Consider the following 144179-nt stretch of genomic DNA (forward strand, 5'->3'; position numbering starts at 1 on the left):
CATGGTCATCCACGCTTTTCCGTTCGCATTTTACGGGAAAGTGTCAAACAGCTTTGAAACAACGTGGGTGTCTTAATTTTTCTGTTACCAACAGCTTAAATTTCGCATCTCCTGCTTTGTTTGCACCCACTAGCACAGTGATGCGATCTTTACTGCGTTTTCCTCCTCTACAGGCTTCGCCTTCCTTTGAAGGTGAGAGTCTTTGATGTGAGAGCCCTATAAAAAAGACCCATCTCGTTGACGTTGAAGACGTATTGTGGCTCAAAGCTCATCAAAATTTCCTTAAGCCGCCCCTTTTGCCAGTAAGTGTAAATGTCCCTGTTGACTGCAGCACTCTCACCTGAGATTGCTTTGAAGATTAGGCCATTGCTTTGAAGATTGCTTTAAAGATTAGAGCTTTCTGCTGGAGAACTCGTCTTGGTGGGCAAATTGTAACTCCGTGCACACTTGAACCACAGAAAAATAACGTTTTATAGTTGTTCACTAGACGTCATCCGCAGTCGTTTAGATGTAAAGGTCCCGTTCTTTACAGCGCCTTCAATCTTTTCTCTGCCTTTGCAAATCCATGACAGCGTCGATTTCAAGATGTTGTATTTTTTCTCTACTTCCGTATTGGGCAGGCCGCTTGGATCGAGCTCCTGAAGAATTTTCAGCTTTTTTTCAAGCGAGAGTGCATGGTGCGGCCGCTTCCTTTCCATCAGGCTGAAATCACACCGTGATTCTCCGCACTTAGCTGCACGAATAGGCCTAACACACAACTCACTCGCCAACTCGGCTCCCACAGCAATTTCAAGCTGGAATGGCTACTGGGTTGGCTTGTCTCGAAGTGCTGTCATGGTTGTGAGGCTACCTTTGGCCTGAGCGAGTCTATGTTGTGTTTAGAGTTTGCGCCGTTTAACCGTAGGTGACCAATAAGCACCGTTTCAATTAACCGATGAATTTTACTGCTCAACACATAGAAATCCAGCATTATGAGCCCGTTTAGTTCCGTTGATGAGGCCTTGTTGTTTAGGCGATTTTTGTTTATAGGAAGTTCAGTGTATGTGGCAAACGTTTTGAAATTTTTCATTTTGTTGACGAATAAAATGGTTTCATATACGTCAATGGAATGTATGTGGTTTATATAAATAAAGTGAATGCCATGTATGTGGTTGATATGAAAGGTTTTTAAAATTATAAAAACAGACAACAATTTAAGTGTTTCATGAACATCTGGATTTATTATTTCACAAAAAATTTACGTCCCCACCCAGACTGATGTGCAGACGTGTCCACGTCGGTACCTTCAGCCCTAGTCTCATGGCGTCATAGTCGACCTTCTGGACTGCCTTTAGCTGATCTTGATAAGAAGCGCTTTGCACCATCTTCTGCCAGTAAAGCCATTGTTCATCGGGATGGGATAGCCTGCAAAATAATTAGATTTGTTGCTTGGTGTACTGGTGCATAATAACATAAGAATACAATAAATGTTCTGTCCGAGTTGACCATATGCATGTACATGCTGAACTATGTTTTGTTCTCAACGTAAACCTCAAATTACAGCCTGTGTCAAACTATTGGTGCCACTTCATCAGGCCTCAATTTTGTTGTCTGTGAATTTGTACCTATAAAATGTACTCATCTTGCATCAGAAACTTTTCCTTACATAAAGCAATGAACACCATGTGGTAGCATGTGGGGAGACCAGTTGCTGTACACGTAATAAAATACAGCAGTTCATGTTTTTCTTTTCTTAAAGGGGTACTGACACAATAACTTTGGCCTGGCGTTTTTCTTATGCAATGCGTTGCTGGAGCATGTTAGTCCTGACACGACACATCATTTGCTGCAGCACACGACAGATAATCAATCCATCATAATCAATGTAAGGTCTGGCGTCGAGGCCATGGGAGCGAGTCTACTCGGTCTCAAAAGGGCGCGCTTCCCAAAAAGCCGATTCTCGGGAGACAATAATCTCGGCATAAACGCGCCCTTTCTAGCAAGATTGCCGCGGTCAGTCGCCGCTTTTAGCAACCAGATAAATGGTCCCCGGACTGCGGATTGTCGGCGGGTGACGTGAGGACAGTGCATAGCCACCCATCCGTCAGGATTAGAGTCCGCGGGACGGCTGTCGTGCTGGACAGCGTAGTCATCTCGCGGTAATACAGGAGGCCCGCAGCCGAAGGGTGCCACCATTGTGTGCGTTCGCACAGTTCGCGCAACGTTGTATGCAGGCCGGTTCTTTCGTCCCTCTCTTTCCGACCGAGCAGTCGAGTGCGGGAAGAAGAGAGTGAGAGGAGGGGACGGCAACAAGTGTTTTGTCGGTCCAATATATGGACTAAATTGCTTTGGTTGGCCGTGAGGAGAATCGGGAGGGGCAACCGAGGTACTAAAACCTGGATTCCGAGTCCTCGTGGGGGTTGTGGTCGCAGCAAAGAGTGCTCTGCACTATCGGCTCTGCCGAGGCAACATGCGACGGTTCCGACGGTGAAGTCTTGTAAATATGTACATAAGTTTCTGTATATAAAGTCGAGTTGGTGTAACGTTCGAAATGTGCTGGCTTTCATCCCCGAACAAGCAGCAGCAGCCACGACAAGACAAGACGGACACCGAGAAGCAACCCACCTTCCATTCCCTTCTGTAGCAACAGCCGCTACGCAGCTGGGAGAGCTCTGCTCAATGGAACAGAGGGTCAGGGTAGAAGGTTGAGTTTTACTGGCGCAGTCGACAGGATAAGGCAGCATGCTAGTAATCGACGGGTTACTTTATCATAAGGATATGGTGTTGACGCAATCGGTAACGCAGCTGGTGCTGCCGGAATGCCGCAGAGAGGAAGTTTTGCAACTGGCACACGAGTCAAGCTGGGCCGGGCATTTTGGTACCCGTAAAACGTGCTCTAGGATCAAGTACAGTTTTTATTGGCCAGGCGTAGGAAACGACGTACGACGGCACTGCAAACGTTGTCATGGCTGCCAGGCGAGGGCAGACTGGTGTCGAGGGGACAACGTCCCGATCGAACCCCTTACGAGACCAATATATCTGTTTCACCAGGTTAACGTGGACGTTATTGGGCCACTGCAGCCAGTATCAGGCCGGGGCCATAAGTACTGTTTATGCGTCATCGACTTATGCACGCGCTGGCCCGAGGTGGTGCGTTTGCGCTCATTAAGCGCTAGGGCAACCTGCGATGCATTACTGGCAGTATTTAGCAGAACAGGCATACCCGAGGTTATAGCGTCCGACTGCGGCACTAACTTTACAGTGGCATTGACAAGAGAGTTTCTGTCGAAACTTGGTTGCTCCCCTCGATTTTCCACGTCGGGGCACCCTGAGAGCAATGGGGTGGTCGAGCGATGAAACAGGACCTTTAAGAACATGCTATACCACATAATAGAGAAGGAGGGTAGGAATTGGGATCAATTTGTGCCTTTCTTACTGTGGGGGTACAGGGAAGTCTCACACGATACGACCGGAGTAGCGCCTTTTGAGATGCTGTATGAGAGGCAATCAACGGGTCCGTTAAGTGTACCTAAGAGGGCTTGGGGGGGGGGGGAACTGCAGTGCCGAAGAGTTGGGGGCGTCGCCAGCGGCGTACATGGAAGAATTACGAGGGCGGCTGAGGCACGCGGCGCAGGTTGCGGAAATGGTCAGCTCGAAATCGCAAAACACCTACGCTGCGCAATTCAACAAAAAGGTGAAGGCAAAAGAGTTTAACGTCGGTGATTTGGTACTGGTGTTTGATGATCAACGACCAGGGAAAATGTTTCCGAAATGGGAAGGGCCAGGCAGTGTCACCGAGAGATACCGCGAGCATTCATACTTCGTGCAGATGCCAGCAGGTAACCGGAAACTGGTGCACGCGAATAAGCTGCGCCCATATCAGTCCAGGGTTGTGTCGGTAGAAGTATTGTTCGAGGAGGACGGTGATTTCGGTGAAGTAGAGTGCGCCCCACAGCCAGGGACAATGCTTAGTGAAGCAGTTTTTTTATCACGCGATATGGTAGCCCATTTGGTAGGACGGGAACGTGGGGTGATCTGCAAAGTGTTCAAGAGGCATGTGGAGAAGTTTGGTGGGGGGCCGACGGTAGCGGCAGCAAGGCCACACGAGATAAGGTTGCAAGACGGGTTTCTATGATGAAGCCCGCATCTGTACAGGGTACCCAAAAGCTTACAGGCCGAGGTGGGGAGGCAGGTAGACAAGCTGCTCGAATTGGGGTTGATGTTTCCGTGCGAGAGCCCGTATGCCCATCCGCTGGTATGCGTTCCAAAGAAAAACGGCAGCATGCGACTCTGTGTCGATTTTCGGGCATTATTCGCGGGGACGGTGGCGGACGCATACCCAATGGCCCTTCAGCAAGAACTCATAATGAGCATAGGAAAAGCGAAGTACATAACGCTGCTCGACCTGCGAAGAGGTTATTGGCAGGTACCACTCGAGTCTTCTTCGCGCCTGCTGACAGCGTTTGCGTGTCACCGCGGACAGTTTGCCTGGATGGTAATGCCCTTCGGGCTTAAAAACGCTGCTCAAACATTTCAGAGGGCAACTAACGAACTGCTAAGGCCACACAGCACGTACTGCTGTGCATACCTGGATGATATAGCCGTTTTTAGCGAAACGCTCGAAGAGCACGCGGAACACTTGGGGCAGGTGTTTGAGACCCTAAAGCGGGTTAAACTGAAGGTCAAGAGGGATAAGTGCCAGATAGCTCGTCCATCGATCCGGTATTTGGGACATGTGGTAGGGTCGGGACAGCATCCACCTGACCCTGAGAAGCTTGCAGCGATCAAAGGTTTAAAGGCGCCGGAGACTAAAAGAGAACTACGCAGCGTACTGGGCCTGTGTGGCTACTACCGAAACTATATGAAAGATTACGCAGAGGTAGTGAGGCCCCTGACAGAGCTAACAGGGAAGCAAATCCCGAACCAAATTTCGTGGTCCGCGGAAGCTGAAAGGGCGTTTCAGCAACTTAAGATCGCGCTGTGTGAGGCAGCAGCATTATCGACCCCAGATCCCGAGAGGCCGTGTTGGCTGTTTACAGACGCGTCCGCGGTCGCGGCTGGAGTCTGCCTGTCGCAACGTGCAGACGATGGTACCGAGATGCCGATCGCATTTGCGAGCCACAAGTTCTCCCCAACTCAAACGCGCTGGTCGACTATTAATCGAGAGGCCTTTGCAGTCATCTGGGGTCTGAAAAGGTTTAATTTCTGGCTCTTCGGCGCACAGGTTACCGTGGTGTCACACCACAACCCACTAGCTTTTCTCACCCAGACACTCTTCTTGGGGCTAAGCTTACCCATTGGGCCTTGGCGCTTCAGCGGTATCATGTAGTGGTGCAGCACAGGAAAGGCGTCAAGCATGGCAACGCAGATGCGCTTTCGAGGGTGCCTAATGAGTGCTGGGTAATCGGCAGCGGTGCTCCGGGGGTCGAGACACTAGAGGACTAGGCGCGTGGTGAACACTCAAGAGTGACGTGCGCGAACCTGTGGACAATTGAACAGCACCACGCGTTTAAAGGTCTATGAGCCTCAGTGAAGTGTATTGTTTCTCTTGTGCGTGTGTGTAGCATGCAGGAGTTATTAGTATTTTGGTTGAATTTGAACAGCACCTTGTGCGGAATGGTGTGTATGTGTTTCAGTGAAGTGTTTTCGTGTGTATATGTACGACTGTAAGCATGTAGAAGTTTGTTGTTGTTTGACTTGCCTGCTTTATACATTGTACTTGTTCACACAGTGACCTCGTGTCGGTTTTTTTCTTTTTTTGCTATGTGGTGGCGTCCGTTTGGTGGGGCCCCAAGGGTTAAGCAGAGAAAGTATTGCACGCGTTGCCGAAATGCCTCTGGCGTTCAAGGAACTGAAAGTGTGGCCACAAGGTTGGGAACGTGCGGCGCCATACCTTTATGTTGTTATTCGCGTAGCTGCATTTGAGCGCTTGCGCGAATCTTCGAAAAGGCGTGAAAGGTCTGGCGTCGCAGGCCATGGGAGCGAGTCTTCTCGGTCTCAAAAGGGCGCGCTTCCCAAAAAGCCGATTCTCGGGAGACGATAATCTCGGCATAAGCACGCTCTTCTGGCAAGAATACCGCGGTCAGTCGCCGCTTTTAGCAACCAGCTAAATGGTCCCCGGACTGCGGATTGCCGGCGGGTGACGTGAGGACAGTGCATTTGCACCCATCCATAAGGATTAGAGTCCGCGGGACGTCTGTAGTGCTGGACAGCGTAGTCATCTCGCGGCAATACAGGAGGCCCGCAGCTGAACGGTGCCACCATTGTCTGCGTTCGCACAATTCGCAGAACGTTGTGTGCAGGCCGGTCCTTTCGTCCCTCTCTTTCCGACCGAGCAGTCGAGTGCGGGAAGAAAAGAGCGAGAGGAGGGGACGGCAACAAGTGTTTTGTCTGTCCAATAAATGAACTAAATTGCTTTGGTTGGCCGTGAGGAGAATCGGGAGGGGCAACCGAGGTACTAAAACCTGGATTCCGAGTCCTCGTGGGGGTTCTGGTCGCAGCAAAGAGTGCTCTGCACTATCGGCTCTGCCGAGGCAACATGCGACGGTTCCGACGGTGAAGTCTTGTAAATATGTACATAAGTTTCTGTATATAAAGTCGAGTTGGTGTAACGTTCGAAATGTGCTAGCTTTCATCCTCGAACAAGCAGCAGCAGCCACGACAAGACAAGACGGACACCGAGAAGCAACCAACCTTCCACTCCCTTCTGTAGCAACAGCCGCCACGCAGCTGGGAGAGCTCTGCTCAAGGGAACAGAGGGTGTGGGTAGAAGTTGAGTTTTACTATCAATATATTTGCTCCTCATTATCAATTAGTTTAGGTATGAGAGATTTTCAAAAACTGAGTGCAATTGTCGCCACCTAGCATGTGCAGCTCTTTACTACGTAAGCACACAGAACTATGACGCACTTCCGCATGGTTCGCATCAAGAATTACTTTCGAATAGGAAACAGGACTGGAATGTCGCCAAATACAAAATTTTCTAAGCTTGCGCAACGCAACGCGCTCGCAACTGGCTGCCTAGAAACATGAATTTAGGGAACTAATGCGGCAAAAAATGGCGGCTAAGACGTAATCATAACTTGTTTTGTTGACCGCAGCGTGTTGACGTGAGGGAAGTTGGGGGTCACCTCGGCGTCCTCTCTGGCGGAGTCTATAGCGCTATGGAGTCAGTCGCTCTCGTAAACTTCAAAATTAATTTAAAATACCTTCCAAGCTACATTCGTTGTTCATATCTTGTAGATGGTTACTAATGTTTACGAGAATGGACCCCGCAGAATATGTCGGCACCAAAATTTCGCGTCATTACCCCTTTATTGCATGCAAGTGTAGCTTGTGGCTTGTTCTGTGTCTGATAAAGCCTTGTTATGCCTTGCTTTTGGTTTTATAATCATACCCACGTTACATTATGCGACAAATTATGTGGGCATGACGGTGGTACATTACAGATAATTTCAAAGGGGATCATCATGCTTTCTGGTCAAGAAAAATGACTTCAAGCATCAAGGCCTTTGCAGTAACCCTATCTCCTGAGATGGCACTTACAGCTACCGTTGTCATCTATGACTTGGCGAGAGGCAGCGAAGTTGTTGCTGAAAGCCTGATTTTTCCTGTTAATGGCATATCCAGAGACAGGGTAATCTTGCAACTAAATCAAACTGCTTTTGTTGGTATTGGCCTGGTATGATCTGTGCGCATCAGCCCTGGAAGTCATACAACCATGATTATGACAGGCGTTGCCATGGGTCAGCACACCTTTTCAATTCTGAACATTATAAATATGAGAGGTTTATGTGAAAAAGGTTATTTTATATTACATATGGCAATTGGTAATCAACATTTTGGGGAGTGTTACAGTCTGGACATAGTGTAGTGGCAAAGCAGAGGCTTTTGAATAGAACTGAAGTGTTCACAAAATACTGTATTACAGTTCAACATGACCCTCAACCACCAACCGAAAGAACAAAACGGGACACACTATTGAAGTAGCCACCTATGGAGGCCCAAGAACATACGTGGCATTGTCTGCTGTTGACCGCACTCTCTACAACATGCAAGCAGGCACCAAGACCAGTTATTCTGAGGTAACATTATTGCATACACCTTTTCATTTGCTCATAAAAGGAATCGTACACATCATTTTAGGTCTGAACATGTCGCGCCCTCTAGCCAATGCTTCTGTATGGAGCTTGAAAAAACGAGAAGAATATGTGGGTCAGGGAGGCTACTGGGAGACAAGGTCTTTCATCCTCCATCTGAGCTGTCTAGCCTAGACCAGCAACTGGCTGGATCTCGCAATGAAGTTGTTTCATTCGTTCCTTGTGTTTTGAATGCATTTCATTAAACATTCATGTATTCTTTTTATTATAATAAGGCCAGCAGGTTTTATTGTGCATCAGAATGAGACTTGTTAAATGAGGCACTTATGAAAATTAATTGAGAGCAGCTCAAACTTTGTACACTTTTTCAGAAAATTTATTTACTTTGTCATTTGGAAACCTTGCTTTATTTGTCTTCTTACTCCCAGAAACAACTAGGCTTCGTTGCATTGTTTGCAAAGCCAGTTATATAGCTTATATTAGATAATATAATAATGCCACGAAGAGTCACAAGTACTGGGGGGATTTATTCAACCACCGGGTAGCTAGCTCTAGGACGATGCGTCAGTTGTGGCTGGCTCTCGAGCAGAAAAGACGCACGCGATCTTCTTTTTCCTCCAGATTGAGAGCCGCTCTTGCTGTCGACCCACTACGTGCTGGTGGCATTATCCCCCCTTCCGAAAAGAAAAAAAAACAAGTCCCCAAAAGAGGAAAGAAAAGTACATAACAGCACCGCGATGCTACTACATAGGCACGTAAAAAAAGGAAATTCGGATAAAGTGAAAGTAGAAATTAAAGAGCGTGCCATTATACGGAACGTCAATGAATGAGAAAGCGAGTTCACAAAAACAAACAAAAACACAAAGAACGCTGTACGGTAGAGGAAAAGTTACGAGCAACACGCAATAAATGGTTTCATGCGCAACACATGAACGACGTCCGGCCTCAGTCGTGTCCTTCTCCGTGCATGGAGTGTTGAGTCCGGAACCACTTCGTAGTTCACGTCACTGACGCAGCGTAACACTTTATATGGACCAAAGTACCGGCTCAGTAACTTTTCACTAAGGCCACGGCGGCGGACGGGTGTCCACACCCAAACTTGATTTTCGGGGTTGTAGAACACTTCTCAGTGGTGGGTGGTATAGCGTCGAGCGTCTACCTGCTGTTGCTGGCCGATGTGCAGTCGCGCGAGCTGCCGGGCTTCCTCAGCACGCTCTGCGAATTCTTCAGCGTCAGTTGCCAACTCGTCTTCGTCTTGACACGGTAGCATAGAGTCTAGCATGGTCTGCCCATCGCGGCCCAATGTTACTAGCGTCGGTATGGACCTCCGTGTCAGCATCATCGTCGAAATCAGCGAGAACGAGCACTGATTGCATGCGCTGTCGCAGCTCATCAAAAGCTGCTTGTTGCTCGTTTTCCCAGACAAACGGCGTGTCGTCCCTTGTAAGACGAGTCAGAGGTTCTGCTATCTGTGGAAAGCCATGAATGAACCGGCGATAGTAGGCGCACAAACCAAGGAAGCGCCGGACGGCTTTCTTATCGACAGGAGCTGGTAATCGGCAACAGCGGCAAGCTTATCCGGATCGGGCCGAATTCCTTTCGGCGCTAACTATATGTCCAAGCAATTTTCGTTCTTTATAGCCAAAGTGGCACTTCTGTGGCTTTAGTGTGAGGTCCGCCGATCGGAAAGCCTCCAGCATGCTGCGCAGGTGGTGAAGGTGCTGCTCGAACGTGGTAGAGAAGACCACCACATCATCAAGGTAGACAAGACAAGTCTGCCACTTGACCCTGTGAGGACAGTGTTCATCATTCGCTGGAAAGTTGGCGGCGCTGAACACAAGCCAAAAGGGGGCACTCGAAATTGGTATAGGCCGTCTGGAGTGACGAAGGCTGTTTTCTCACGGTCTAGCTGATCTACCTCGATTTGCCAGTACCCGCTTTCAGATCGAGAGAAGTGAAATAATGGGCACGACGAAGTCTATCCAGGGAATTGTCGATACGTGGCAGCGGATACACATCCTTTTTGGTCACGTTGTTAAGCTTTCGGTAGTCGACGCAGAAGCGTAGTGACCCGTCCTTCTTTTTGACAAGTACGACTGGAGATGACCACGGGCTATTAGATGGTTCAATAACGCCATCACCAAGCATCTCGCTGACTTGCGTACGTATCGCTTCACGTTCTTCAGCCGACACGCGGTAAGGGTTCTGGTGTTTCGGGCGTGCGTCCTCGTACGTGATGATCCTGTGTTGAGTGATGGACGTCTGGCGGATCTTTGAGCAACTTGGGAAGCAAGACCTGAACTCGAACAAGAGCGCTCGTAGTGCAGTCTGGTTATCAGTGGACAAATCAGGATTGATGTCAATATTACTCATAGACGTGTCGGCGGTATGCAGTAGTTCTGATGTGAGACAGTTGGTGACGTTTGCTACTTCGTGGGCAAACGCTATCGAAGTTGAACGAAACAGATGTTGATGCTCGTTGCTAAAGTTGGTTACGAGCGATTCGGATCGGCCATCACGAAGGTGTATTACACTTCTAGCTACACAAATGCCTTGCTGCAGGAGGTGTTCTAAATTTGTCTCGGCCACCACATCGCCATCGCCCAAACCACAGCATGTTACGTCGACTAGAACACTTGCTCGTGGTGGAAGCGTCACGCTCTGTTCAGAAATATGGAGTACGTCGACACGCCTTCCGTCATCCTGCACGTTGATTGCTCGCTGGGCTGTGAACGTGACGCGACGCTCTTGCAGATCAATAATAGCTCCATTTTCCTGTAGAAAGTAAACACCCAGAATGACGTCACGGGAGCATTCGCGTAGAACAAGGCAGCTTGCTACGAATGTATACCCTTGAATCTGTACTCTAGTTATGCAGGCACCCAGTGGAGTAACGACGTGGCCACCAGCTGTCCGAATCTGCGAGTTATGCCACGGCGTGATGCATTTCTTCAGCTGCGTTGTCAGTTTCCCGCTCAGTATCGAATAGTCGGCGCCGGTGTCCACTAACGCATTAACTGCACAACCATAAATTGTCACTGATATGTCGAGTGAAAGTCGGCCATCCTTTGCAGCAGTATGTGATGTCAGACCGGTTTCTGTACGGTTCTGCGTCAATAGGAAGTCTTCAGCGCTTCGACGTTCAGCGACCCCGCCCCAAGAGGTCGCTTGCGCTGATTTTCCCGGTGGGGGCTGGGAGACCGTGTGGTAGAATGCCGCTGGTGCGTTGATGGAAATCGCCTCGGTGACGGAGAGCGCGACTGGCGCCCGGCAGATGGTAGTGTATGCTGCTGGGAGAGGTAGTTTTCGATTTCGCGTGGTCTCTGGCCACAACGGGGTGGCGGTGAGTACGCAGAGAAGCCGCGAAGCCCAAGACGGCGATATGGGCACTGGCGGTACAAGTGATCAGCTTCTCCGCAGTGAAAGTACAGAGGCCGGCGATCAGGTGTGCGCCAAACATCAGACTTCCGAGGAGACGTGCACCGATCGTTGATGTACTGAACTGGTGGCACCGAACGATGGGTGACAGAAGCGCCAGGGACCAAGGGCAAGGGCGGTGGCGTGTACGTGCCTTCGTAGTACGGTATGTGCTGCGCTGACTGGAGTGAAACAGCAGGAACAGGATGGACCAATAATGGTGGCGATGCAGCAGGGCGTTTCAAGGCTTCCGCGTAGGTTGTCTCACGGCGGTATTCAGCAGGAGCTGTCGCAGCTGTATCAGGAGACAAGATTTCCCGGAGGGCCTGGTGCAGCTCATCCTTGATCACAGTTGCAATAGAGCTAACCGTAGGATGAGGTGTTACACCAGCTTTTTGCAACTCTTCACGTACTATATCACGGATGAGTTCACGGGGACAGTCGTTGCTGGTTCTAGTGGCGGTGAAAATGTTGGCAGTAGACATTCCACTGACTTGACTGTCGTATTGGTTGAATCGCTGCTGCAGCATTTTTTCCATTGTCACGGCCTCGGACAAGAACTCCGCAACCATCTTCGGAGGGCTGCGCATGAGGCCGGCAAACAGCTGGTCCTTGACACCACGCATCAAGTGACGCCACTTCTTGTCCTCCGTCATCCTTGAATCGGCCCGTCGGAAGAGGCGCGTCATGTCTTCGACGTACGTGGTGACAGTTTCGTTTCGCAACTGGACGCGGGCCAGAATAGCTCGTTCAGCTCGTTCTTGGCGATCAGCACTGGCATAGGTCTGCAGAACAGAAGTCTACGAGAGAATTCGGGCCACGTCGTCAGCTGCTCCCCTCAGTTTTGATACCACGTACGTGCCCCGTCTTCGAAACAGAAATACACACGACCCAGTTTCGCCGCGTCGTGCCACTGACTCAAGGTGGCTACACGCTCGAAGTCCGCCAACCAGTCCTCAACGTCCTCGTGCTCCATGCCATGGAACGTCGCCGGTGCCCGTGGGCTTTCCAACGTATAGCGGTTCGACGTCGTGCTTCCCGAGCCAGTTGACGAGGTTTGCACCGAAGCGCTGGTCATGTTTGTCGACGTGGTGGGAGCAGTATCGTCGACTTCCGGAGGTAATCTCCTGATTCGGCGGCTGGTCCGATGCACGGGAGTATTGACTGTCACTGGACTCGTATCAGGGCTTCCTGGGGGGGGGGGGATTTGCAGCATCCGTGAGACTACCCAGCACTTCCACCAGTTTGTCACGATGAGTCACAAGTACTTGGGGGATTTATTCAACCACCGGGTAGCTAGTTCCAGGACGATGCGTCAGTCGTGGCTGGTTCTCGAGCAGAGAAGACGCACGCGATCTTTTTCCTCCAGATTGAGAGCCGCCCTTGCTGTCGACCCACTACGTGCTGGTGGCAATATTTCTTGTCCAATCTGTTTTCTCACTATTTTGATGAATATTTTGTAAGTAGGCCATTTTTATCTGCCCTTTCAAACTATTGCATCGCAAGCACGCGTGAACCTTTTGAGTGCCGAATACTTCTGAGAGGGTTATAATAAAGAATCGCATTTCCACACAATGAGTATTGTGTACAAAAGGAGCGGTGTGCCACCGTGCCAGGTATTTGGTCGAACAGCTTAAGGAATGAACTTTTGTTTCCTTGTGGGGCCTCCAACACGTGAGCACTTCAAACTGAAATGTGCTCGCCTGTAATTCACTGCAGTATTATACAAAACAACGTGACCAGAATATCAGAATACACGCTGATGCTCGAGCGACGGATGTTAATGGAGACAGTCTCAATTCCCGACTACTTCGCGTTCGAGAATTTTCCATGCATATGTAAAGGGTGGAGTTCTATTGAACTACTGAAATGGGTGACGCCCCTTTCAACCTTCGTGATTTTCTCTGGTTTCCGGAAAAAACATTCCCAGATAACATCAAATATAAAAAGACTCAAAAGTGAAAGCCTATGACATCTCTTGCACGTATGAATCCGCATTATTCATAATTACTTGTCTTAATCTACTATAATGCATCCCATTAATGGGTTGACTTCAATCGGGGTTTCTGGTTCGAGTAGTACAAGACGACACATGAATATATGAAATTCGAATCCTAGAAACTCTTGGGTCAAGGCTCGGCTCTTACCAATAATAAGTGTGGGCTGTCGACATGACAGAACCACAATATATATGGAGAGAAATAAATTTCATTATTTAGATATGACATAGAGCTCCACCAAAGTAACGTCTTGGGAATGTTTTCTATTTCGGGGTTCTTTAACGTCCACTCAGTATACTAGTTTCAAGTATCTCTCCTCTATCAAAATACGGTATGCGCGACTAGACTTGAAGATGCATCTTTCGGGTCAGCAGACGCGCATCGAAACCACTGCACCACCGCAGCGGCCATAATAAAGGATTCATCCTTAATGAACCGAGTTTGTTTTCACCTTTCTTCCTCGGTTCTTTTCTGCAGCTGTTGGACGTTTGTTGGTTTCATGCATGTTCATAGACCCATGATACTTGGACCGAGGATTACTACGTACGGTAGTTCGGCAAATGAGAGCGCGAAAGGAACACTGCTGGCTGAGCTTATCGATTGCCTAACTCGACATTCAAAATGTGATCACGCCGCGGATCGCCTAGGAGTAACGTGCACTATGTGCAGCACGCCGAAACCCGCAAATGATGTGCTCTCGTCACATTAGCGCTCGGCTTTTTTCATTGTCTTCACAGCGACTACAGATGTGACACCTTGCGCCGTCCGCATTGTTTCGAGATGCGCGCCGTTGAAATGAGCGAAAGGGCAGGCTGCCGGGTGATATGGAACGAGCGTGCACAGTACGCGCTCCCGGCCAGAGCCGTGCAGCCGCCAGAAGGCGCAGCGACGCGCCTCGGCACGCGCTCCCGTGGTTTTTAAAATTATGCACTTTACTGTTCCATATTTTTCAATTCAATAAAGTGTTTCTTGAGTTCAAGCACTTCATTGTGAATGTTCTCTTGGCCGTTGAGCTCTTCTTCATATAGTTCTTTCTGGGTGGGGCCAGGGTTTGTTTCCACGTCACCGCATAAAATCAACCGACAAGCACGAAAACACTCATCTGCCATATTCCGACCACGCCGAGGGCAGGGCAAGACCAGAATACAGCGATAATCACTACGAAACGAACCCACGTTGGAACTAACCCTCATGAGGCACAACATAAACGTAAGTATCATGGTCGCGCCAAGTCCGCCGTGCCCACGAGGGTCGAAGGCTTGCGGTAATCCTTTTATAGCGATGTCCAGCGATGACGTGGCTCTGCGCTGTGCACCGGTAGCTACTCATAGGTGGCCTCCTGTGCTGTGCGCAGTAAGTTGCGCTATCGTGCTTGGCGTGTAATTCAGTGATAATGGCTCCATGCGATGACGCATTGGCATCCGTAGGTCCGCATCGCTGATACACAGTTTGCTGATTCGCAGACGGTCAGCTGTACTGAATATGGCGAATCCGAGAATGCCCTGCATGATGCATACTATAGACGTAAATGCCATGGTCGCGCCGGGCCCGCCCTGCCCTCGAGGGTCGAAGCCTTGCGGTGATCCTTCTATAGTGATGTCCAGCGATGAAGTCCAGCGATGAATGGAAAAATGGTTTCTGGTAATTTTCGTATCAGTACTCCTTTTATGCTATACCTGTGAGCTTATGCGGGCTGTCTACCAACCAGGAAAACCAGAAACTTTGTTGGGGATTTAGAATAGTACGTATGTTCCTCATTTTCAACAAAGCAGTAGTGAAATATTTTGACAGGAGCACAGATTGGCTCAGCCGTTTAGGCAGGTAGCTTTGGTTCAACTAAGGAACTACTCCACTCACAATTTTTAATGATTTTCTGTTTGCATGAAAGTGTGTCTGTTTCGTGAGATTTTGTGTTAACATAGACTGCCTTGTCATGAATCAACAGTTTAGTTGCCCAACGAATTTTGGATGCATTTCTTAAACTGGAGAAGTTGCCACTGTACAGCTGACACAGAGGATACTTTAAATGATGTGTGGCGCAAACATACAGTGAGAGGAGGAGCTGGATCCCATGAGAACACAAGGGGCTGACACTTTGAGGAAGGCACTTGAGAGGAAGCATGTTGCTGCTTTTTTATGGGAGCTTGACTTCAAAAAACAGTCTTGGCTATGCCAAAAAACAGTCTTGGCTGATGCCAAGATGCAGTTGTCTCTCACGCAAACCAAAATAAACTCTTTAACGCTGTAAAACACAACACTGAGGCATTGTATGTCAGGATGGCTGAGGGTGACTATTCAACTCTTGGAAAACAATTTCAATTGTGGCAGTGCCCAGGATTCATACCATTGAGGCTGATAGAAATAGCTCACATTCAAAAGTGTTTTCGTTCGTGCACTGCCTGATGATTTTTTTGTATTTTTAAATGCACTACTGAATTTTATTGGGCATTGCTATTTTTGTGAAATTATTTAAGAAAATATCTTAATGTTTGCTGTGCAATTTACAAACTCCTCCACTCTCATTTTGTTTCGAATGGACAAAAGAATACTCCTTACTGTTCAAGGAAAGAAGTTAAAATTTAAGAACTTGTTTTCTATTGTTGGACACATTATTATGTCAACTAACAGACAATGATGCCAAGGAAAGTACAGGGGTTGAGATTATTAGTATCGTAAACGTGAAAAAGGAATGTTCACATTTACATTACAATAACTGCAGTCGGATCTTCAGACATCTACCTGCTTACCCTATGTAGAGACTGCAGGAGCCCAGCAAAAAATGTGGAAACAGAGAGGGGGCTTTTTTAGTATGCATTGTGCACAATGTGGCTTATTCAGTTAATTGAGAAGATAAGTATATTAGCAAAGAATCCTAATGACAATGCAAGACTTATCACAGAAACTCTAGATATTGCTGAATTTGGCTCTGTTAGTAAGCCTTCAGTAGTTTTAACTGATAAGGAACTTGCTTTCTTGCACCCACACATGCAATGTTCTTCTTGACCGGGCCATTTCTTGCTTTGCTTTAGAGTGCTTGCTCATGTTGGCTTCATGTTTCAGTAGGGCCAATTTTTTTATTGTATGCTGTCGTTATTTATCACATGCTGTCGTTTTTTATAAATTGGTTGGTCTTCACACTCAAACTTTAGTTGGAAGTCGGGACTTGTATTTGTTAGTCTCTTTTCAGTGTCTTTTAAGCTGTGGTCACATTTGGTATGCAGAAGCACTCGGAGATGACCTGCAAAAAACAGAAAGTTTATCAATTTTAATTGTAGACACCATGTTAGGCTCTAAATATTCTCCCTTAGTTTTTTTTGTTTTTCTTCCTTCCAGGTGCTTATCACGCTGGCTAGCTCTCCAGACTGCAGATTCGTCGTGGTTGGACCCTTGAGGCGAGTCAACTCCTATGCACCAGTAACCTCTTCAGGGGAACACCAGCCCTTGATTTTCATGAGTGTTATTCAGTGCACTTGGATTGCTTGAGGCATTAATATAATTGACAGCCAGGGAAATTTCTTTTTAGTTCATCTGTAATAGACGAACAAGGAGATCCTATGCAATCTAAATGGAGTGCAGAGAATTTCACTGTTACACTCACTTTCTTTTCTGGTAAAAAAAATTGTGCAAATATAAATGGAGCTTCTGTACAATGCTGTGCACCTCATTTTGTCAGCGCGGCTCATCTCAGGCCAACAGCCTAGGCACGTAATGAAACACTCTACGGTGATTGTGTTATTTTTTTAGTGGAAGCTAAGTGAAAAAGTGTGTTAATCGAAAAATATTTAAATGGGGTGGTGACACAAAAACAGGTTTAACTTCATGTTTTAATTTTCTTTTTTTCAGTTTTGCTCACATCAGAACTGAAGCCTTTCGTGTAATTTTGTTAGTTCATGAGTGCAATTTAACAGAGCGATGTGCAAGCTCTTGCATAGGCAGTGTATATTTCGAGCATTAAAAGTTGATCCTCTTTCAGATCAAGCCTGGAAAATCTGCTGTTGTATACAAGCCTATAGTACCCATGCGCACTGGTACGATTGAAGTCACTATTCTTGCTAAGACTCAGATTCCAAAACACATGGTGACACGTTGTCTTCTTGTGGAGGTCAGCACTTCATCTCTTTGCCATCGCACAGTAGGATATTTGCGTTATCTAGAAGTGTTTCCAAGTTTTGGTTTCTCTGTCTTTCAGCCTGATTGAATTCCTCAACATCGGCACACTTCCTCCCTTCTGGATTGAACTTAGGGAGCGTACTTAATCAAGTACCTGGACACAAACATCACTGAAACACCCATATTGCCCTTTCAACAGGGTCGCTTGTATAGTGTTCGGCAGTAACAGAGCCACCTTGTCTGTAGTCGGTAAGTGCAGTAAATTGTTGTAAACCCAATAGGGGCAACTTTATGATTAACTAACCAATGGTTTAGTTATTTGCATGCTGTTTTTCAAAAGAATGGGAAGCTCTCTGATAATGTAGGCAAGCACTTATAAAAATGATAAATCTCATAAATGTTTTATTGAAAACCTAAACTTCAGCATTGACATTGAATCAGTAACCTTTACCTGTGAAATATGCTTGAGGAAACATTGACATTGGATGTTTGAAGAATTGGCTACCTTTCTAGACTTCTAGATGTGTCTGGAAATGATGCCATGGGACTTACGTATACTCCGCCATGTACACTCATATTCTCACTGGTAAAACTAAACAAATTTTCTAAAGTGGGGGTTTATGTGATTCTGTAAACACCTGATAATACTAACAGAAACCAGCTTAGTATATACTGACTGCATATTGTAGCAGCAGCCGCATTACATTGTCAGCTTTTTGTACTATACGAAATGTACATTGTGAACTTACAATATACATACTACTTTTCAGGTGATGTTGTTTGACCAGCATTTCCCACATTGCCTGTCAATGCCAGCACCTTGCTGTCAAAGCCTTTCTACTGTGGCGAACAGAACACGTCCAGCTTTGCTGCAAATTTGTATACGTTGCTGCACCTTCGATTAACAAGCCAACGTGATATTCATCTGTAGAGGCATGCATTCAAGTATTTGAATCCCGGTAAGTCATCGTGTGACAAGTTTATAATTTCTGCAATACACAGTGAAACCGGGGAAAACTTTGAATGCTGGATAATAGAGGTAGCTAACCTATCAGAATGATGATGGAAGCTTTCAGGTGTTTTGTTGGCATAGTCAACCAAGTGTTTCGTACGTATTATTTTTTGTTATCAGTTAACTAGTCAATACTTCAAATTTCCATGGTTAAGCACAAAGACTACTAACTCCTAAAAAGCACACAGGACCACTGCTGAACACTTTACAGAGGTGTGTTTGCGTGTGTGCGTGCATGCATGCTTGTGTGTGTTCTTCAGTGTTCGTATTTGTGTGTCTTGGAAATGTGGCACCAACATACCAAAACCAAAGTACTCCCGATTTTTGCTTACTCATTACGCTTCACTCCCATATCATCATTGCTGGGACTGAAATTGTTGTGCACAGAAGTGCAGGTTGGTACTGCAATCTCAACTTTCTCCTGACAGGCTGACAGCGTTTTGTGCTCGAGCGTTCCACAAGGCAATATTTCAAGATTGGGAACAGGTTTTGTACATCAACCACTACGGTCATTTCAAAGGCCATTGCCTGGCTACTGGACAGGCCGTCACTTGAGGGTTCCTTCCATGAGACATCGTTCTATGCATACCATCGCAAAATGTCTCTCCTGGTATGATGTTCGTTTTTCTTTTAGCTTCATGATTTTGCTCAAACCAGTAGAATCATGTTTTTTGTACACTGAGTTTTTACTTTCAGTCCGAGAGGCTAGAATACACTGTACGGTTTCGCAACGTGTCTCTAACCGCCCACGTGCTCATCACATTAGCCGAAGTTAGGGATATAAGAGGCGTAAGTTGTTCCCCAATCAAACTTTTCATAATCTGTTAGGGCTAAATGAGAATCATGAAATCGGTTTCAACTAATGAACTCGTTCGAAATCCCATTTTGGGAATTCCTATGATAAAATTTCATGCGTCATTTGAAAACATTGTTCCAAAATTTTAATGATAGTGCATCACTGAGACATCAATTTCTCAAAAAAATATCTTGTTTGAACGACAGCTATTGTACTATTGCAAAATTTTCAGCACTTTTTAAATTCAGTTTCTGACTGATTTTAACTACAGTGTAGGTCATGTTTACTGTAAACAAGAGGTAAAAGAAGATACCTGTAACTCTGCTTATATTTGACAGATTTGGAAAATTTTCCTGCAAGAGAATTATGAGGTGGTCAACTGCTTGAGTGTTGTCATGTAATGATTACTTGAAAGGGTGTTGCAGGGCCTCTTTTGAGGCCAACTCCGGCGATTTTTCGACGTCGGTGGATCTCAATGAAGTTCACTGGGTACGTTAATTTGCACGTTTTTACCATCCATACCAAATTGCAGGCTTGAGAATTTCACAGATTCTTTTCAAATGCATTTCATAGGTTGCCTTGAAACGCTCACCTTGTTTGCCAGAATTAGTGGCAACATTGTGTGTGTGACGTTGAGTTTTGCTTGGCAGAAGCGACGAACCGATGTGCTACCGCAGCGCCTGCTTCTCTGCTATGAATTGTATCGGTTTGGCCGGCGCTTCCTTGGTTGAGCATGCGATTTCCTTTTTCGTGTTGGCGGGCGTGCGAAAGGTGCCAAGTGGTGTTGCGTTGTCAGCCACACACGATTTGTCATATATTCACTATAACAGCGGGAGCGTTTTAGCCGATCGCCGCGGACGGCGTGGACAGGTAGTTCTCTCTGGCGGGGATTATGTGCAATCAGGCAGGTTCTGGCAGCATCAGGCAAATCTTTAGGTCACACGTAGAAGCGCACTCAGTTGGTTTTCGGTTTAGGTATTGCTGTTTTTCGGTAATGAAAAATATTTTCGCATTTTTGAGCATTTCAGTTATTGGGTGCGTGAGAAAAGTGTGTAAGGAACATAAAAGCACCATTATCTTGACATGGTTAAAGCATCGCCGAAGTTGGCCTTTAAGGGAGGTTAGCCACTCATATTTCATTTTGGAATTTCTAACTTATTGAACCTGTTGGGATTAGGCTTCAAAAAGATTCTTTCATTATGCAGGTCAACTTAATTAATTTTCTCTTTAGGTTGTATCAAAGGGGTCAATATATTGAGTGTGGCTTATGTTTGCAAAATATTTAGTAAAATACACACAGTTTACGTCTTTATGACAAAGAACTCACAACAATGGCGCTGCGTGACCGATGCCATGCAGGAGTTCGGAACGCGTGCATCCACAGCTCGGGGCGCTGCAGCCCCGAGCTGTGGATGCACGCGTTCTGTGGAGCTGTGGATGCACCTGGAGCGCATTCTGCACCTCATCCAGACGTTGGAGGACCCCTCCGAATTGGCCATTGTAGCATATGCGCTCATTTTGGTCAACAGTGCTGAAGGGAACATGGCCTTCAACCTCCTCGATGAAAAGAGTAGGGAGACAAGTATGTGCATGTTACTGGTGCTGTTCAAGCAAGCTGCCTATTTCTGCCTCTATAGCCTTTAGTTGAACGCCAGAAAGAAATTGAGTACAGATGGCAACCATTAGACAAGAAAAAATATAAATCAGTAATATTGTGCTCATACTGGCAGCTATGTACTTAATTACCACGCTTAAGAAGTGCTTTTATATACAGCAGAATCACGATAATTCAAACTCCAATAATTCATACTTTTTGGTCAATTCAAACAAAATTCAATTGTTTGGTTGGCCTTCTATTCTTCAATGTATTTGAAAACCTCTTAATTCAAACTCCATCAATCGGTATATTCATACTTTTTTGCAGGTCCATACCAGAAAATATCAGCTGCTTTCCCACTACTATTTCAAATTTGTGTGCTTATAAAATCGTAACATTCTAAAAATGAAAAATGAGCACCTGAGGCCTTCAAGGAACAAGGCTTTGCAAGTGAACAACTGTTTGAAACGAAGCACAGACACGCATGGTATGTCTTCTCAACTGGTATAGAGAACTTTGCACTGAAGGCACGTAGCTATAGCAACGGAGCAATTGGCGATGAACGATTTATTAAAAGGTCTGATCAGCTGTAAATGGCCAATATAGTTGTGAAATTTACACCTCTTTTTTCTGTTCACTGCATGTCGTTAGGGCTTAAAAACACCGAAAAATTTTATTGTTTTAAAATAATGCGTAATCATACTGTTTATCTCTTATCCAGAGTCAGCTATTCGAGAACTTCTCATAATTCACACTTCTTGATAGTTCAAACAAAATTCAGAGGTCCCTTCGAGCTGGAATTAACGAGAGTCGACTGCATTATTACACAATATTGCATTCACAGGCCAAATGTGTATGTGATAACAAATTCTGCCTTCCAATGAAAGGTGCTCCAACTAACTTATTTCTCTGAAGTTTATCTAGCGGATGAGAATACACCCATGTGTTTTTCTTGCTTAAAAAAAGTTGTGACAGTGTCTAGGTATTCTTGCATTTAAAAATATGATTATAAAAAATAAGTACGTAAACAAAGAGTGTTGGTGCATAAAATGTTTGTATCAAGTTGTTTTTTTCTCTGTGTTAGTTATGCTTCATGTGGAATGCAGAAGTGATGATATGCACATGTGAAACAAACATAAGGTTTTATGAATCGTGGGTTTCAGTTCTACACAATAATGTGATTGCGGTCTGAGAAAGTGTGCAACAAGCCCTCACTGAGGTCGAACTTGGAAGTGTCAATCTTTAAGTGAGAGATGTTGGTCAATTAAGCAGCTTTTACTCTGATATCAACGGTGACACTTCAGAGCAGAATAGATCTAAGAAATTTGAAGTTACACGAGTGCCAATGATTAGAAAAGCACAGATTTACAGATGAGAAAGACTGAGAGAGCCCTTTTGCTGCCCACATATGTGTCCTTTCTTTTTTATTGGTGCTCATATACCTTCAGAAGTCGTACCAACTCTCCAAGGAATTTATGGGGTCATATAACTGACCTTTGCCTTACCCACTATAGTGTTTATTTTGGATGCCTGAGCACTCACAGTCCCCTGTGAAATCCCAGTTGGCTACATCCATACAAGTGAGGCCATCACTTGTATGGCATCCATCACACAAGTAATGAAGCATTCTGCACTCATTCCACAACCCACATTTTACCCCCGGTTGTCAGCTCAGAAGCTCTGTGTGTGCATGATTTCCAGCGTGCACAGTTGCTTATTTATGTGCACTTGCTTTACTGTCACACCTGTCCCGTTAATTAGGGAGGCGATCGCCGGGCTAATTCTAAGAGTCGAAGTATCGGCCCTCCGAACCGCACCACGAAAGCGTGGACAATTTAGGAGTGGTCCTTATTGGCGCGCCAGCAGACGCCGGCTGTGGCCCAAAGAACAAGTCAGAGCCGAGAGTTGATAGACAAACAAATTATATTCTCAATAATGGCAGATCGAAAACAATACACAAAAATGCACACTCCACAATAGTTGCATACAATGTGTCACCAATCAAACCAATCAATCAACGTACTACACAATACAATCAGCCACACTTGAAACAACGGACACGGACAACAATACGCACTACAATGCAGTCGCATGCATTGAACAACCAAGACACTTAACGACTAAAGAGATAGAAAACCTATTCAGTCCAAAGTTCTTGGAACCAAAGTCTAGATGATACTCTTCCGAGAATCACTCACTCAAAGTCCAGCGTTGTTGTCGTTCCGCAGCTCTCGAAGTTTCTCTTCCAGGAAACCTCCCGTCTTCAATTGGCCACTCTTCCAACTTCAACTTCTTCGCCGGAACACGTCGGCTTCACACACGCAGCTGTTGCCCCGCGTCTTCGCTCGATAGCGGTAAACACACACTCTTGCCGGTAGCCCGAGTCGTCACCCCTCAGGTGGAAATCCTCTTCATCTCCGGCTTCGTCCCTACGGACCAAAACCTTCGCCGACTACACGGCGCAATCTCTACGCGCTCTGGCGCTCACTTCCGTCTCCTCCTGCTTTCTCGTCTCGGCTGCTCGATTAAATACGTTCCGCGCCACCTTCCAGAAAGTTCTCCTCATTTCGTCGGCGCGATGCGCAGCGAAAGCTGGGGAGAGGTGCGAGACGGTTCGACTGCCCTCCCCGGAGGATGATTCAACTCGGTATGACCCCGCCCCGTTCGTTCTAGAAAAATCGCGGGCTTGCTGGGCCGCCGATGCGGGGTGAAGAGGTTCGTCTGCGACGCCACGCTTCCGCGGGGAGAGCGCGCGCCCGGGGAGCCTTGGACGTTTGCTTTTTTTTTTTCTTTTGACCTCGCGGCGTTTGTCCCGCCCGTTGTCGCAGGAATTTGGCGGCGCGCTCTTTTTTAGCGCTCGTTCTGTGACACTGCCCCCCACTTTAAGAATATTATCTCATAATATTCAAAACCACACAAACGAGCGCGAACAGTCACCACACATTCTCACAGACTGTAACACAATCCATCGCTCGTGACACGTCACATTCACAATATATCACTCAATACAATCTTACATTGTAGTTCAATTCCACAACACATGAAATATAACCACAGGCACATGGGTACAACACTCCACCACACATTCCCAATAATACAAATGTACAAAGTTCTCCCATTACAACAATGGTACAATACTATACATCACATCACAGCACAACACTTCGACACTTGTGACACAGGATAACACAACATTAACACAACATATGGCACTCAGCACTGCCCATGCACATTAAGATTCGACCTCAGCACTTATCCTGAGTACTTCGAGCAGCGCTTGCGCCCCTTTTTGCGGTGCTCGCTTGATCTCTTCTTGTGCTTCCACGTTCTTTTTCGGCGAGCCCATTCCAACGACGATATCTGAGGCGTCGTCTCAGCCATCGTTGTCTCTTCCGACACCGTTAACACGTCATTACATTCGACGGGTCCTGTCTGTTTATTTACCCGCTTGATCATGCCTCTACATTTTTCCCGGCTGGCCAACTCCGTCTCCTTTACACTGTCGGTCGGTTGAGGTCGTGCCGACGTAAGTCCGGTTGCTCGGCCCGTGAACTGATTCGACACGATCGTCTTCTCCTTCGCTGTCTCTTGCGCCGCAGCTTCACCTTGGGCTCGAGTGATATCCGTCACGGGATGCTCCTCCACTGTATCTCACGGCCGCTGGGTTGGCGAGGGCTCTATCTTCGGGTCTTCTCCCAAACATTCTGGATCACTTGGCCCTCGCGCCCCGTCGATGTTTCCGATGACAAGGTCATACAGGGGGGTCGTCATGCATAACGCAGTAACCTTCCCGCTGAAGTACGGGGTTTCAACCTCAATTTCTGCTTCGGGAAGCATCCGGACCGTACGGTCAATTAGGCAAACCGGTTTCGTTCTGCCTGTCAACTGTCTTTCCCGTACCAAATTTCTCCTCACGATAACCGTGGAGCTACCGGTGTCTCTTAGAACCGTAATCTTCTTGCCTGCAATCTTTCCAGGAAGCGTTGGCATTCCCTTCGTAACACCGGTTGGCTGTTTTGACATTACCGCCCCCACAATAGGAATTTTCTCCCCATTCTTCAACTCTACGAATCCATCAGTGACGGCATTATTATCAGATTTCGGTGCTGCTTGCACACAGGATACCTGGTGAGTTTGACTCACTCCGTTCCGACATGCATCTGCTTTGTGCCCAGTCTGACCACACTTGAAACATTTTACAACCATAGGGCTCGTAAAGATCGTTCGACAGTTTTTCGCGCGATGACCCACTCGGTTGCACAGAAAACATCGCGGAATGATCTCTTGTGCACGCTTCTTTTCTTCGGGAGCCAATTTCTTCGAATCATCGGGACAATCCTTCTTGACCTTGGCCAAATTAGTTCCACCTTGCGCTTCCAAGAATTGATCAGCCAATTCAAGCATTCCTTCAAGTGACTCAGCCTTCCTCCCTTTCAAATACAACGACAGGCTTGGGTGGCAACTAGTAAGAAATTGTTCTCTAATTAGGAGCTCTCTAAGTTCATCGTACTCCTGCGCTGTCCCTGAAAGTTCAATCCATCTGTCGAAATAATGACAAAGTCGGGCGGCATACTGCGTAGCCGTCTCACCATCAGCTGGCTTTCCTGTCCGAAATCTGTCCCGGAATCCTTCCACAGTGAATCTAAATCGCTTCAACAAAGCAGCTTTCACCTTTGCATAGTTGGCTGCATCGGTCGGCGTCAGCCTGCCGTACACACTGAGCGCTTCACCGCTCAAGCAAGTACTCAAAGCAGTTGCCCATTGGTGTTCCGGCCAATTCTGGCTCTTCGCAATCGTCTCAAATCGGTGAAGGTACGCGTCAAGGTCGTCCTTCCTTTCATCAAACGCTACGAGCAGCTTGCTTGGGTTCAAGCGGAAGCCGTGATCTTCCCGTTCGCTGCTTTCAACTCTAGCTTGGACGGGAGTTTCGCTTCGCTGTTGCAAACGGAGCCGCTCGAGTTCAATTTCGTGCTGCCGCTGCCGTTCCCTTTCAGCCATCTCCGCTTCTCTTTCTTCTTTCAGCTGGCGCTCCCTCGCTTCTCTTTCTTATCTCGCCCTTTCGGCTGCCAACTTCTCTCTCTCCAGCTCCAACTTCAATTGCTGCTCTCTTTCTTCTTTCAGCTGTCGCTCCTTTGCCTCTCTTTCTTCTCTCGCCCTCTCAGCGGCCAGCTTTTCTTTCTCCAGCGCTAACTTCAATTGTTGCTCTCTTTCTTCTTTCTCTCTCGCAGCTGCCAACCTGTCTCTCTCCAACTCAGCTGCTTTTTCTTCCTTGGCCCTCTCAGCTGCCAACCTCTCTCTCTCCACCTCAGCTTCTTTTTCCGCTTTGGCTCTTTCGACCGCCAACCTCTCTTTTTCCAGCTCGGCTGCTTTTTCTTCTTTGGCTCTCTCTTTTTCTTCTTTTTCCTTCTGGGTGACCCACTTCCGTAGTTCGGCGCCAGAAAGACCCATCTTTTCACCAAGAGCAACTAACTTTTCGAGATCCATTGTGTCTCGCAACTCGCAACTAAAACCTTGCCGCGTGCAAAAAGTATCTGCCTAAATCAGTCTATCGGAACACTCCCCTACACTCGTTAACGAGAACACTGAACAACACACAAAATCGTTCCGATAGCACTATCAGCAACTCGAGGCTCTTTCTCACCACTTTGGACACACTGTGCACCAAAAGGTCCTGTTTCGCGGACGCCAGATTAATTGTCACACCTGTCCCGTTAATTAGGGAGGCGATCGCCGGGCTAATTCTAAGAGTCGAAGTATCGGCCCTCCGAACCGCACCACGAAAGCGTGGACAATTTAGGAGTGGTCTTTATTGGCGCGCCAGCAGACGCCGGCTGTGGCCCAAAGAACAAGTCAGAGCCGAGAGTTGATAGACAAACAAATTATATTCTCAATAATGGCAGATCGAAAACAATACACAAAAATGCACACTCCACAATAGTTGCATACAATGTGTCACCAATCAAACCAATCAATCAACGTACTACACAATACAATCAGCCACACTTGAAACAACGGACACGGACAACAATACGCACTACAATGCAGTCGCATGCATTGAACAACCAAGACACTTAACGACTAAAGAGATAGAAAACCTATTCAGTCCAAAGTTCTTGGAACCAAAGTCTAGATGATACTCTTCCGAGAATCACTCACTCAAAGTCCAGCGTTGTTGTCGTTCCGCAGCTCTCGAAGTTTCTCTTCCAGGAAACCTCCCGTCTTCAATTGGCCACTCTTCCAACTTCAACTTCTTCGCCGGAACACGTCGGCTTCACACACGCAGCTGTTGCCCCGCGTCTTCGCTCGATAGCGGTAAACACACACTCTTGCCGGTAGCCCGAGTCGTCACCCCTCAGGTGGAAATCCTCTTCATCTCCGGCTTCGTCCCTACGGACCAAAAACCTTCGCCGACTACACGGCGATATCTCTACGCGCTCTGGCGCTCACTTCCGTCTCCTCCTGCTTTCTCGTCTCGGCTGCTCGATTAAATACGTTCCGCGCCACCTTCCAGAAAGTTCTCCTCATTTCGTCGGCGCGATGCGCAGCGAAAGCTGGGGAGAGGTGCGAGACGGTTCGACTGCCCTCCCCGGAGGATGATTCAACTCGGTATGACCCCGCCCCGTTCGTTCTAGAAAAATCGCGGGCTTGCTGGGCCGCCGATGCGGGGTGAGGAGGTTCGTCTGCGACGCCACGCTTCCGCGGGGAGAGCGCGCGCCCGGGGAGCCTTGGACGTTTGCTTTTTTTTTTCTTTTGACCTCGCGGCGTTTGTCCCGCCCGTTGTCGCAAGAATTTGGCGGCGCGCTCTTTTTTTAGCGCTCGTTCTGTGACATTTACTATTGTCTTGGATTTTGATAGCATTAGGCAATCAAATAGTCCAAAACAAAAAAAAACTCAGTTGGGCCTACTATGAATTTTGGTGGTAAATTAGGCTTTTCTTGTTGCAGCTGTGTGTGCACGCACGAGAGAGATACAGTTTGGGTTTCCAATTCGTAATTTTGCCGATTTCAGCAAAGCCAATAGAGGGTAGTAATCCCTAAGCCTGACCCAATCATCATAATAACATTATCTGACGTCTGTGGTACAATAGTGTTCATGCTGAAATGTACTTGCGCTTCTGTAAAAAAACATATTAGTTTATTGCTGATACTCAGTCATTAGAAGCGCCTCCTTCAGTTTTTCAGTGCCCGGGGGAAGGAGCCAATTTCATTGGGAAGCGGCCATCGGTGCTCGTGCAGCGTTTCGCCGCCAGGCGCCGCAACTAGAGTACAGATGCCGCTGCGTCGTCTCTCGCACAGACGAATGTCGTGGCTGCATTCGAAGCTGCTACACGGCTCATTTTTCGTATCTAATCGCATTGTTTTAGGTGTAAGGAAACTTGGAAGCGAGAATCGGGAAGCGTTCTAGGCACTCAGCTCATTTCAAAGGCTTGAGTCGTTCGCGAATACTTGATTGAGGCGCTCGGGCACCGTCTGCTAGCTAAGCCGATTCCAGATAGCTCATGCAAGTAATCCACTGAAGATTGTTTTGTCACCATGGCATTCGCTAGACTAAGAGTTGCTTTTTTGACTAACTGAATGTAGATTTTTGAGAAAAGCCTTTGCCAAGAGCTAATACTAACAGCTTAGGTGCCTAATGTTCCCCAATGCTTGCTACTCTCTAGTGGCGTAGCACATCATGCACAAGCTTAGAGTTCATGCACTAAATAGCAGAAAATGTCACTAGACTGCTTCCAGGGATACACGTTATCATCCGTTCCCTTCGAAAAGCCTGACTTGTTGCCACCGAAAAAAAACAAGTGTTTGAAAATGAGCAACTATGGCAGGTGATTTCACCGTTTGAGAGCTTAAATAATCAAGTCATCATGAAATGGACAAGAACAGCTCTATATGCGGCGGGATTTCTGCAATCGTTGCCTGTGTTTCGAATAGGTACTGTTAAAGTCTGAATTCTAATGCCGACTCTCAACTGGAGCCAAGATGACGGGCATGAACAATGCGGCGTGTGGTCAGTTGCTTGAGCTTGTCGGTGTATTCGTTGACGGATTGGCTGCTCAGCTCTGTTTCTTTCTGCTTCCCTCTGGCATCTAAATTTGGTAGGGAGCAGAGTAGAGGCCAAATGGCTGTGTGGTGCCCATGGGATACCATTCAGCTTAGGGGCGTAATGTTAGCGTTGTACACAGCAGTGATCGTGAGCCAGCGTTGCTACTGATAAAGAAATTTGTTGACGGTTTGGATGCAGCGCGCTCCCGGTTAGTGATTCTAATTGCCATGTTGCCGATTGTGACGTGTAGTCTTCAGGCGTCACTACTCATAATGTATAAAATATACGGGTTTAAATGACGGCTACATATCAGAGTGTAGTACGAAGATTTATCATGAGACCGATTTTTCTGCCTGATTACTGCAGGTGTGCACGCTCCCCCGAACCCCAGCAGAAGCTGCAGTTTCACGGAGCTACAACCATACAGTACATTAATGTGATAGCTTTAAGCGTCTCACCAAAAGTGAAAACCGATCGCCGGCGGCGTCCTGCGTCTTCTCGCGTCGGCAGCGTGAACACGAGTGATGCAAGCAATCATCATTACGTGAAAACGTCATCATATGACATCACATTTCACAAATTTTTGTGAACTATCGGAAGGTCACATAACTTGATGGCGTCCTATAACATCTTCGCTTGGTCGAAATGGGCCGATCATGAGGGCAGTGCATAACCAGCTGAGGGGCAGAAAGCTAGCTTTGTCTCCAATCCTTGAGGAAGTAAGAAAATTATGTTGGGTGCAGAAATATCCTGGAGGGAAATAGGAAACATTTAGTGCATTGAATCGGAAAAAAACGAGGATAGTTTTTGCTTTTCAGTTATCCCAAACTTCCATAGAAATCTCAGTGAAGGATATTGAAAAATCTTGAAGTTATCATCTCCGAATTCCGCTTCCGTGTTCTCATATTAAATTTTATTTACAAAGTTCTGGTCTGACACTCTCCCCTCTTTGTCCGTTCTGCGAAGAATCGGAAACTATTGAAGACTATTTTGTCTCATGTCGTAACTATGCAGTAATAATGAAAAGACTTCTAGCTATTCTGTTTGCAAAGCTAGGTTTAAGTTTAACCACAGAAACTGTTCTATATTTTGGAGCTTCCGTTTTGGGAAATAGCCACAGAGATGTATTTAATGCAATTTGCAATTTCGTTCGAGACACTAAACGTATTTTAAGATAGGGCCTCCTTTAACAAATACTCAAAAAAAAGAAGAGTTGCGAAGTAATTTTGAAATGTCAATAAATATGAGACATACATCACAAATTAATCTTGTTTGGCACACTCAGCTGTCTGGTCGTCTCCCAAAATGAAGGTACATGTATTAGATTAGTGATTATTTTATCTTATACTCTCTCAATCTTTGTTTTTTTTTTCTTTTGATACTGTCTTTCATCTACGTCTTTACTTTTTTTTGTAAGGAATAGTGCGGTTATCGCTTATAGGATATGTGATGACATTTATTGGAGCAGAGAAGTCGCAACTAGGTCGCGACGGAAAATGGGCGTACGGCAAGTCTGGCAAAGGCGGCACAAGCTCTTGCGCAAGCAGAGCACGGGGCTTTTCGTTATCTTCCGAAGGCGCATACGCGTTGGTGCGTATGCTCCACTACAATACCCCCGGGGTTAAGGGTAGCTATCCTGACAACTCAGGGAGTAGGCACAATGAGGGGCTCGTAGTAGGGCTTGAGACGGTCGACGTGTACGGTCTCGCGTCCTCGACAGCGCAAATCTGGTGATTGTGTTAGTGGCTCGATGATGTAATTCACCGGCGAGGTCGCGTCAATGACACGGTACCATGGTACCATGGCATGGTACCGTGTCATTGTCTTCTGGCCCGGTCTTCTGCCCCGGTACCGTGTCACTGTCTTCTGGCCTGGTACTATGGTACCATACCATGGTACCAGGCCAGAAGTTTTGAAGACATGCCAGGAACGTGCGGGGGCACCCAAAGCCACACAAGGGAGCCAGCACGAAACGTAGGAGCTATGTGGTGAGCGTCGTCGTGTCGAGTCTTTTGTAGACCTTGAGCCTCACTTGTCAGAGACCGAGCGAACTAACGGCAGTCTTCAGCGTATCTGGCGACTTCCGAAAGCGGGGGCACTCAAATGCATCAGGGTGGTACGGGAGTATACTGTCGAGTGGGTGGGAGGGTTCGCGGCCGTACAATAGAAAGAACGGGAAAAAACCGGTAGTCGCTTGCGTCGCGGTGTTATAAGCGAAGGTAACATAAGGCATTACAGCAACCCAGTTAGTGTGGTCGGAGGAGGTGTACATCCTCAGCATGTCGTCAAGTGTGCGGGTGAACCGCTCAGTGAGACCATTCGTCTGTGGATGGTATGCGGTAGATTTCCGGTGGATGATGTTGCATTCAGCGAGGATAGCTTTGATGACCTCCGACAGGAACACTCGACCCCTATCACTGAGTAATTCCCGCGGAGCACCATGGCGTAGAATGAAGCTGCGGAGAATGAAGAGTGCAACTTCGTGGGCGGTCGCTGCCGGTAGCACTAGAGTCTCAGCGTAGCGTGTCAGATGATCGACGCCGACAATAATCCACTGGTTTCCAGAGCTACTATATGGGAGGGGGCCATAGAGATCAATAACTACGCGCTCGAATGGGCGAGCCGGGCACGGGAGCGGCTGTAACATGCCAGTAGGGTGCCGCGAAGGTGTCTTGTTCTGTTGGCAAGTGGTGCAAGACTGAACGTAATTCTGCACAAAGCGATACATTTCTCGCCAGTAGTATCGTTGGCGCAGCCTTTCGTAGGTTTTCAGGACACCTACGTGACCACTTTGGGGATCTGCATGGAAATTCATGCAGATGTCAGAGCGCATATGAGTTGGGACAGCAAGGAGCCACTTGTGACCACCAGGCATGTAGTTGCGGCGGTACAGAATGTTGTCTCATAAGGAAAAGTGGGCTGCTTGCCGGCGTAGCGCTCTCGTGGAAAGGACAGCAGACGGATCGGTAAGGTAGTCGACTAACAAGGTAAGGTATGTGTCTTTACGCTGCTCCGAAAGCATGTCAGTGGTGTCGAGTGGTGACAAGGTGGTAAAAAGGGGGGACAGAGAAGCCACATCTGGTGTTAATGGCGATCGGGAAAGTGCATCGGCGTCCGCATGCTTGCGACCGGAACGATATACGACATGGATGTCGTATTCCTGCAATCGAAGTGCCCAATGCCCCAGACGTCCGGACGGGTCTTTCAAGGTGGACAGCCAACATAGAGAGTGGTGGTCTGTGACCACGTCGAAAGGACGGCAATAAAGGTACGGGCAAAACTTCGCAAGCGCCCAGATTATGGCCAAACACTCCTTCTCTGTCACGGAGTAATTCAATTCAGCCTTCGTGAGAGCGTGACTTGCATAAGCGACTACGTATTAGGTTTGGGTGCCTTTTCGGTGTACCAAAACTGCGCCAAGACCAACGCCACTTACATCAGTGTGAATTTCTGTGGCAGCAGTGGGGTCGTAGCGGCGAAGAATAGGTGGTGAGGTCAGCAGGCGACGCAGCTGGTGAAATGCGTCGTCACATGCAGGTGACCATGCAGATATACCTTTGCTGTTGGAAAACAGACTAGTCAGAGGTGCGATGATGGACGCGAAGTCGCGCACGAAGCGACGAAAGTAAGAGCAAAGACCAATGAAACTTCTTAGGGCTTTCAGTGATGTGGGCATTGGGAAGTCGGCGACAGCTCGAAGCTTATCGGGATCCGGAAGAACAACGTCTCTTGTGATAACGTGTCCCAAGATGGCTAGTTTTCTGGCTGCGAAGTGGCACTTCTTGGTGTTAAGTTGTAGGCCTGCAAAAGTTAGACACGTCAGAATCTTGTGGAGACGACGAAGATGTGTCGGGAAATCAGCTGAAAAGACTACGATGCCATCTAGGTAACAGAAGCAAGTTTTCCACTTGTGGGCACGCAATATGGCGTTGGCGAGTAGCGCCGGGACAGGTAGACGGGGCAGCCGATGGTGCTGGCTTGGCTGGGACGGGCTGGTTGGCGACTGCGTCAGTCATGTTTCGCGGTATTCTCTCGGGCAACTTGCGAGAGTGGAGCTCCAGGTCTGCTTTTGGATCTCAGCAGCCTCCACCAAATGTGATGGCGTTTATTCGAGCAGAGAAGTCGCAACGAGCTCGTGACGGAAAATGGGCGTACGGCAAATCTGGCAAAAGCGGCACACACTCTCGCGCAAGCAGAGCACGGGGCTCTCCGTTATCTTCCAAAAGCGCATACGCGTTGGTGCGTATGCTCCACTACAGATACTATATATTTTCTTGGCCGATCGCCCAGAGTGGACATGTGCCATGGATTCCAGACTATAAACAAACAAACAAACAAACAAACAAACAAACAAAACAAAACAAGTCGTCTCAAGTGAATTCATAACAGGACCGGCGAGACTTTTAACTAATAAGAATTGAACAAAAGAAGACAATGTCTTTTTTTGTCAATTATGCAGACTGGTATACAGCAGTATTAGTATATACTGAGGCATGCAAATAATAGGCTTTCAATAGCTTGAAAAATAAAATAAAATGCGAATGCTATAAAACTCGAACGTATATATTGAACCGGTAGCCCAGCTTGACGTACATAGCCCGGTTTTTCATCCTCCCTGCATCTGTGAAGCCGTCAAGAAGCACGACTGCAAATTAACTCGCATGAAAAGACGAATTTGCTAGCTTCCTAATTCGCGTGGCAGTTCAGCGCCAGCATCCTGTAGTGTACTCGCGCAGCGCCATCATGCGGCAGTGGTGAATGGAGGAGGAGCGCGCGCTTGACTGCCAGAAGAGAGTGTTCGTTTGGGCACTGAAAAAAATAGAGGAGGCGCTGGTAATCAGTTTTCGTACTGAAGCACATAAATGTTGGAGTAGCCATGTATTCCTTTCATAATTTTGTGTCTGAAGTACAGATGTTGTCATTTTCAGGTGGCATGAGGTACTGGTCTCACACCGAACTGCCTGCACCTTCAGTAGTGATTGAAAACAATAAACCATACCTGGTCTCGCACCGAAGTGCCTGCACCTTCAGTGGTGATTGAAAAAAATAAACCATACCTGCACCCTCGACTTCCCTACATTTATGATGCATCTAATGTCGAGACCACAGCCTATGGTCTGCTGGTACATGCGGCATGGCAAGCAGTTGTTCAAAAAGAGATTGTATAGTGGCTGAACACACAGCGTCTCTCATAATGTGGTTGGGCCTTGACTTAGGTAAAAATTTCCCTATTCCTATTTCACATGTTACAGGTGAAATTAGCATTTTCACTAGCCTACCACTGAAGCTGGCAGAAGGAATATACAGAGAATAAAGTGTGTTGATGAAACAAGAAGAAAGCGTAGCATACGTCAACAGGTATAATCAAGGTTTCTTTTCACAAATCACATATTATTTGCAAACTTTTTTACTGTAGGAGAAGCAAACATTCAAACTTTCAACATACGAGTAAATGTCTGCTATTTCACCGTAATTCAGATTGAGAAAATCCCATATTCCCTCTAGTTTATTGTTCAATTCTTCTGAATATTCAATGGTAACCAACATGATTTATATGTCGAAAATTAGAGACAGTGATAGATGATAGACGAAGTCAGAAGAGCCTTGGAGAGCATGCAAAGAGGTAAAGCTGCTGGTGAGGACCAGGTAACATCTGATCTGCTGAAAAATGGAGGACAGATTGTGTTAGAAAAACTAGCCAACCTGTTTACGAGGGGCCTACTGACGGGAAGATTATTAGAGTTTTGGAAAAATGCTAACATCATCTTAATACATAAGAAAGAAGATGACGAGGGCTTGAAGAATTACAGGCTGATCAGCCTGCTCTCTGTAGTTTACAAGCTATTCACAAAGGTAATTGCTAACACAGTTAAGAAAACATTAGAATTCAGTAAACCAAAGGAAAAAGCAGGATTTCGAACAGGCTACTCAACAATCAACCACATTCATACTCTCGATCAGGTAATATAGAAAGGCTCAAAATATAGCCGACCACTATATATAGCCTTGATAGATTACGAGAAGGCGTTTGATTAAGTAGAAATATCAGCAGTCATGCAGACATTGCGGAATCAGGGCGTCAATGAAGTATATATAAGCATCCTGGAAGAAAATTACAGGGGATCAACTGCTACCATATTGCTTCATAAAGAAAGCAACAGAATACCAATCAAGAAGGATGTAAGGCAGGGGGATACAATCTCCCCAATGCTATTCACCGCGTGCTTACAGGAGGTTTTCAGAGGCCTAGACTGTGAACGGTTAGTGAAAACATTTAATGTAAAGTACCTTTGTAACCTGCGCTTCGCCGCTGACATTGCATTGCTGAGTAACTCGGGGGACGAATTGCAACTCAAGATTACGGAGTTATACAAAGAGAGCAGAAAGGTTGGTCTTAAAATTTACCTGAAGAAAACGAAAGTAACTTTCAACAACCTCATAAGAGAGCAGCGCTTCGAGATAGGCAATTGTGCACTTGAAGTTGTAAAATACTATGTCTACTTAGGGCATGTAATAACCGCGGAGCCGAACCACGAGATCAAAGTAACTGGAATAATAAGAATGGGCTGAAGCACATTTGGCAAGCACTCTCAAATTATGACAGTTAGATTGCCACTATCTCTCAAGAGGAACGTATATAACAGCTGCATCTTGCCGGTACTTAGCTTGGAAGCAGAAACCTGGAGAATTACAAAAGGGTTCAGCTTAAATTTAGGACGATGCAGCGAGCAATGGAAAGAAAAATGGTAGGTGTTACCTTAAAAGACAAGAAGGGAGCAGAGTGGATAAGGGAACAAACGGAGATTAAGGGTGTCATAGTGAAAATCAAGAAGAAGAAATGGACATGGGCTGGCCATGTAGCGCATAGACATGATAACCGCTGGTCATTAAGGGTAACTAACTGGATTCCCTGAGAAGGCAAGCGGGTTAGGGGGAGACAGAAGGTTAGGTGGGCAGATCAGATTAAAAAGTTTGCGGGTATAAATTGGCAGCAGCAAGCACAGGACTGAGTTGACTGGCGGAACATGGGAGAGGCCTTTGTCCTGCAGTGGACGTAGTCAGGCTGATAATGATGATAGAAGTCGGAACTCTTCGAAATAGTTCTTGTGAAAGAGGTATATAATCTTCTCAAACAGTTCCTGAGCGAAGGCATAGGTCAATACCTATACAGTCGAACCCTGCTACAACGAAACTGACGGGGTGCGGAAAAAATTTCGTTGAAGCGAAAATTTCGTTGGAGTGAAGTCGAAAAAATTTAGCTGATCTGAGCTAGCAAAACGAAGGAACGTTTATTCTCAAAATTCAAAAAGTGTCCACTGCTTCCTATTCTTTCCAAGCAGCGTCACGACGAGATTCTCACCCATGCATAGCGAGGCCATGGTGAAAAGCACACCTAAACAAGGCCTACAACTGCTTGTGAATGAACCAAACAGCTGAATTAACGCGTTAACACCAGCAGCTGTCTGCCGTCAAAGTGCATCCAACAACGTTGAGATGGAGGCAGGGTATCATGGAGCGGTGACTTTTTCCTCATTCTATGCCATTCTTTTCATCCACCACTCTCGGCTAACTGATTTTGTCGATAATGCGGACGAACAGCTGCTCTGATTAGTTACCACAGTGACCTAGCACAAACGAAATGATACGCATTGGCTTCAAAAAAGGCATCGTTCCACACAGCTGCGCGAAATAAAACTATGAACTGAGCGATTAAGCTTCAGCTTCAGATCGTCTGTGGCTCCAAAGCAAGCTAGTGGCAAAAGCAGGGCAGTCTCATTGCCATCGTAATCGAGCAATGGCCGCACCCATGCTTGCTGAATGGCGACGGTTTTCGTGATACCAACAGGTGTTTTAGACTTCGTCGATGTTTTTTCAAGTTCTTAAAATGCATAAATCAATGAAAGACTATGTTACTGTATAAAAATAAATATCCGAGTCTGGATTTGCATCGTGAAATTTCGTTGAAGCGGGATGGCAGAAAAAAAGTGTTCGTTGTGGCGACAATACTTATGCATTGACTCCTATGGACTGCTGACGGGGAACCAGGAATTTTTCATTGTAGCGGAAATTTCGTTGAAGCGGCGTTTCTTGTAGCGGAGTTCAACTGTATCTGCTCATTTAATATTGTAATTCATTTCAAATACAATATTTTGAGGCTGGCATTATAAGAATGAGTGCTGATTTAGGCAAAGTAACCTATTTGGCCCTTTTAATCTCAAAATTAGTACGTATCTGCAGTCCCATATGTTATCACGCTTTCTATGAGCTAACTCAACAACACATGGCATGATCGAACAGAGTTGTTTCTTACTGCCAAGCTACTGCTCAGTGTATCGGATGGGCATTTTCAAACAGCTTTAAAATGAAAATACTGTCAATAAGCCTGTCTCTATCTTTTTTTCAAGACACCACGTATGCTTCACATTTAACTTTTTTTTGGAAATGAGTACTCTTTTTACTGTTCAATTTCCTGGAAATGCTGTTTCTCAAATGCTTTAAACGTTTTCCTGTTCAAGCGCCCTAGTTTGGAAATTTATACATGTATACAGTCGAATTCATTGTATATGAACTCCCCCTTGAAATGTGCGCTCAGCGAACAAGCCGCATTTTCTTTTTTTTGTGCATTTTCGTTATAGAGGGCTAACAACGCCTCCTCAGACAAGTTGGACTTTTTGTATTTAAGTAAGGCCCGCTTGGTCGAAAGTGAATTGAACCACGTTCACAATGAACTCTTGCCATTCCTCTGAAATATGGTACCGCCACATAGAACCAATAATACTGGCTAGTTTCGTGCAGCACTTCGCTAACTCGGCTTTCACCGTCGTTTGCGGGGCCTTTTGTAGTTTAATTTATGCTATTATTTGTGCATTTTTATGCATCCTTCACCCTGGATCCGGCTCGATTGCAGCGGGTATCCTTCAACATGATGAAGGCGGCATTTTTCAAGCAACATGCAAGCGGCCTCCCCATTGCGGCGGCCGGGAACTTTTGAACTACAGCATGGCGCACTTGTACCGCCATCACACCCTGCGGTTTAAACATGTATAGACGCGCAGATATCTGCAGGTGGCTATGATAAGACTGTCCACAATGGGTCAAAATGACACGTTTATCGCCACCGGCCACCTCACCTGCTCTTTTTTCTCATGTTTATCCGTTAGGGCTCTGCCGCAACCACGCGAAAGTCGTCATTCATCAACCAGTCTCTGCAATTACCTATGCATTGATGAACCAGTCTCTGCCATTACTGAAACGTGGAAGACCTTCTGCGGCACAGTGTGGCTTGGAAGATTCGAGTGTCTAAAAGAACTTTAATATGACAAAAAGTTATCGCTTCTTGCATTTATGGCTTCTTGTGCGCAAAGGCATTCTTTGGTTAATCATTGGCAGACCTAGACGCGAAAAATGGCGCCAGAAAAGTTTAAGTCATCATGCTGCCTTTTGTTTGTGTGTGTGTGCGTGCACGCGCGTTTCCATGCGTGCGTGCGCATACATTTGCGTGCGCGTGTTTTCTCCTCTCTTTCACTGCCATTTTGCAAGTAAACAAAAGCCTGAAAAGTGAGCGACCTCACTCGTAGCACCCACAGCCTGTGTGCAGTGCTCGCCGGGGTCCCCGATATTTTCGTCGCAAGTAAACTGCAGTGGGGCACTCGCGAGGGTGCCTCTCTCATGCTTTATCATGCCTTTTTTAACTTTCTTTGCTTCGTATGCGGCATATATTTAGCACGACATACCTGTTCATTTTAAAAGTAGGAGGCTTTGAAAGATAGGACAATTGTAAGGGATATCTGTGAGTGCAACTTTACATATATATATATATATATATATATATATATATATATATATATATATATATATGATGAGATCTAACAGACAGTAATGCCAAGGAATGTACAGGGGAATTTATAAGAACCAATGGAATGTAAATAAGAAGAAAGAAAAGTGGGTGATAAATAACCAGCCGTGAGCAGGAATCAAACCTACGACCTTCGAATAACGCGTTCGATGTTCTAACCACTGAGCTATCACAGCGGCCTTCCCTCCATCCACTTTTTTGGGTTTATATGTGAATTTAGAAGTAGGAGTATTAGCTAGGTTGTATACGAGAGACTATTAATCAGCTGCCCGCTCGTAATAAGTTCGCGTGCTACGTGACGGCCACACATGTGCATAAAGGAGTGTTTCACACTCGTCGCTTGGCTTATAGATGGCGCTGACTGAGACTCCTACTCCTAAATTCCCATATAAACCCAAAAATGTGGATGGAGGGAAGGCCGCTGTGATAGCTCAGTGGTTAGACCATCGAAAGCGTTATTCGAAGGTCGTAGGTTCGATTTCTGCTCACGGCTGGTTATTTTTTCACCCACTTTTCTTTCTTCTTATTTACAATCCATTGATTCTAATGACTTCTCCTGTACACTCCTTGGCATTACTGTCTGTTAGATCTCATTATTATTGTGTCAAAACACGGAAAAACGAGCCCTTATATATATATATATATATATATATATATATATATATATATATATATATATATATATATATGTATGTATACGGAAGCGAGAAACCACGACGTACCAGGAAACACTTTTATTAATCACATACGTTTCGGCTGGTGGGCCAGCCTTCTTCAGTGTAACATGTAATGCAGCTTTCGTAGACATTATATACATTTCTAAAATGTTTTGGGACATGCGAAATAGCAATCGGAAGTGGCTCGACGTGATTATACAAAAAGGCAAAATACATTTAATGTGAAGATGCAATGCGTAAAGTAACATGGACACAGCGGTCACCTTTTATCGTTATAGCGAATACAGTACGAGTGAAAGAGATTTCAAATATAAATATGACGCATGGTGTGGAAAGCAATATGACAACCATGCGTGCAGATTGAAGCGTATGAGGGAGCGGTATACATACTAAAGATAACCAGGTAAACTGAGTTTTTTTAAGCAGAGAACAAGGATGGTTCTGCCGAAAAGAAAAATAAGAAGTAAAATAACAGAAAAATGAACTAGAAATCTCGGAAGGGTATGAGACACCTTAAGTCGTGCAAGGTAGATTAGCGAGTGTGCCTGCGCGTTAGTTTATTCCAGATTTTAGTGTACCGAACTTGTAGATTAGAAACGACTCGCGCATTTCCCGCTCATGATGTGAGCGGAAACCTTATTCCAGTACCGTTGCTTTATTATTGTCGAAAGAATGACCAGGTATTGCTAGATGTTTCGATAGAGGCAGATTTGGAAGGCTTTTAACATGCGACTTGTGATTATTAAACCGAGTTCTAAACGGTGTTTCTGTATGACCAATATATTGTAGACTACAGACATCGCATTCGAGCATGTATACTACGTTGGAACTGTCACAATTTAGGTTGCCCCTAATTGTTGACTGAAAGCCAGTGGATGAACTGGTGACAGTTTGCTTAGTTACCATGTGCGCACACACCTTGCACCGCGAGTTCCCACAAGGAGCGCAGCCATTTTGTTTACGGGCAGCGAGCTTAAAAAAAGAATATCACGGAGGTTACGTGCACGTCTGTACACGACTCTCGGTGGTTCTGCGAATACATTTTTAAGGCGCTTGCTTTGATTTAATATATTATGGTGTTATGGTGTTAATCCGGAGCCAGTGCGCTTCCTTCTTCGCTACGTCTATTCAAACCACTATGGCTCCTGCAACGACTACGTCGAAACATATCTTCTGAAAATTCATATCTTCTAACATAACATATCTTCTGGCGACTCGCAGTTGAAGTACGTCCATGAACACTTCAATCCATCCTGCGAAGTAACCCCGGCCTTCATTTCCCAGCCCGGGCACGAATCACCAATTTACAAGGAATTCTTGACCTTGTGCCCACAACTACCAAAACCCTTGTGCTCCACGTTGGGACAAACGACATGGCGCTCGGGAAGGCGAGTATTGCCTTTACTCCGTATCGGCTATTGCTGGATCAAGTCGCAAATGTCTTGCCTCAGATAACTAGAGTCTACGCCGCACTTATACCTCCTCGAAGCATCAACCACCACCATGGTAGCTGCAATCACGATTTTATCCGTCGGTGCAATAGCGAAGCCTGCTTCTTCGACCACCCACTTCGAGACAACTGCCGTCAGTCGCGAAAAGTCTTTTACGTCGACCACGGCTTTGAATGGCTGCCTCCTTTTCGTGTGTTGGCAGCTGTTGGATTGCATCCCAGTGTTGAAGGCGTTGCCCTTATTACCGCCCATCTTCGCCAACTTTGCTTCAAGCACACCAGAATCGCATCCTTACCATGGCGCGATTTCACGTCCAGTGAGGCTTCGCAGTACCCGACACGGACATTGGACATTTCTACAAGCCAGTCCCCACTGATAAACGCTTCACGTGATGCCGACGTGATGTGCTCCCCTCGGAACACTTCTTATGTCGTCAACGACTGTGTGACGCAGACTTCTCCGAACCTTGGCCGTCGCTACCCATCTAGGAGAAATGCTGACCGGGACACCGGGACCAAGTGACTTCCTGCACCTTTGACTGGTAAAGCTGCCTTTTGTACACACTCTGAAACATTTTTGCAAGCTAGAAAACTAGTAGACAAAAGAATTCGCGCTGAGCTCCGTGCGTCAACGTTATCAACATACCTAACTTCGTCCAAAGTGCCCAAAGGGTTACAACTGCGACTAAACGCAGCTACTTCCGAGCTGTTTTCTCACCACAAGGCGAGATGGCAACAAGTTTTACAAAGTGCTTCGCTAAATTTGACGCGTATTGTTATAGACCATAACAAATCACGCGCTAAACAACTGTTTCAGAGAGAAAGGATTCTGCTTTCGCAGATATCCGCACCGGAGTCTGATCAATTAGTAGCTTACCAGCCAAATAAGCTTGCGAAACTAAATGCAATCAAACAAAACAAGTACATGCGTGACAACATGCTCCCCTCCTCAAGCCATGATATTCGAGCAAATCCAGCCGATAAAAAAGCATTGCCAGACAATGTAATAAATATTTCTTCAGCAAAGCTTTCAGTCACGCAGATAGGTTGTTTATCGAAGGGCCTTAGTTTTTGTCCAGCAAACGGTGGGTTCAATGAGTTTTAGCTCATTAAGGACCTTCACAACTTCGCCGGAAATATGCGCCTTAAAGAATATTTTTACGATCACTTTAGTGACCACAGAAGCGGGCTGCTACTCCCTCAGCAGAGACACTGGACCCCACCACCCCAACGTGATAGGTGCTTAGACCTATATGTTAAGGCTGTACAACAAGATGTCATAGATTCTTACAAAACTCGTTCTCCCCATTGACATAACCTATCAACAACAGAAAAAAGGGCACTCGAGAGCTAGCAAATAACCCCGACATCATAATCAAGCCGGCAGACAAAGGTGGCGCTATTGTCATTATTAATCAATGTGACTATATAAGTGAAGCTTAGAGGCAGCTCTCAGATCGAAACTTCTACAGACCACTCCCTACCGATCCTACAAACGACTACAAGGTCGAATTGCAGGACGCACTCGAACAACTTGTAAAAAATGAAAAGATCTATAAAACGATAGCCCGGTCACTCGTTCCACTCAGCCCTGTTGCAGGTAGATTTTATCTTCTGCCCAAGATACATAAAGTAAATAACCCCGGACGCCCCCTCATGTCTGGCATAGGAACAGTAAGTGAATACTTATCCAGGTTTGTCGATAGCCTCATATACAGGATCCCACCTACTTTCTCGTCATTTATAAAGGACACAAATCACTTCTTGAAAGACATTTTAGACATAGGTGTTCCTGACGATAGCTTTCTGGTAAAACTTGACGTCTCGTCCTTGCACACAAACACTTCACACAACAATGGCATTTGCGCTCTCATCAAGGCTTAAGATGATTGTTGCTTTGACAAGCCAGTTGATGGTGAAACCATTGGTACTCTCATGAAGCTCATCTTAGAACTAAACAACTTCGAATTCAATACCTTGCACTACGCTCAAACAAACGGGACATCTATGGGCACTGGAGTAAGTCCTAACTACGCGAATATCTTTACGGGCCTGTTGGAAGCTAACTTCATAGAGAATTCTCCTTTGAAGCCATGCTTCTACAAACACTTCATCGATGACATCTTCTTGATTTGGCCACATGGCGAAGCAAGTCTTTTAAGCTTCATTAAGAATTTCAACAATGCCCACCCCGCCATCACCTTCACCAATAATTACTCATGAACAACGATAAACTTTTTTGACGTTACCGTCACAGCTAGCGAAGGACGGCTCTCCGCAAATCTCTTTCGCAAACCGACTGATAGGCATCAACTGCTCTATTTCTATAGCAGTCACGTCCGACATTGCAAAACAGGGATACCGTACAGCCAAGCTCATAGGTTAAAAAGAATATGTTCCAACCACGAAGGTTTCCTTTCGAATTGCCAGAATCTAAAACGTTCGCTCATTCAACGTAAATATCCACGGAGAATAATTGATGACGCCATAAAACGCGCTGACAAACTAAACTGAATTGACCTGTTCTGCGCTGACCCCAAGGCGTTGTGTACATCCCAGGTTAACCTTGTGCTCACCCATTCAACGTCAGCTCCAAACGCCAGCGCGATTTTGAAGCGACACCATAACATATTAATTCAAAGCAAGCGCCTTAAAATGTATTCGCAGAACCACCGAGAGTCGTGTACAGACGTGCACGTAACCTCCGTGATATTCTTTCATCGCCTAAACTAACAAAATGGCTGTTCGCTCCTTGTGAGAAGTCGTGGTGCAAGGTGTGTGCGTACATGGTAACTACGCAAACTGTCACCAGTTCATCCACTGGCTTTCAGTTAACAATCAAGGGCAATCTGAATTGTGACAGTTCCAACGTAGTATACATGCTCGAATGCGATATCTGTAATCTACAATATTTTGGTCATACAGAAACACCGTTTAGAACTCGATTTGATAATCATAAGTCGTATGTCATAACCCTTCCAAATCTCCCTCTATCGAAACATCTAGCAATACCTGGTCATTCTTTCGATAATATTAAAGCAACGGTACTGGAATCCGGTTTCCGCTCACATCATGAGCGGGAAATGCGCAAGTCGTTTCCAATTTACAAGTTCGGTACACTAAACTCTGGAATAAACGAACACGCAGGCACACTCGCTAATCTACCTTGCACGACTTGAGGTGTCTGATACCCTTCCGAGATTTCTAGTTCATTTTCTGTTATTTCACTTCTTATTTTTGTTTTCGACCGAACCATTCTTGTTCTATGCTTAACAAACTCAGTTTACCTGGTTATCTTTAGTATGTATACCGCTCGTTCATGCGCTTAAATCTGCACGCATGGTTGTCATATTGCTTTCCACACCACGCGCCATATTTATATTTAAAATCTCTTTCACTCGTACTGATTTCGCTATAACGATAAGAGGTGACTGCTGTGTCCATGTTACTTTACGCATTGCATCTTCACACTAAATGTATTTTGCTTTTTTGTATAATCATGTCGAATCACTTCTGATTGCTATTTCGCATGTCCCAAAACATTTTAGAAATGTATATAATGGCTACGAAAGCTGTATCACATGTCACACTGACGAAGGCAGGCCCACCAGCTGAAACGTATGTGATTAATAAAAGTGTTTCCTCGTACGTCGTGCTTTCTCGCTTCCGTTTTTACTACGGAGCCAGTGGCCAGTGCGCTTTCTTCTTCGCTACGTTTATATATATATATATATATATATATATATATATATATATATATAGTCATGATGATGATGTGTGGTGTTTAACGTCTCAAAACCACCATATGATGATGAGAGACGCCGTAATGGAGGGCTCTGGAAATTTTGACTACCTGGGGTTCTTCAACGTGCGCCCAATATATAAATATAGTGTGTGTGTGTGTGTGTGAGTGTGTGTGTGTGTATGTGTGTGTGTGGAAGTGTGCGTGTGTGTTTTAGTCGCGGCAGGATACCAGAAACACTGCGCATGTATCAATTTATGAAGTACTAATGTATTTGATTTCTTACCTGCTTCATATTTTACCCACTTGAAACAAGTGAAGCATGTTAAGGCAGTGAAGTGATGCTACTTCCAAGTCGCTTATCATTATTGTAGCTTATGTCATTTTCAAATGGTAAAGTTAAGTACTCACATAACTGCATTCCTTAATCAATGAGTTTGTTGTTAGAGTTTGTTCCTATACACAGCTAAGAAGCTTATTGTCTTATAAATTACCCGCCGCTAAAAGTTCCAGAATTTGTTCAGTATGGGCAGAGTCACAAAGATTTGCCACATGCTGGAGTTGCATTCGTTCTTCTCGTCCCGACAAAAGCGCTTGAAGCAAAGCCGCAAGAGATGGCATGGGAGAACAAAATATGCCACATGCTTGTTGTGACCTTGAGCACTCTTTGTTTCTCTTTTTTTTTAAATATGTGGCTTTTCAGTACGATTGCGCATGTACGCGTGGACATGTCGCAGCCACCCGCAGCGGCCCCAGTAACGACTGAGCAAATTAGTCAATGGCTGCTAAGATAACTTTGACGGAATTTTTGACATTGTGGCGTCTATTGCCTAGAGAGCAATTTTTCTCAGACTTTGAGAACTTATTGTGAATTATGGGTCACGTGCTGCACTATAATATCTAGCTCGCGTATTTTCGGTAGCCTCGACTATCAATTGGCAGCGTTTGCTGGCCATGTTCAAAAAGTGTTGCAGGGCACATTTAAATTTGAAGTGGGGCTTCATAGCAGAGGAAATTTCTTTTGGATGGTGCTTTCACAGCTTAGCACAACTATACTGCAGTGAACTTACAGGCAACTACATGGGGATTAATGGAGACCTATTCGTTTATATAGAATACTTCGAAATAATTGCTAATTTCAATTCAAATTGAAACGAATACGAATACTCTACTATTCATTTGAATATTCTCACAAGCCTACTTTCTACCTTTGTAGAAAGGCCTGGCCTTTCTTCGTCTTCATCCCCGGATCTGGTGGATATATTCCAGCACCATATGCATCGTTTTCACGTCGGTTACCCAGCAGCTCAACCACTTACGAGACGATGTCCAGTACGACAGTAAAAATGTTATATTTCAACACAGTCACACAAGGCAAAAGCAGTGCAGCCCTCGTGACAAACGAGGATGACCATTATGCTGAATAGTATATACGAAGGAAGACGATGAACGACATGACACTCACAGTTAATGCGTTAGCTGATTGAAGAATGGTAGGAAAAGTAGGGATTGGCTTGCCTCTTACCTTTAGACAGCTTTTTGGCCCTCTTTGGAGCGGGGACAATTGGGAAAGGGTAAAGATCATGTAAAGCCTAGTGACAACAGTGAGATGCTAGGGATGTCCACAGGACACCCCTAAATAGATATCGGATATCCACTGCATTTCCCGAACAACAGCGGCGGCATCCCTTGCAGGTCGATTTGACCACACTTTCCTGAACCCAGGGTTATCTTTTGCAAGTCCCAAACAAGCCCCGAAGGACACGCTGTGTACATGAGAAAGAAATGAAGGAATGTCTTTTATTCAGGGTGTCTTCTAAAAGCAGTCTTCTATAGTCTTTTTTTTTTACTCTCTGAAGTTGCATTGTTAGAAGTTCAAGGCATGAATAAGTTTTCCTGTGCTTTCAGATGCTAAATAATCAGTTCTTCTGGACATGCACTGATATAAATAAGAATAGACTGAAGCACACACAAAGTTTTTACCAATGTGCATTTTTATAAAAGAAGTAATCAAATGAACACCTCAAAGCATAGAAAAACTTCTGTGTGGTTTCAACATGTGAAATCGCAACACTTTCATTAAATGAAATTTGACAGATGGCAACATAGAATGCTAAACATCCAGTTGTGCTAGAGAAACACTGAGTCAAGTGTATTGCATTCACACCTTTTTATTTAGGCACATAGCACAAACAACACGTACGTTGCGCACTCCAACTAGATGTTGCATACACTCAATCCTTGTTATAACGTAACGGGATATAACGAAATAATAGATATAACGAAGTAAATAAAATTTCTCTTGAAAGCTCGATTAGGAACCTTGCGTTTTAAACCTCTTTGTAACTAAGTAAAATTGATCGATAAATGAATATAACAAACTAAATTAGTCTATCAAATATTCTATAAAAATGACTCTAGTGTGTTAAGTGTATTGTTTTCTGCGAAATTTGACGCTTGTTCGCGCGGCTCTTTCAAAACTACCGCGCTGACTTCACAGCCACACCACGAGCAGCCGATAGAGCCGTCCTTCTCAGCAGAGAGGATTGAGGAAGCACTCAGCGGGGCACATGACCGAGAAGCGGTGCCGCGGGGCAAGACGATTTCCCTCTCTGCACCCTAAAGACGACGGCAACGACTGCGTCTCTACTGCTACCCTCTGCACCGAGAAAAGAGGACTCTCCAGTGTTACTCGATTAAACTCAGTTTCAAAGCTCCGTATCTCCGCCAGCGGAGGAGGATGGGCCGAACAAGGATCACGGGAACAAGCGGCACTGCAGTCTGATCTTGCACTATACTCTTGAACACTGCGCTGTTCCTCATGCTGCCTTCCCTGTTGTACTAAAAGCTCTCTTGAAGAAACACTACCCATTCACTGTTCATCACACAAGTCTTCGCGACGGCTATCAATCGAGAGCAGAGGGCAAAAAGTTGCCGCAACTTCATCCCCTTTCTCGCATTTTCCACCTTTTCAGAAATCTCCTGATTGGTTTTCTTGTAAAAAAACAAAAAAGAACGTATATTTACGAACATTAGCTTCACGTTCTCATGATGAGCGGTATAACTCAAAAGATGCAGTGGCAGCTACTCCAACATTTCAAGCACAATCGAAACGAGGTCATCAACCAGGGGGTTTTCGTAAAAAGCCTCTCGACAGTTTTATCAATTGCTTTCAGTGTAGAAAGAAGGCTGTTTAAGGGATGATCTAAGCAGCCCTCTTGAAAACCCCTAATCGGAATGAGTGCAATTTCGTTTGGTTAGGGAGTGCATGCTTCAGGGGTAATTGTGAGAGATGCTAGAAGCCCTCCTTGCACGTTGTCACAGATGCAGTACACTCACGATGGCCACATCCTGGTGCACTTCGCTGCACCGAGAAGTTACACCGACATGTGTCACCGTTACCTGCTCTAGGTTCAGAAATGAGATCACTGCGATTGAGAAAAATATATATTGTTCTAGTATGAAGGAAATGTAACAAAACCTGGTTACTGGCAAAACACCACCACTTACATACATTTGTGTTGGTTCATAAGGGAAATATATATTATCAAAGTATCCACTGCTTCAAAGGCAACGAGATAGTTGGCAATTGATTGAATGTAAGTATCAACAGCGTATCTCGTCTTGCTGCTCTATTCTGGCAGCTCCTCCAAACTGGGATCTGAGCATTCGAGGAGCACCATGTGTTTAGGGGGGGGGGGGGGGGGGGGATCGGCGCCTTGGTTAGGAACATTTGGGCTTGAATATCTGGGGTGGAATCGCTGGGAACATGCGCGGATAGGTAACGGGTGCGAGCTTCCTCTTTCTACGCGAGATCAAGACTTCTTGTTCAGCAAGACATGACGGTTGTGCGTTTGCCGTCATTCTCTCACTGATAGACTTTGCGTTTGGCAGTGAGCTTTCTATCTTCGTGACGTAAAGCTTGGTATCACCTTCTGAATTGCGCCGAACTTTTTGGAAGTCTGTGACAGTCAACCTTATTGGTTTACACCCCAATCAAGCCAAAAAATCGAGCCCTTATGTTTACACTTCTTTTGTTCATGTAGGAGAAGAAGTTTCTTCAATCCACGCACTATTAGGTGGTAAAAGCGTAGAATCGTGTCTGACGTCTAAACATGTGAAATGCGCAACGAGTTAGTGTTAGAAAGGCCGAGCCATTACAGGGCGCTCGCTTATGTTCACGTATTGCTTTACGCTCTTGTAAAAGCTCCTTCGCTTATTCACAGAAGAAATATGGTGCAGTGGGTTTTTCGCAACTGTGCTTGCAGTTGACATTCTACAATATTTTGAAATGGCCAGTGTTACACGCACAGTCATTCGTTCCCTCACGGCACGGTTGAGGCATACACCGAGATTGAAGCTAGGCTAGTAATTGAGAAAGTGATTCGCACAGGGTCCAGTCACGCTATTGCAGTCTTCTCGTGAAGGCCAAGCTCAAGCGTCCTGTGTAATTGTTGTCCAAAATATACATAATGCTCCATGGTGTCACCTCTGCCATATCCATCGATAGCTACCGCATGTAATAATAATAATAATAATAATAATAATATTAATAATAATAATAATAATAATAATAATAATCTTGTTGTAATTTTTATTTACACTACAATATGAATTCTATCGGTAAAGTGCAAGGCTGAACAGCAAATTTGCTTACGATCGTTTGTCTGCAAGCCCGTCACCGCTGGGTGAAAGATATCGGAGGCTACATGTATGAGGTTCTCAAGCTGCTTATGGCAGCTTTTATGTTGGAGCCAGGCGAAAAGCTAGTCCGCGTACCTCAATGTAGACAAATCTGCTTCTCCTTGCTACGCCTCACACATGACAAACTTGTTTTCGTACAAGAAACTACGAAGTGCCAAAAACAGTCCGAGAAGTGACGTGGGAATACAGCGCACGATTCGCGGTAGCCGCTTGCACGTTGCTGCCGCCGATCACAACACGTGCGTCCCGCTTCGCTAGAGCAAGATCGTACTGCAGCGCCACTAGTTCTCGTGACCGCCACGTGGCCCGCCTCTCCGGCGGAGCTTTCAAACTGAGTTTATTTCAGTAACGTGTGGACTCTCCGAAACAGCTTTTTTTCTCTTCTCTCCCTCTCCGCGCGCGGCCTTGAAAGGAGAAGGGTTTTTACGTGAGACTGAAAAAGTAGAAGCGGAGCACAGGCGCATCGCAGATCGGCATTTGAGGGAGAGCAAACAATCCGCCACAGTCTTTTCTTTCCTTTTCTTCTTTTCTTTCTTCGCGGGCAGCGTTGAGAGGTGCCACTGCAGAAATGGGCATGGTGCTGACAGCATTTTCGGAGCGCGGTATGTTCGAATTAACCGTCGCAAGTTCTTGTGCGTTTGAATTACAGGGCGTTTTCGCCAATTGGAATACACATAGCTTTGACCGGAACTCGGCGTGAGTTCAAATTAACCGTAAGTTCGAATTAAGCGTGTTTGAATTAATGAGGTTTGACTGTGTATATTTTCCGTCGCACGCAAGGTCGCGTAGCGGTACATGGAGCCGCGAGGCGGCTTCATTTTTTGCATGCTTATAGGTGTGCGCTCATCTGAGCATACGTTGCCACAAACTGTTATAATCCATATAACGAAATAATGAATATAACGAAAAGAGGTTTGAGTGTACATACATGGTTAGTGTAAACTGGAATTGAACATTGAAAAAATATCTATCGACAATTATGACAGATCCTACAAACGAGAGAGAAAGAAACTATGACATGACAAGACAGTACATGACACGCCCCTAGGGAATGTCATATTCAGTAGGTCGTGCCTATACCATGTCTTCGACTGGCACGCCAACATCTTCACGTTTCCTTGGAGGTGACCTTTTAAATTAGGAGGTTGTCGTTGAGCAAAATCAAGGAAAACAAACGCCTTTATAAAATGCTGCTTTCCCGCTAAATGCATGTCATTCACAAGAAAACTGCCAGAGAAATGAAAAAAAAATACTGAAAGTAACTGATAAAAACAAAATCCACGCTTGCTGTCCTTGCCACAGTTTCAGAAAGTGAAGTTATCTACACAAAAACGTATTCCCGCATGGTGCACTGGCTCAGACAGCTAAAGCGAGCTGATACTGAGCATGAGATGGCTGGATTAAGTCAGAGCTGATGGAGTCACATTTTGATGAAGACATAACAACAACTACATTATTATTAATCATACACCATGATATGCTTATGAAGGTGCCATAGTAGAGTGCTCAGGCAATTTTTACCATTTGGTGGTGTTTAACGTGCTCAGATATGGCACATGGGCTTTTAGCATTTTACCATGAGAATGCCACTGCGAGGATTGCACACACGGTCTTCCGGTTAGCAGCCAAGTGACACCATCGCAGCGAACAGGCACAGTGCCATTGCGCCCACGTGATTTCATTGTGAAGCATATCGTACTACCCCATAGGGGTAAAAGTTGATATAAAGACCTTTATTAAGGTGCATAATTCATTATATTTTTTTAAAAAGAAACTCCAGAATATAATGTGCAAAATCGCGTTCTTTGACAAAAGGGGAAGAGCAGTAAGTAATGTGGCTCTAGACAGTGGGGGCTGGCAGCAGCAACTTCTGCACTAAATTTAAGAAGCCTACTAAGAAGGGCACAAGAGCAATATATTTGCACCATTACCAAAAAAATTACAAAAATGACCCTCCCTTGTTTGAGGTAGTACACGTAGTTGGCTACAAAAAACTTGTTTTGCCCACTGAAAGGCGGTCGCCACAAAAAAACACAGTACCAATATTATAAATATCTGAAACAACAGATCCAGTTTTGTGCAACTGTAAGATGAAATAAATTGAAGTACAGAAGAACATATAGCAATGGCATAGACAATCATCGCAAAGGGCTAGATTACATCTCTGATGTGCACAAAGCAGAATGAAAACCACAACACAACACTAGAATTTTAGCATGCTTATATATGATCCAATAGAAGAAATACTACGAGGTAGAGAACTTCTTTTCCCAACTTTTCAGCCAGAGACTGGCCTTTATCAGAGAAGAAAAACTTTTTCCTGAAAAAAGATTAGCCTCCCTCATGAAGGCCTGACCTCGGATGAAACATTGGAAAAAAAGTTTTCGTTCTGCGCATCGTGTACCTCATAGTATGTAGTATGTATATGCACAAACAAAATAATGGGGGACAGAGGGCATTTTCTTTGTGTTGTTAGTGAACAAATTACCCACACACACACACCGCATATATATATTTATATTAAGGAAAGAAGTGTATACTTAAGGGCTCATTTTTCCCGTGTGTTTCACAATAATGAGATCTAGCAAACAATTATATATATATATATATATATATATATATATATATATATATGTGTATATATATATATATATATATATATATATATATATATATATATATATATATATATATATATATATATATAAGAGACAATAATGCCAAGGAAAGTATAGGGTGGTTATTATGGTCTAATAAAACGAACCCTTGAGTATCCACTTCTTTCCCATATATATATATATATATATATATATATATATATAAATAAAGAGAGAGAAAGAGAGAGAAACAGAGAGAGCCAATACATCATCTGTGAATATTGCTTCTCATCCATCATAATTTGCTTGAAACTTTCCACCGTGCTTTCTGTCGATCATCAAGAGTGCAAGAACACCTTATGAACAACGGGAATTTGTCTGAAATAACTTGTCCGACTTACTAACGTTATGAGCTTTCTCTGCCACTGAAATGTCAAAACTATGGAGTTAAAAAGCACTCTTCTCTGTATGCTTAAAACAGCTCACAAGAATTGATTGATTGATATGTGGGATTTACCATCCCAAAACCACCACATGATTATGTGAGATGCCGTAGTGGAGGGCCCTGAAAATTTCTAACCACCTGGGGTTCTTTAACGTGCTCCCAAATGTGAGCACACGGGCCTACACCATTTCTGCCTTCACCATAAATGCAGCCGCTGCAGCCGGGATTCGATCCCGTGACCTGCGGGTCTGCAGCCAAGTACCTTAGCCACTAGATCTCTGCGGTGTGGCCATTTTGCAGCTCACATAAGCCACTATATTCTGATCTCAACATTCTGGTGTTGAGCAGCTAAATATACTGTCCAAGTATGCCAGCAGTAATGTAATGGGTGATAAAAAAATTCGCTTGACGAAATAAAGTAATGCAAAAAGAATCATACCAAGCAGGATTTGGCAGCATGCTGTCTTGTGAAGCGGCACCTAGCCGAATGTTTTTTGTAGCCACCTTATTCTAAAACGCGTCTCTTTTTATTCTCTTGACCATGTCTGAAATGCTAACCTCACTAAATTTTTTCCGTGCTTTCTGTAAAAGCAACAAAACACAACACCTGCAGAGAGAGGCGACATGCTAATAGTACATAAATTGATCCAGCCAATAAATTACACAAATGCACTTCAGAGCTAAAAATTTTGAATGATTTAGATTCGCACATCGCTCTGTCATTATAGGATTGTGCCATGAAACTCTCAGCAGTTTGAGACTTGTGCAACTTTATTCACTATTTGACAAAAACGGTCCTCTCCCCCACCTTCCTTGAACCGGCAAAAAATATGAGGCTTTCTTTTTTTTTTTCAAACTCTCCTGTGCATATTTTTCAGCACTAGTCACGAAAAGCATTAAAGTAAAAGCTTGCTAATTTGACTAACACGATGCCAGCAAATTTATCCAAATTAAACGAACGCTGAATTACCGAAAGTACCAAGAACACAACAAACAACTATATTACAGATTGCATTTTCATTTCCACAATGAACACGCCAATCAAGTGCCTACATTGCATAAGAGCAGTGTAAAAGCTACCACTTTCGTCATTCGCAACAATCATCACGTGAGTGCTGCTGAAGATCGCTGTCTTCATCAAAAACGTGGTCTAACCACCACCACAATCAAGCGCATGGAACATTTTTTTGCCGCAATGATGGTTGCACACTGATTATTCATCCAGATAAATTTCCTACAAGAGCACAGAAAACCTAATACTTGAGAACAGCCGAAAAGCCTTCGGAGAGCGATGATATTGCGAGGCTAGCTGCGACACCTTCTCTAACATGGCAAGAAAACGAATGGGCCCACGAAACATTTGCAGGTATCTTGTTTTGGCGCATCGTAAACACTGTACCGCAAATTCGAAGACGATGAACCTACCTCAGCTCGGAGACCTTTCAGAGTTCTTGACGTCCACAGTATCGCTGTGCAGAAGCTGAAAATCACGGAGCTCATGTCATGAAACATGTGCGATTGCGCGCATCACCTGCGCAGTGCCATTGTTCGCGCGCACACAGCTGCTTATATTAAAAGGCGAGACAACACAACTACGACAGATTGTTCTGCTAAAATTTAGTAAATGCAAAATTCATACGTTGTATTTAACAAGAAAAATCTCATAAGTTTATTACTGAAATTAAGTAATACTTCTATTTTTTGAAATATTTCAGGTCTTGAAAGACTTGCGAAATTGCACGGTATTAAAGCAAACCAAGTTGATCGGAATTTGTGTGATTCACTGATGTGCACAGCTTTCCCGTTTGAATGACGTGAATCTTCAATTTATTACGTAATATGTATGCTGAAAATATACTTTGCCATTATTATTTATTTATTTTACAATATATATACTTTCTTCTTTTTTTCACTTCACTCACTATCATCAATGAGCAAAGTAAAATGTAGCTAGTTTCATTCTGTGAGCGACTGGCGCTAAGCCGCAGCCAGAAGCAGGCTGAGGACACAAAATGTATTCGGAACTACATTTTTAACGGATGTCTGAGAGAGGATATGTTCAGGATATCTCTTTTGGGACATATTTACCTCAAATCGTGATGGGCGTCCATTTGCTATCCTTCACAGGTCCGTTGATGTCCGCGGATGTTCGGAGCTGTTTCGTATGTCCGACGGATATTGTGTTTTCATTGGGAAAGTGCACGTTGCTCTTTTGCTAGGTGAAACTTGTGAAACAGTACTTTAATTGAAGTTTTTACAATGTGTGGAATTGATGGGTGTTCCATGGGCTGCAGAACAGAACTAGAAGAGAAATGAGATAACTGTGAGACAGTGAAATTTTCTTACTTTATTTTTAGATGTTTGCTCTTTTGAGTTTTGGCACATGTGGAATTGCTGAAGGGACACTGAAGAGACACAATGAATTTGTTTAGATTCACAAGCTGCACTCTGAGAAATCTAGTGTAGGCTTGTGTAAATACATACCGTAAAATTTTGAGCAAGCGCCCCCCTCCCCTCCTAGTTATGGGAATATGAATTCGCCGCCCACTTCCGAGAAAGTGCCCCTAATAAAACTGGCACGCTTTCTCCGTCTCTAGCCATAGCCGTTAGTCTTGGCGTGTGTTGGTGTGTTAACGTAGCCAGTCGGTATTTGTTCGTTGTTCCTCGTGGTCGACTTTGCTGCACGATGCCATCGATGCAATCTTACACTGTTGCGAAGAAAATAGAGATGGTTCATTAGCATCGCCAAGGCGGAAGCAATGCGCACGCGACCTCGCGGCACTTCAACATCGATCGCAGGAGGATTCGCGAGGGGGACAGCAAATATCTAGCTTTGCTGCAACAAAACTTCAGCAAGTCGAATTCACGACGCAAGCTGAGCAACGGTGCTTCCGTATTAAGCGGAGAAGTTGACGATGCCCTCTTCGAGGTTGTTGAAAGTGAGTGCAGTGCCGGGCACACTGTCAGCAACAGGTTGCTTGCACAAGAGGCTGTGCGCGTAGCCAGAAGCCTGCAGCTCGAAAACTTCGTAGCGTCAGACCATTATATTGCCAGGTGGAAGAAGCGTTTCGGCATCTCCATGCGACAGGCAGCGAATGAAAGCTAAACGACGCCGAATGACTACGCAGAAGCAGCGCGTGCCTTTCACTTGTCCGTGAACGAGTTGCAATTGATGCATAACTACAGGCCTTTTATATGGCCAACATGGACCAGAAAATGGTCCGCATGGACTGTCCGACATGTCTAACAAACGACATCATCGGGGAAAGTTCTGTCCGTATCGCCAATACTGCAGGTGCTAGTCGAGGATTCACAGTCACACTCGCTGCCTGAGCATCAGGACAAACCTCCGGCCTTCGTTATTTTGAAGGAGCCGAGCGGCAGGATTCCATGGAAAGCTTTCACGAAAATCCTGTTACAGGTGGGTTTCTGTTTCTTTTTTTTTTCTTGTTAGTGGGGGGTAGCGAGATTATGCTATATTATTATTTTTTCTTATAGGAATGTTCTTGTGACAGCATCGAAGAACGGGTAAATGACATCCGAAAAAATTCCAGGAGTAGCTGTCACGGGTGTGCGGTCGAAACAATGACGACGTTAGGTGGTTGTTCGTATTAGACCAAGCTCCCATTCACAAAACACAGGCAGGAAAGAATGCCGTGGAGGAGCAAGAAACGGACATTGCATACGTTCCGGCTGGACGCACAAGCCTATCGCAGCCAGCCGACGTGTAATGGAAACAGTTTTTCAAAGCCAGCTTTCGAAGGAGCGCGGAGGAATTCATGCGCATAGCAGAAAGAACCCCGAAAGGAAATCTGTGGAAACCCTCTCGTCAGGACGTACTGAATTTTGTGGCCGCAGCGTGGGACGCTGTACCAGAGGCAATCATTATTCAGAGTTTAGAGGGCTGCGGAATATCGACTGCACTGGACGGATCTGAGGAGGGCCTTCTACATGGCCGGTTGTCCGGCGTTGGCGACATTCGTCCAGATAATCCCTAGGAACTGCAAGCTGAATGCTACAAGCTGTAGTTTGACACCGACTCTGATAAGTCTCTTGATGGATTTGAAAGTGAATAAAGAATCATCGGAAATTTCCCAATAAAGCTTTTGTTCACTCTGTACATCGCGGTAAGAAGCCTTTATCATTGTTTAGAAAAAAAGAAACGACCGGTCACCATCATGAATATTGCAGAACTTCCGTGCAAGCGCCCCCTCTTCTTCACCGTGGTCATTATCACCACCTCCAGGGGGGGGAGGGTGCTTGCTAAAAATTGATGGTAGTCAATTTAAATGTTACGTGAATTCGAAGAGAATAGGAATTGTTTAATAGAATTAGAATACTATATATCATATAATATAAAGAAAAGAGCATATTTGTCACGAACCAGCTAACCTGCATAATATTTTTTTAAAGAATTGAAACAAGGGTTGAGTGAATGCCATTTTTCTTTGTGGTTCAAAGCGAAAGGAAGCAACCTTGAGTAGCAGCGGGATTTGACTTCTGGCAGAATGCAATTGATAACTGGTAAAATGTGTTACGCTATAAAACTTTGTAAACTTAGAGCATATAAGCTCGTATACCAACCTTTTTCAACTTGGAAAGAAAAGAATCAATGCTAGGCTAATATGTTAATTTAATTTTGAACTGTAGCTTCGTGGCAGTGTGGATGTACTTTGGATTGGTGTTTTTATGGCTTAGCACCCCGTCACAGCAGTGAAACCACTTTTAAAGGGCGTTATTTGCAGACAATCCTGCATTTATTCGTTCATTTCTAATACTTCGAAGTATTCAGCAATTCGATTTCAAATAAAAGCAAATTCAAATACAGCAATATTCATTCTAATATTCAAAGCATTCGAATATTGGTGCTAGCCTTTTCTAATGCCATACGTTTCACTGTCATAAGTTCATTATTAGTGAAGAAAATCAAGGTTGAAGTTACATTTATAAATTTAACCTTAACACTCCCAACGTGACGTCTAAGTTTTTAATGTGTATTTTTCGTGTTTTTGTCACTTTGTCCTAATGAAACTCTCCGAAACTTTATATGCTAGGCCTATTGCCCCCCAGATTACAATATCCCACTTCTATTGATTACAAGCTACATCGGAGCTAGTAGATGTGTTCAAAATTTACGACGCGATGGTTGGTGTGGGAATTTCAAAATGGAATCTCCACCTCCCTTTTCTTTTCTCGCGTTTTCTCGCTTATCAAACTTTGTGTTGTGGTAAGAGTGGTGTTTTGGGGATTGCAAATTCGTACTTTATTAATACAAAAAAAATGTTTAGCTCTTTAGTGTCCATTCAAATATTTTGCGTATCTCTCAGAAGCAAGATTTGATGAGGTTCTGTTCTGAGAGTAACGGTTGAGGTTATGTGTAAAAATATTGATACTGGTGTAATAATTTATCGGTCAAAAAATGTAACTTCATCATGTCTTTTCCTAACAGATACCCAATGCATGAAATGTGATCATCGAGAAAGCACAAGGTACTGGCTTGGCCATTGTTCAGCTGCACATAGAATACAATGTGGACACATGGAGGCATTTGGTCACACCCCCACCAGTGCCCGCAATCGCATTAAACGTTCGCCAATATTCATATGGGAGGAGCAGCTCCTATGTGTCATTTAGGTAATGCCAAAGGCAAGCTTGTTTCACTCTCTTTGATATGGCTCTCATATCAAGATCCTTTGACATTGAAAGGGGTCTTGAACACTCCTCAAGCACAGTTGGAAAACATTGCCGATCTGTAGTCAAGGTTTTGTAATTACTAGTGTTTTCCTGGGTGTTTAGTGCATGCTCACTATAACACCGAACATATCATCAATATTGTTTCAGTGCAAGGATCATGAAAATTACAATTTCATGTTAATACCAGCCCAGTTTGCTTACTTTATCATTTTGTACTATGATCACAGAAAAATGCTCTTAGCCTGTGGCATGTAGAACTGAAAGTTCGGCCACTTTGTTACAGTACTCAAAGATATTTTAACTTAGTGCACAACTATGTTAACACAAGAGAAGAAGGGACAAATTTCAGCGCTGTGGTTTGTCTCTTTTTGTGTCCGCATTGTCGTGCGCTGAGTTCAAATATGTTTAAACTTGTGACATATCGTTATAAACTCTACTTGATCAGATCAAATAGTTTTTACAGTAGTGGATTCATGAGTCAGTGGACTCCAATAGTTCTCTCATTTAATAATAACCTTAAAGGCTTCTCGTTTGGCCTTTTAGGCGGAATTAATAAATTGTGCTTTTCGCTGTGCTTGTACAGAACGAAGCTCGTTCTTATCAATAATGCAGGACAGTACTGCACCCCACCCGGCAAACTTGGAAGACTTCTTCGTGAAAGCAGCCCTGATAACTTAAAGTAATTCAAAGTTTCTGAGACTCCACTGAAGACCGAGCACTGTTGTTCAAGCGCAATTAGAAAAAAATAATTTGACATTTTGTTCCTTTGTTAGTAAAGCAGAAAAAAGGCATCAATCCAGCGCTACTATTTCATATCAAGTCCTTCTGGTTTATTTTGTTTCACTCGGATAATTCATAAGTGCTCTCAGTCAGTGACATTTTTGATCAAATGAGCAGACAATTACCTTGACCACTGATGGAGCGTGAAAAAAAATGAAAAGGTTGTATTTCCATGGTAATAGCAATTGTTACGAAATTGAGACCTAGGCTACCAGTTTGGTACCTCGACTATCAACTTAAAACGAATATTAGCGTGACGCAAAAAAGAACGGGTACCTCAACACTTGGAACACTTGTTGGTTAGAGCTTTTTTTAGTGAATACCTAAGTCGGCCACCTATCGGGTTGAAATAATGCAAGCTAAATGGTTTAGGACAACTTCATGCTTCAGTGAAAAGGATAATTCAGATAAAGTGCCTTGGTTGTAAAGTATTTTACTACACTCAATTCTCACAGTGAAGTTGCATCTTAAATAAAAATTTGTTATATCCAAAAATTTTTATAAGAGTGTATATCTAACCCTATATTGCAAGAATATTCTTTAATTACTTATAACTGATAGTTTGTTATATCTGAGTTTGTTATGTGCAGGTTTGAGTGCATGTAGTTCTGAAAAAAAAATGTTGAACTGTCTGAATTTTTCTACATGTATGCTCTACAATCTTACACTTTAATCAACCCAAATATTTTCATTTGCACGAAGTGGCGTGATTTAAAGTTGCATTTGGAGGTATTCTTATGGAGAGTGATGTGCATGTGGTCTGATAGTAGACGTCGTGTCTTGTTCACTCCAGCTGGATTCGTACTGAAGACAGCCCAAGGAGTGGTATGGCTGTGCTTGAAGTGAACTTGCCGTCAGGTTACTACATTCAGCAGCAGACACTGGATGCATATGTGCAGTCTGGAGCTGTGCGCAACCTTCGGGAAGCTCGATATGAAGAGAAGAAGGATGAAATCTACTTTTATGTATGTATCTTTAACAAGCATTATGTTGACTGTTTCCCCTTTGCATCACTAAAGCAGTGCTCTCAACATTGGTTTTTTTTAGCTTGACACATCACCCATCTGCGTCAACTTCACTGCCCAACGCTGGTACCCAGTTGCCAATATGACATGGTTCCTTTCAATTCGTGTTTACGACTATTATGCTCCAGGTGGATGTTCATTGGTTTTTTGTTGCGACACGGTAGGTTTACTAAAATCAAGTCGTACTCATCTAATGTGCGCATACAGTTGGTTAGTTTGTTCGTTAGATTTAAAAGCTTTTACCCTGCATTGCAAGTGGATAATAGGGGAATGAATGTTAGTGAATTTGTTTTTTTGTGCTACCCACTATTTGAATTCTGTGTACTCCGGATGCATATATCAAACTCGAAGGGGATCATGAATTAGTATGATATATAGTGATAACTGAAAAATAAAAATTTGCATAAAAGCTTGTGTAATGCAAGCAATAACATGCTGATTTGATCATAATACGCTAAAAGAACAAGGTGAGAACTACCTAATTTCAAAGTTACAGCCCTTTATTTCACATGAAAATAGTAGTCCATAAACTTGTCTTGTTTCTTGTGCTTCGTCATGGCCATCAAGTCATCCTCAATATAGTACTGAAACTTTCTAAATGAGCAAATTGAGCACCTTTTCATTGTGCCGCAACATCAGCGAATGATGCTGAGCACCAATGCAAGCTTTGAAGAAAGGTAAAGGTCGTTAAGGGGAGGCATTAGAATCTTCATTATTGCTTGGGTTCACTTTTGTGGCACCGGGAATGTCAGCCAAGATCTCAGCATTGATGCAGTCGGAAACAGCTATGTCATAATCAGCACCAATGAAGTCACTTGCTGTACCCGATTCAAGAGGCACTTGTACATGCCAATAAGTTTCTAAATTCGCCGAGGTGCCTTTCACATTGTCAGCAGTCGTGATGCAACGTAAGTCATCACCTGGCTCCGAGCATGCAAGGAAGCGATTCATGAAGGTGCTTTGCTGCACATTGTTCTAAGCAGCAGTCATTATTTTTATCATGACAAGTGGGTCATTGTTTAGTTCGACTCAAAGGTGAGGAGTTATGAGGCACCAAATGAGAAGTGCACAATCCCACAACACTACAATAAACAATGCTGCCCACAAACAACAAAGGAACGAGCACTCACAGTCAACATCTTGGCGATGGTGATAGCACTTGTGCCTTTGTAGCTGTTAGTGGCTGCCTTGGTGTGAAATGCAAGAAAAAAAGTAGTCTCTGCGCTAGCCTTACTTTTTTCGTGAGAAGTTCATGTAGATTTCTGCACTGTTCGATATAGCCAGTAATTCTATATATCCGAGTTTGATATATCCAGGATCGTCTGTGCATATGAGTTCTGTGGCAGGAAGCTGCTGAAGAAAAGCATCCCCAGCCCATTACATATTGCATATTAGGAAAAGTTGGTAATGAATGTTTGAATATAGGAAGTAAGTCAGAGATATGGTTAAAAGGTGAACTATGACCTTACCTGGAATTCAGTTCCATGCTATATTTGTGATATGACTATTACTTAAAGCAAAGAAATTTCAGTGGACACAGCAATCCACTTAGGTTTTCTTACTCCATCGGGCGAAATTTAGCAACCTGCCTCTGCAGATAATAAATCACACTCTTGATCATGAATCATGTGGTGGTGGTTACACCCTCAAGGCCTTACATCAATGCACGCTTTTGAAAGAGATGTCAATTTAAGCAAAAGCACACGTGCTCCTCTCAAAGGAGCTGCTTTGCCCTATTAGCATAGATAGTGGCGAATGTTTCTGTGTAATGCGGTGCCGTTCCTGCTGAACACAGCGGTAGCAGCATGAACAACAGAAGCATGAACAGCAGACTGAGTACTCCTGTGGAACTTATAGCAAGCGCAGCAGCTGCTGTAAATAAGCCAAGCATCAAGAAGGGGAGGGAGCAAGTAAAAGTAAATAAAATTGGTAGTAGTGATTTTAATGTCACTCCAGATGTCAGCTTCTATATGGGCGAAGACAGGAGAGCAAGACTGCTTGTGGGTGTTCCTAAGGCAGTTGTGATGAATTTTGACGTAGTGGTGTGAAGTTAGGATACGTGCTGATTTCTGCTACCCATAAGGGTGCATGGCGTTGTAAAGTGGGGGAGGGGCAGTTGAAAGAGAGATAGACAAAGAAGACATTTTTCATTTTTCATGTTTTCATGTGACCCACCGCGAGAGACAACCGTCCGCGGAAACCACCACGTGCAGAAGAGATTTGCTCAACTCTCGCCCGCCACCAAAGCCTGGCTTCCACCAGGGGTCACCGCCGGTGCTACCACTCTACCAACAGTGGTACTCAACGCGAACACAACGCCAACTATCGTCCGGCAGTTGTCACCCCGAATTCACGGCTTCTGTGCGAGACACGTGCGCTACGCGGCGCAAACAACTTGACAGAAGGTGTCAGCGTCCCCACAACCTGCACAATATTTTTTTTTATTTATATTGCACCTCTAAGGAAATTTTCAGGCTTGTGTTGATAGTGGGTTTTAGGTTCGAAGTTGATTCGAAGCAGACAGTGATTTTGATGTAATAATTTTTAATCGACTTCGAATAGTATGTCAGACATGTAAAAATAAGGGAATATTTATCATGACTAACCTGCACAATATTTCTTTTGAATTGAAATAAAGGCTGTATGCAAATGCCATTTTTTTGTTGTTCAAAGAAGTCGAAACAACTTTGGGTAGTAGTTTTGATAGGATGCGAGTGATAACCTGTAAGATACTTAACATTTTGAAATTTATTATACTTAGAGCATACACCCCGTCATAACAAGCCTAATAAAATGAGAATTGATTTTAGTGTAACATGTTTCTTAAAGGGGCCCTGCAACACTTTTTACGAATAGCCATGGAGCCAGTAAACATGCTCGTTGCCTCACAAATTCACCGCCGCAAAGTTCCTAGAGTCAGTCCGGTACGAGCGGAGTTCCGAAAATTTGTCACACGCTGCAATCGCATTCTTTCTTCTCGTCCCGATAAAATAGCTGGAATTTAAGCAGGGTAGGCAAAAGAAAATACGTCCCACGCACCTCGTGACCTTGAGCACCTCTTTTTTTTCTTGGACTATGCTGCTTTTCAGTGTGATCGCGCACGTACTCGTGGATAAACGGCAGCCCCGGTAACGACGAGCACGTCGTGCTCAAATCAGCCAATGGCTGTGACCAGAACCGTATATTCCTTCTTGGTTGTGACAAGTGATTTTTGAGCTTGTGTTATTTGTGGTGGGAAGAAAGCAACTTTTTCCTTTGAGAACTTATTCTGTAATACAGGCCGCGTGCTTCACTATAATATTTACCTCGTGTGTTCTCAGTAGCCTCGACTACCAATCGGCAGCTTTTTCTGACCATGCTTGGCAAGTGTTGCAGGGTGCCTTTGAATTTGAAGGGGGGTTTTGTGGCAAAGCGAATTTTCCTTGATTAGGTGTTTTCTAGCTTAGCACTTCTACATTGAATTGAAGTTACTTTTACAAGCGATTACATGCGGATCACTATATACCTATTCGTTTATTGCGAACACTTCGAAAATATTCGATAATATAAATTCGAATCAAAGCGAATTCGAATACTCAACTATTCGTTCGAATATTCGAAGCATTCGAATATTTGCACAAGCCTACAAATTTTATTTCTTCTTTTTGTTCAAAGGAAGTCGAAACAACAGCAGTAGCAGAATTTTATTTTCAGCAGGACGCGAGTCATAACCCTGAAAATAATTAACTTTTAAAACTTCATTATACATGGAGCATATGAGCCATCATAACAAGCCTATGAGATTGGTAAAATAATTGAGGGACCGTCCGACTTTTAAGTACCCTTGGAATGGATTCCCCAAGGAAGCTTATTGCTTCATGAAGTCACCGTTTAGTACGCGCAGAGTTGCGAAGATTTCTCGCACGCTGCAAGTGCATTCTTTTATCTCGTCCTGACAAAAGCGCTGTAGGTTAAGCTGGGAGGGTTGGCACGGCGAAAGAAAATACGTCACGCGTGCTTTCTGAGCTTGAGTCATTTGCCAAGAGAACAGAGCAATTTTTACCTGACTTTAAGATTTTATTGTAAATTGCTTGCCGCGTGCTGCGCTTTAAAATATGGCTCGCGTGTCCTCGGTGGCCTAGACTACTAATTGGCAGCGTTTTCTCACAATGCTCAAAAAGTGTTGCAGAGCCCCTTTGAATTCGTAGGTGGGCTTTGCTGCAGAGCGTATTTCCTTTGAGTAGGTTCTTTCAAGGTTTAGCACCCCTACACTGTAGCGAAACCACCTTCGGATTAATATGCATCTATTGGTTCCTTGCGAATACCTCGAAATTTTCAATAATTTAAATTAGAATCGAAGCGAGTTCGAATACCCTACTATTCATTCGCACAAGCCTAATTTCTCCTCATTAGAAAAACTAGTGGGCGCCCGTCGGTACTTGGATTTAAACCTAGTAAAAAAACTTGTTGTTCGGCTAGTTGTTAGATAATTTTAAAAAATAATTTGAGCGCAAACACATTCACACACACACACATCCAGAGTGCTGTCTGTGTTTGATGCCTGGTTGTGTGTGTGCGTGAATGTGTCGTGTGTTTGTGCTCCAATTAATTTTTAAAAACCCAGAAACTCATGCATTGAAAGCTAATGCTCTATTATTTACCCATTACTGTTGTTTTAGTGCATTAGTACGATAGAAGGACAGTTCACCTTCTCACATCATAGCATTACAACATTTCATTTGTTCTTGTCTCAGCTGCTACCAAAGCATATTTACTTAAAAACTCAACTTGCTGCTCAAACTGACAGATAACGAGAAGGGACACGAGAAAGACCACATACAACCAAAAGTTTATTTTCGTTTTATGAAACCAATATATAGGAAATCAAAATGGCGCTACCAGGCTTGCCTGGTAGCGCAGTACATTGTATATATATGCTTGCCTAGACATACAATATATAAGCAAGCCAAACTCGACTTGCTGCTAGTCGAATTTTCAAGTATGAACCAACTAGTCTGCAAAGAAGTATTGCTTCAGCATATTTACTACTAGTACTTCGAAGTTATTGCTGTATAATGTCTATAAACATGGATCGATGGAAAACGGTATTATTTTTCTGGTACAATAATGGCCCAGGCGTCCCATGTCCGGTCTACAAACAGAACTTCATAACTTTTTGTAAAACACCAAACTTTCTGACTGGGTCTTGTGAGGAGGCCCTACACAAACTTTTCAATTATACCACTTGTTGTTCAATATTATAAAGTCACCTGTTATTGTTATATGTAAATAAAGTTATTCTTGAATATTTCAAGAGCAGACTCCATGCACACTTAAGTTGAAATACCACGCATGACTCCTGTATGAGCCGATGTTTCTGCATGTATGTGGGTACATTACTCACTGTTTCTTATCCTTCCTTTCAGAGTTGTTCAATGAGACAATGTTTGCAGTGTACAACTTGTATGCACTCAGCATCTGCCATGTGTGTAGCTCCTACCAGTGCCCATACTGCCCAGTGTTCAACAATGCACCAACATCTTTTCGCCCAAACCAAGAGCAAGCTGTGCTGTCTCTGACTGTGCTTCTGACAGTGCTTTGGAGGCATCTGTTGAAAGGGTAGCTGGCTGTTGTGGTGCAGTGACAGTTATTTTTCTCAAGCAACAAGAACAAACTATCACAAAGACATTACCATCGCAGGTGTGCAGTCTGCTTCAGTCAGGACTTCATTGTGCAGCATGCTGTGGGTTTCCTGTTGGGGCTGGTTCCAGGAAGACACAGCCTCATTTTCCTCGTCCTTTTTTTTACTTTCCCACCATCAGCAAGGTACATTCTGTTCAGAGGCGGGATGAATGTATACCTTCATCACTGAAACGAGGTATGGGGCAGCTTGAGATTGCAAGTTTGTGCATTGCTTGGCTCAACGAAGATGCCCATTGGAAAAGGCACCGGTCAGTCAACACAGTTTTCATAGGCGCCTTTCTTTTTCATGTGTTTGTATTTTGAGCATGCGAGTTTCTACTACATAATTTTTTTTATTTCGCCCTTTGCAGAGATTGTCAACTGCTTGTGATTTTCAGATTCGTGATTTCAAGCATTCATTTGCATAGCAGCATTTCTTTTTCATTTTTGCCATTTAATCTTCAGAGCCAGGTTTTACTTTAGCATTCATCTGTTGTGAACATCTAGTAGTAGTCATTAGAGTTGCACATATCGAAGCAAGAGTTGTGCTATATATATGTGTTGAGTGCTTGTTTAGTTTTGCATTCTTTTCATATGCAGCATATGTCACTATCATAAAACTCTAGCAGTGTTGTTAGAATTACCACTTGCTCGAAGACACTGATGATGGCAGTGATTGTTTTAGTTGTGTTCATACTTTCATTTTGTTTTTCAGAATTTGAAAACAATAGTCGTCATTTGTGTAAATTTAATCAACTTCACAGAAGGCTGCTGTAATTCAAGGAAAAGAATGTTCACTGAAGGCAGGTCAAGCGTATCATCTTCTACTTGTACAAGATTTTGTGCGAAGTAAATTATTGCTACATACGGTTTTCCACTGATGAAATTGACGAAGAACGTACAGCGCGAACACAAGACGGGAATACTAAAGATGGGACACAGACAAGTATTCCATCTTTAGTATTCCCGTCTTGTGTTCGCGCTGTACGTTCTTCATCATGCAATACCAACTAGCCCAAAGTTTCACTCTTCTATGAAATTGACATTGTTGTATATCATTTTGCAATACCTGTACGTGTCATACAGGTATGTATGTTGTTAGAAATCAATGCAGGAGTGAAACCTAGAAGAAACCAGAAATTCTGACTTCGAGTATTCAAGCCGCTATAGTTTCAGAACTCTTGTTGGCAGCCTCCCATTGCATCTATCTGCACTGCTGTTTTTGAGGAAGGGTGCAATTGTAGTGTTTGCACTAAGCAACTGCTTGGAAGATATGACGATTTAATTAAAAAGACCAAAACATCCTAGCCTATCTTTAACTTCCCTATATTTGTCTTTCCTTCTGCAGTAAAAGCGATTATTGGAGGCTGCAGCTTTTGCATTGATGTCCTTTCCCTTTATTGTGACAAATCTTGCAACTTGCTCACTTGTTACAATAAGTGCATCTTATCTAAAATTATACAAAAGAGCATCTTGAGTCGGAGTGAATTATGTGCTACATAACTCCTGCAACATCGCTCTGTGCTACATCACTTAATATAAACATTGATCTTGGAAAGCTGCAACAACCAACAAGTCTAATGGTTGGGGTAGGTTGTTATTGTATGTTTGAATGGTGCATGGAACAACTAAGTCCTGCAGGATTACTTGAAGGAATAACATAGGGAAAGTTCACTGAGGCCTGAATATGATTCTCTGTGCTATTCATCCTCCTGTCTTGCCAAAAAAGAATACTGTAAATACAGAGACATAAGTGTGTTTGTCCTTCCCTGTGGCTCTTTAATTTTAGGATTTCGAGATAGAAGCTGCCACACAGGCAATGCACTCCTGTGTGAATGCAACCATACTGTTGATCTGAAATTAGATTGTGAATATGTGGTTTATCAAGTTATTTTTTGTAACCATTTGCATTAGTCATGTCAAATAACATTATGGGATAAAGAAAGATAGCTTTTGTATGTGACTTGTACATGCACAAGTGATGTACCAAACTCTGAGTACATTTGCGAACAGCATATTTAAGGTATAGGCGACATGACTGCACGCCACTGTAGTGAGGCTGTCAAAACCAATATACTTATGAAGCAGGGGTAACTGTGCGTTATTCTACCGCCTTTAATTTAGGCACTGCAAGCAAACAAAAGCCTGGAATGTAGATTAGTAAGTGGTAACCATTTATGCAGTGTTCGAAATCGCTGCATGGCATAAAAACAGTTGAAATTTTATGCGTATGCGAGTATTAGAAAATCTTCCATGACAAATCGGACGGCATCCTATAATGTTCGGATTTGCCTTTCGTATTCATAAATACGAAAATTTTCTAACAGTGCACAAACATTTGATATTGTCAATGGCACCCAAATAAACAATATGGGCAATCGATAGATAGGTATGTGGGGTGTAACGTCCCAAAACCACCATATGATTATGAGAGACGCTGTATTGGAGGGCTCCGGAAATTTCGACCACCTGGGGTTTTTTAACATGTACCCAAACCTGAGAACATGGGTCTACAGCATTTTCGCCTCCATCTAAAATGCAGCCGCCGCATTCGGGATTCAATGCCGCGACCTGCGGGTCAGTAGCCGAGTACCTTAGCCACTAGACCGCTGTGGCAGGGCCACAATATGGGCAAAAGTATTAAAATTTATGCCTGGAGGCATAATATACGCATGAAACATGACTTCCACTGCACAAGGAGTGTCACTCGTGAAACCGGACTTTTCCCATGTAACATAGCGCACCTGGGAATTTTACTGGTTTCGACTGGTATTAACTTGGACCAACTAGTTCGAACAGGCAACCAACTGGTCACAGCAATGAAGCAACTGGTTTCAGCTACAAGGCAACAGGAAGGCATGACCAATTGTACTGGAAGTAACTGGCCCCATTTTTGGATGCAGCTAGGACTTTAACTTGCTCTACTGGAAGCAAGTCGTTCCAGTTCACTAGCTGCATAAGCATCATTCGCAATATATCGTTGCCTTTCTTCTTTCTTTCTCTCTCTCTATATATATAGTACTGTGCAATATGCTTAATGGTTCTCTGTACACAATTCACTTGCGGATTTGTTGCTAATTAGATGAATGCTGGTATGTGAACAATCGCTCTCATGTTGTGGACGTACGCATGCTTGCGACGCTTGAAGTTTAACATCCTCGGTCCACTGATGCGTAACGCGTCATGGCGCCATAGGAGATTGAAAGTGAGAGGCCCGCGAATGAAGTGCTGCGCCAAATGAGCCATTCTTCGCCAATATGATCTGCTGCGCATTAATGGCGATTTCCGCGACAATTTCCAATTTCAAGTGTAAACCGCCAAATCTAGCCGATTATTATCGTCGACCGATCAACAGTGAGCGTTGGCTACGCAAAGGACGTGGGTTCATCAGTATCCAGTGTAGTTCTTAGTAGTCCGATCATATTGTTTTCTGCTCATTTATGGGGCTTTCTAGTGCTCGTCTCATCGCTGTTATCACCGTGGTTTTCCCGCAAAAAAGGTTCCACTGATATGAGCAACTGGGAATTATCTACTTATACAGTAAAACCTCGATAAGTTGTACCAGCCGGCAACGCGGCATGATCATGCATTTAACGGCAGTGTGTTTTTATAAGTACAAATGTGCATCTCTTGACATGTGTCATCGCCACCAATAAACAAATGCTGCATGTATACGACAGCAGATATTACCCAAAGTACCCACCAGAAAGTGTTCTTCATTTTCGCCAAAGTGCGTGAAAGATACTGGGCTGGCATTCGCGCACGATCGTTTTAGAGTGCGCAGTGGCGACGCCAAAGAGCATTTCGAAACTATTAGAGGGCCCGAGATACGTAGCAACTGAAGTAGCGACAGAACGGACACAATCGACTGTCCGCATTACATATGAGCAGTTATCTACTGTGATATGATGCTAAGCGAGAACTGACAGTTTCATTGAAATATGGAGCGGTCGCGTGGACACGGATCATCTCTGGTTAGTTGCGTGCAGCGCGGCACCTATTCTGCCTACACCGTCGCTGACGGATGGTTCGCCGTACCGGGCGCGTGGATTTTCTATGTGAATGTCTCATCCCCGAAAGAGTTGATTGACTCTTGGGCGAGTATGCACGTCCCCACTTCGCTCCATACTGAACACAGGTGAGCAGTGTAGTGTGTTTAATTAGCGTGGAGATAAGAAGCTTCCACCAAGCGAAATGCGCCGGGGTTATCTATACTCTGTCTCACACATCAGTTACAAAGCTTCGGAGGCTAGCGAAATTCCTTGCAGTAGATGCGTTCGCGTAAAAAAAAGTTCCATATTTCTTACCACCCCGAGTGTATTTTTCTTTTTGTTCGAGGCTGAGTATTGAATGAGAATGATTTGTAGCGCACGTGCGCACATGCACACACCTTTGTGGGTGGTAAGTCTTATCAGATCATTAGTACTGCTGTTGAGTGAAAACCATTGGAATTATTTTTACCAGAAGTAATTTTGATTGGCGATTATTTTTTAACCTAGACAGCTGCTCCAGAACTAACTTGCGTTGCTCCAAATCACACCTCTTGTTGCTTCAAACCTGCTCCAAAACTCCCCTTTTACTGCGCCAAAGCTGCTCCAAAACAGTATTATTCCTGCTCCCTGAGCTGCTCTAAAAAACTGAAGTCCTCTTCCCCCCCTAGAGTGGAAAAATTAGTTTGGCTGCAAGGGAAGCAATTATGTACTTGGAAGCTACAAATTGCAATTTATAGTGGTGTCATATGGGCACTTTTAATCGCGATCACTGTCGATCTGGATTAACCATGATCCAGTTTAGGTGCACGCTGCTACACGGTTACTTTTAATCACGATCAGGCGTGATCCGGATCAAGATTATCGCGATCTGCCTGAGAGATCGCAATTTCGCTCTCGTCTCCACCCCCTAGCCGAGCTTGTTGAAGGCACGATAAACGAGAAAAACGAGCATACATAATGCAATAAAACACTTCAATAAAACAGCTAGATGTTTATAAAAAAAGAAAATTCTAAATTGCTCAAATTGGAACAATATTTGAAGTATTGCCTATTTTAGGATTCCCGTCGACGGCATCTAGCTATGGGAGAAGCAGACGACAAGCAGTCGACCGTTGCCTTCAGCGCTTATTTCAACGTTCGCCCCGATGGAGCTGTTGGAGCAACTCGAAGCAAACGGACTATTAGTGCCGCGAGCTTTTCCACTACTTCGCAACGTACGCACACTTCGTGGTCGAATGAAGAGACCTTTACAGTAATTGACCGCTGGCAGGAGTGACTGGACTTGACAGCTGGCAGGATCCACTGTACTTGAGGTGCCAAAAGTGCACCGCTGGCACGTACAACGATATCGACGCTTCCTTGCCACAACTCAAATCAAATCCTATTTGTAAAAAAAATCTTGCTATATAATACTGTTCCACTGTGCACCAATCATAAATAACATTCCCGGCTACGTCACTACTCTGTAGTGGTCTATCTCCAAAATGCCCGGACCTAAATCCTTCCGAATCGCAATCCATACTGCACAAGCGACGATGTGATTTCCCTCCTTCCCGTTAAAAAAAAAAGAAACGGCTTGGCTACGGCTTGGTCTGTGTGGCCGTTTAACTATTTTCGAAGCGCTCTGCGTAAATATTTAAGCGGTTTTCACCACTTTAGTCACCTGCAATTAAATATAAGGCGATTGCGATAGTTCCATTAGAGTCCTTTGATTTTGGTTTCGTTGAAGAAAATGCTGGCTGTATTAATATGCACTTCTTTTTAACAGCAAAAAGGTAAACCTACCGTGCAAGGGATCTGTCAAGCCAGAAAAAGGGTGAACGCGAAATGCTTAGCGAACGCCGCTGATCGAAACTCCTGAAGTTCGCGGCATTTTCACGTTAACTTGCTCCCTTTCTTGACATATTGTAAGCAAGATGTTGACTCGGACAGTACGAACTGCGCTTTGTCATAAGTATAAAAGCAACTTTATCGCCTTGTAGAACAGCCATACACTCAATCTAGCAAGGATTCAGAACATTTTTGGGATGCTTTGGAGCAACACTTACTTCTGGAGCAAAAATTAAGAAGTGACATTCACAATACCCGTTTTCGCTTTTTCATGCTATAGCAATGAAAGGTGTAGAGAGGAAAATTTTTACCACGCGAAACATTTTTTTGTAAAAGATCATAAATTTTATATATATCCATATGTATATATATACTATTTAGCAAGGCGCTGGCCTAAATTGGCACAGAAAAAATTCGACGCTGATGGCGCAGCGCATGCCCGTCGTCGAAGCGCGCAATAACGATTCAGTGGCCGCATACGTGTCGGCGTCGTTCGTTGTAAGCGAAAAATGGGCGTCGTGCGTGGGTGTAAATTACATATAGATGCAGATAAATTAGTGATATAAAAATGGGCCGTCCAGCGAGCCGCGGGGCTCGTAGCTAATGACTAGGCTGAGGCCCGCCCCGAATCAACTGCGCGGAACACATTATGATGGTGATAATGATGCCTTCAAATATTAATATAGTTCCTCTTCGATTCGTTTTAAGGATAGCGTATAGTCTTCGATCATCATAATTTGGGCATCAGCATCACTGTTTCGTTTTATTTATTTCCTTATTCATTCCCCTCTTTGGTCAATTGACCTGCTTGATGTTTTTTTCGACGGCTAAGAGCTTCAGCTGTAATAAAAAAAAAGTGGAGACTTGCACGACGCTTAAGAATGTCATCAGGAAGAGGATTATCATCATCATAATAGCTTAATTTCGACTTCTTCGTCGTGTTGGTATTTCATTGGCGCACGAAAGGTCACCGTGCTACACACCTATAGCTTTAACACTGGTGGAAGCCTGTTTTTGTTCAACAAGAACAGGCTTTCATCAGCGTTTCAAGTATAGCACTGCGACGACTCCTCGTATTCGAGCCCCGCAGATTCTACGCCTGCCGTCCTCCCAGTGCACCGCGTGAGACAGCACATGTGGATGGTGCGTTAGTACTCAGTTTCGCATGGGCATGCACTAAGTTTGGAGCCCTAGGTACGTAATCATTCCGGGTTACAATATGCACATCGCAGTGAGCCTCGACGGCTTGTTCACTGCGGATATTTTGACAACTTAAAAAAAAAGAGCAGATTGCAATAAAGACAGTATGGGCACTAATCAAATGTTTTATTACTGAATTGGGAGAAAACAAACAGTCCGTCACCGGCGCTGAAAAAAAATTTAATCCATTCAACTATCTACTCTACATGTTGCGGCAAACCAGCTGAAATTCACACTCCCGCAAACACATTGCTGGCGGACGCAATCTGCGCCCTTCATTTTCACGTGAAATACCTCCGACAGCTTGAGTGCAACCGGCTCTTTGCTGCGCCCCAGTAAATGTGCTTCATAAAGCATAGTCACCAACCATGTGTTACGCCGTGCGCAGAAAGATGCGGGCCCTGATAATTAGCACTCGACAGGTCATGCTCATGGGCAAGTTGGTGGACAAAGATGCTCCTTTGGCTGATGTATGATTTACCACAGCTCAATAGCGATTCCCACATATCAATGTTCAACACGATTGCCACCTAGCCTATGAAGAGTAGCTAGTTCTACGAATAATTTAGTGGTATTGTCAAGTTGCCTACGCACAATGGAAAACTCGTCAAAATGCGGAACGCACCTACACGCGCTACAGTGTGTTTGTAACTAGCCATCGCCACCTTTCCTTATATTGTTGCGATGTTGCCTGAGCTGATGATTAAGACATCACCACATTTCCCTACAAAATGTTTACCACATGATAGGGAACCTGGTAAACGACGCCTTCTTTGCAAGGTATGTAACGTGCCCTATGATTCTTACTGCAGCCAATTCATCCTTGAACATCTTGATTACTGCTTTTACATACCCTGTTACTTAGGTCCCACATAAAAAGATAGATGTAGACAAAAAACCGAACATTTTTCGTCTATAGAAATCGCCAGCATCTAACCATACATGATTAAGAGTGTCTTTTAGTCATTTACTTGAGGCCGTGAACTACACGCCAACGTTTTCCCGAGCACCCACTTATATGCTGTCCGATATCCGGTGAGGTAGGCTTAGTGGCAAACTTATTTCGGCGATCAGGACTAGCAGCTCGTACATCCTTGCTACTGCTTGATGGCTTTTTGAGCAGGCATTCTGCGTACGCAAGAACGAGATCGGGATGACCTGCTTGCCTCAGGCGAGGTTATTTTTTTTAGATTGGTGGCTCTTCGCGAAGAGATCTGAACAAGATTTGCTGGGGATTTTATCAAGACAGTACCGTACAATGTACCTTTTTACCACCATTGAGTAAGAAGAGTAAAAGCGGCTTGCTTCCCCTCGGTTTGTAAGACCAGCACGTGTGCTTTTCGTGGAAAGGAAATGGTACCTCGAGGAACCTGATTGTACAATCCTCGCCTGGAAGCTCATGGGTGGGCACGAGTGCATGGCTGTAAGCAATCCCGTAAGAGTGTAATATGTTAGCGGCTTCAGACTCGAAAAACCTTTCTCACGCTTAATGAAAAAAAGACAAAACAAAAGAAGACGGTGGTCATCCACACATATAAAACATTTGAGATCATGTTAATTGTGCGCTGTCGCAGTGCTCTAATGGCTAAGGTACTCGGTTGCTGACCCGCAAGTCACGAGATCTATTCCCGGCTGCGGCGGCTGCATTTTCGAAGGAGGCGCAAATGCTCTAGGCCCGTGTGCTCAGATTTGGGTGCACATTAAAGAACCCCAGGTGGTCGAAATTTCTGGAGCCCTCCACTACAGCGTGTGCCATAATCATATGGTGGTTTTGGAATGGTAAACCGCACATATCAATCAATCATGTTACTTGTGGCGCAAGGCTTGGAACATGAAGGCAGGAAAGGAAGAAATACGGATGAGTGTCAACTACCAACTATTTATTGACTGCAACGGCTGCAAGCCAAGTACATTCCGAGCAGGCGCAGATATGTGAAGAAGTGAGGATATACTTGTTAATCTGAAAGTTGTGTTTAAAAAAAAGGTTAACTCAAATCCATAGAGCACAGCTGGTGTGTCACTGTCGCAGGCGGACTCCTTCCTTCTAATGTTTAACGTCTCTAATCGCTCCCTCGCCGTTTCATCCCTGCTCTTGCTTGTAATCTTAACCTGCGCGAAATCTTGCACACATGATCACGACTGAACATGCACCACCCACGAGCTACTGGGCGAAGATTGTACATCTTCAGCAAACTTACACGCCAACTCGCCCAGGAAAATGTTTTGCTACATTTAAGAGCTTTTGTGCCTGTAAGCCGCCGCGAGAAAACTCTGTTAAGACTGACAAAAAATAAATTGCTCAAAACAGGCGCAATACACGATCCAATACAAATCAATTGCTTTTGAGTAAAAGGTTTACCATCCCTTTGGATGTAAGTCGAATCGACGTACAAGGCTAAAATATCCAAAAGGTGACTGGCTGATACCTGATGCATCTCTAAAACATATCCAGCCAAACCCTTCAAGGGCGTCCTTGATCCACTTGAGAAAAGCATCACCGGGCAGAGAATAAAATTGTTCTTTAACATCTACAGAGATGGCAAAAAGGCCTTCGTTAGAGTATGGGTACAAGGATCCCAAAACATCCAGAGACTTCTTCAAAATGGGTCGTACACTTCCAATATATTACGCTTATGTTAAAGAAAAAGAGCCAAGGCCTTGTGCTGCGTGCTGCGTCTAAAAATAATGGGAAGTTCCGGCTTTTGCGTTTTCAATGTGTCATTTTTTTTTTGCATTTCACGATTTCCGCCAGCACGATATCTATATGAAGCACCTCACACAAGCCATTTGCTCTCTTCTTGATACTTGACATGCGCACATCGGCACGGCACTCAAGCACAGCAGAAACTATCTTGTTGCCTTTCGAAAGGAAAACACTATACATTAAAGCAAGATCATATTCCTTATCCGCGGCCGATACACGTAACAAGTTTTCTTCGAGATAAGACTAAACGCGTTAGCAGGAATATTTGAGGATGCCTGCTAACACTGCTTCAGGACGTCCACTTCTTCAGAGTTGCATCGCGCTTCTTCTAAATCCCCCAGTTGACGGGAGACACAACGCACACGTGAAAGCATTTCATGAGTGCATTATCTTCCACCACAAGCTTGGAACCATTGTCCTTTGGTAGCTCTGGAGGCTCATGTGCCCAGAGCGCCCAAAGCAAGCGGCTTCAGGTACATTCCGTCACCTGAAGTCAGCAGAGTGGAGATAAACACGAAGATGAAGTTCTGCCAGTTCCCCTCGAAGAGCACCGAAGCCAGCAGCTTTCGATACAGTTGAGCTTGCCTGTAGCACTCTGACTTCAGAATATCGGTAATGTTTTTTCCATGTCCCATCAAAGGGAGAACATCACGGAAAAGAGCTGTCGTATATATTCGCAGGGAGCAAACCGTTGCAGATGCAGAATCAATAAGAGCAGGCTCTGCACAAGAAGCAGGAGCAATATCAGCGTGATGGTGGAGGTAGGATCCGGATGAACACCTAGAAAGGGGCTATTGCACGCAGAAAACACTATATATAGGAAAGTAACCCTTGCTGAATCTAACCACCTCTGCAATGAACTGAGCGCGTTTCATTTAGAGGTGGCGCCATCAGGAGGTATGAGGGATGTTCAATTCCTCTTTTACCCACTGAAGGAATTCACTTGTCGTGGGTGCCCCCTCCTCCGGTAAAACAATCCTGGACCGCTCCTGAATTTACTGAAGCGTGGTATACAGCCCCATGGACAGTGGAACCGCCATCTCAAGGTAGTTCGGCGCAGCGTGTCGCATAAATAAATAAATATATATATATATATATATATATATATATATATATATATATATATATATATATATATATATATATTGATTTGTGGCGTTTAACGTCCCAAAACCACGATATGATTTTGAGAGACGCGGTAGAGGAGGGTTCCGGAAACTTCGACCACCTGGGGTTCTCTAACGTGCACCCAAAATTGAGCACACGGGCCTGCGATATATATATATATATATATATATATATATATATATATATATATATATATATATAAATATATATATATAAATATATATATATATATATATATATATATATATATATATATATATATATATATATATATATATATATATATATATATATATATATTGTGTTGATGTTGAGGGCTCGGGGTGTAATAAAACGTATTTATTAAAGGGCGAACCTGTGCCCACAACTCAAAGGGACTATGGTCGTAGCACGTTACAGCAGAACACCCAAAGATGTCTCCTTCTTCTACTTCTTCAAGAAGAGTCCCAAGCGCGTGGCGCACATCAGCCGAGGCCAGCTGGGTTCTCGTGCTATCATCATCGTCTCTGCGCAACACTAGACGGCGCGCATGTATGTCCCTGTGCGCGCGGTGATGGGCGCATTGTTTGAATGCAGGCACTATATCGCGGCATAATCCCCCTCGTCATACGCACCGTCCCGATGCGTCAGGCAATGAATAGATTCATGGTAGGCGTCACTGGTCTTCCGGTGATCTTTCATAGTAAGGGTTCATCTGGACTACATGTACAACCTCTGTCGGGTTGCGGCGTTTTGAGCTGCCGTGTATAGCGGATCTGACTTGGTAAGTTACATCACTTACACGATGGAGTACTTTGTAAGGCCCGAAGTAGCGGCTAAAAAGTTTTTCAGAAAGTCCACGACGACGCACTGGGGTACATATCCATTCTTTGTCACCTGGTTGAAAGTGCGCTTCGGTATGACGCTGATTGTACCGATAGGAGTCTACACGCTGTTGGCGTATTCTGTATCTCGCCATTTGTCGTGCTTCCTCGGCTCATTGCAGGAAGTCGTCCAGGCCAGGTGGATTGCTGCTTTCATCATTCAGTGGTAACATGGCATCCAGTGGAGTGGTGACTGTTCGCCCGAATACAAGTTCAAATGGTGTCACTCGCGTTGTTTCTTGAACGGCTGTATTATATGCGAACGTGATGTAGGGCAATATTTCATCCCACAGTATATGTTCGACATCGACATACATTGAAAGCATATCAGTCAGAGTTCTGTTCAGGCGCTCCGTTAGGCCATTTGTTTGAGGATGGTATGCTGTAGTTCTTTGTGGTCTGTATGGGTCATTCGCATCAAACATTTCATTAGGTCTGCAGTAAAAGCTGGGCCACGATCTGTAATTACGACGCTGGGTGCACCATGTCTGAGGACTATGTTGTTGATGAAGAACTTGGCAACTTCAAGAGCTGTTGCACTGTACAGCGAGTCAGTCTCAACGTAACAAGTGAGATAGTCCGTGGCTACGACTATCCACTTCTAAGCGTGCAGTCGATGTCGGAAACGGGCCTAGGAGATCCATACCGACTTGTTTGAATGGGGAATGCGGTGGTTCTATTGGCTGGAGGAGGCCTGCAGGTCTCACGGATGGAGTTTTGCGTCTTTGACACTCACGGCAAGTTTTCACATAGCGCTGAACTGATGATAACTGTTTTGGCCAGAAGTATTTTAGGTGAATTCTAACGAATGTACGGCTGACACCCATGTGTCCAGATGTTGGCTCATCATGACATGCGTGCAGAATCTCGTTTAGTAAAGGTGCAGGTACAACGAGTAAAAACTTGTCACCATGAGGCTTGAAGTTCCTTTTGTAAAGGACCCCTTCTCGAAGACAGAACGAAAGGAGCCGTCTGGATAAAGTGCGCGGGACTTTAACGTTTAGTCCTTGGAGACGCTGTATAAGCGGCAGCAAATCGGGGTCATTTTGTTATTGTTGAGCAGTTTCTGACGCCTGGACGACGCCTAGAAACGGGGAGTCTTCTTCCTCCGGCTCACTTGTCTCCACTGGTGCGCCTGACAGGCAGTCGGCATCACTGTGCTTTTTCCCAGATTTGTATACCACAGTAACATCGTACTCTTGTAGCCTAAGGCTCCATATTGCTAGTCGGCCAGAGAGATCCTTAAGATTCGCCAGCCAACACAGGCAATAAGGGTCACTGACTGCTTGGAATGGTCTACCGCAGAGGTACGGCCGAAATTTACTTATGGCCCAGATGACCGCGAGACACTCTTTTTCGGTTGCAGAGTGATTTGTCTCAGCTTTCGAAAGCTTGCGGCTGGCTTACGCTAGCACTTTTTCTTGGCCGTTTTTCCGCTGTACTAGAATGGCTCCGAGGCCGACGTTACTCACATCAGTGTGAACTTCAGTTTCCGCAGTCTCTTCAAAGTGGGAGAGAATTGGGGAGGCTTGCAGTCGTGTTCTTAACTCATCAAAAGCTTCCTGTTGTTAACTTTCCCACATAAGGGGCACCTCGTCTTTTGTTAGATTAGTAAGTGGTTCAGCAATGTTCGAAAAATTTTCCACAAATCACCGATAGTACGCGCATAAACCCAGGAAGCGACGTACTGACTTCTTGTGTTTGGGTATCGGGAACTTCGCGATGGCAGCTGTCTTTTCGGGATCTGGCCGAACGCCGTCGGAGCTGACGACGTGTCTGAGGAATCGAAGCTCTTCAAAAGCAAAGTGGCATTTTTCTTGCTTGATGGTGAAGTCTGCTGAACGAATGGCTTCTAATACTGTGCGGAGTCGCTCTAGATGTTGGTCGAATGTAGCGGAAAATACGACAACGTCATCGAAGTACACCAAGCAGGACTGCCATTTCAGTTCCGCGAGGACAGCGTCCATTATTCTCTGAAACGTAGCTGGCGCTGTGCACAGGCCGAATGGAAGCGCTTTAAATTCGTAGAGGCCGTCTGGAGTTATGAGTGTCGTCTTTTCACGGTCGCGCTCATCCAACGCAATTTGCCAATATCCGCTCTTGAGATCAAGGGAGGAGAAGTATTTCGCACTCCGTAGTCGATCGAGTGTATCATCGATACGCGGCAGAGGGTATACATCCCGTTTCGTAACGCTGTTCAGTTTTTGATAGTCGACGCAGAATCGAAGGCTGTTATCTTTCTTTTTAACAAGCACTACGGGAGACGCCCATGGACTTCTGGAAGGCTGGATCACGTCATCTGAAAGCATCTCCTCCACTTGTTTCTGGATGACGTGTCTTTCCTTTTGCGATACTCGTTATGGGTGTTGGTAAATCGGTCTCGTGGCTTCTTCTGTTATAAACCTGTGTTTTGCAATAGCCGTGCGTCGCACCTTAGAGGACGTTGAAAAGCAGTCCGAAAACTCTTTTATAAGGGCGAACAATTGTTTCTTTTGATAGCCTGGGAGCCTATGGTTGATGTCAACTGATGCGTCGACGTTGCAGGTCTTTTGTGGAGTGGTTGGCGTTGTCGCTAAACTATATAGTTCAGCCGCCATGCAGAACTCGTGGAAATAGGCGATAGCCATACCTTGCGCGATGTGCTGACATTCATTCCCAAAATTCGAAAGGAGGACAACTGAGCAGCCAATCCCTAAGTGAACAACACCCCTCGCCACGCGAACTCCTTTGTTTAAAAAAGAGCTCTACGTTTACATCCGCTATTCCTTCGTGGTCACAAAATGCCCTATTTTCAACAAGCACCATTACACTACAGCGTGGTGGCACTGTGACGTCATCATCAACAACGCGCAGAGCAGTAAGACGTCGCTTCTCCGATTCCTTCACCGACATAGCTTATTCGGTCGAAAACGTTACACTGGATCTGCGCAGATTAATTATGGCTTCATTGGCTTGCAGAAAATCCATTCATAGTATAAGCTCCCTTGAACAGTCCGGCAGTACGATGAAGTCAGCAACGTAAGTAAAGCCTCTTATTTCGAGCCTTGAGGTGCATCTGCCAGGCGGTGTAATAGTGTGGCCACCTGCCGTGCGTATCTGTGCCCCACTCCATTTTGTCACAACCTTTTTCAGTTTCTTTGCCAATTTGTGACTCATTACCGGATAATCAGTGCCACTGTCAACTAAGGCATTTAGCTCGTATCCGTCTATTTTCAACCGCAAATCTGAAGTAATCTTCGCACTGCTGCGCTTATCCTCTGTAAACATAGCATCGTCACCTTGAAACCGTAATGGAGGATCTTCGCAACTGTAGTTATCAGCGGCCTCACCTCCACAGGTCACTTGCTTCAGTTTTCCGGGTGTGGGCTTGTAGAACGTTGCCCAGACCGTGAAGAAGAAGCACGTGGGCTGGGTGATCGGTAACGCCTGGGCGACGGCGATCTTGGCTGATGTTGGCGTGGAGTGAGTGGGCTCTGGCGCGCGGACAAGTACTCTTCAATCTCCGTTGGCCGTTCACCGTTTCGAGGGCATGGTGCGTACAACGGAAAGCCCCTTAATCCTGCCTGTCAGTAAGGGCAGAACCTATACAGGTGACCTGCATCCCCACAATGGAAACACAATAGCCTGCGCTCATGGTCACGCCAGATGTCGCTTTTCCGGGGCCTTTGATTCACGTAGCGAGCTACACCACGGGCTCGTGGCAGGTAGGTAGCCGTCGGTTCCAGTGGACGAGGTGCGCTGCGTACCGTCTGTGGGCAAGGAGAGGCCATCGCAACTGCTGCATTGGTGTGCGCCACGGGTTGTCTGAGTATTTCAGAGTACGTTGGGATGCGTTGGATCGGCTGTGGCGCACGCTCCGGCTCACGTATCATCTGCCTCAGTTCATCTCGTACTACGTCGACGACAGATAGTGTTGCTGTAGTGTGAGGTGCTTGCAACTTGCTGAGCTCTTCCCTGATCACCGACCTGATGAGTTCTCGCACGGCGTTCATGTCACTTCGCTGGCCTCCAGAGAAGACATTGGCAGGTGCGTACTTTATGTCTCGATTGAACTGTCGAGCCCGCTGTTCTAGCGTTTTCTCGATGGCTGTCGCTTTCGTATGAAACTCCGCAACTGTTCGTGGTGGGTTGCGGACGAGAACAGCGAATAGCTCTTGCTTCACCCCACGCATGAAGTGGCGTAGCTTCTTGCCTTCAGTCATATGGGAATCTGTGTGCTTGAACAGGTGGATCATGTCCTCGATATACATTGCGACACTTTCGTTGGTGAGCTGGTTTCTGGATTCGAGCGCAACCTGCGCCTTTTCTTTGCGATCCGCGCTGGCATAAGTCACCAAAGCTTGTCGCCGAAACCCCAGGTCGTAAAGGAGGTTTCATGGTTCCCATACCACGTCAATGCGAAGTCCTCCAAAGCAAATTATACGCGGCGGAGCTTCTCTCTCTCGCCCAGCCGTTCAAACGTGCCACTCTCTCAAAAAGGTTCAGCCAATCTTCTACGTCTTCATACGAGTCGCCATGAAATACTGGTGGCTGGTGAGGCTGATTTATCACCACTTGGGCTGGTGTTACATGACTTGTCATGGTGGTGGCGTCCATTGACTGAGTTCCCCTTGGCGTGAAGTGGAGTGGACTGAATTCTTGTTAATCACCTCGAAGACGGCGACTGGACCTCTGATGCACAGGTGTCAGCTCCCCAGGATCAACTCGCTGGTGATCGGGGCTACGCTGTCTAGCGTTCGTAGGGCTTTGATTCATTACCCAGAACGTTCACCAGAAATGTAACGATGTTGAAGGAATCGGGGTGTAATAAAACGTATTTTATAAAGATGAACCTGTGCCCACAACTCAAAGGGACTATGGTCGTGGCACGTCACAGCAGAACACCAAAGATGTCTCCTTCTTCTACTTCTTAAAGAAGAGTCCCAAGCACGTGGCGCACATTAGCCGGGGCCAGCTGGGTTCTCGTGCTATCATCATCGTCTCTGCGCAACAGTAGACGGTGCGCATGTATGTCCCTGTGCGCTCGGTGATGGGCGCGTTGTTTGAATGCAGGCTCTATGACGCGGCATAATATATATATATCATCATCATCATCATCATCAGCCTGACTACGTCTACTGCAGGACAAAGGCCTCTCCCATGTTCCGCCAGTTAACCCGGTTCTGTGCTTGCTGCTGCCAATTTATACCCGCAAACTTCTTAATCTCATCTGCCCACCTAATCTTCTGTCTCCCCCTAACCCGCTTCCCTTCTCTGGGAATCCAGTCAGTTACCCTTAATGACCAGCGGTTATCCTGTATACGCGCTACATGCCCTGCCCATGTCCATTTCTTCTTCTTGATTTCAGCTATGATATCCTTAACCCCCGTTTCTTCCCTAATCCACTCTGCTCTCTTCTTGTCTCTTAAGGTTACACCTACCATTTTTCTTTCCATTGCTCGCTGCGTCGTCCTCAATTTAAGCTGAACCCTCTTTGTAAGTCTCGAGCTTTCTGCTCCGTAGCTAAGTACCGGCAAGATACTGCTGTTATATACCTTCCTCTTGAGGGATAGTGGCAATCTACCTGTCATAATTTGAGAGTGCTTGCCGAATGCGCTCCACCCCATTCTTATTCTTCTAGTTACTTCAATCTCGTGGTTAGGCTCTGCGGTTATTACCTGCCCTAAGTAGACATAGTCTTTTACAACTTCAAGTGCACTATTACCTATCTCGAAGTGCTGCTCCTTGCCGAGGTTGTTGTACATTACTTTCGTTTTCTGCAGATTAATTTTAAGACCCACCTTTCTGCTCTCCTTGTCTAACTCCGTAATCATGAGTTGCAATTTGTCCCCTGAGTTACTCAGCAATGCAATGTCATCGGCGAAGCGCAGGTTACTAAGGTATTTTCCATTACTCTTATCCCTAACTATTCCCATTCTAGGCTTCTGAAAACCTCCTGTAAGCACGCGGTAAATAGCATTGGGGAAATTGTGTCCCCCTGCCTTACACCCTTCGTGATTGTTATTCTGTTGCTTTCTTTAAGAAGCACTATGGTAGCAGTTGATCCCCTGAAGATTTCTTCCAGAATGTTTATATATACTTCATCTACGCCCTGATTCCGCAGTGTTTGCATGACGGCTGATATTTCTACTGAATCAAACGCCTTCTCGTAATCTATGAAGGCTATGTATAGTGGTTGGTTATACTCTGAGCATTTCTCTATTACCTGATTGATAGTATGAATGTGGTCAATTGTTGAGTAGCCTGTTCGAAATCCTGCTTGTTCCTTTGGTTGATTGAATTCTAATGTTTTCTTTACTCTGTTAGCAATTACCTTTGTAAATAGCTTGTATACTACAGAGAGCAAGCTGATCGGCCTGTAATTCTTCAAGTCCTTGTCATCTCCTTTCTTATGTATTAAGATGATGTTAGCGTTCTTCCAAGACTCTGGTGCTCTTCCCGTCAGGAGGCACCTCGTAAACAGGGTGGCTAGTTTTTCTAACACTATCTGTCGTCCATCTTTCAGCAGATCTGATGTTACCTGATCTTCACTGGAAGCTTTGCCTCTTTGCATGCTCTCCAAAACTTTTCTGACTTCTTCTATCATTACTGGTGGGGTGTAATCTGGGTTACTGCTAGTTCTTATAGTATTAAGGTCGTGGTTGTCTCGGCTACTGTACAGATCTCTGTAAAACTCCTCCGCTATTTTAACTATCCTATCCATATTGGTAGTTATTTTGCCTTCTTTGTCCGTTAGTGCATACATCCGACTTTTGCCTATCCCAAGTTTCCTCTTCAATGCTTTGACACTTCCTCCGTTTTTCAGAGCGTGTTTCATTCCCTCCATGTTATAATTTTTTACATCGCATACCTTACGTCTATTAATCAACTTCGAAAGCTCTGCCAGTTCTGTTTTGTCTGTTGTACTTGACACTTTCATGATTTGACGCTTCTTAATTAGGCTCTTCGTTTCCTGGGAAAGCTTGCCAGTGTCCTGTCTTACTACCCTGCCTCCAACTTTCACGGCACACTCCGTAATGATACTCGTCAGATTATCATTCATTGTATCTACGCTAAGGTTGGTTTCCTCACTAAGAGCCGAGTACCTGTTCTGCAGTGACACTCTGAATTCCTGTACTTTCCCTCTCAGTGCTAGCTGATTGATTGGCTTCTTGCGTATCAGTTTCTATCGTTCCTTCTTAAAGTCTAGGCGAATTCGAGACCGTACCATTCTATGGTCACTGCATTGTACCTTGCCAATCACTTCCACATCCTGCACGATTCCAGGGTGTGCACTCATTATAAAGTGTATTTCGTTCTTATTTTTGCCATTAGGGCTCCTTCATGTCCACTTGCGGTTTTCTCCTTTTTGGTAGAAGGTATTGAAAATCCGTAAATTATTGCGTTCTGCGAATTCTACTAAAACCTCTCCTCTGGCGTTTCTAGTACTGATGCCATAATTTCCTACTGCCTGGTCTCCAGCCTGCTTCTTCCCTACCTTTGCATTAAAGTAGCCCATCACTATAGTATACTGTGTTTTTACCTTACTCATTGCCGATTCCACGTCTTCATAGAAGCTTTCAACTGAAGCGTCATCATGGCTGGATGTAGGCGCGTAAGCCTGTACTACCTTCATCTTGTATCTTTTATTCAGTTTAATTACGATACCTACCACCCTTTCATTAATGCTATAGTATTCCTCTCTGTTGCCAGCTATGTTTCTGTGAATTAGGAACCCCACTCTCGGTTCTCTTCTGTCTGCCAAGCCCCTGTAGCAAAGGACGTGCCCATTCTGTAGCACCGTATAGGCCTCATCTGTCCTCCTAACCTCACTGAGCCCTATGATATCCTATTTAACACTCTCTAGCTCCTCGAATAGTACAGCTAGACTTCCCTCACTAGATAAGGTTCTAGCGTTGAACGTTGCCAAGTTCAGGTTCCAACGGCGGCCTGTCCGGATCCAGAGATTCTTAGCACCCTCTGCTGCGTTGCAGATCTGACCGCCGCCGTGGTCAGTTGCTTCGCAGCTGCTGGGGACTGAGGGCCGTGAGTTATTTGGCGTAAGCATGTGGGAGGTAGTGGCCAGATACTGCACCAGGGTGGCCAATCCTTCTCTGGTGAGGGAGTGCGTTCTCGGGGGTATTTGCCGGTGAGGCCGCACCCCTGGCCTCTTAATGCAGTTCCATCATCACGCGGATTTTTTTTAATCTGGTTGGAAACTGCGCGGTACCGGGATTTGAACCACGGGCCTCTTGCATGCGAGGCGGATGCTCCAACCACTACGCCACTACGCAGTTCTCAGTAAATAGGGCACTGTTATTGATAATATTGTTGTATTAGATGTTGTCATACTTCATCAGCTTTCACTCTGACGTATATAGTTATTTGACTTTAGTGTCCCTTGATTCAGTGATACAAAAATTTGAACTAGCCTACACGAATTGTAATAATTCTGTAATATAAGGCCAGCAAACCTGTGCATCTGTCATCTTGTCAGCTCGAGATCCTGAACGGGGCCCTGCACCACTTCGCTTGCCATCGGGCGGTTTCCCCAGGCGTCCACGAGCAGCCATGGCCTCCAAGCGGGTGCTCACTGCATCAGGTGCACTGTCGGGTGTGTCCGAAGAATTCTCATCTTTCTTGCGTTTACCCTGAGACACCGGTGCGTTAGCCAGGAGGGCCACACCTTTTGTTAAAACAAATATATATATATATATATATATGTATGTATATATATATATATATATATATATATATATATATATATATATATATATATATATATATATATATATATATACACACACGCCGTCTCTGCCGGGTAGCTCACTATTGACAAATGAGAGCGCATTCTTCGTGCTTCACTCCAGGGCGTGCGTGGTAGCAGCGAGTAGCCTATCAGAATGATGAAGGTAAGAATTTTGTAAAAACCCGCAAGCATTCATTCTCTCACGACGGGGCGGCGGCAAACTTGCGAGCGGCAGCCGTCACTTCGCACAGTTTACGCCTCGCGTGCAGCTGACCAGACAGCTGCTGATAAGTGCGATAAAGCTGTCGATTATTAGTGACAATGGCTCGTTCATCGCCAGCCACCACCTCGTATTCGCTCTTTTCTTATTCTTACTCGCGAAGGTATCACCTCAATAGCAGAGAAGTCGTGATCGACAAGTCTCTGCATTTACCGAAAATACGGAAGGCCGTTTGCGGCACACTGAGCCGTCAGCGAATTGGCAGTTGCAGCGAACTTTTTAAAGCGACGAAAAGTTATGCCTTTTTGCATTTATAAGTTCTTGCGCTCCAAGGCATAGTTAAATTCATCGTATACAGGTGGTCGTATGCAAAGTCAGCAAGCTTTTGTGACTCCGTTCTCTGCATCAGAGAAGGATGTCAGAAAATGTTGCCGTGTACCCGGCACGCTTACCGCATGTGTACCCCTTTCTTTCTTTTTCCCTCGCTGAAGCTCTTCTGCCATTTGAAAGGGAAAGATCTCGTTTGCAGTGTCCGAAGTCTGCGTGCGGTGTTCGTTGCGGGCAATAATATCTTCGTTGCATGTTAACTGCAGTCTTTCAACATTCTTTTTGGCTTCTTATTCACCATATTTTTAACATAATTGTGTCGGAAGTTTCCTTGCTAAAGGTCTTTAAAAAAATGTTCGCTATATGTGATGTGTAGGGTTTAACGTCACAAAACCACCATTTGATTGATTATGAGAGACGCCGTAGTGGAGGGCTCCGGAAATTTAGACCACCTGGGGTTCTTTAACGTGCACCCAAATCTGAGCACACGGGCCTACAACATTTCCGCCTCCATCGGAAATGCAGCCGCCGCAGCCGGGATTCGAACCCGCGACCTGCGGGTCAGCAGCCGAGTACCTTAGCCACTAGACCACCGCGGCGGGGCGTTCGCTATATGTACACGCAGGCTAATGGTGATGATGATTACGATGATAATATGTAGACGCATTTTCAAAGGGTGTATAGAAATTGTAAGTACGCCGAAATATAGTCGTTATAACCAATCAGCCATTGCATCTGGGTGTGGCCCCGCCGCGGTGGTCCAGTGGCTAAGGTACTCGGCTGCTGACCCGCAGGTCGCGGGATCTAATCCCGGCTGCGGCGGCTGCATTTCCGATGGAAGTGGAAATGTTGTAGGCCCGTGTGCTCAGATTTGGGTGCAAGTTAAAGAACCCCAGATGGTCAAAATTTTCGGAGTCCTCTACTACGGCGTCTTTCATAATCATATGGTGGTTTTGGGACGTTAAACCCTACATATCAATCAATCATCTGGGTGCGTTAAAAGTGAGTTTGACTGTGTAGGCACTGTATTTGACACCGTAGCCTGTCCCAACCATATAGTTCTCCCCACAACACTTGTATACAAAGCAGTCGCTACCGCATGCAAAGCAAGCGGAACAAAAACAGCAACATATTTGATCATTCCTATTCCTGCCTTTTTAAGCCAGAACGAGTAGCTTCCTCATCGTTGTGTGCCTATTTAACGGAAATAATAAGGGGCAGACTAGATGAACACAAGAAGTGTCATCAACGAACGCCTATGATTTGTGTTGTTGCTGCATCTTCGAAGAACGTAAACACAACGTAACATTGTTAAAGCTGTAGATAGTGTTCCTCAGCAATACAGAAATAATTATATGTCCCAAACATTCAACTTCTACTCTACAGTCTGCTTGTACAAAGCTAGCCTTGTATGCTAACCAGTATTTGCAAGGAAGTCTAAAATTTTAATATACGTGCATAAAGTTTACAACTTTTTATCGGAGGAAAACTGCACGTTTCATTGTCTTGCGAAATAAGAAATTTGTTCTCGTACTTCCTTCGTGTCCATGCATCCGACTGCAATTATTATTTTATTTTTTTAGCATTGGCGCATTGTATAAGCATTAAACTTGTGAACTGTGTTAATGTGGAGGCGTCTAGAGCGAGGGGAAAATGTATTACTCACAATGACTGCTAAAATAGTGTCGTAAGCAAGGTAAAAATTGGAGCTATATGTGGAAACTCAAAAAAAAGGCGGGGAAATTCTTTACATGATATCCTGTCCCGAGTGCGTGCTGAGTTTAAATTGGCTTGTGTCAGCGAAGCTTTCGCATACGGATGCATTCTGTGTAATGGGTAGCATTCTTTAGACGACTGGCAATTATGCACGTTAGAGATTTTTATAGTAATGTAAAAATTTACATACTACAGTAAAAATGTTTACACCCAGAAGGGTGTAAATGAGCTTGTCCTGTGGACGACACCCTAAGGGTGTTAATTCAGCACCTTCTAAAAAGGGTGCTTTTCCATGCACCCTTAGAATAGAGTGTACATGTAAAAAAACTGTGGGGTGTTACAAAAACACCCTTAGGAAGGGTGCCTTCGATGTCCTTCACTTTTTTAGCACCCTCTGAAGAGGGTGCGAGAAGGGTACACAAGGGTGTTGAGTGCCCATGGCAGGAGCCCCAGTATTCTTTTAGGCTGTGCTAATCAGCATGCACTGATTACACACTACTTGAAGCAAGTGGTCCTGATTATCAACGGTGCGCCACCTGTCGAGCTCCATTCATTGCGTGTGGGCAAAAATATAAACACGTACAATTGTGTATGAACTTCTGCTGGATCTATATATACTTCACAGTATATGCATAGTGCGCGTTACAGAAAACGAAGCCTTGCTGCCCTTGCATATTGCATTTATTTATTAGGCAAATTAAACTTAAAAACTTTTCTTCTGCCACACAACTTTTTCACCAGATGTGTAACATGTTCACGTATACGTACACTACACATGCAACACCTCAATAGTTTATTATATGTTTTCAGTTTCACTTTATTAACAATTCTTTGCAACATACAATTACACTTGTTTCAGTTTAGTATACTGCTTCAAGTACATAGAGACTACAAATGAAGTACACGCTAATATATCCCTATAATTCTTTCAAGTATCTACAATCCCAGTGGTTTCCAGTTTAATACTCCCTGATGAACACAATCGGTTAATAGGAATGAAATACAGGCAAATATATACTAATAATCATTTCAAATATATACAATCACCACGATTTCACTATATCCGCCTTCATGTACACAATCGTTCCTAAGAAGTGATGCACACAAAAATATATACGGATAGTGTTTTCAAATGTATACAATCACAGTGCTTTAAGCTTTGCATTCCTGGATGTATAACAATTGGTTATGAGAAATGATGTACGTGCAAACATATACGGGTTTTCGCACATATAACTATCGAATACTTAAGAAACCAATACATTGATCAGAACCACAATAAGCTAAAAACGAACAAAAAACTGAGTCAGGACACACAAAAAACAAAAGAGGTAATGCATAATTATGGGTAATGACACAGCTGGGTCACTTTATGACAAATGTCCCAGCCAATTTGGCAACCATCTCAAATGTATTCGAAAAACTCGTGCTGCATTGAAATAGTGAACTTCTGAAATATTTAGGAGAGGAAAAATATTTGGTCACGTGGCTGCCTTCTGAACTTCCTGGAATGCCGTCTAGGTGTTGTATGTGAAAATTTTTATTTTAAAAGCACCGCTCCTTGTTTCTATACGAAACTCGGTCTACGTGTTACGTAACAAGAGCTTGATTTGGGCGAGTTGGTTCATCGTGATTGTGTGCTAGTCACAGCGCGACAACTTCAGGAAGAGACAGAAAGGACAGGAAAGAGCACCGACTGTCAACTGAATTTATTGAATGCGTTACTAGCGCTTTTATACGGAGTACAAGAACCGTGTTCATGCGCGACGACACGTGTGAGCACTAAAAAAATAATCTTAACTGTGAAAAGAACACTCCCTCTCGGAAAGGATAAGTGAACGTGTCGTGATGCACTGATCATTGGTTTACCTGATAAAAAATACTTCTACAAACATTAAATTGGCATTAAGTAAACCTATTCTCGTGACGAATGGTGCAATATTGACTATTCCTGTTGCTGTTTAGTACACACACTTTTGAAAGCTTGCAAGGGTTGAAAACAACACGTTAATATCATATCTGCTGGCTATTTTTTTATTTGTGAGACATGCGATGTGGTATAACATGCAAAGATTTTGGTCATTATTTTTTGTTGGTCCTGTATTCTTTAACTTTACTTTCTGCAGGATGGTTTTGCAAACGGGTGTGATGATTCTGTTAGGATATCCAGCATCTTTTAGTCTTTTAATCTGGTTTTGAAGCCTGACCTCACCGTTGTGCTAACATGACTTCTGAATGGTGGCCTGATTACATGTGGTATCAATTTCTGATCTACTAATTTTCAATGCCCACTATCAAAAGGCAGAACATTCTTAGCACTCTTGGGCTGATAGCACCAGCCAATACCCCAACAGCATCATCACACTTGTTTGCGAAACCCTCCTGCAGAAAGTAAAGTTAAAGGAAACAGGACCAAAAGAAAAAGAGAATGACCAATGAACTTTGCATGTTACATGGTACTACATACATAAGGTGTCTCACATTTTTAGGAAAATAGCCAGCTGATATGACATTGTTGTTTTCCACCCCTTGCAAGCTTTCAAAAGTGCATGTACTTACAGCAACAGGAATAGTCAATAGTTCACCATTCGTCACTAGAATAGGTTTACTGATTGCCAATCTAATGTGTATGAGATACCGCTAACATGTGGAAAAGTAAACATAGAACAAATTGGGCAATGCTTCAATGATCAAGCAAGACAGCATGCTTTAAATGTTAAGAAGGGCTATAGTAGTCTCATGGTCGGACACCGTAAAGAATGTAAGTGTAGTCCTAGGTTTCATAAAAAACTGTTTTTGAAAAAAAAGCAAGCAGAAAAAGGAGAGAATTTAGAACTCTTTATCAGGAAGGCCAAGGATCAAGGCATAAATACACCTTCACTTACTTTTCTGAAAAAGAGTATTCTTTTCTCGGTTAAAATTATTTTGTCATGGTCACACATGTGTTGTTGCAGATGAGCCCTGTTCTTGTGCTCAGTATAAAAATGCTCGTAGACATTCAATAAAATTCAGTTGACAGCGCTCTTTCCTGTCCTTTTTGCGATAAGATTTTTATTATGGAAAGAATTTGATTTTCTAACAATTTAGGTATAATGATGAGTTTTCATTGTATCACAACATGGGGCACATTGCATCTCAATACGGAAAAAAATCACGATTTTGTGAAATTCGTGATATTTTCTCGTATATTTCAGCCGCTTGAGAGGTCTGAAGATATTTTTTCCTGAAAATATACCTTCTGTGGAGTAGGCATTCACTGCTCAGATATTCATACAAAGTGCAATATTGCAATAAAAATGCAAAAATAACACATTTTGGCTTTATTCTTGGAAGCGAATGTGGCAAAAAAATTGCACTAATATTATTGAGCTTCAAATACCTTACAGAAGCACATTTACTTAACAAGTAGACCGAATTTGCTTTAGAAAAAATAAGCGGTAGCTTTAAAACAAAATTTACCACAAACAGCACACAGACGGCATTATGCCAGGAAGTTATTAGCCAGCCACATGAACAAAACTTTTTTTCTCGCTGAAATATTCTAGCAGTTCACTGTTTTCAATGTAGTAAGCCAGCACGTTTTTTTTTTCAAATACATTTCAGATGGTCGCCAAAGTGGCTGGGACATTTGGCATGGAATGGTCCAGCTATATTTAAGCAAAATAACTTACACAAATAACAATATTTGTTCATCTACCATGACCACACTAGAAAAAAATTGTTCAGGCATTGTGACACTAAAAGTTTCAGCGTCGTACTGCCTGAACAACTTCTTTGATACACTCCAAACTCATGCCGAGAAAAAGCCGCTTAATCACGGTGGTTGTTAAAGGCCTTGCGACCGTAGACAATGATGAAAATAAAAAAAAATCAACTCATCAGTGCTGTCGCTTCTTCTTCGTCATTACTGACATGGAAGACTTTTCGGTCATCCACGTGGAGGTTCAGGAACAAGGCTTGCTCTAGTCTGGGGCCGGGGTAGACTACGCAAGACGTCAGCGGCACCCTCCCATCCGGTTATAAGAGCAATATGACTTCTCATAAAAGGATGTTTGTGCTGTTCTGGCAGCACCATATATGAATAGTGTGTAGTGTGTATCCTTTGAAGTGGCGTGTAATTGCCATTACACTGAACTCGAAGCATACAACCCATACATTTTAATAGTTTGGTATGATAAAGAAAAGAGTTTTCCAGCATACAGCTAATTCCCGAATTGAGGTGAAGTGTAAGACTACAGCTCAAAAATGGCACTTGAGAAAGCCTGAACTCAACTAAGAATCAAATTCTTTCTAGGGTAGTGAGCCAGTGTGAAAAATGATTCTTAAAGTACAACGTTCAGAACATGTAGCATTAATCAAAACGCACAAGAAACTTACCTCTTCATGTACAAACATTGAAGGCATCTTGCTTTCTCTTTTACATAAGAACAAATGATCTTGGGCGTGGCACTAGCGAAGAGGTCTGCACAAAAAGTAAAAGATTCACTGACTTTATTCACGCCTCTAACAATCTGAGGAATTGTGACAATTCAGCAATCAGTGCAATTCTGACTGCCTCTATAAGGGCATCAAAAATGAACAATTTTCTCGTTCTTTCTACCCTCACAAGAAGCTCCGTCAATGGAATCTAATCCAAATTTGACGCTGTGCTTCCTATCTGCCTACTTTCTAGACGTAGGGCTGCAAACATGTATTTTGTGCACCTAATCCAGCACAGAAATTTGTCATATATATTTCAATAATCTTAATTCCTTGTAATTTGAAAAAAGATGTGATAGCTCGTCCAGATTTTAAAGAGTTGCGGGCCTGCAATAGGCACTGCCTAGCACGTATGAAAGTATTTCTTTTTTAAAAAAATTCTTCAAAGCTTGTTTTCAGACAAAGCGTCTGGCATATTTTGACAACCAAGCCCATCCTCTGATGGCAATCAGGGGCATGCTATTTGCGATTATTGACCACGCAATTTACAAACGTAACCCGTGCTTAAATACTCAGTTAAACACAATCAAGCAAGTAGGAGCGCTCGAACGACACCAACGCGCGCGGACGCCGTCTACGTTGCAGCAGCCATGGCTTGTGCTAGAGCTACCGCACAGAGCTCCCACAGTCACGTATACTCTCTCGATTCTGTTGTAACGCCGAACGTTATCGCAGATGAAAGCAAAGCACGAAAACAGCAAACAGAAACAAGGGAAAACAACGCACGGCGATGGCTACAACAACGCGCCTTTGGAAGTCTACTAGATCTTTCCCTGTTGCTGGTGACACGTGTCCTAAATATTTTAGAAGACCGACGCGCACGTGCTGGGAGCATCGCGGCATATCAGCACCTCAAAATATACCGTCTTTAAGCAAAAAAAAGTCATTTCGTACAGTGCGCCTCTGTACATAAATTTTTCTTTTTCTTTTTTTTACGCTTACACCTACACAAGCACGCTGCACATTTGAGTATTAATAGAAATGTTATTAAGATGTAGCCTAAAGCGCATCTTGAAACAATATCAATCACTTTGTGCAGTGTAGAGACAATGTGCGATCAGCAACAAATCCCACCCTTGTTAAGTGATCACATCACCCACTGTATGAGTGATGCAGGCACTTACACAACGTCGCGCATAGCAGTGTGAACTCGTTAAGTCACACGTTTAATCGGGCATCTGCAGCATGCCCACGAACGCATGCTATTGTAAATGGCTGGCAGCCTACTTCGGCAGAGCTGCTGCAGGCGCCCAGCTAGCGCTGCATGATTACTACCTACGAAAACAGTACACTCACCGTTAACAGGCCCACGTTGTCCGTGTCCGCCGCTCAATAAATATTCCTTAATCCGAGCGTCACTTCGAACACGGTGTCATGCGTGACCACCATTGAAGATGCGCCTGTTCGCTAGAACTCACACAGCGACCAAGACCCCAGACCAACGCAACGCATTTGAAAGACGGATGAGACAGAGAGGGCAACGTTGAGAGAGAGAAGGAAGAGGCACTGGCGGCTGCGCCGCAGCTGTCGACGCAGGTGTTCGGTGACGCAACTATTCGCTCATCTACACCGCCGTTGTGGGGGCAACGCTGGCCGTGGTAGCGGGGGCGGGGGGGGGGGAGCGGGAAACCCGCCAAGACGGCGCCGAAAGGCAAACGCTATGGCGCATACGGCGGACGGCGGTTCGACGCGGAAGGCAATCGAATTGCGCTTCAAGAATGACTCCTTGTAAATGGACACTCTCCTTCCAGCCAGGCGCACAGCGACGCAGGTTATTTACCAGCCTCGGGTTCTTTGAATATTTTGACGGAATGCGATTGCAGTGGGCGAAAAATAGTGAAGCAAAACTTGCGGAAAACAAAGTGCACCATGGAATGGCCAGAAACAATAATGATTTCGTACTCGGTGGCATTAGCGGGAGAGCATCGCTACACCTTTTTCCAGAGGAATTTCTTTTCGCATTGTCTGTGTCTGGCAATTCCACGTATGGTGCCGCAAACACTAAATGCGTAGTCGAAGCTGGAACAAATTAATCCACAGTCGCAGATGTTTAGAAGGCTTGTCACGCACCACGAAACGTACCAAGGTTTTTATAACAAACTTTTTGCTGACCACATGATCAGCACATAATTCCATATGGTTGCCCAATGAGCTAGCTAAGCACCCGTAGCAAAGGCAGGGCACGTTCTTGTTAAACGTTGTTAATATAAACGATGGTTGTGCATAAGTGCAGTGACAGCTTTCCGTGTGAATTGGTTATAACCCACGTTTTCGAGCGTAGAAGCGCCTCAGCAGACCTAATCAGCTACCACAGCAAGTTCGTAAGCAACGATGAGGTACGAAATGTGCAGCTGTTTTCCATGCACTGAATAGTCCATGGACAGTGGGTTGACCACGGCCATTCCTTAAGCCACCTCCCATATAGTCTCCCAGTCTGAAAAGGTGTGGGACCTTAAACATTAAAGAGGAGTGCCCCCCCCCCGCACACACACACACACACACACGAAGTTCGAGGGTGCACGGGCTAATACACACGCATACTTATTCACAGGCGCACACACATACACGTATACACACATACGGCCACACACACACACGACCGTAAACGCACGCATGCATGGGCGTACACATGTGCACAGGCACGCTTAACACAAGATCGGACTCGCACATACACGCGCACGCACACATGCATGGGTGTACACACAATCGCGCTTACACGCGAACACATGCGCAGGCTCAAGCACACACACCCATACTCGGGCGAACATTATGTTCCTGTATATAATCCATAGCAAACATGTAGCTTATAACCAACGCTAACGTGAGCTTTCGTAACGTCGATTGCAGTTAATTGCCATTAGAGATGAAACGCGATTTGCTTCTGCTGGCATTCTGCTGTATTCGGAGATCACCTTCACACGTTCTAAGTCTAGGCCGTCATTGAACGCAAGGTGCACATATTCGCGCAGTAGCTATGCTGCTCGGCTGCCATTTCGAAGGTCGCGGGTTCGATGCCGGCTGTGGCAGTCGAATTAAGACGGAGGCGAGAAGGTAGAAGCTTGTGCACTGTGTGATATCAGCGCCCATTAGAGAACACCAAATGGCCAAATCTATAGAGCTTTCCTCTACGACGACCCTCATAATCATATCGAGGTTTTTGAGACGTAAAATCCCAAATATTATAATTATGTGTTCTTTTTATAATGCATATTCCATCTGATGACTCGTCACCTACACCCTTCTCAGGCACAAAAGCACCCTTAGAGCCTATTGTAGGGTGCTATCGAGGCAAGCACCCAAACAAAGGGGTGCTTTTTTTCAATCGACCATTTATGGGTGTTAAAGGGCGTTGCAAAAGGTGCTTTCTCGTAAAAGCACGCTTTTTACACCATTTTGGGTGTAAAATTTTTTACTGTGATAGAATAAGGGGAGTGCCCGGAACGGCCGCAGCACCAATGCACTAAAAGCGAAGCCCAATCAGGGTCAATCCACTTTTGGCGCTGCGATCGGTAGTCGATCGGTTCTAGTTCGGGCTGTCAGGGTGGATAGACGTGTTTTTTGAGCGCTCCGGATCTACTGCGCAGATAAGTGTTTTTGCATGTTTTGAGCTTGTCTTTATAATTATAAGGCAGCGGTTGAAATCTTCGTAGCACTTATTTAATGGTACGGCTTTTTCGGGGGCCAGTCACCAGGTATTTATTAGTAAGTGCGGGTGTGTATGTGTTTGAATTTTTTTTGTTTTTTTTGCCACCCCGTGGGGGAGGTGCGCGTACATTGAACACGCGAATTTTTGTAGTAGAGCTTAGACTTTCTTTTTTTTCGTAGTGCACGGCTCGAGTTTAGTATCTATCGAGTATAGGGACAATTGGTGTCAGGAAGACATGGTTAAAGAGACTGTAAAGTGTTCAGGATGTGGAGTGGGTTTGAAAGTGAACCATACGTAGAAGCGGATGGAGAAGAGGCTGACGCGAAGTGTAGGCAATGTGAGGTCGAGAAAAAATTGGAGAAAATGATGGTTGCCCAGAGTGAACTGCTGATGAGAATCGCCGAGATCGAGACTGCGTTGGCGACAGAGCAAGAGAAAACGAGGGCAATGGGAGAAAGACTGAAGTCCGCCGAGGAAGCGCTAGCGAAGCTGAACAAAGAAGCGACCTACCAAGAGAACAGTAGGGAACCGGCAACCAGAATGGTGGAGAAGGAAAAGCAAGTAAGTTTGTAAAAAACAGGTTTAGCCGGTTCAACTGTCGCAAGGCCCAGCTTCAGCGAGGTAGTGGTGGGGCAGGGAGGGAACAAAGCAGCCGGCTTCACAGGTGCAAGTAGCCCCCAGGTGCAGAACGCTCCAGCTGAAAAGTCACAGCATGTGATAATCGCTGGGGACTCGAACTTAAATCGATGCACAGAAGCCATCAAAGAGAGGGTAAGAGGTGACAAGAGGGTTGCAGTAGGGGCGTTCTCAGGACGCAAGCTGGAAGCAGTCATGAGGCAAGCGAGCGCAAAGCTCAAAACGACAGCTGATAGAAGAAACCTCGTGATAATTTCAGGCTGTTTAAACGATGTCCTAAAGGAAGATGCAGCAGGACTAGCAGCAACACTGGCGAAAGGCGTCGATGGCATGCGCGCCACTTCTCCTAAGGTACAGGTAGTGATATGCACGATACCGGAGGTACCGGTGCGTGATAGCAACCTGCAAAGAGCGGTGGTCAACGCAAACCAAGAGATATGGCGGATGAGTCTAGAGAAAGGCTTTGAGATGGTGGAAATAAACAGAGAGGTGCATAGGTGGGGGGGTTTTCAACGAGACAGAATTCACTTCGATGGGCGGCTAGGTCATGAGGTGGGTTGGCGACTTGCAGGATGCGCAGTAGCCTTTTCGGGGGCAAGCAAGCCCTTCGGGGTGCAGGATAGCTAGTAACGAGGTAAACAACCAGGGAGACTCTTCGACAGGTGGTATTGACAGATACGATTCCAAAGTAGCACCAATATCTAAGATAGGTAGAGTCCGGGGCCTAAATAGACGTAGCCACGTACGCCGAGCCAATTCAGACATACGGTATATTAACATGCAGGGTGGTAGGAACAGGCTGAAGTGGGAAGAAATAGAAGAAAAGCTAGGGAAGAGAGGCCGATGGTATACGGTTTTGTAGAAACGCATCTCAGGGACATGGAACAACCTCCGAACAGTCCGGACTACGCGTCTGAATATTGTAATAGAACAGAAGGCAGCAGAAAGGGGGGTGGTATTGGGGCATTCATTCATAAAAGTACAGACTGGAAAAGGGTCAAGCAGGAATGCAAGGAACATTTATGGCTAAAAGGGAAAGTGGCAGGTCAAATGACACTCCTTGGTTTCATGTACTTGTGGACGGGAGCAAAGGCCAGAGAGGAAAACCAGGCAATGGTAGAGTGTATATCAAAGGACATTCGAAGTTAGGAAGAGAGTGCGAGATAAGTATACTAGGAGACATGAATGCGCACATAGAAGATATAGATGGGTATACCAACCCGACAGGCAAATTGATCATCGATATGTGTGAAAGGCTTCATTTGATCATTTGCAACAGTACCGAGAAGTGTGAAGGGCAAATAACATGGGAGGTAGGAAGGCTTCAGTCGACGATAGATTATGCACTGATGTCACATAGGATGTATGATAAGCTCAGGGGAATGCACATAGATGAAGGTGGCTCCAGAAGTCTGGGTAGCGATCACAAACGTATCAAGCTAAATTTTGGAAGAGCAGTGAAAGTGGGAAGGAGACAAGATGAGCAACTACAGGAAAATTTTTATCCAGAAAGGCAAATTGAAATAGCCACTAAACAAATTGAGAAAGTAATCACGGAAGATAATAAGACAGCGTGAATATACACGAATTTAATTAGAGTTTTTGAGCTAGAGCTTGCTAAGACGCGTGACAAGTCACCCCGGAAACGAAGACACAAACCCAAAAGTTGGTGGGATGAGGAAGTTAAGAGAGCCATAGCAAAACGTCAGGAAGCCTCTAGGGAACACAGACATGCTAAGCAGCGGGGTGAACCGACAGATGATGTTCAAAGAAAATGGGCAACCTTTCTAAGCTGTAGAAGGGATGCATCCCCTCTGATCAATGAAAAGATTAGAAGGAAGGGAGCTCAGTGGCTGGCAGATGTACATAAAAAAGATAGAAAGGCAGCTGCGATATTTTGGAACCATCTAAACTCCCTAAGAAATGAGACCAGCCTAGAGCAGAGTTTTATAACTACATCCCAAGGTGCTAGGCTAGAAAGGGACGAAGCTATTGAATATATAAGAACAAGGGTGACAGAAAAATTTCAACAAAGAAGTACTTTATGCACCACAATAGACAAGGACGAATCAAGTGGTGCAATGGCTCCATTTTCACAACAAGAGTGGGAAAGGGCTGAAAAAGGGGTTCCTAGTAGTACATCAACAGGCCCAGATGGCATTCCAATTAGGCTGATAAGGACATTAGGTCCGAAATCTAAGCAGGCTTTGAGAGAGGCAGTGAACACAATAATAATCGATGGTGAAGTTCCCGATCAATGGAAACTTAGCAGGATAACCATGATCTATAAAGGAAAGGGGGACAAAGCTAACATAAACAACTACCGTCCTATAACAGTGACATCAGTGGTCTACAGGCTGGCGATGCAGATTATAAAAGAAAGACTGCAGGCGTGGATAGAGGAAGAGGGGGTGCTGGGGGAACATGCAGAATGGGTTTCGGAAACATAGGAGGTTGGAAGACAATCTGTTCTCACTGACGCAGTGCATCCAAATTGCAGAAAAGGAACACAGGCCCCTGTGGCTAGCATTTTTGGATATCAAGGGGGCGTACGATAGCGTGGTTCAAGAGGAATTGTGGGGAATACTGGACACACTAGGCGTGGAACATGTAGTCACTAATCTTTTAAAGGGTATCTATAAAGGTAACAAGGTAGTTATAAAGTGAGAAAAACAGGTATCCAAGCCTGCAGAGGTAAAACGGGGGCTTAGGCAGGGGTGCCCCCTGTCACCCTTATTATTCATGATGTATCTACAAGGATTAGAGGCAAAATTAGAGGGAAGTGGACTGGGCTTCAACCTCTCTTTAGTCAAACAAGGAAAACTTATTGATCAGGCACTACCAGCATTAATGTACCCAGATGATATAGTGCTAATGGCCATTAACAAGAAAGATTTGCAGAGATCGATGGACATCTGCGGTAATGAGGGAGATAGGTTAGATTTTATATTCAGTAAGGAAAAATCAGCAGTCATGATTTTCAATGACAACGAAGGTAGTGAGCTCAGAATACAGGAGGTCACGCTAGAGATAACAGATAAATACAAATATCTGGGCGTATGGATAAGCAATGGGACCGAGTATCTGAGGGAACACGAAATATACGTGACGACTAAAGGTAACAGGAATGCAGCAGTCATGAAAAATAGGGCACTGTGGAATTACAATAGGTATGATGTTGTGAGAGGAATATGGAAAGGGGTCATGGTTCCTGGGCTGACGTTCGGCAATGCAATCTTGTGCATGAGATCAGAAGTTCAAGCAAGATTTGAAATTAAGCAACGTGGAATAGGTAGGCTTGCTTTAGGAGCTCACGGGAATACACCAAATCAGGGAGTACAAAGTGATATGGGATGGACATCATTTGAGGGCCGGGAAGCTAGCAGCAAGATAAAATTTGAGAAGCGATTGAGAGAAATGGGGGAAGAGCGTTGGGCTAGGAAGGTTTTCAGCTACTTGTACATGAAGAATGTCCATACAAAATGGAGGAAGCGAACCAGGAAGTTGACTGGTAAATACTTAGAAAACAGCAGGTGGCCAAGCCAAACAGAACTACCGGTTAAGAAGAAAGTGAAGGAAACGGAGACTGACATGTGGAGAATGGGCATGATTAAGAAGTCCGCACTAGAGATCTATCGAACTTTTAAGCAGTAAATTGCCAAGGAAAGGATCTATGATAATACTCGGGGTAGTTCTCTACTGTTTGAGGCCAGGACGGGAGTACTGCGAACCAAGACATACAGGGCCAAATACGAAGGGGTAGACACAGTATGCAGTGCCTGTGGAGAGGAAGAAGAAACTGCCGAACACTTGATAATGTTCTGTAAAGGGCTTCACCCTATAGTTCAGGATGATGGCGCAGAGTTTTTCAAAGCACTGGGGTTCAGGGACCAGGAAGGCAAAATAAACTTTAAGCGGGTAGACTTAACTAGAAGGAAATTATCTGATTGGTGGCTAAAGTCAAGGCACGAGTGAAAATTAAACTCTTCACTGCAAAGTACGAATCCTCAAACTCACTTTTTAAGGAAAAAAGTAGTAAATATGGTTTTTGGTTCATTAGGTGTTACGGCTTGGTGGCGCTAGCCACCGCCCGATCTAAAGGGTACAGCCATATCCATCCATCCATCCATCCATGCAACGTCTCGTCGTTTTAAGAGCCGCGCGGAGCTCCACCGTAGTGATCGAGGGGTAGAATGCTTGCTTAACACTAAAAAAACCCAGGTTTGAGTCGCAGCTGTGGACGATGAATATATATATATATATATATATATATATATATATATATATATATATATATATATATATATATATATATATATATATATATATATTATTTATTTATTTATTTACTAACACTAGTGTATTGATTGGCTTTTTTTTGAAATCTGGCTTCAGTTGCTAGGTATTGCTACAAAAAATCACGCGAAATATGACGGTGTGCTTTCACCGCGGGCGAGTGACAGCACGCCGTCTCTCTTATTCGCCAAAATCTCGGAAGCCATGCTTTAAAGTTTTTAATGAATCCTGTGTGGTGGCGCTGCAAATAAATGTGCTTAAGGGCCGTAAGCACAAGTGCCGATCTAAGTCAGACGTAGGCTATATTAACATGCAGGGTGGCAGGAATAGGTTAAAGTGGGAAGGGATAAAGAGCAGTTGAGGCAGGAGGAGCTGATGGTATATGGGGTTGTGGAGACACATCTTCGGGACATGGAGCAACCACCTTGCAATCTGGACTGCGTATGGGAATATTATAACAGATCCGAAGGCAGCAGAAAGAGGGTTGGTATGGGGGCATTCATTCATAAAAGTACAGACTGGCAAAGGGTCAAGCAGGAGTGCAAGGAACATTTATGGCTAAAAGGGAAAGTGGCAGGTCAAATGACACTCCTTGGTTTCGTGTACTTGTGGATGGGAGCAAAGGCCAGAGAGGAAAACCAGGCAACGGTGGAGTGTATATCAAAGGACATTGAGGATTTAGGAGAGTGCGGGATTATTAAACTAGGAGATATGAATGCTCACATAGAAGATATAGATGGGTATACTGACCCAACAAGTAAATTGATCATGGCTATGTGTGAAAGGCACGATCATTTGCGACAGTACTGAGAAGTGTGAAGGGCAAATAACATCGGAGGTAGGAAGGCTGCAGTTGACGATAGATTATGCACTGATGTCACATAGGATGTATTATAGGCTCAGGGGAATGCACATGGATGAACGTGGCTCGAGAAGTCTGGGTAGTGATCACAAACGTATCAAGCTATGTTTTGGAAGAGCAATGAAAGTGGGAAGGAGGCAAGATGAGCAACTATAAAAAAAGTTTATTCAGAAAAGCAAATAGAAATATCTACTAAAAAAACTGGGAAAGTAATCACTGAGGATAATAAAACAGTGTGGACACACACGAATCTAATTAGACTGTTTGAGCTAGAGCTTGCTAAGGTACGCGACAAGTCAGCCCAGAAAAGAAGGCACAAGCCAAAAAGTTGGTGGGATGAGGAAGTTAAGAGAGCCATATCAAAACGTCAGGAAGGCTCTAGGCAACACAGACTTGCTAAGCAACGGGGTGAACCGACAGATGATGTTCCAAGAAATGGGACATCTTTCCAAGCTTTAGAAGGAAAGCATCCCTTCTGATCAATGAAAAGATTAGAAGAAAGGGGGCTCAGTGGCTAGCAAAAGTACATAAAAAAGACAGAAAGGCAAGTGCAAAATGCTGGAACCATATAATCTTCCTAAGAAATGAAACAAGCCTAGAGCAGAGGTTTATAACTACAGCTCAAGGTGCTATGCTAGAAGGGGACGAAGCCATTGAATATATAGGAACAAGGGTGACAGAAAAAATTCAACAAAAAAGTGCCTCCTGCACCACAATAGACAAGGATACATAAAGTGGCACAATGGCTCCAATTTGCCAACGAGAGTGGGAAAGGGCTGAGAAGAGGGTTCCAAGTAGTACATCTACAGGCCCAGATGGTATTCCAATTATGCTGATAAAGACATTGGGCCCGAAGTCTAAACAGACTTTGAGAGAAGGAGTGAGCAGAACAATAATCGATGGCCAAGTCTCCGATGGATGGAAACTTAGCAGGATGAGCATGATCTATAAAGAAAAAGGGGACAAAGCTGACATAAACAACTACCGTCTTATAACAGTGAAATCAGTGGTCTACAGGCTGGCGATGCAGGTTATAAAGGAAAGACTGCAGGTATAGATAGAGGATGAGGGGGTGCTTAGGGAACTGCAGAATGGGTTTTGGAAACACCGGAGGTTGGAAGACAATCTGTTCTCACTGACGCAGTGCATCAAAATACCAGAAAAAGAACTCAGGCCTCTGTGGCTAGCATTTTTGGATATCAAGGGAGCGTACGATAGCGTGGTTCAAGAGGACTTGTGGGGTTACCGGACACACTAGGCGTGAAAGATGTAGTCACTAATCTTTTAAAGTGAATCTATAAAAGTAACAAGGTAGTTATAAAGTGGGAAAAACAGCTATCCAAGCTCGCAAAGGTAAAATGGGGGCTTGGGCAGGGGTGTCTCCTGTCACCCTTATTATTCATGATGTACCTACAAGGCTTAGAGGCCAAATTAGAGAGAAGTGGACTGGGCTTCAACCTCTCTTTCGTCAAACAAGGAAAACTCATTGAACACGCAATACCAGCATTAATGTATGCTGATGATATAGTACTAATGGCCGACAACAAGGAAGATTTGCAGAGATTGATGGACATCAGTGGTAATGAGGGAGATAGTTTAGATCTCAAATTCAGTAAGGAATAATCAGCAGTCATGATTTTAATGATAATGTAGGTTGTGAGCTTAGGATACAGAAAGTCACGCTAGAGATAACAGATAAATACAAATATCTGGGCGTATAGATAAGCAATGGGACCGAGTACCTAAGGGAACACGAAATGTACGTGACGACTAAAGGTAACAGGAATGCAACAGTGATGAAAAATAGGGCACTGTGGAATTACAATAGGCATGATGTTGTGAGAGCAATATAGAAAAGGGTCATGGTTGTATGGCTGACGTTCGGCAATGCTGTCTTGTGCATGAGCTCGAAAGTTGAAGCAAGATTAGAATGTAAGCAACGTGGTATAGTTAGGCTTGCTTTAGGAGTTCACGGGAATACATCAAATCAGGGAGCACAAGGTGATTTGGGATGAACATCATTTGAGAGCAGGGAAGCTAGCAGCAAGATAAAATTTGAGAAGCGATTGAGGTAAAAGGGGAGGAGCGTTGGGCTAGGAATGTTTTCAGCTACTTGTACATGAAGAATGTCAATACAAAATGGAGGAAGCGAACAAGAAAATTGACAGGTAAATACTTAGAAAACAGCAGGTCGCCAAGCCAAACAGAACTATCGGTTAAGAAGAAAGTGAAGTAAACGTAGACTGACACGTGGAGAATCGGTATGATTAAAAAGTCTGCACTAGAGATCTATCAAACTTTTAAGCAGGAAATTGCAAAGGAATGGATCCATGATTATACTCGAGGTAGTTCTCTACTGTTTGAGGCCACGATTGGAGTATTGCGAACCAAGACCTATCGGGCAAAATGCGAAGGGGTAGACACGGTGTGCAGTGCATGTCGAGAGGAGGGGGAAACTGCCGAACACTTGATAATGTTCTGTAAACTGCTTCACCTTATAGTTCAGGATGATGGCGCACAGTTTTTCAAAGCACTAAGGTTTAGGGACAGAGAGGGCAAAATAGACTTTAAGCGGGTAGAATTAACTAGAAGAAGGTTATCTGATTGCAGGCTAAAGTGAAGGCACGAGTGAAAATTAAACCCTTCACTGCAAAGGACCGGTCCTCAACTTCCCTATTTAAAGAAAAAAAAGATAAAACTAGTGGTTAGTTCACTAAGTATTACGGCTAGGTGGCGTTAGCCGCCGCCCGATCTAAAGGGTACAGCCACATCCATCCATTCATCCATTACCCTCAAGGTCAAGTTTTTTTTTCTTTATATCATATTTCGCGTGATTTTTTGTAGCAACGTGTAGCAACTGAAGCCGGGTTAAAAAAACAACCAATACAGCAGTGCAAAGAAAATTAAGAAAAAAAGAAAATGCATCGTCCCCAGCTTCGATTCGGACCTGGGTCTTTTGAAAGGGAAGCGAGCATTCTACCCCTCGACCACTTCGATAGAGCTGCGTGGGGACTTCGAAACGATGACACATAGGAGACTACGGATCACTGTGCCACAAGCAGATTGACGCTGTTTTGGCTTCGATTTTTGAAGCTTGGTCCGGGCACTCCCCTCATTCTAGTACAGTCTATGCACGTGAAATCTTTTCGAACTTGCTATAGACCCACTACGTGGCCTTAAGGGAAAAGGCGCAATAACGTTTGGCCTTATGTAGTAGGTCTTCTGCTTTAAACAATGAATTCCTATTAATCGCATGTTCTCACACCTCATCAGATTGTACTCTTGTAACACACATTATTACTGCGATACTACATGCGGCTTTGAGAAGCATTCATAGAGGACGCGTGTGTTTGTAAACAATGCAAATTACTTTTACTGCATTTCCAAGCAGTGGAAGCTATTTTCACTATATTTGACTATATTCAGACAGACGGCTATGTGGTAGAACACCTGTTTGCTGCGCAAACGACCAGGGTTCGATCCTCACTCATATTCAGATTCTTTCGTTTGCATCTTTCTGGATTTTTTGTTCATTACAAGATGATGATTTTTTGCTCACAACGAACGACGCCGACACTGCCAACAAAATTTCTGCGAAACTAGGTCTTTAACACGATAGCGTTAAAGATTATGCGCAGATTCAATAACTTTATGTCAAAAAAGCTGATTAAAAATTATCCCCGTATCTGCATGTTTCACTACAAATCTCGTCATATCTTGTGTCTGGGGAGAGTAAATAAAGCGTTTATTTGATGTTCATACAGGAAATACGTAATTGTATTCTGGAGGCGCCGCGTTAGAGTGTCTCAATCCGCACAGCAAGGCGAACGAATGCATCGAGGCACGTTAGACCCGAGCGCTGTCTGGCAGTTATCTTCGAAAACGAAGAAAAGTGGGCGCGCTTGTCTCGGAGGCAGGGCAGGATTAACACTGCGGAGGGCTCGGTTAAACAAAAAATAAAGGAGGGGGGCTGCCCCTCTATTTCGCTACCGCATTGTCATCTGGTCATGCTTCAGACTTGACACTGATTTTTAGATTTAACTGCAAAAGACACAAACCACATTTATTCTAAGCCTCTCCAAAGTGCTTATTATGAGCTGGGCGTTTTCTTTCTTGCGGAGCAGGTGAAAAACTTGCAATCGTAATATTTATATCAGCAGATGAAGACACATGGACAGCATTAATATTTGTCTGGTTCGTTGGATCACACTGAAAGAAGAATAAACTGAGCGTGAGGTTAGGATGAAAAGAAGAAATGCATACGACACTTAGAAGTGCACCGTGTGTTTCTTTCATTTGTCTTGACCAATAAAGTTGCTTACCCTTATTTCAATAGAGGACATCTTCTCTCGAAAACCACTGAATGCCATAGTAAAAATGTTGGCCCCGTATCTGAACATTTCTTTGCAAATGTCGTCGAAAGACAATAGTCTTGTGTCTGGAGAGAGTGAACAAAACGTTTATTTGATGTTCTGCGCGGAGAAATCGGTAAAATGTATTCTGGAGGCGCTGCGTTAGAGTCGCGATTCGTGCAGCGAAGGTGAATGAGCGCAATCTGGCAGTCACCTTCGAAAACTAAGGAAGGCGTGCATGCTCGTCTTAGAGACGATAAGGTGTAGAACGTAAAGCGACGGGCCGGTGCCAGCACCATATCGTACGTCTTAGGAAAGCGTTGGAAACGCCTGCCTTTTTGAGCATAGCGTTGCTATGTCAGCGCATTGTGATAAACCCTATGGTTCTTAGAATTACTTATGTAGGCCTTCTCCAGTGTAAAGCCACACATACAAAATATTGACGTGTCGTTATAGTGCCTCAGATATGCGCAATAATCTATTACAGATTTTCTTGGGGACCTTTGACGCAATTCTTTTGGTCATTCTATCTGCGTGTACACTGGCCTACTTGTCCGCCCTCAACGATACCCCAAACAGCAACAAACAATACCCTGAACAGTTGACCCCATCCGCAGCGCCCGCCAAAGTTCAGTGTTCATACTTGTGCGATTGCCAAATAAAAAAAGCAATTACTGCGAATATCTGAGGCAACATAACAACACGTCAATATTCTGCATGTGTGTCTTTTTACTATAGAAAAGGCATACATAAGTAATTATAAGAGCCGTAGCGTTTAACGCGCTGCGCTGACAATGCAACTTGCACAAAAAGGCAAGTGTTTCCAACGCTTTGCTAAGACGACGCGATGGTGGCACCTACCCGTCACCTTCCGTTCTACACTTTATCGCCTCCGAGACGGGTGCGCATGCCGCGCGATTCGTTTTCCATGAAAACTGCCAGATAGCGCTCATGTCTCTCGTGTGACGTGACTTGATGCGCTCGTTGACGCGCTCGAGGCACTCTAACGCAGCCCCTCCAGAATACCATTCACCGATTTTCTTGCACAGAACAGTGCCCCACCGTGGTGGTCTAGTGGCTAAGGTACTCGGCTGCTGACCCGCAGATCATAGGATCAAATCCCAGCTGCGGTGACCGCATTTCTGGTGGAGGCGGAAATGCTGTAGGCCCGTGTGCTCAGATTTGGGTGCACGTTAAAGAACCCCAGGTGATCGAAATTTACGGAGCCCTCCACTACGGCGTCTCTCATAACCATTAGTGTTTTTGGGGCTTTAAACCCCACATATCAATCAATCAATTGCACAGAACAGTCTGTGCCTTTTGTAATGGGTTGCCAGCTTTAAGAAATAAAATCATATTGATAACCACATCTTTTGACACCTGATCACAACGCACGCTTGCACCATGCAATGATTACTGCGATACTACATGTCAATAGGTGACCAGTAAAAGAGCGGGGATTTGTGGGATGCACCGTCTGCTACCAGCTTCTGGTTCGAGAAGAGTAGACGACGGCGAACCGCTTCGACGGAAACCTCAGGCTATTCAGGATTCGTGCGCGTGGTCCCCCATTTACCTTTTTCCTGCTATACCATGGTCGGTTGTTCAGCAGTTGCCGGCTCCAACTCGAGCGTAAAATGCAAACGTATGTATCGATTTCCATAGAACGAAGGAAGAAAAATGAGGTGCGCCGCAGCTGTGAAGAGAGCCGCAGTGACAAGTAGCCTTTGGTATACCGAACGTTGGATCCAGAGTGTGCAAAGGCCATTTTATCACACGTACGTGTGTATTCCGCACTAATAGAAAGCTTACGCATGAATTGATGCGAATATTATATCCAGAAATAAATTGTTGCTTAGGTGCACCTTGCAAAGATATGGGAATGCGTAGGCTAAATCTACCTGTCTTATGAAATGAGCGCCGGCATTGCACCTATATATATGTGGCAAAAGAAAAAACGCGAAAGCTTCACTCAAGAATAGGTTTACACGAAGCACTGGACGAGTCCGTTTGCGTTTATTTTGGTCAAACTGTGCGTCAGGACGGCACGCAAAGGAAGAAGTGTGTTAAACAAGCGCAGGGTTTCGGTTCTTTGGCGTTATCTATGTCTGACAGTATTGTTTATTTGCTGCCGTGCCGCGCAGCTTGACCAAGATCAGTGTTCAAATAATAATCCGGCTTCGACTAAGAAATGCATCTTATAGCGCGCTGAAGGCTAAAAAAACGTATATTTCAACATGCTCGATAAATGCTGCGCTTCATGCCGATCGACCGACGATGTCGGTCAAAGCATCGATCCCGAAATAAACTCTTAACACACTGCTAGAGTCATCACCATCTGCTCAGATCTTTAAAATCGTGTTCTTGTCTTCTGTATGTCTTCTGTATCGACTGATCTGCTAGCAAAACTGACAGTACCGCCCAGCAGCACAAAAGCATTGCAGGGCATTTTGGTGCGATAAAAAATTTCCTTACTGTTCATGGCTTTCATTGCTGGTAATTGTCGCAGTTACGGCTAGCAGTAACAAAAAAAAACTCTTAAAGCCCAGACATTGCACGGAGAGGTGCTTTTTTCAACGGAGTGATACAAAAGTGCAGCCGTGCCGCTGCTAACCCGCGTGGTGTGTCGAACTGGAGACCGCTCACGGAGGAAAGGGTCTAATTGACTATATATATATATATATATATATATATATATATATATATATATATATATATATATATATATATATATATATATATATATATATATATATATATATATATATATATATATGTATATATATATATATATATATATGTATATATATATATATATATATATATATATATATATATATATATATATATATATATATATATATATATATATATATATATATATATATAAGCAACATGTTTTTTTGAAGTTTACCGTGGTAAACACAGCTATATAATCAGAATAAGTATTAATTTATCTAGTGATATGACCAATGTGAATGACGCAGCGCATCCAGTCACGGATTCGGAGGTTGAGTGGTAGGGGCGATGCCCGCGTACCACCCCCCCCCCCCCCCAAAAAAAATTCTTGGTCACCCCTCCCCCCACTTCTGTGCTTGTAGTCCACCTCCTATCACCAATTATGACAAATAAGTGCAAAGACTGGGAGCACAGCATAGCAGTATGTATCCTCTCAAGGGCTTTTGCTTGTACAAAAAAGTCATGACCACGCCCCCCCCCCCTCCTCTGCGGTGTTACTTCAGGCCATCGGCCCACCGTAAATAAATGGCTAGAGCCTTCCCTGAGCACATCTCGTTGTGTCAACAACGTTCCTGGGAAAGAGATGATAGCTTATCATTCACTGAATCATGCAGTAGATGTGCAATGATACACGACTGTAGATGCTTTCATAGGACGGCTACTTGACCAAGTATGGATGATAATGCATAGCTGCGAAATCGTGGTCTGACTGTAGTAGCCCTTCATGCACTATTCCTAATAATCGACGTTTGCGCCTGTCTTTCAGTTCTTTTTATTCCTTCCTTTTTTTAGCAGGCGAGTTGTTTCCGCTCGAGGTTCTCTACGTCATTATGAACGGCCTTCACCTTTTTACATGACGTGACTGAGCTAGCACCTAGTACAGCTGCATCTAGAGCAGCTGTGCTAGGTGCTAGTTAGAACGCCTTGACTCGGTCTGCGCGCGCTCTCCCTTTGCGTCGTTGTGCCGCGGGCTTACTGGTTTCTACCAGAAATCGTCGTCCTGTGTGGAGCGACATTCCAAGGCAGCTTCAACTACAGTGGTGGTGTGGTGAGTCTGCTCGTCCTGTGGACCTAAAACTCTTTAGACCCACCTGACTACGCGGAGGGACCATTACAGCCTGGCATCTCCTTGTGAACAGACTATACACTCTACCTCACTCATGCACGGGGCAGCGCGCGAGTGAGCTCTTGATGGTTGAGCCAGACATGTAGTACTCGCCGGCTATCCCATTCCAACCCTACCACCACATCCCCATGGTGATCATTAAGACCATTGGCTGTATCAAAGCGAAGACGCGCACCCCACTGGCAGCGATGCAGCAGGAGTACTCCGCTCTCCTGAAGTGGTTATAAGACGGAAAAAAAGAGAAAAATGAGCCCATAACTGTCTGCATCAGGGTGCGACACCTAAACAGTAGCTCACAAGAGATAGGGGTGAGGAGGGATTAAAAGGATAGAAATAAATGTATATATATAGAGAGAGATGCGCTGAGACAGCGAGCGAGGTCATATCGAGGGGATAGCAGAGATAGGGAAGATGGAAACACGGTCACAGGAGTCCAAGGACGGGGCACCACTTGCGAGAGCTCTTGTTGGCGTCAGGAGATGGCGTAGGGCATGTGCAGTAGGTTAGAGCTACGCTGTCATCGGAGGTCGGCATCAGGAGATGACATAGGGCCAGCCCAGTCGGCCAGAGCTACGCTGACGTCGGAGATCGCGAGGGCACAACCGGTCGGCACGGAATCAGCCCTCCTTCACGAACAGCTGAACGGGCGGCTGCTTGTTTACGTCGATGGGTCAGTGCTTCGCGACGGCGTCGCGGCTGCCGCCTGCGTTGTGTCATCAGTCGGCGTGGTTCTCAAGTGCCACCTCCCCTACCTCGCCTCTTCCACTGTAGCGGAACTCGTCCCTATAAATTTGGCAGCCGATTTCCGGAGCGAGCTGGCACCCATGTGTGCTGCAGCCATCATCAGCGAATCCCGGGCGGCCTTGGCCGCGATCTCACGCGAGGAAGACGGCAGCCTCCTTGCATAGAGTGTCGCCCGGAAGCTACACGCCGAGCAATAAACGGGCTGCGACCTTTCGCTGCACTGGGTCCCTCCACACATCGAAATAGGCGGCCAACTGTGCCGCGAGGGACACGCACGACCTCGACACCGGCGTCACCAACTTTGTGTGCTCTGCAGATGCCGCCGTCTCCTCGCCGCCCGCTACGTGCGCGAGCGTCATCCCGACCCTCACGTAGCAGCTGAAAACCGCCGCGGCGGCTCCCTCTCTAGGGATTACCAAGACGAGACCGCGGTTTCCTTCTCCATCTCCGCGCCGGAGACAACTAAACCACCGAGCGAAAACATCGGACACCGGGCGTGGCAGTCCATACTGCATGAACTGTGGCGACGTGGAGACACTTTACCACGTTTTGCTTCATTGCCAGGCTGGTGATGCGAGCAGACAGGTGATGCTCGCAACGTACGGAGCTCTCAGCCAGCCTCGGTAAACAACTGAGCACCTCTTGTTCCCGAACAGTGGCCACGCGCATATCAAGCATGCCCTTTCAGCGCTGCTCAACTTTGTTGACGGAAGCGGACTGCGTGAGCGAATTTAGAGAATTCGCTTCCTTTGACTTTTTTAGACGATCTGTGCGTCCACCCCTTCCTATCCGGTCTCCTCGCTCGCTTTCTTCTTTCTCTTTTCTCTCTTCGCTCAAGTTTATTAATCCCTCATTCCTGTGAACCACTACTGAGGTGACGCACTGTTGCAGGGTGCACTTTTCCAGTTCTAAGAACAACTCCCCTCCCCCCCCATTCTGCGTTGTACACCGGACAATGGGGCTCGCATCTGGACTTGTTCTGCCAGAACGCTTTCCTCATTACATGTCCAGCGACCATTCCTTGGTGCATTGTGTTCGGGGCGTGGGAGGAGCTAGCCGTGCCGGATGAATCGACCTGGAAACTTGCGAGCCGGAGGAGTCTACGCGAGGAGTTGGCCAGGTCATTGAACTGAGCCTTGGTTGCTGTATTGCTCTTGCCTGTGCAACCAGGTGTGCGTGTCCTTGCACTTTTCTATAAACATATTTGACTGCCTGCCCGGGGGCGGAGTGGAGGAGGACAATCCTATTGGAGGGACCTGAACTCAATTGTGTTCCCTCGCAGTGATTACTGTGAAGACAGAGTGTATAAAACGCGAGCTCGGGGGTGCTTAATCTGTTTTTGTTTCTTGTTCAACATTACTATAAACATGTAACTACTGTACATTACCACTTGTTTTCATCTACTCCGTCTGCTCGACTCGTCTTCTCCTGAGACTGAGATGGCTCCAGCCAGGACCACAATACCCAAGGTTGCCAACGGACGTGGTGGCATGTCTCAACTCCTCCTACCAAACAGCGTCAATATGCCCCTCGTGGGATGAGTAATACCTTGTCGCATAGCACGTGTAATGTCACGAACAAGTATATATAGAGAAAGAATGACAGAGAAACAAAATAATAAGAGAAACGAGGAAGAAGCGCGAAAGAGAAAGATAGAAAGGGAAAAATAGCAAGAATGTGAAAGTGCTTAGAGCAATAGAAAGAAACGCAAAAAAAAAGATGCACAGCAAAAAAACAGGCGCCAAAACCACCAGCAGTCATCTGTCTCTCTCTCACTCACCGTTAATGGCGACGAACTTACGGCACTACTGAAGCAATTTTTTCTCAAAACTAACCTTATTGCATGTTTTCTGCTTAACGTTAGTCAATATTTGGGAATAGAAATGAGAAGTTCGCAAAGAATGTGACTTTCTTTCAGATTGTGCCAAGTTAGCTTGAAAAACATTCGCTGTCTCACTTGGGTAATAAGGTAGGTTATGCTTGAATGAGACATTTGTCGTAAGTGTTGCTTCGTAACCTTAGCGCAGACATTCTTATCTAGCTGTTCTCTTTGATCCATCGTGGACTTGTTCATGGCGGCATTTCTTTCAACACAGCCTCAAGCGTGAGGCTCACGGGACGGCTTTCTGCTCTCCCATAATAGAGTACGAAGTGCTCTAAATCGTTAACCACTTCTTCTCAACACGGTCCAAGCTGAGGGGGACCATTGCTTGTTGAAAACTTTTCCCAACACCGTGTCGGGACGACGTGAAATACCGCCGGCTATGGCAATTTTCGGTAAGCCCCATGGGGCTTCGTGGAAATTCTAATATTAAGAAGTAAATATTTCATTCACCACGTGTATATAGCGTGCAGCTTGTTGCGTTCGTTACATAATTGGTAACTTTTTCGTTTATCGGTGCTGTATTTCGCGAAAAATTGGAATCGCTGCAGCATTTCGATGTGCCTTGGTTTGTTGCCTCCAAAACTTGTGTGCCGATCTAGGGGGTCATGCTAGGTATATGTAGTGCGCGAGAAAAAAAAGAAAGACCAACAAGAAAAATTGAGGGAGCAAAGTTTTTTCATCAGCCAAATGGTCTACTTGCAATACACGCCGAAAACTTCGCTGATAAAATTGTAGCACAAATGTTCGCGAGCACAAGGCATAAAAGTTCGAAAACTCACGTTACCGATCGAGGAAAACCACTGCAGTGAGGCACCAGCCTTGAGAATATCGCTTTGGCAACCGTAGGGTACAGCGTCTCGTTGCTTAGCGTGTCGCATTCATCATCACCATAGACAAGGGCACGCTTGCCTTGCACAAGCGAAGGCAGTCGGCAGTCGCGGCTATCTACACATTCTGTGAGCTCGTTCTCCTGTGAAATGTCACGCCACTATACAGCACATAAGCAAATAAATAAACTATGGAAGGTACGCATTTAACCACCACGCAAAAGTGAGCGATGTCTCACTGACCCGGCAACGCGCCGAACTAGACGCAAGCGCTGATAGAAGTTCGCGTAGATGCAACCCCCCTCCCCCCATTTACGGCACTTGACCCAAAAATGAGTCAATTATCCATTTACCCAGGTGTAAGATAAACAGTGAAGTAAATTTGTAGTTTACTCTGACATACATAAAATTACGACTATCAAAAAGAACTTATATTGAGTTTTTAGTTTCATCATTTCCCCCTCCTGACGTAGTCACGCTTCAATCGTCAACTAACGTTGATGCCTCTCGCAATAAATTTTCGACATGTTTCGTTCCAAGTTTCGGGTTCCATGCAGGGCTGGATTAACAGTGCAGAAGGTCCGGTTAAAAAAACAAATAGGAGGGGGAGGGGCTTTCCCATCCCCTTTCTTTACCGCTTTGACATCTGGTCATGCTTGAGACTAGATATGTTGGGTTTAACGTCCCAAAACCACCATATGATTATGAGAGACGCCGTAGTGGAGGGCTCCGGAAATTTCGACCACCTGTGGTTTTTAACGTGCATGAAAATCTGCGCACACGGGCCTACAGTATTTCCGCCTCCATCAGAAATGCAGCCGCCGCAGCCGGAATTCGATCCCGCGACCTGCGGGTCAGCAGCCGAGTACCTTAGCCACTAGACCACCGCGACGGGGCCATGCTTGAGTCTTGACGCTTTTTAAATTTAGCTGCAAAAGGCACACACGATATTTGTTCTAAACCTGTCCCAAGTGTTTATTTATTATGACCTGGGCGCTTTCTTTCTACGGAGGACGTGCAGAGGTTGTCATCGTAACAATTATATCAGAAGACGAAGACACTTGAACATCATTGGGGTTTGTTTGGTTCTTTGGATCATAAGAGTAGTCGACTCAACGCATTGGCACCAACCTCTCCTTGTATACATTTAATAAAAAAAAAGACTAAACTGAGCTTGAAGTTAAAACGAAAAGAAGGAATGCATACGACTTTTCAAAGTGCAGTCAAAACACTGAGTGTGTTTCTTCCTTTCGTCAAGGCCCATAGAGTTCTTTATCCTTGTTTCAACAGAGGACATGTTCTCTCGAAAACCACTGAGCACCTTAGTGAAAATTGCTTCCTCTATTTGCTTCAGGTTCACTGATTCGGTACCGCATGCTTTGTTTCCTGCGCGCCAGCGCTGACAAAGTTGACAGGTGGACTTTTTTCAGAAACTGTTCGCCCGTACTTACAGTAATTACGCTACCAATTGTTCAGCTAATTTTAGTTTCATGCAATACACATTTAGGCGAGTATAGTAGGGTAACACCCCCCCTAAAAATCAAAGTTGCAAATTTGACGCCAAAACACCCACTATACTCTGATGAACTATCTTGTAGAAAGCGTCGTCAAGCGGGTGCTTCATGTGGTTCAAATGGCGCTCCGAAGTGCGCCATGCACCCTCTGGCGTAAACAGTATGCTCACGCAAAACTTTGTCTTTTTGAAATTCTATTTTTCAAAATAAAACTTTGAAGTTCATTGTGCCGTTTCTCAAAAAGGTGAATTGATTTCGACAAAATTTTGTTTGCGTCATAGTTACAACAAGCTAGAAACAATCTCAACTACAAAATGGCGATTTCACAAAAAGTGAAGGTGTAAAAAATTTGACAAAACTACGCACCCTCTGTGCCCTTGCGCATGCTGTAATTTTATTTTTTTACGAAGGGTTCACAGTAAATGTAATATTTCTATCGTTAACATGTACCTTATGAAGAGTATCTAGAATAACATGGCTGAATATCATTACATTGCCTTTGGTAGTTGCAGACAAAAGGAACATACAATAACTGAACTTACTTTAAAATTTTGGAGAGGGCCATAGGAAAAATAGGGCAACCTGGGCATAAAAAAAGAATGTCACTTGATACCGCAGCCGTGGCCTCGTGGTTGAGTGTCCGCTTCGGCTGCGGGAGGTCGTGGGTTCAAACCCGCGTTACCGCCGGTCACCCACCGGTTTTCCAAATGGGCACAGGCGTCCCCCGGCTCGACACTCGGCTTCTTCAGGGGTGAAACGTCTGGGAAAGGCAGCCTACGCCATTCAAATTCCGTCAAACATGTGAGCAACCACTGACCTGCAAAGGGAGGAAAAGCTGATGAGTAAAAAAAGTCGCTAAGTTAAGTTAAGATACCCTGTGGCTGTTTTTATAAGCATATAAAATATTATGGGAATACTTGCAGCCGTTTCCAACATATTACACTAAAAGTAACTTATACCATTTACTCTAACATACCCCTTGAGCTCTTCTAAGGCAGCATTTTGATATAGTGCCATTATGCATATTTATATGCCCACTGATCACGACAAGTAATATGGGTGCTTTAAAAAACATAAATTTTAGGTGCATCAAACTTTATTTCAAACAGAAACCACTCTCTATGCGCCTTTGCATTGCGCGTTGGACCGTATAGCTGCTGAAATTCTCGTCAGGCTGCTCTGTGTCCATGCGCAAGGTCTGCTCCTTCCCCCTACACGAGGCATAGTCTTGGGCGAGTAAAAGTTCTTACCACACACTGCAGAACTGTAAGCTGAGTTCAAGAATATGCACGTTGTGCAACGAACAACCTCTTAGAAGCATTTATATCGATTATTGAAATATGTAATCTGTTTCTTTTTGGGACCTCCAGCAGAGAGGATAAACTTTGTCGAACAAAACAATGAAGTCCGCCACTTTTTCAGACCCTTAAGGGGGGGGGGGCTAAAACCGGAGGGTCTGGTTCATTTGAACTCTTTGAACCTTGGATAATTCGGTCCTGCTCGGAGGCGATAAGGTGTACAACGCAAAGCGACGGGCAGGTGCCACCGCCATGTCCTCTTAGCAATCGTTTGAACACACCTGCCTTGTTGCGTTGCATTGTCAGCGCAGCGAGATAAACGCAAAGGTCTTTGGAATTACTTATGGGTACCTCCACTAGTGTGAAGCCACACGTACAGAATACAGACGTGTTGTTATGGTGCATCAGCTACGCAGAATAATTTGTTTATATTTACCAATCGCACAAGTATAAATGCTGACATTTGAGCATTATTGGTGGACACCGCGGATGGGTTTGGCCATTTAGCCTATCGTTTGGGTCGTTAAGGCATCGTTTTGGCGGACAAACAGACAAGTGTACAGACAGACAGACAAAATGTTTTTTTTTGCGTCTAAGTGCTTCAAACTGCCGGCATCAGCGCACAAGTCCTCCACTTTTGCTAACGTTCGGGGCGCTTATCTTCCTCTGTAAAAAATCAGCGCGAACTGGACGAAGCGCAAGACGAGGACTCAGTGCAAGCGCTAATTTCCACCTCGTCTTGACCTCCTCGCCTTCTGCTGTGCCTCTTCGCGCTGATTTTCACCAACATGAATGAATAAATGAATGGAATGAATGAATAAATGAATGAATGAATGAATTTGTGGTTTGGGATGGAAGACACCTAATTTCTGCAGCCCATTAGCGAGCAATGCGCAGTTTCCAACTTGCCCATCTCCGTAACTAACGTGCATCTTTCACAACTCACCCATCGCCGTACCTTACTGCCTTTCCTCCCCTCTCACCACCACCTCTTGTGCTCAACCACGCGCTACCCTTGGTCGGCTCATTTCGTGCCGACAGGTTGTGCCCCAGCGATCTCCGACGACAGCGCAGCTCTGGGCGACCGGCTCGCCCTTTGACGCCATCTCTTGACGCCGACACGAGCTCTCGCTCAGTGGTGCCTCGCCCTCCACTACGGCGTCTTTCATAATCATATAGTGGTTTTGGGACGTTAAACCCCACATATCAATCAATCGCTCAGTGGTGCCTCGGCCTCGGACTTCTGCGACTGTGTCCATCTTCTCTATCTTCTTCTCACTTCACTGTTTGGGTCTCTCTGCTCCTACCCCATCTCTCTCTCTATCCCTTTTATTCCTCCCTGTTCCTTTATTCCCTCCTTAGCCCCATTCCTCGTAAGTCACTGTTGAAGTGTCGCAATACGATGCAGACAGTTACGGGGCTTACCTCTCTTTTCTTTTCTCTCGTTTAAGAATCACTTACACCTAGAGAATGTATTGTGGCCTTCGACTTCGAAAAAACATGTACTCAGGCATACATGACTAACTTGAGCGTGATAATAATGAAGTAGTAATTATGGTGCAGAAAAATACGTTCCTCCCCAATGCCTTCTTTGCTTGACGATGTGAACACCTGTATGTACCGACTCGCAGCAACCATAGACCGGTGTGCTCAGATTTGGGTGCACGTTAAAGAACCCCGCAGGTGGTCGAAATTACCGGAGCCCTACACTACGGCGTCTCTCATAAGCATATGGTGGTTTTGGGTCGTTAAACACCAAATATCAATCTAGTCGTAGTGACCGAGCGAAGAAAATATTCAAAGAAAAAGAATAACGATAGAACCCGGAGCAGTGGGTCGGCGAGTTGACCATTTCTCAGCTCGAGACTTGGGAACGCCTGTTCTCCCGGGCCAGAGCATCAGCGGTATCTCGCCGATTTCTGAACTTAGAAGCCAGCCACCTCTTTAAATTTTTATCAGCTCAAGCAAATATTTCTACAACATGTCCGGCAGTTGGCCACTAGTTCTTTAGCAATAACTTACGTCAGAAAAATTGCTTAGGTGTCCTTGTAATTTCCAAATGCAGCAATGAAGGTAGCAAGCAGTTCAAGGTGCAAAAAGGTTTGTTTTGCTTTTATTTGTCGAAATTTTGAAGTGACTTCGTATGAGCTTGATGAGCGCTTTGCCGTTTAGGTTTTAAAACACGAAGTGTGAATGATGGTAGCCTAAGTGGTTGGTTCTACATAAAAAGTAAAAAAATGAAATAAAACAATTGCCGTCTACATAACTTGTGTTGTGCTTCACAAACATTGGGTGCTCCAAAGAGGTGCTTCGGAGTGACACCCTCTATATAAGTATAGAATTGTAGTAGGCCCGTTGCTTATAGTAGTGCAGCAAAATGGCAAGTTGGGATAGTTGGATTACGTTCATAATTAAAATTATTTTATTGTAGCGCACTAAAGACGGACGGAAAGAAGAGGCTGGCAAGGACAGTGCTTGCTCTCACAGCTGAAGGTTTATTAAACAGAAAAAGTATTTAATGCGGATACATGGTCTTTCGCGCATGTGCATCAAAACAGGGTGCAACAGAAACCATTCTTGTCAGGATTACAAAAGTTGTACATATTATGTATTATATGTTATATTTTACAAGTACTAGGTGTCGAGATACGCGTACTCTTTATCATGCAGTACAACCGTATCTTGGCTAACACAGTCATGTTTCCTCTTTCGGATGTGGTAAGATTCAACTATCTCACGTGTTAGCTGATCCTTGTGTCTAAATTACATTTCTGTTTCTTTAAACACAGGATAACATCCGCACTTTCTACCGTGACCTGCAAGATGACTGTTGCCCGATGCCTTGACAGATACGCGATGTTCTCTAAGGCGGTCGTTCACGCATCTTCCTGAGTGGCCTATGTAGATTTTTCCACAAGAAAAGGGCGTCATGTATACTACTCCCTTTACACAATTCATGAACATGTTTCTGTGTTTTATGGAGCAAGCTTTCGAACCTATGGCCTTATTAACGCGTGCACACAAGCTTGCTAGTTTCGTTTTTGCCAAAAACTTCACGTCTACGCGGTATCGATTTCCAACGTGCTTTAAGTTGTGTGCCGACTTGTGCACGTATGGAATGACAGCCATTTTCCCTCGCTTTTCTATCTCCGAACGGGATCTTTAGTTTTTGCTCTTTATTTCTCTGGCTAGGACCATGCACCCTGAGAAAATTACTTGTTTCGGGTAACCCGCCTTCTGCAATTTTTCCACCTGACTCCTGAAACTTTCATTGATTAGATGCACACACGATTTCTGCAAGGCTGACAATACAAGACTTCACTACCCCCTCTTTACGAACTTGTAGTGCCCAGACGTGTAATCTAGCACTGGCTTGGCACTTCTTGGTTGTTAACACCAGCAAATGTTTTCCCCGCCAAGTTCCAATTTTAAATCCATGAATGGCAACACGTTATTTTTAGGCTGCTTAGTAGTGAACTCAAGGCCTATGCTGCTTTTCTTAAATACTTTTAACACGTTCACTAACTCTCGGGAAGGATCAATGCCTTCTGTGAATATCAGGAAGTCATCCACATACCTGAAGACATGTTTACCAATTTCAGAAAAGTGCTGCTCGATTCCCCTGTCAAATTTACTCAAAAAAATTTCACAAATATAGGCGCTACGGATAAGCCCTATACATATTCCAGACCGCTGAATGAAAGGCGTACTTTCCCATGAAACAAAAGTAGACCTTAAATAAAACGACAGAAGCTCCAAGAATTACTCTACGTTGACACGGGTTTTTCTCAAAATTTCATTTTGTAATTTTGAATAGTAATGCAGTCCTTTACGGACACCATCATTTTCTCTTGGGGCATGTAAAAGAACGTATCTTAAATTTCAATGCTGAAGGCATATCTATGACATGGACTACGTTCTGAAAAAAAACTTTGCCAATTACATCAAATTTTTTAGACGATAAGGATCATCCACAGTAAACCTTCTACGTTTCTCTGCAAATAAGTAGACACAACGTTTTGCCAGGTTCTCCTCTCTAAAACAATAGCCCTAAACGGTAAATCAGGCTCGTGTGTCTTGATTGAAAAGAACACCTCCAACTCAGTTTTTTCGCCCTTTTCACCTGAGATGCCAGATCATGTAAATTAATATTCTTTAGGAGAGACAGCGCTGTTTACGACATTCTTGCTGTCTTCGTGGCTGGTACGAATTCTTTTTCACCGCTGTAGCACCATTTTCACAAAACGTCTCTCAATCCAAAATTACAAAAAAGCCTTCTTTGTCTGCCACAGCTAAGCGCAATTCATTTCTGAACCAGAAATTGGCATACGGGTTTGAGTTTATCTTGAGTCTTAAGAACGTCCCTAGTCGAAGCAATAACGTCAACGCACTCAGCAACACACCTTGTGTTGCTGAGTGCGTTGATGACGAGAAAGCAAGGTGTGTTGCTGAGTTCATTGACGTTATTGCCTCGACTAGAGGCGTTCTTAAGGCTCAAATTAAACTCAAACCAGCATGTCAATTTCTGGTTCAGGATAAGTTGCGCTTAGCTGTGGCAGACAAAGAAGGGCTTTTTTGTAATTCTGGATAGAGGGACGTTTTGTGAAAAGGGTGCTATAGCAGTGAAAAAGAATTTTGTACAAGCCCGGGAAGACAACAAGAATGTCGTAAAAACAGCGCTGTTTCTCCTGAAGGATATGAATTTACAGGATCTGGCATCTCAGGTGAAAAGGGCGAAAAAACTTGAGTTGGAGGTGTTCTTTACAATCAAGACACACGAGCCTGGTTTACCGTTTAGGGCTATTGTTTCAGAGCGGAATACCTGGCAAAAAGTTGTGTCTAGTTATTTGCAGAGAAACTTTGAAGACCTTACTGTGGATGATCCTTATCGCCTAAAAAATTAAATGCAATTGGCAAAGTTTGTTTCAGAAAGTAGTCCATGTCACAGCTATGCCTTCAGAATTGATATTCAAGATTTGTTCTACTCCATACCTCACGAGAAAATGACGGTGTCCGTAAAGGACTGCATTACTATTCAAAATGATGAAATGAAACTTGCGAAAAAACCTGTGTCAACGTAAGTCATTAATGCTGCTGCTGTCGCTTCATTTAGGGTCTACTTTTGTTTCATGGGAAAGTAAGCCTTTCATTCAGCGATCTGAAATATGTATAGGCTCATAAGTAGCACTTATTCTTAGTGAAATATTTTTAAGTAAAATTAACAGGGGAACCGAGCAGCACTTTTCTGGGATTGTTAAACATGTCTTCAGGTATGGGGATGACTTCCTGATATTCACAGAAGGCATTGATCCTTCCCGAGATCTAGTGAACGTGTTAAAAGTGTTTAAGGAAAGTAGCATAGGCCTTGAGTTCACTACCGAGCAGCCTAAAAATAACGTGTTGCAATTCTTGGATTTAAAAGTGGAATTCGGCGGCGAACACATTTGCTGCTGCTATCAACCAAGAAGTGCCAAGCCAGTGCTTGATTTTACGTCTGGGCATTCCAAGTTGATAAAGAGGGGGATAGTGAAGTCTTGTATTATGTCCGCTTTGCAGAAATTGTGTGGGCATCTAATCAATGGAAGTTTCAGGAGTCAGGTGGAAAACCTAAAGAAGGTGGGGTACCAGAAACAAGTAATTTTCTCATTGTGCATGGTCCTAGCCAGAGAAATGAAGGGCAAAAAACAAAGATCCAGTTGCTGTCATTCCATACGTGAACAAGTCGGCACACAATTTAAAGCACGTTGGAAATCGATACCGCGTAGACGTGAAGTTTTCGGCAAAAACCAAACTACCAAGCTTGTGTGCACACGTTAATAAGCCCATAGGTTCGAAAGCTTGCTGCATAAAACACAGAAACATGTTCATGAATTGTGTAAAGGGAGTAGTATACATGACGCCCTTTTCTTGTGGAAAAGTCTACATAGGCCAGTCAGGAAGATGCGTGAACGACCGCCTTAGAGAACATCGCGCATCTGTCAAGGCATCGGGCAACAGTCATCTTGCAGGTCACTGTAGAAACTATGGATGTTATCCTGTGTTTAAAGAAACAGAAATGTAATTTCGACACAAGGATCAGCTAACACGTGAGATAGTTGAATCTTACCACATCCGAAAAAGGGGAGATGACTGTGTTGGCCAAGCTACGATTGTACTGCAGGATAAAGAGTACGGGTATCTCGACACCTAGTACTTGTAAAATATATCATATAATATATACAACTTTTGTAATCCTGACAAAAATGGTTTCTGTTGCACCCTGTTCTGAATCACATGCATGAAAGACCTTGTATCCGCTTTAAATACCTTTTCTGTTGTATAAACCTTCAGTTGTAAGAGCAAGCGCTGTCCTTGTCAGCCTCTTCTGATGATTTGATTGATGTGTGGGGTTTAACGTCCCAAAACCACCATATGATTATGAGAGACGCCGTAGTGGAGGACTCCGGAAATTTCGACCACCTGGGGTTATTTAACGTGCACCCAAATCTGAGGACACGGGCCTACAACATTTCCGCCTCCATCGGAAATGCAGCCGCCGCAACCGGGATTTGAACCCGCGACCTGCGGGTCAGCAGCCGAGTACCTTAGCCACTAGACCACCACGGCGGGGCTGTCAGCCTCTTCTGTCCGTCCGTCGTTAGTGCGCTTCAACAAAGAAAATTCAATTATAGTCATGCTCGTTGCTTGCAATTATCCAAGTCAATAAAATACTTCTTTATTGTCAATTCTGGGCTCCTTCTTACTAATGTCTGAAGTTTGCATAACAGCATGTACACGAAAACCTGTTCTATTAAAAAAAAACACCGCCACACACACCAAGTGAATGATGTTGGAAGAGCTTGCGCGGAGGTTCACTGGACGTTTCTTGACGAGATCATTTGAGTAGGAAGCATGCAGTTTCATCAATAATATCTAGAGGGGAGTTTGACGCCAGTGTCTACGCGGGTTGCTTCAGCGGCGTTCGTACCCCCCTGGGTCTTAAGGTAAGTACAGGTTTGGGATCTGCTTCTGATGGATTACGTTCTTCAAATTGGCGACACTTCTCTTTCAGTGTAAAACAAAGTGATATGAACTTAGATTTAATTGGAACTTGCTTCAATTATTTGTACGCAAGCTTTATTGCAAAAAGCTTTTGGGACCAGGTGGCAAAAGTGAAACATGAGTGAATTCAACCATCAAGAGTTATTCATCGCTCTGCCTTTCCGTTCCAGATTTAGAATCAAGATATAATAAAATATTTTTTAACACACTTGAAAACAAGCATGCTTATTTTTGCCCTTGAAAGTACACATTCTGTTTTTATGGAAATAACATTACATGTATTAAGGTAGAAACTCTTGATGTATCGTCTGCTGCGATGCCAGGTGCGCCTGTCCAAGTGGTATGCCCCAAACGCATCCCTCGTTCTGTTGTGAAGTCGAGTCAGAGGAGCGTGATGGTGCCTCTGCTTAGCTTCACCATCGTGTTGCAGTCAACTTAAACAAATTTTGTCAAGCTTCACTTTCGAAAAAACGTAAACTCGATGTAGTATTCTGCACTGGCATGAAACCAAACGCATCCCTCGTTTTGTTGTGAAGTCGAGTCAGAGGAGCGTGATGGTGCCTCTGCTTAGCTTCGCCATCATGTTGCAGTCAACCTAAACGAATTTCGTCAAGCTTCGCTTTCGAAAAAACGCAAACTCGATGTAGTATTCTGCACTGGCATGAAACCTTACATCTATGCGCAGCGGTGAGTGGGCGACGCTTCGCTTAAACAATCAAATACGACTTTTGCAGCTCCAAAGCCGCAGCAAATCTTAGACCTAGTGGCCTTCAGCCTCTTTGAACAACAAAGGCACTGCTTAAGTGCTTTGCACAGCATCCCACAACCAGCGCTGCGTGAAAAGCGGAACTGATGATGATGATGAGTGATTTTTAATGGCGCAAGGGCCAATTGATGGCCAAAGAGCGCCATTTCAATAGACTAGAGATGTGAACAATGATATGAGGCGCGGCTGTAAAGGGGCCTTAAAATTCCTCGCGCTAACGCGCATAAAAACATAAATAATAAAATCATGACAGTGGTGTGAAATATGTGCAGTGAGAGTGAATGTCGAAAGGTCATGATAATAAGAATTGAAAGAGATGTTGTCACCACAGGTCCTGCTACAGATCACCTTGAAATATGCAGTGAAAACTATGTACATCATTTAAAAACGTAAACAATGACTGAATTTCAAAAATGGGATCCCTACCGATAAGTATCCCTGGGTGTAGTGGGAGCTGCTGTCGGTAGGGCAGTAAAAAGTCCTTTTTTCTTGGAACGTCCAACTCATTACACTGTAGGAGGATGTGGAGAACCGTAAGTGGTTCTCCACATCTCGCACACAATTGTGAATCACCGGCAGACAGAAAGAATATATGAGTGTGTATAGTATGTATGTTCTGTTCTTAGCCTTGTAAGAGTTACTTCTGTGTGTTGACACTTTGATTTTGGCAGCGAATGACAAAGTTGTGGATTAATACCATGTCGTTGATTACTTATGTGTCTATCCCACATGCTTTGCCAATAACCTCTGAGCATTAGTTTCAGGAAAGGTTTCATGTCATGTGCAGGGATTGGCATTGATGCATTAGTGGCATCGTTGCTGGCGGATGCAGCCAGCTGATCTGCCAAAACGTTTCCCTGTATCTCACGGCGCCCCGGCACCCAGCAGACTACAACATGCTGTTTGGAGGAGTAGACTGTGCATAAAAGTGAATAAAGGGACTCTGGAACTGGGTTTTTGCGTTTTTTAAGTGTTTTCAAGGCTTTCACCACACTCAAAGAATCTGTGTAAATTACCACTTTTTGTAGTTTTATATGTACAATGTGTTTAACAGCTGCAAGTATTGCGTAGGCTTCTCCTGTGAAAATGCTTGCATCAGGATGCAGGACGCCGTATATGAGAAGGATGGGCCAATGGCTGCGTATGAAACAGTAGTGTTGGACTGATGCATCTGTAAAGAACTCAGGGAGCGTGTACTTTTGTTGTAGTTTTAGGAAGTATGTGCGGATATGTACAATGAGTTCGTGCTTTGTAATCTCTAAAAAGGACACATTAAAATATATCAATTGCCACCGCCATGGTGGCAGACATGCTGCAGAAGCCATCAAACAATATTTGAGTGACACACCGGTTTTCCCTGAAAGGCCCCTCACACGAAGTGAATAGTGTTGTCTCAAATATGGACGGTTTTCAAACACAACAGAAATAGACATGTCATCAATTTTGAAATGTGAAGGGTGGTCCTTGTCTGCCTTCACTTTGAGATAATCTAGAAAAGACATGTAACATCTCTGTAGAGGAGCGACCATTTGTTTGATTCCACGTACAGGCTTTCAACGGGGCTATTGCGAAAGGTACCCGTAGAGAGGCGATTGCTTCGGTGATGAATAAGGTCAAGAATTTTAAGGGCGCTAGGTGTCGGAGACGGATAGGTTTTTGCTCCGTAATCCAAGCCAGTGCGTATACGAGGCTCCTGTACAAAGTCATGAGACACTTTTTGTCACTCCCCCGCGTAGTGCGTGACAGCACTTTTAGAACATTCATGGTGCTGATGCACTTGTTTTTTAGATACTTAATGTGTGGTACGAAGGTCAGCTTGGTGTCCAGAATTAAGCCTAAGAATTTGTATTCGGCATTAAAAGACACCCGTTGACCATGCAATTGAATGTAAGGGTCGGGGTGAGTGCCTTTCTTTCTAGAGAACAACATACATGTGCTTTTGAGGGGTTTAATCGGAATCCGTTTTCCTTAGCCCATTAGGAGACCTTGCTGAAGCCAAGCTGAACCTTCCGCTCACAAATTGCTAGGTTACAAGACACAAATTCAAGCTGGAAGTAATCGACATATGTACAGTAAAACATAATTTGTGGGATGGAATGACGCAAATAATTCATTTTGACAATAAAAAGAGTACAACTAAGTACACCACCTTACGGCAGTCCTGTTACTTGGACAAATGTCCGGGAAAGAACGCTCTGACACGGAATGTACGATTGGACAAGTAGCTTTCGATAATAGTCAACATCCTGCCATGCACACCAAAATTGGACAGGGCCCTTAATATTCCGAATCTCCATGTCGTATCGTAGGCTTTTTTGATGTCGAGGAACACAGAAAGAAAGTATTGTTTGTGGACGAAGGCGTCTCGAATCTGTGCCTCGATACGTACCAGGTGACCGTTGGTGGATCTACCCACTCGAAACCCGCATTGGAATGGGTCGAGCAGACTGTTTGTTTCAAGGTAATGTACAAGCTGGCGTTTTACCATTTTTTCAAAAAGTTTACACATGCAACTCGTAAGTGCGATTTGCCTGTAACTACTAACAGAGTATGGATCCTTGGTTTGCTTTAAATCGGAATAATAATGGCTTCTTTCTAGGCAGAAGGCATTTCACCGGAAAACCAGATAAATTTATACAGGGAAAGCAGGGTTTTTTGTGTTTCAGAAGGCAGTTGTTTTATTACCTCGTATTCTATACGGTCCGAACCTGGAGCTGATTTATTGCAAACATATAGCGATGCTTGTAACTCAGCCAAACTGCATGGGTTGTGGTACGACTCATGTTTAGAGGATTTACGCTGTAGTTTCTCTGCTTCGATTTTTCTTTTGTGTCGTTGAAAAGCTGCAGTATAGCGCGACGAGCTGGACACCTCCTCGAAGTGGGTACCGAGTAAGTTCGCCTGGTCTTTTAAGGTGTCCCCTTGTGTGTCTTCAAGAAGTAGTGAAGATGCGTGTCGTCCTCCTACCTTGCGAACCATGTTCGAGACTTTAGTTTCTAGTGCATACGAAGTGATGCCTGTTAAAACATATTCTAAATTTCTCTCCTAGCCTGTCGGCACGTTTTCGTGCCTTGGGACTTAATCTTCTGAAAGCTTTCAAGATTTTCTGCTGTCGGCGAGTCCCGTAGCAACCTCCACGCTTTGTTGTGCTGTTTGCGTGCATTGCGATATACAGTGTTCCAACGTGGGACACGTCGCTTGCCAGGCAGTCCAGAAGTTTGTGGGATGAATTCATCGCAGCTTCGGTCAGAAAAGCTGAAACGTATTGTACAGCTGCATCTATGTTTAAACCAGATAGGTCAGTCCAACTTAAGTGAGTAATCTGTGAGAACTCTTCCCAATATGCTTTGTCAGTAATCCATCTGGGGACCTGTGGTCGATTTTCGTTTGATATGGGTGTGCTTAGCATTATGGGAAAGTGGTCACTTCCGTAAGGATTATTGAGGACGTTCCATGTCAGTAAAGGAAGGAGGGATGGTGAGAAAACACTGAGATCTATTGACGAGTAGGTATTGTTGGCAAGGCAGTACTATGTGGGCTCTTTCCTATTTAGAAGGCACGCGCCAGAAGTAAAAAAGTACTGTTCAATTAGGCGACCTCGAGCATCGCAGCGAGAGTCACCCCACAGATTGCTATGTGCATTGAAATCTCCAAGGAGTTTAGAAGGTTCTGGAAGTTCATCTATTAGGGACTGGAATTCACGTTTTTCAAGATGGTAGTGTGGTGGTGTGTAGACAGAGCCGATGGTGACGGGTTCGTTCAGAAGAACTACCCGAATAGCCACTGCTTCAAGAGATGTTTTGAGTGGTAGATGAGTACATGCAATCCCTTGATTGACTATATTGGCCGCACCACCATATGACGTGACGGCTTCATTCCTGTCCCTTCGAAAAATGATATACTGGCGTAAAAAGTTAGTGATCTTGGGTTTTAGGTGTGTTTCTTGTACACACAACACTTTTGGTAACTGCTTATGTAAAAGTTCTTGAACATCGTCAAGGTTTCTCAGGAGTCCTCTGACGTTCCACTTTAAAATTCGTGTCTCCATTTTTAATGTAGTTAGGTGCTGTGTGTACAGAAACGTTGCCTAAGGTTACAGCGCCAGTTGGGGGCCCTGTAATACGGGGTTTCTCTTTCTTGTTTCGCTCCAAAGAGCTGCGCCTTTTCTTCGGCGTCTGGGGTGCCGGAGGAGTATGGCTTGTGTGTCACCTCTTCTGTGGTGGCGGATGGTGCTTGCTTGGCAGGCACGTTCATGGAAGTTGCGTACCTGACTGCACTTGCAGTGGTCCGGGGCCCAGCAGACTCCGAAATCTGCTGACCCTTTTGAACAGGAGGCTGAGCAGTACAGGCTGCTCGAGCCGGAGGCGCTTCTGGCACAACCGCAGTCATACATGGTGTGAATCTCTCGGGTGCCGAAAGACGTGGCACGTCGAGGCGCCATGCCACGTCTTTCCGCACGGCGAAGGAACGTTCAGAATTATTGTGTGTAGAAAAACGTTGACGTGCCTCTTGAAATGACAGGTTCAACTTGACCTTAAGTTCTAATATTTGTTTCTTTTTTTCCATGCAGGGAATGATCGGGAGTAGGCAGCATGATCTCCTTCACTGTTAGCACAACAGGCTTCTGAAGTGCACATTTCGGATACATGTTCACAAGATGCACACTTCGTGCACCTACCGTGCCCTCTGCACGTTTGGGATCCGTGTCCAAAGTGCTGACACTTGAAATATCGGCGAGGAATCGGTATATAAGGTCTGACACGAAGCTTGTAGTAACCAGTTTCAATGGAGCCAGGAAGGTTGCTTGTACTGAAGGTAACTATGATGTGCTTAATTTGGGTCTGTTTATTATCTCGCCTGATTGTTATTGTTGGTACTTTCACTACATTTTGTTCTGCCAGCCTTCGAGCAATTCACTTTCAGAGAAATTGAGGAGGTCATCATCAGATATGACACCAAGCACTGTATTCATCGACCTATGTGGGCCCACTGATACTGGGATGTTATCAAATGATACGAGTTTTGTGAGCTTGTCGTACTGAAACTTGTAGCGAACTTCTAGAAGGAGATTGCCATTCCCTATCTTAGTTACTTTATAGCCAGGGCCGATTGCATCTGTGAGCGTGTTCGAGACAATAATTGGTGAAATAGATAGAACTGTTTTCTTTTCATTTTGGCTGTTAATTACATGGTACTTGGGGAAGGTCTGTTTTGGCTGTGCAGAAAAGAAGCTGCAATCGGTGCGTCGCCTTTTCAGGCGGTGATCAGGGAGTGCGGGGAAAGTGTTTTCCGTAGGAAGCATTTTAAATTTGGCGGCGATGGGGGCCACCCAACACCAAGCCCAACAAGAGGATGCTACAAGGTTGAATAGTGAACACTTAGAGACACCAGCCATGCATCGCCGCTATAACCAAATATAATTACCCAAGGTTGGGTAACTACACAGGGTTAACCCTCGCCGCCAAAAATTTGCAAGTAAACGAAAAAGAGAAGATGGCAGGACAGATAAAAAGTGAGAGATAAAGACGAAGATGTAGGTAGAGTGAGACAGAAAATGGCGACTGCCGATTTCTCTGGGTGGGTCAGCCAAGGGGTGCCGTCTACGTGAAGCCGGGGCCAAAGGGCTGTGTTGCCCCTACCGGGGGGCCATAAAGGTCCAAGCACCCAGCGCCAGCTCAACCCCCAGGAACCCCTTTTTCCAGAACACGGCAAAGCAACGCACGGCTGGGTGTGGGAGGGAGTCGAAACCCTTACGTTAGCTCGGGTCTGTGGTGTCGCTACATACCAAACGCCTGCTTCCACATACGCCCCTGCGGGGGAAAAGAGAAACTGAAAGTGTAAAAAACGTTATTTCACAGTTCACTAGCTAACGCAATCCAATCCGAAGCATGTACTTCCGATAATTACCATGGGTACATGATCGCAGCGCCAGACTCCTCTGAAACTAATATTGCATGAATCTTAATGGTTGGAGCATTCAACGACCCACTCATTATGCAATTCGCATTGTGTGACACCCCATTGTCACTATACTGTTCTAAAACACTATAATACAAATGTTATGGTGACCTTTTTGAACGAGTATTTGGTCACCTATCGGGTGTAACCTAGCGCTTCGAACCCTTCCAAGTTATCTTCCCCTTCATCTACCATAGGTTGTTGCATTGTGACAGACTTCCTACCTAGCACTTTTGCTCCGCCGCGGTGGTCTAGTGGCTAATGTAGTCGGCTCCCATCTTCGGCGGCTGCATTTCCGATAGAAGCGGAAATGTTGTAGGCTCGTGTGCTCAGATCTGGGTGCACGAAGAACCAAGGTCATTGAAATTTCCGGAGCCCTCCACTATGGCGTCTCTCATGGTGATATTGTGGTTCTCTAACGTTAAGCCCCATAAATCAATCAATCATACATAGCAATTTTTGGTGACTCAAAAATATTCTTACTAGAGTTACTGTATATGCTACCTTTAGGTAGTGGAGGTGCGCATGCCTTTTCCTTCGCAGCTCCCGCCACTATTTGGCGAGTGCTGTCACGTGGTTCAAAGTGACATCAAATGTCCTACTTTTCACGGTGAGGCCAACTTTACGTGCCCGATGGCGCGACGTCAACGCATTTTCTGCCCGCGCCGACTTCACCGTGACCACCTTTATGGGCTTTTAGCTTGTACGCATACTTCTTTATGTTACCATGCCACCAGATAGAAACTGTGCATGTTCGGGTGGTTCTTTACAGAACTTAAACCTTTACGTAACGTAAACAACCCGCCGGATAGGCTTTACGTTGGCGGCGCCATCTCGTGAATCTCCCTTTGTTTCTGGGAACTCGCGATATCTGCATCGCGGAGACTCCAGACATCCTGTCAAAATAAGCACAAGTGCGAGCAACGATAGTGAATGAATTGTTTCAGCCGGATTATCAAAGCTAGAATAAGCAGAACATTAAAGCCGCAAACATGTTTGCCCCGACAGACTTAATAGGTGGAAACCATCTAGCGAGGTGAAAATGTACCGAGCAATCAAAATTGTTATTTCAGAAACATTAGGGAGTTATAGTATACCGGGCTTACCGGGATACCGGGTGTACCGTGATACCGGAATCCAAATGCGCATGCCAACATATGTACGTCACCCCTACCGCTTCCAGTACGAGCGGTATTCTTCAGATTTCACGTTACCGTGGTAGCGTAGGTGTACGTAGTGTACGTAAACATGGCGACACTCTCGGACGCCCGCTTCGAAGTGATTTTGGCGTAGTTGTTGAAAAATTCACCTTGTTCGCAGAAAACGACTGTTCAAAGTGGCTTGGCTTGCCTTCAGTTAGCTTCGATGACCGAGTATTACGGATAAGTTGGCGTAGTTTTTGAGATAGCTTTCCATTTCGAACGCATCTAAGCCTAACTATAAGATCGATGTAAACAAATCGGCAACATAAATGTTTTCGTGTTTGGTGCGTGGTTCATATTTATTTTCTTTGAATATTACTAAAATAAACTTCTAACAATGCTTCGCGGGGTGGCATAGGCAAACATTCTCGTTTTCTTTTCATATTTACTGTTGTTTAACTTGTTAACTATTTAACAGGTGGCGCTACCATGCCATCTGAGGCACGTAAACCGCGTAAACTTCATCCCGCTAAACTATAAGACGATGCCCACAACGAATGTTTGCAGCACGGTAACGCCTTTCCCTTAACCTACGCTATATCACGCTAACGCTAAACTATAACTGTCTATTGTGCTTCGTATGATCGGTGTAAAAACCGTGCAATGGCTTTATTTTGAAGGAGTTTACTTTTTACTCATTTCACCTAAATAAATAATTGTTCAGTTTAACGTCACCAAACTACCACATCATAATGAGAGATGCTGTAGTGGAAGGCTTTAAAAATTTCGACCACCTGGGGTTTTTTTACGTTCACCTAAATCTAAGCACACGGGCCTGAAGCATTCTCGCTACCTATAGCAATATACTGCCTCACTGCAACAGTGCAATCTTGCTCAGCGCGCGCAAATACGTCTGTGGCACGCTCCCGCACCGGAACATCGCACTGTGTATTTCTCCTGCGCGCGACGAGTGGCTTCACTGCACAGCCGTAAAACACAATGCGGGGCCTATGCGCAACTCTGCTCCCGTAGAGAGCATATATAGTAACTCTAATTTTACGCCTTGGCTGCGCCATCTAGTGAGCATTGTGGGAATCACTAGAGCGGTGACCATGAGCGGCGCCCTGCGAAGTGAACAGCGCCAACACTGGTGTACACGCCGGCGGCCGCCGGACAGGGCGCGAGCTTTAGGTGCAAGCTCCTAAAAGACGTAATTTAACTTCCATTATATTTCGTGCTAAACCCAAATAATTGCATCCCCATTCAATTCCGGGATCATGAAAATGTGGAATGATTCCGCAGTCATCCCAATTGTGTAGCAGCAACTTGACAATTGAGCTCTCTTCAGGCTTCGATATCGCAGCTGGGCTAGAAAGTGCAGACATAAATGATCCTCAAGGATTTACCTCGGCTTTAAACAACTCAGGGGCGTTATGCAGGATCGGCCGTGTTTCGCGAAACTCGGAATCTTCCCGAACTCTGGTGACACCCACTTGAATGAGCCTACAATGAGAAAAAGTCAAAAGCACCCCTCAGTGCACTGCGTTTCATAGGTAGCCATGGAAGCCGACATCGCGTAAGGATGGTCGACTAAGTTGGGTGGTTTTTTCAAACCACAGGCATATTCTTTCATTTGTTTGTCGTTCCACCGAGTGGATAAGTGCACCCATACCATAAATGTGTCAGATACTTTTCGTGATGATATTTTTCTAGAGGCACGGTGTGTTTAAATGAGGTTTGAAGCTTTTAATGTCTGCACTAAGTCTGTTTTAGAATAATCCGCAAGGTGGCCTCTCAAATGTGTACCGGCCGAGCATCTTACAACATCGCGACCACAGGTAAATTTGAGGTTATGTGTTATACATCGTAGTCAGCCTGTAATATCTAGCGCACTGCTCGGCCATTGCGCGTCGTCTTTGTTGTCATCGCTCACTAGCACCCGAGCCAGTGCGGCCGACTAATTAGCTATTTGGTTGGACTGTATACTAGACTAGCTAGAAAAGGACATGCTCTGAACCAGCTAATTAGGCCAAGTCATGGCAAGGCCGAGGTAATTAGGCCACATCATAGGAAGACCATGTTGATGAAGCCATGTAAAGCTAGAATTGGGCTAACTAAAGCATGCTAGTTGATGAACTAACTAAACTATGCTAATTAACGTGACGTTACTCATAAGCACGCGAAGTAAAATTGTGCTAATTAGCCTTACTAATGTGATGCCAATTAGCTCCTTGCTAATCAGGATAATGTTTATTAGGTCCACACTGATTATCGCCTAGCTAACTGCGCTCTAGATAAATGTCTTTTAATTGAAGCCTTATCAACAAAGACAAGACAGTGCAGTGTAATGGTCGTTAAGCCTCAGTCAATTAGTACAATAATTAGGAGAAAGCTGATGCGGTCTACACTTGGAAGCCGACCACACACATGAGTAGACGGCCAACTTAAAAATCTGCAAGAAGTTAGGTTATCACAAACTCCTCTATGGCTCCAGCCTTGCACATGTAGTGTATAGGTTCATTAAATTATTTTATATGCAAAGAAGCTACCGTTAGGCGTTCACCGCATCAAACACTTGACAGTCACACTGGCACCACCATCACTGTCACGAGTCGAACTAGGGCCATCTCACAATCAACGAGTTTGTAGACATCCGAGTTCACGCGTCAAGCAGTTTGATTGACTGACGCCCGCGGCGAATATCGGGTACGCCCACCACGTTTTTTCTTGCCTAGGAGTAGTACTCACGTGGAGTGGCACGGTTATTGTATCAACTTTATCGCACAGACTATATGCGCACGTGTATGCAGGAGTAAAAGAGACATCATCACGTGGCTATGATGTCTCGCATTCAACTTCACCGCGCTCACGATGTATCAAATCACAGCCGCAATGCCGCCATGATTGACGATTTGTCCTTATATTTATCTGCAATATTTGATAGAAGCGAAACGAGAAGCACGAGAGTGATAAGTGTGCACCCTTGCTGCCTTCGAGAGTGGAACTTTCCATGCTGCAGGTTTAACAAAAGAACCCGTTCAAAAGAGGACATACGCCTACGAGCACGCCTGTGGGAGTCGTGTGTTGAGTTGGGAAAAAGATAGCGCGACAATCACGTGACGTCGCTGCAGTGTTGAAATGTTGACTTAAAGGTGGCACTGACGTGTTCACAAGTGGTGTTCTTTGACAACCACCGCAAATGTCCCATACTCGTTTTCAACGCCACGCGCGTACCTGTAGCCAATTTATTCACTTATCACGCGCTCTGCACTGTCTTCATCTCATGGCCGCCGAGCTCGGAGAAAACTCGTCTGCCGGAGAAGCTCGGTCCATCCTGCATAGCAACCCAGTTGTTGTAATTGAGATATCCTAACCCCGGCCTCCGGGACCCGTTTGCAAAGTTCAGACTGAGAATCGAGGCGTGCATTGGCTCACAAAGATCTATAGCACGAACGAACGAGGCGCTTTGACTCTTTTGCCTTTCTTCCTATGCATTTCTGCGTGCTTTAAAAAGACAAGCCAAATACAGCCAAATGAACAGTAAGCTAGTTGGTCGGCGTTCGTGTTGTCAAGTCCTAATTCATGTTTCGTCTTTCGTGCTGTTCTAATGTGAAAGCATAATACCTCATGCAAAGCTAACATGCTCGCTGAAGTGGAAGTTTTCTTAACACGCAAAAGAGAAACGCGCACTTCGTGGTGACGTCATATCGCGATACAACGCCTAACCTCATATGCGAAATAAGGCGCCCTTCCCTATATCACACCAACAAAAAAGCCCCAGAAGGTATTGAGATTACTGAGATTGCTGTGTGCCACGCGGTACACCACCCTAGGGAGCGATAAAGAAAACGCGCCTCTGAAAGGAAAAAAAAAGTCTTCGATGAGATAAAACAACCCTAAATTGCCCCTAAAAAACGACAAAGGCTAACATTAGAGGGCGCGTGATATTCTTCTTTGTCGTATGCCGTCGCCAAGAGAAAACGCTTATGCGCTGATCAGCTTATCGCAGGCCTTTATTCTTCATTATATCAACAATTTTTGTTCATCTGTAAAATGGCGTAGTTTTATTGTTTCAGTCTTCTTTATCAACTACCGTAAGTTGTCGGGCAGCTATTTCCTGCCAATGCGGCACAAGTGAAATTCGATGTACTGTGCTCTCAACTACGGCAACCATGTTCCCATGGAAAACGTTCATATTTTGCATCGTCATGCATGAGTGCGACATGCGGCTGCACCACGACGTGCGTTATTTAAACCAACAAGATGGAAATTTTCCCCACATATCACTTATCTACGCGACGTCCCTCATTGGTCAGGTATAAGCTGTGAAAAAGAGTCAATCTATCAAAAAAGTACGGTGGCTGCCTGAGATGTTGCGCGGCACTGGAGCCGTATCGTCATGCGCGCCCGTGGGACCGATGATGGCGCACGTACATCCGTCATCAGACCCTTCGTGCTTTCGCGGCGCGACCGAGGACAATGAAGGTGCCCTAACGCGGTACGTTGACTGGCTAGGCATCTGGCGAATGTTCTGCGACGGCGGGCCGAGGTTTCGCGTGTCTCTATTTATTGGCTCTATTTATTGGCTCTATTTATTGGATTTATTGGATTTTTGGACATAGGCTCTATTTATTGGATTTCTAGCGGAAAGAAGATGGACTGGTTTTTGTGGTTTTATGCGGGATACGAGCTGGCGTGCGAACATGGATGCCGCCTGCACGCATTTTAGCGCAGAAGTTTGTTCTGAGGTTTTTGGTCCAAAAAGTATGAAATGATTATGATATTCATTGCAGTGGAGGGCTACGGAACCTGGAACACGCGGCGATCTTTGACGTGCACCTTTAAGCACGTGGATCTGCAGTATATCGCTTATAAGAAGAGCTAGAAAGACGAATGTCCAGCTACATTTTTGCGCTTTTTTCCTCATAAAAGGCTATGTCTAAACTATAGGCTACCATTTCAAGATTTCAACGTCATTTCTTAGTTTTCGCGATCATGGCTATGTCAAGTGCCGATAACATTAAGCACGCTGATAGTATATAGAGCACAGGTGCGGGCATTTCGCTCGTGAAGGGAGAAGGGACATCATATCACGCGGAATAGACCTTTAAAATTGCGAGCCCTCCTATTTCTTTCAATTCACTTGGCGCGTCCAACTAATGTCACAACAATGCAGCACGCTTGGCTCGTCCCCCCACTCCCTCTTTTAAACTACCACACAGGCATCCGCTTTCTGCCTTCGTCAGGCCATCGGAAAATGCCGGCAAGGCGACAGGCCGCAGTCTTGGAGCTGGAAATAAGCCCGTCACGTACAGCTGGAGAGAGTGCCTCGGAGCTCGCGGTCTTGTCCCCGTTCCGAGTGAGGGAGCCAAGATTCAAAGCCACGTGTGATTCGTTCCGCCAAGTTAGAGGGGCAGCGCGTGTACGTATCAGACGAGTCAGCACTCCCGTCTGTCTTGCGACGGCTCCCCGTGGCCCAGAACGCAATTATTTCGATACTTTGTAGAGGCTGTGCCTGTTTACCACTTCCCATGCTTTTGTTTACGATGAGCAAGAGGACATCGCTGCCTCCCCTCTCCCCCAACCCCGCGAAAAAAAACAAAAGTTGCAACTCCTGCGAGTTGAAGTGATTGGCTTTTTTATATTGAGATAAAATTTTCGACAGCTTTATTTCTTCGATATTGAGAAAGTTCATTTCTTATTGAAGTGCAGATTGTGAGAAAACTGAAAAGTAAAAACGTGGAATACGTCGTGACACTGGCACACTGAGTTTTCATTTGCCGAGAAGGTGAGCCCGAGGTGGGGGGATAAACTGTTCCAGAAGTTCGTATATATATATATATATATATATATATATATTGCAGTGGTTAGAGCATCTAAAGCGTTATTCGAAGGTCGTAGGTTCGATTCCTGCTCACGGCTGGTTAATTTTTCATCCACTTTTCTTTCTTTTCATCCACTTTTCTTATTTACATTCCATTGGTTCTAATAACTTCCTCTGTACATTACCTGGCATTACTGTTTGTTAGATCTCATATATATTATATATATATATTATTGAGAATTTCAGAATGTGCTCCGGCACTGCCAAATGCTATGCAGTGGAAATTGCTTTCTCATCGCACCTTCCCAACATGTGACAATTTGCAAGCGTGCCCTGCCGCGGTGGTCTAGTGGCTAAGGTACTCGGCTGCTGACCCGCAGGGCGCGGGTTCGAATCCCGGCTGCGGCGGCTGCATTTCCGATGGAGGCGGAAATGTTGTAGGCCCGTGTACTCAGATTTGGGTGCAGGTTAAAGAACCCCTGGTGGTCTAAATTTCCGGAGCCCTCCACTACGGCGTTTCTCATAATCATAGAGTGGTTTTGGGACGTTAAACCCTACATATCAATCAATCAATCAATCAATCAATTTGCAAGCGTATTTTATCAGCTAGACATGAGGTTTTGCTGGCGCCCTTGAGAAAGTCACGTTATTGCGCGGCACAACCTTGTTTTGTTTGGTCCTTATTTCGAGAGCAGCGAATTCAGCTCAAGCATATCAGTGCCTCATTTGCATTTCTAGTGTGCCTGAAGTGTTGCATAAAACCCAACATTTACAAAATGGCACGAAGCGGCCGTGGATTTCTGGTAATCCTTTTTTGTTTTTTTTCTTCAACTGGCATGACCTATAAATAACCCTCAAATCTACAACTTTAAATTTGATCACATCGAACAATTCGAAATGCTCTCACTATATGATTTGAAGGGGACATCGTGAATAGTTCTACCGCACAGCCGGTACATATTGTCTACAGAATAATTCGAACAATATTTCCTAGTAACTGGATTACTTTTGTGAGACTTCACGCAAATAAAGAAACCTCTCAGAAAGTTAGTGAATCTGAGATCCCCTAAACACTGCCACGAACTGTGAAATTTACAATGTCCATTTTTATTCGATCTGAAGAACAGTTGTAGTGAAGAAATTAGGACCAAGATTTTTTTCTTATTTCTTGGTCAGAAACTGTCTGTCATCGCATAAGGTCTGTCTGCTAGAAACGTATTCGACCTTTGGTGGAAGAAAAAAAAAACTGGCATAATTGAAGCGTTGAGACCTCCTCCCCCTCCCACAGTGTCCCCTTGGGACTCTACACACTCCTCCTAGCGGTGCTCCATTGTTGGAAGCATTCTGAGAAGGCCTCTTTTGGAATAAAGTTTATCTCAGCTGTCGTGGCAATAATAATGTCCTCCCTGAAATCTCCCCCTGTTCAATCTCCTATTGAGTTTGGAATACAGCCAGAAGTCGCCGGGTTCAAATCAGGAGAGTAAGGAGCCTGTTAAGCTACAGGAGTCCGATGTTTCACCAAAAAAGTCTGAACCAAGTTTATGGAATTTCAAGGAGCATTGTAATGATGGATGCACCACTTTGTCGTTGACCACAACTCTGGTTTCTTGCGCCGCACAGCATCCCGTAGGTGACGAAGGATATTTCTGCAGTACTCGTGGCTGATATTTTGACCTTGTGGTGCTTACTCGTGGTGTACCACACCACGGGAATCAAAGACAGCACTCAGCATCGCTTTTACGTTGCAGCGAACTTGGCGGGCCTTCTTTGATCTTGCTGGCGTTTAGTACTTCCACTGTGATGACTGGGATCTGGTTTCCGTGTCGTACCGGTACACCCAATACTCATCAGCGATAACGGTGTTGATGGAGTTAGGGTCACTGCTTGCGAAATTCATGATGTCCTGTGAGACATCAACACGAAGTTGCTTTTGCTCCCCCGTGAGCAGTTTCAGCACGAATTTCACCGCAACTTTCTTCATGGCCAAATCTTCGGAAGTAATGAAATGGGCAGAGAAAGTTCTGATTTCCACCTCTTCCACAATTTTTCGGTTAGTCCCACGATGGCCTGACATCACCACAGCGTTCACTTCGGCAGAGACCTCGTCTTTTCGGCATGTTCATGGCCGACCGGATCACGGCTCACTCTCCACAGAAGAACGGCCATCTTTTAATGAGTCGAACCACTTCTTAATTTGTGTGCGACTCATAGCGTCGATACCGAAAGCAGTCTTCATCTTCTAAATGCATGCTTTCCCCTTGGCTGTCACCCAGTAGTTTTTGGCAAAAAAAAGCCACAGCTTTGCCGCAAAGACGAAGCAATGGACGCGATGGCATCAAATTGGCAGGTCGCCCGCAGATTGGAGAACAATTCGAAATGTGCCTCGCGTTTCCCATGCGCAAAAGACGCACGAAACGTACTCACAGGTACAGATAAACGTGAATTTGTGTCTCAGTTGTTACTTCGCTGTGTCTGAAAAGCGCACGCTTTTCGCAAACGGAAACTGTGCAACGATTAATTGTGCGCTCGGTAACTACAACAGAATCGTTCCATTGAAAGCCCACGACAAGACATACGATTGTCTCCACCGCGAGGAGATAAGGGCGCGCGAGTTAGCGTCCACCCTCCTCCTCTTCACGCTGAAAAGTACGCGTGGGAGTTGAGAGCACGCGCTGCCGCGTCGTGACGATGTGGCATGCGCGCTTATTGCGCCATCTTGCTGGTAATGCTGAAAACATGATAGTGCCCCCCCGCCCCGTTCGAGACGCCGTCACCATGCGATAAGTGGTAGACATAAATAGCTTGCCGTTTGAGCGTTATGGGATGGGATTCTCCATGGCTCAGTGGTAAACGCCTCGCACTTCTGATTTAGAGTTCACAGGTTTGATTCCGTGCGCTGTAGTTTATTCTGAATTATTTTTCTTTCTTGCATTTGATATCGTTTTCATAATACACTTGATTTCCAACAGATTTGTTGGTTCTATCTCAGGAAAAAAGCTATGCAAACAGCTTGACGGGACCTGGAGGCCTACAGAGGGCAGCACATGCAGCGCATTCTACACAGTTGCAAGCACTTTAAAATAAAACAAACAGCATGATACGAAGAAAATCTATAAGTCACATACAAGGAACATCATAACACTGGTATAGCATTATGCAGACAACATTAATATATATATCTTCGTCATGTAATCACGCACAATTTGATTTATTTATTTATACACTTATTCATAATACCTCAAAGGTCCCACATGGGACATTACATGAGGGGTGGGCGAACAAAATAACTGGCGCGTCAGGTTAGGTTTCATGACTTTAAAGAGGGTCTTCAGTGGCAGCATTGAATTGAGCAATGTCGGTGATGAGGGCGATATCGGATGGAAGGGCATTCCATTCTCTGGCAGTATGCAGGAAAAATGAACGTGGGTAGGTGGCCGTATGTGCACGTGGTAGATACACAGCATTTTGGTGCGAGTGGCGAGAGGAACGATGTGCAGGAATGATGATTTGGTTTTCTGGAGGCAGCGTATGAAAAAAACCCAAATAATAATATAGACGAGCAGTTTTGCGGCGAGAAGAAAGTGAGAGGAGGCAGAGCTGGGATTTTAGGGCAGATACACTTGACCTGAGCAAGCACAGGACCGGGTTAACTGGCGGAACATGGGAGAGGCCTTTGTCCTAAAGTGGACGTAGTCAGGCTGATGATGATGATGATGATGATGATGATGATGATGATGATGATGATAATGACACTTGACCTGCAAGAATAATCGGAAAGAATGAACCTGGAAGCGCGGTTTTGGACTGATTCGAGTGAATTGTTTATGTTAACTTGGTGATTGTCATAAATAGCAAAGGCATATTCTAGTTTGGATCGAATCAACATTTTATAAGCAAGTAGTTTGACTGCAGGGGATGCTGATCATAGGTTACGGCGTAGATAACCTAACAGGCGATTGCAGGAATTAGTTAGTTGGAGAATATGATGGGCCCAGGACAGATCACTAGATATATGTACTTTTAGATATTTAAATGTCTTGCATTGTGTGTTGTTGTTGAGAGAGTAAGAAGGAGCTACATAGTTACGGCGACGATGAAAGGACATGTGGGAGCACTTACTGACGTTCAGGGACTCACTGAAAGAGGCACTGAAATTTATAGGGGTTTTTATGGAATTGTAAAGCGTTGGTATGCAATACTCTAGTCTAGCTTTACCATAGTGCGTGTAAGGGTTCTGGTGTTTCCCTGTTGCGTATGCTATAGTCATGACGAGTGTGTTCGTGTTTTGGAAGCTTGTTTTTATACTTAAAAAGGGAGAGTTTATAGGCGTGTAACTTGGAGGCTTTTAGCATAATATGTTTAATAAATAGGAGAGCAGTGGGTATTCGGCTTGGGTGCCCGGTAAAATTTTTGAAACTTTTTAACACATTCTTTTGCAGCTGTTCTAGTTTATTATAGTTGGTGGTGGTTGTTGTACCCCAAACTAGTGTACAGTATGCAAGACGTGAATAAAAATTAGCATAATACATTGCGCTTTTTACACCTAGTGAAATTAATTCTCTCAGTTCATACAGGCATCCAACTGTTTTGCCTAATTGAGTCGTTAGCTTGTCAACATGCGTGTTCCACTACATAGTGTCGTTCAACCAAACACCTAGAAACTATTCTGATGAAACGTGCTGAGGACCACTCCTTGAAAATTAAAAGTGAGTTCACAGTCACATTTTTCGTTGAATGGTTTAAAAATTATATTTACTTTTCTTATTATTTACACCTAATTGGTTTGAGTGCAGCCATTGTTAAGTTTATAATTATTTATTGAAGTGTTCAAGTTACTTAAAGTTGGTGCGGGAAAGAATATGTTGACGGTCGTCAGCATACATGACTAGTTTTGGTGAGTCGGGCACAACACATAAATCATTTATGTAAAGTATGAAAGGCGAAGGTACTACAACGTAACCCTGGAGCACCCCGTATTTTACAATAGAATTTGCAGACATTAGTTCACCAAACTTCACACACTGCTTCCTGTTACGGAGATAACTTTTCACGAGTTCAAGGGCAACGCCGCGGACACCATAGTCATGCAGTTTGGACAGTAGAATATCAGCATTCACACAGTAAAACACTTTCCTCAAATTGATAAATAAGCCAACAGTAAAACGATTGTTTTCTATGTTGTTCAAAATTTCATTCTTAATTTGCAATAACGCCAATTTGGTAGATTTCTCTTTGTTGAAGCCATACTGTTAATCACTTACTACGCTGTATTTGGTTAAAAAGTAAACTATAGCCCTGCATTGATGACATTCTCGAATACTTTGGATAATATTGGCAGCACAGAAATCGGCCGGTAGTTTGCTATTTCACTAACAGCTCCGCCTTTTTGTACGGGGATTACACGTGCCACTTTAAGATCAGAGGAAAATATACCTGTTTCTAGCATTTGATTGGTTATATATGGTAACGGAAGGGCCATGATAGAAGTAGCGCATTTAATATGGACGGCGCTCTTACTATCCAGGCCGGCAGCGACATTATTTCTAATTCTACGAATAAAATTCATGACTTCTTGTTCAGTAACCGGGGAGACAGTAATTGGATTGGCTAGTGCTGAACGAGTCAACGCCAGCGCGTTTGTGTAACTAATCTGGTGGACCGGAGGCACGTACCCTCGCTCTCTTGATTTCGTACCGACCGGTTGTGCCCCCGCAATCTCTAACAGCGCAGCTCTGGCTAACTGGCTCACCCTACGCCATCTCCTGACGCCGACAAGAACTCTCACTGAGTGGTGCCCCGTCCTCGGGCTCCCGCGACCGTGCCCATCTTTCCTATCTTCTCCTTGCTTCTGGGAGTCACTGTCCCAGCTCCACGCTCTCTCCTTCCCACTGTCTATCTCTATGCCTTTAATCTTATAATTTTAAGTCCACCTTACCCCCATCCCTCGTGAGCTAATTTTGAGGTGTCGCACTGTGAAGCAGACAGTTACAGGGCTCACTTTTATCTTTGTCTCTTTTAAGAATCACATAAGAAGAAGACAGGTGCTTAATCACCGACATTTAAAAAAATAAAAACTCGTTTATTTCTGTTCGGGGTTCTACATTCATCTTGTTTTGAGCAAAAGCTGCAATGTTATACGGGCACTTCACTTTGCAACTCTTTGATAAATTGTTCAGGTGCTGTCATAGCTTTATCAGAATATTTTATATTAGAGAAAGCAAAGGTTGATAGTAGGAAAGTTTTGCTTTCTTTATTCAATTTTAAATAATTGAGGTAGGATTCGAATTCTGCAAACAAAACAGCGTCACGCGATGAAACGAAGCGATGGGAGATTTTTTTTATTTAATTTTGTGCAGACTGTTTGTAATTCAAGGTTTACGTAACATTTTGCCTTGTCTCGTACTGCGCACCAGGAGAAACTGGCTGGCGCAGCTAGCTTCAACTTTCTTTAGAAAAAGACGATACGCAATGTCGGTATTGCTTTCGGCGTACACAATTTCCCATGTTATCGTTTCTACGTCAGAGTAAAAATTCTTCAGTGTAACGGGGTGTATATCATGATAACTCGAGTTTGAAATGTTTGCCTGCACGCTCTTGGGGGGCGACTCTTATAAAATCGAAAGTGGGAAGATGGTCACTGATATCGTGGGTGAAA

At 44.5% G+C, this 144179-nt stretch overlaps 1 pseudogene; it reads left to right on the top strand.

Moving 5' to 3' along the window:
• The first annotated feature begins 7468 nt into the window (after window positions 1–7468).
• Window positions 7469–65765, top strand: LOC142775051 (CD109 antigen-like; annotated as a pseudogene).
• Window positions 65766–144179: the final 78414 nt, after the last annotated feature.

The sequence above is a fragment of the Rhipicephalus microplus genome, chromosome X (assembly GCF_043290135.1).
Source record: "Rhipicephalus microplus isolate Deutch F79 chromosome X, USDA_Rmic, whole genome shotgun sequence".
NCBI lineage: Eukaryota > Metazoa > Arthropoda > Arachnida > Ixodida > Ixodidae > Rhipicephalus > Rhipicephalus microplus.